Genomic DNA, 144,179 nt, shown 5'->3' with positions numbered 1-144,179 from the left:
TCCGACATGATGGTAGGAGGAAATAATAGAGGACCTTTGATAGTTGACATGGCTTATTTTTTTTTTTTTGCCTTGCTCTGTTGGACGAGAATGAGCCGCTATGTTTTTTTTTAGCATTTCATTCATTATAAGAGTTTTTTATAATTATAATGTATGTATATGTATATGTCGGAGAACAAGGGGGATGGCCGACATCAGAAGGTAGTAATTTCAATTACAATCATTTTAATACTCACTTATCACACGTGAAAACCACTAGCGTAACGTAACGTAGCTAAACCTAACCCTACCTAGCGACCGGCTCCACCATGTCCCCATACCGGCCCCAGACCAACCAGCTAACCTAGCACACCAGAATTAGTTCAATTAACATCAACTACAACGATCACGTTTGTCTAAAACAAATTGGAACGATACAAAAGGACTCACCCGATAAACAACCTGTCTAGATCGCCAAAACACACTCACAGCAACCTTTCACAACCTAGTAGTATAACCTCAAACAACTGAAACCACATTAGGTCACAACGACAATGATAATAATAAAACCTACAGTACGACACACATAGTATCCACTGAGAAGCGACTCTGGCCAAAGCCAAACGAATAATGTCTCGAGACACACTGCGCATCTCATTTTATAATCTCACAATGACGGTGGGGACGATGACGCGATGTTCAATGAGCAAAGTCTTTCCAATTAAATGGCGGCGAGCCTACACGGCCATTCTGACATGCGTACGTCCTCGTACGCCAAGTATTACAAAGTATGTGAGGACAAAACCATAACCACAAAATCATTTTACCGCTCGCCCATCCTGACTAACTACTAATCGTCATTGAACACTTTTCGCATAACTTTTTCTCATCAAAACAGCCACCTCGCCGTTTATCATCTAAATGACCACCTCGCCTTTTATCATCTAAATGGCCACCTCGCCTTTTATCATCTAAAATGGCCACCTCGCCTTTTATCATCTAAATGGCCACCTCGCCTTTTAGACAACCCCTTTTTTTTTTTAAATCGAAGCTAGTGTGTGAATAATTTTCAAAAATGTGGGCATAGATCGTGTATCCCACTTCTGATGTCGGAGAACAAGGGGGATGGCCGACATCAGAAGGTAGTAATTTCAATTACAATCATTTTAATACTCACTTATCACACGTGAAAACCACTAGCGTAACGTAACGTAGCTAAACCTAACCCTACCTAGCGACCGGCTCCACCATGTCCCCATACCGGCCCCAGACCAACCAGCTAACCTAGCACACCAGAATTAGTTCAATTAACATCAACTACAACGATCACGTTTGTCTAAAACAAATTGGAACGATACAAAAGGACTCACCCGATAAACAACCTGTCTAGATCGCCAAAACACACTCACAGCAACCTTTCACAACCTAGTAGTATAACCTCAAACAACTGAAACCACATTAGGTCACAACGACAATGATAATAATAAAACCTACAGTACGACACACATAGTATCCACTGAGAAGCGACTCTGGCCAAAGCCAAACGAATAATGTCTCGAGACACACTGCGCATCTCATTTTATAATCTCACAATGACGGTGGGGACGATGACGCGATGTTCAATGAGCAAAGTCTTTCCAATTAAATGGCGGCGAGCCTACATATATATTATCTAATATAATAATTAAACTTTTACACATATGTACTTTTGAATCGTCAAATGTATCTACCACTGGTTCGGAATGCCTTATTTACCGAGAAGAACCAGGAAGGAACTCAGCGGTTGCTCTTTTCAAAGTTTTATTTTAATATTTTTATGTCATAAAGTGCTGACAACAATATTTTACTATTATTACAATCTAGCACATGAGAGAGGCTTATAAGTAATATTATATTAACCTAAACTTATAAACTTATACTTATCGGTCCAACGACTTATCTTAGTTTATAGTTAAACTGTATTTATTCGAAGACACTTTATTCTTGTGTTCTTTAAACTGCACTAGCACTATGGTTTCACTTTGTTCTTGTGTTCTTTGAATTGCACTAGCACTACACATTCAAAGATTTGATATACAATATTATGCTACGTATAAAAGAAATTAAAGTCCCGCGCATTGCTGCAGCGAGCTGCAAGTCAAATCCACGCTGTTTTATCATTTACTAGCGACCCGCCCACCGCAATTTTAGTAAGGATCTCTAACTTTTTTAATAAAATATAGCCTATGTCACTCAGGAATAATATGGTGAAATAATTTTCAAAATCAATCCAGTAGTTCCAGAGATTACTCCCTACAAACAAACTTACAAACTTTACCTCTTTAAATAATATTAGTATAGATAAATATATAAAAGGAAAACGTGACTGACTGACTGATCTATCAACGCACAGCTCAAACTACTGGACGAATCGGGCTATAATTTGGGATTCAGATAGCTATTATCCGCTAAGGATTTTTGAAAATTCAACCCCTAAGGGGGTGAAAAAGGGGTTTGAAATTTGTTTAGTCCACGCGGACGAAGTCGCGAGTATTAGTATAGATTAGATAAGTACGTGTTAGAATAAACTAAGGACAGTTATTGGACTGTAAATTAGATTTAAAAATTAATCATAAGTAGAAGTTTAAGCTAGAATAATATTACTTATTAGCCCATAGGCTAGATGGTAGTAGTAATAAAGCTGCCATTTTATAATGGTGCTTTATGGTAGGAAAAAAAAATTCATCATCATCATCATCAACCAATAGACGTCCACTGCTGGACATAGGTCTCTTGTAGGGAAGTATAGATTTAGTCACATTAAACACGTGAGAGCACGTGTAGTAATAGTAGTACTAAATATTATGGCATCAGGGTCCGAGGAAACCCCAAAAACAGGTTATGAAAGGCCAGGTTGCCATATTTGTGAGCGGTTGTCGGCGGATTAATCGTAAATGGTCTAAACGGGCCTTCTGCTCGGCCGAGCGGACTCGCCACGTGGCTTTGTTTGCCGGTAGCTGCTATCTTTACGTCATATTATTCGGAAAGCAAGGATGCACCGTATTCGGTTAAAGGTCAGTGGGTTATGATATCGTCATCATATCATTTAACACATATTTAATGAATGAATGAATAAATATATAAATATACTGCTTTATTTATTTATATATTTGCTCCAGGGATGGGCGATAGAATTGCGACGCAGTGTTTCACTAATGCAGTTCTATCGATTGTGTTGTTTTTGTATACACATATTATTTTACTAATTATTAATTATTATAGTGGTTTTGTAAATTAATTGATTGTGTGTACCAAGTGATTAATAAACAAATTCTAAATTCTAAATTCTAAAATTCTAAATACTTTTACTAGCTGATGCCCGCGACTTAGTCCGCGTGGAATTAGGTTTTTAAAAATCCCGAGGGAATTCTTTGATTTTCCGGGATAAAAAGTAGCCTATATCACTCTCCAGGTCTTTTTCTATCACGTCAATCCGTTGTATCGTCGTTATCTGCATGCCAAAATTCAGCCTGATCCGTCCAGTAGTTTGAGTTGTGCGTCAGTCAGTCACCTTTTCCTTTTATATAATATGTATCTAGATAAGTAAGATACATTAAGAGACGTCATTAAAACAAAATGTAACTCTTGCAATAAATTCTTAACAACCTATTAGCTCTCTAAAGTCTAGACGCTAGTCGCTACTCAATTTACAAAGGTTCACAACTAATTTGTTACATCAACAAATTAGCACTCAATACTTGTTAAATATGAATGTCTTCATTGATCTGAAGCTTGCCGACAGCTAATACCTTTCATTCCATCGAACAATCTCTGAGGTATCCTCCAATAATTAAGTAAAGAATCTTGTAAGAGGTCGCCAATCCCTCGTTCTCGGTAAATCAATCGAGATACCCGTAATGATCAAAAAGTGAAAGCACTCGTCAGGCTTCATTATCTCTCACTAGCTGATGCCCGCGACTTCATCCGCGTGGAATAAGGTTTTTTAAAAATCCCATGGGAACACTTTAATTTCCGGGATAAAAACCGGCCAAGTGCGAGTCAGGCTCGCACACTGAGGGTTCCGTACTACAGTCGTATTTTTTAGACATTTTGCACGATAATTCAAAAACTATGATGCATAAAAATAAATAAAAATCTGTTTTAGAATGCACAGGTGCCCTTTCATATGATACCCCACTTGATATACTTATCTTACTTCGAATATTGAAAAAGACAGACAGACAACAAAGTGATCCTATAATATATAATATATAGGGTTCCGTTTTTCCTTTTGAGGTACGGAACCCTAAAAAGTAGCCTATGTCACTCTCCAGGTCTTTATCTATACCCATGCAAAAATCACGTCAATCCGTTGCACCGTTGCGACGTGATTGAAGGACAAACCAACAAACAAACACACTTTCGCATTTATACTGTACTGACTACAAGATCGGGAGCCACACGCTTGATCACGATTAAAACTACATGGACACACCGGACAGTTAACTGAAGCCAACTCCACCGACTTCTTAAGGTCCAAAATGTTCTTCGGAAGCGGCAGTGTTAAGATAGCCAGGACGAATTCAGCTTGTTTGTTTTGAGCACGTCAGACGCAGCCGAAAACTTGATTACCAAAAAAAACCGGCCAAGTGCGAGTCAGACGCGCGCACCGAGGGTTCTATGCTAAAGTTGTAATTTTTCGACATTATGCAATTATTAGAATGCACAGGTAAAGCCCTTTTATATGATACCCCACTTGGTATATTAATCTTACTTTGAAAGTTGAAATTACTAATTATTGTTCATGAACACATTTAAAAAATTTTTTTTTGCTGTAATCACAAATAGGCTACTTGACAATTTTTTTAAGTTGGTCTTAAATGGTTAATATTTGTCCTATTATATCAAAAAAATTAACACTATATTTTTTTGCGCCCTAAAAACCGTAAAACTTTAATTTAAAAAAATATTTTTCTTAGACAGGTGAAAACACTGTCGGCCATGTTTGGCCGATAGATTATCTGTGCTCTGACGTCATGCATTTGTAAACAACAGTATAACCCTGGTGTGTGGTGTGGAGTTTTACGGTTTTTAGGGCGCAAAAAAATATAGTGTTAAATTTTTTGATATAATAGGACAAATATTAACCATTTAAGACCAACTTAAAAAAATTGTCAAGTAGCCTATTCACGGTTTTCGGATTTCCCCTTACGTGTGCTATAAGGCCTACCTAGTACCTACCTGCCAAATTTCATGACTCTAGGGTCAACGGGAAGCACCCTGTAGGTTTTCTTGACAGATACGACAGACAGACAGACAGACAACAAAGTGATCCTATAAGGGTACATTTTTTCCTTTTGAGGTACGGGACCCTAAAAAGGTAATAATTCAGGACGAACCAGTCGACGGACCTTTCCTTGCATAGCGGTACAATATGTAAATTAAACGCAATGATATTCAACCGAATTCTGAGTGCCGACCCAACGAATGCGTTTGATACACAACATCACAACAACCATAATGATGCAGTGGGTGTCACAAGATTAATTTTAATATACGAGTCCATTCGAGACCATAACAAACGGTATAAAACTATCGTGCGACGTATAATTAAAGCTAATAAGATATTAGGCGACAAGGTAGCAGCGCGACTAAGCACTTAGAACGATTAATTTAACCGACACTTAAATAATAATTAGCGACCGCTGGAAACGGAGCATAATCGTAACTCGGTAGCGAGCGAATTGCGTCCAAGAATAACAACTTTAGTGTATTTTATATACAAAAGTGTTTTGTGAAAGGTATAAGATAAAACAGCGGGTTTGTGAAAGGCTGTGCAAAATATAATTAAAACGCACATACGATAACTTAATTACGTACATTATGTTTAAAAATATGTGGCCCAACACTGTTTTGGAGGTTTGCGAAAAAGTGACAATTATTACTATTTATTCCAATACAGCGGCATTAATACCTAATTAATAAAATACGAAAGAAAAGGAATTTAAAATTAAAATTCATAAAATGCATAAGAAATAACCAAGGTACAAGAAACTAACCTTGTTGCAATTAAGTATTACCGTCTCCACATTAATCTGACCAGACGTTGATTACAACAAGGTCAATGAAAACATAATAAAACTATTAGCTAAGGAGATGGAATTAGGACTGAAACTAATGATGACAATAAAAGCGATTAACAATGCCCTATCCATGGAACAATAGGCACTAAATGGATTCCATAAAGCGATACAGTGCGTGTACATTGAATGGTTATAAGACTTATAAGCTAAAAACTAGTGTCAAATGCAAATTTAATGTGATCGAATTGCTATCAATAGCAATGGTGGCGATAATTGCACGTTTAAGGCTAGTTACCGTTTCATTCATAAACAAGCGAGATTACTTTATGAATGGCCGTCCAGCTATGCCCTTAATTTATTGTGTCAGCCGAGCGACTTCCATAAGTTTCCTGTTCGCCCATTACCATTTATCGAACGTTGCCCATGCAGAGTGCAGACTATCATTTTGTAGGCGCTAACTTGACCTTGATTTATGAAGTTCATTGAGAAACATTACTGGGTGTTAAACTACGTCCAATTACCTAGGAACAAGCCTCAAGCCGAGATCAAAGTCATCGCCACGGGCGACGCGAGTGTAGGTAGCTGCGACGCAGAGATGGATTTATTAAATATATTTACATTCAATTCATTAATGGAACATGTAAAAAAGGACGAGCATAACTCACAGTTATTGCTTGAACTTGTGAACGTAAACCTGTCATCCGTTAATAATTCTTTTCTTAATGGTCTCTCATGGCTGAATAAATTTTAGTGCTAAATAAACAAGCTTTATCGGTGATCTCCACGAAGCAACGGGTTCGAGGGCAGCAGGAGCCGACTGAAGCGCCGCGGCCACGATACCATCACCCGATACGCATCAAGGAAGACCAGTTGTCAATACATTTCACCTGCAACTGCGCCAACTTGATGCCCTGTCGGTGACCAGAACGGGTTTCCATGAATTGTGTTGCTTCCACGACATTTTTATACTTCTGTCCAACAAGATGTACCAGTGCATGTTACGTACATGTTAATTTATCTCCTATCGAGCTCAGCTTTAAGTCAATGCTCCCTCTTCCATTGTTTAAAGTAATCGTATAGTCGTAGTTTCTGAAATACAACGCGTTTTGTTTTTAAAATGGATAGTTTATTTCATTAAGTTCTTCCCTCCACTTTGATCCTATGCAAATAGGATTATACAGTACCAAGGGACCAGCGGACAGATATTCCGCTAACCTTATTTACTGGACAATTCAGACGTCCATGCAAATAAACACAAGTGGTCCCAATAAAAGGTTCTGTTGAAACCAAGCGCCTCTAAGAGATGCCGCCCTCCCTAAAAGGATAATAATACGTCGTTTCCATGCTCCCGAGTCTCGACCCACGGCGGATCCTCAAGACTCCGGGAGAAATGTAAATTGTCCTGGCACCTGACAAATAGCTTAATTAACGCCTAACACGCGACACGGGAATTATTGAGATTATCCAAATGGTTCATTACTGAGCTTGCATTGCAGCGTATATTATGCACAATTACGACCCGTTTTATACTCGTTATAAGCGTCAGTAGGTCGCTCTAGATTTTTTGTCTCCGGACATTTAATGAACGTTTGATAACGAGCGATTTCTGGAAAGATTCCATTAGAGCGCCTTTTAATGGCTCGAGCTTGTCGTGTTTCGATACCGACACACGACAATTTCAAGACCGCAAATGCCATCGAATACAATGAACAAAAGAATCTGTAGGAAACCTCCCGGGTAGCCCACGTGTAGTTATTTAATAGAGGCATTAATTTTCAAGGTTAAAATAAGATTATGTAATCAGATTTGGTTTTTTTGCAACGAAATGCGTTGGTAGGCGTCACGTGGGCGCGCACGTGATGACTTTGTGACTTTGTTGGATAAAACTACACGACCGCTCGCGTGGGCGACCATCGCAACACTGACTCCGAGTCGTAACTCGTAACTCGTAATACAGCCTATAAAACAATCCGTCGATTTCGTCTATACCGATTCCACTTCAAAGGCGGCGAGGAGACATATTTTTTGGAAGTTTACACCGCTGTCAATCGTATAATTTGAGCAGAACATACAACTGTCAGCCTTGAATTATCGATCAAGGCTGTGAAAAAAACGGGAACGTTTGAAGGGGCTGCGGACTGAGCACGCGACGTCCGTGGCGGATTCCAGTTACACGTCGAATCGCAGCGCGTTCAAGGAAACAATGATGGTAAAAACGCATCGGTAGTTCAATTGCATAACGACGCCGCCGAAACGCGAGCTTTCCCACCGAAATCTGGATGTTTCGTGGATTTTTTAATTGACGAAAAAACTGCAGGGCTGCTCTGCTCGAACCGCAATCAAATAAAAACCTACTCGTTAATGTTTTATGTATGACATTCGCGAGGGACATACATTATGGATGGGGCCCCGCTGGCTACGTTCGGATATTTTGACGGAACGCCAGATATCGAGGGGCACTATGCGAGCGAAGCGCTCTGGTGTTTTTTCGTGACGTCTTCAACTGATAAGATCTGCTGCCGAATAACGACCGTGCTTTAGCAGTTTCCATGATTCCGATTTAAATACGCTTAAGTAATTTGCGTGAAAAACACGAATTAATTATCGCGAACATTTTAACTATGTTACATGGAACTTGAATTTGTAACTTTAAGAAATTTAAGAAATAACCGTTTTTCTCTCTTTCTTCTTTCTATAAATATATTAAGTTAAGTGGCTAATTCTGTTGCACACAGGTCTAACCTGCTTCATTCCTTTTGAGCGGAGCATTACGAAGGGGTGAATGACAGGTCTAATAGTATCTCATACAATTAGACCTGTCATTTTAATTTAAGAGATTCTGTACAACTGAACTAGGCACAATGTTGCAAGTCAATATTTTTCTACAAATATGAGAAGCAAAGGTGAAAAATATGAATTAATTATGGCAAAAATTAAAAACTATCTCATGTTACATTTTGAATTTGTAACTTCAAAGCGACAATATGGCTAATTCTGTCGTATGCAATCTCCAATTATTGACCTAAAACAGATCTAATCTACTGATATCCTTTAGGGGATAGCAATTTAGACCTGTCATTTTAGTTACAGAGATTGTGTAAAACAGAATTTGCCACAATGTTACAAATCGTCATTTTTCTACATGTTTTTCTACGAGAAGCGAGTTTGGTAAAAACGGTGAATTGTCAAAATTTTTTAGCTAAGTATCTCATTGAAACTTGAATTTGGAAATTGAAAGACGCAACGTTATATTCAGGGTTGGCATTGTTTTAAAACTCGTCTTTTGAAGTTATTTTTTACCAAAAAAAAACAATTTTAACATATTTAAACGAAAAATATTTTTTAAGAGTTTTTGTCCAACCCTGATTTCCACTCGGTATTTTTCTACAAATAGTTGTACGAAAAGCATAATATATTATTAATTAATATGTAAGTGGTTACTAATGCTCATGTTGTGTGTTGTCAGGTGATTATTTCAATGGCAGATTCTAAAGGACACGATATTAAGTATCCATTTTTAGGGTTCCGTGCTTCAAAAAGAAAAAAGGAATCTTTATAGGATCACCTCGTTGTCTATCTGTCTATTGTGTCTGTCAAGAAACCTATAGGGTACTTCCCGTTGACATAGAATCATGAAATTTGGCAGGCAGATAGGTCTTATAGCACAAATACCGAAAACCGTGAATTTGTGGTTATATCACAAAAAAATTAAAATGTGTTCATAAACAAATAATTAGTATTTTCAACTTTAACAGTAAGATAATATACAAAGTGCGGTACTAATACAATATGAAAGGGCTTTACCTATACATTCTAAAACTGATTTTTATGAATAATAGTTTGTTTGATCTATCGTGCAAATTTTCGAAAAAATACGACTGTAGTACGGAACCCTCGGAGCTCGAGTCTGACTCGCGCTTGACCGTTTTTTTTTTAAATTCAATTTGCAACATCAATGTCCCAGACGACATGTTTATGCCCGACCCTTGCAACCAATTTGATGCAACTGGTCCTCGCAGGTGCCCGTCTAGGACGCGCATAAAGCTTACGTGCTAAACGTAATTTATCTCACACATTAAGGGATTACAGTAATTATGTACTCTTTCGCAGTAACGCGAATAAATTTCTCGGTTGGACATAAAACATATGGTACGAAAGAATTATTACAAGCGCATAGCCCTTTCGCGTGCAGAAACGTTATCAAACCGCGTTGTTAATATCTATATGAAATAATTTAATGAAATTATCGCTTTATTTAAGGTTACACTTCTCAAGCGCTCCATACAAACGTATTACGCTAATTATTCTATCATGTGTTGTTCTAAATCTAAAACTAAGTCAGATATCTATTTATATCTCTATTATCTATGCTCTAAAACAATACAAATATGACAGTAATATCTTGAAAGTTGCTGCGTAAAATAAACCATGTAAGAAACTACAATATTGCAAAACTGACTTTAAGACAAACTTTACCTTAATCCATACTTATATTATAAATGCGAAAGTGTGTCTGTCTGTATGTCTGTCTGTCTGTTAGCTTTTCATGGTCCAACAGTTTAATCGATTTTGATGAAATTTTGTACGGAGTTAGCTAACATCCCGGGACACGGCACGGGAATCAGTTCGGGTCTCAGTCGGGTTGTCTGCTATTATTTATTGGGGCAGACATTGCAGAAATTCATCGGAGGCACAAATAGCCGTAAATTCAGTCCGCGGAATTGATCTCGTACCCGAGAACCGGTTTCTGCCACGTCACACTTACGCTTCGCTTGTGAACTTTCAAGTTTCAAACTAAAAGCTCAAGCGAATTCTTTTCGATCTATATCTAAAATCTACCCAATTTCACAGGAATTTCTTTACCATACTTAGAAGTAACTTTGAGTTATAGTTCTTGCATTTCACGAAGGCCACTGACTCATGCTTGTGTTTAAGTCGTATCGGTATACGTAAGGTACACTAAATGTGTGCGTTTGACAGCGCTTGCTTGCGACAGATTGGTCCGACATGCACGCATACTTACGCAATGACCATGTAAACAACGTTACCACAAATAAAGTTCACTAGCCTTCGTGAATTGCAGGAACTGTACCCATTCTATTAATGACTCCAGACCTAAGGCGCTTTTTTCTCTAGAACATCCTCCTAATCCATCTTAAATTGGATTGGAATAATAAACACAGTCGATATCTAATATTTTGCAATAGATTAATTAAAAACTTATATTCCTCAAACAATAACTTCTGAGGACTTTGCTATTTTTGGTGGAATTTACCGGTAATTTTACTTTAACCACCTGAATCCCTGATATTATGCAAGTGATCTTTAAGGCATTAGGCATTTGAAAAAACATTATTATTAATTGTCATAATCAGCGATGAATTAAAAAAGCTTTCTGTTGTCATCCCTGCTAACGGAATTAGCAAAATCTTAAATTTTTAGACACAGCCATTTGAGCTGAAACAGCTGAACGTCATTTCATTGTATAGATTTTTTGTTGCGTGATAGGCTTGCTTAAAAAAGCAATGACGAGTTCTAGGTTGGAGCGCGCTTCCTAGAAGATGCCTATTCACTCTTGCTTTTAAGGTATTTAGGTTATACGTGGCAGGAAACACGGACGCCGGAAGGGCATTCCACACCTTAGCGGTTGGTATCCGAAACTTCGAGCAAAAACATTTCATGCGAGTAGATTGGATGTCGACCATATAAGAATGTCAACGTTCACGGGTTCTCGCTGTTCTATGCTAGAATGGTGAAGAAGGATACCGGCATAGTTTTATGATCGGTGTAATTTTTCATAAGCGGAGCAAACTCGTCAACAAACTGCTGTATAGTGTGGCGAGATACAAATTGTATAAGCTTACAGTGCGACAAGGCTCTTTTGGTACTTGAATGACATTGACAGGGGTGGCGCTGTTGGAGAACAAAGGCTTAGAATATTCAAACACGAACAAAGGGGACACTTGACGTCCGATTTTCGCCACGCTCCAAGATAGCCTTGTCGCACTGTACAATTTGTATCTCGCGATTTTTGTTGTGCACAAAGTAAATAAATTTTAAAAAACCGCTCAATCTCTTACCTTGCGAACCGTAAACGTTGTTTGTCCATCAAGCTCATTACAAGCGATAATGACTGGATCTATCTGCAAGTGTAATACGACCGAGTTGCCACTCGGAAAAAGGATAAGCAATTTTTTATCTGTGCCCTTTATTAGCTGTCACACGCTGCCCATTCGAATTTCGAACGCGATTCGTTTTAAAATGGTCACGTCTAAAAAGTTTCTAATACATTTAATGAGGTTAGTCGAGTTTTAGCTTCGCAGGTGTATTTCAGCGAACCTTGTTACAAAATTGATTATGGTTGACATTCGCCAATTTATTTACTTGTTCATTTATTATTAATTTATTTATTTTACCCAATTTATTACTGGATCGTGTATTATATCAACCTTTACTCACTTTAAGTTACATGTAACTTTTTTTGGAAAGTGTTCTCTGACGTTAAAGTTAGGTTTTTTCGTACGCTAATAGGTACAAAATATAATTTTATGGAGTATATGAACTTATTACCCTTCCCTTAAACATTGTAATACTTGTCAGACATTATTTACCTATATTTTTTTTAATTGTGCGTACTTAAGATTTCATTTATTTTTATTTTATTTATTTCATATATAATATTTATTAGTATTTTTTATTTATTTAAATAAGCATCAGGATTTTTACCGTAAGGTGTTTGGCCGTGCCTATAAAGTTTAAACCTACTATGTAACCCAAAGCAATGAAATGATTTGATGGATTGATTGGCTGGTTTTTGTTTTAATACTTAAATTTTTTTAAACTTCAAAGACTTGGACTGGAAATCACATAATCTGATGGTATTGATTTATGGTGCCATTTGGTGGTCTAAAGAATTAAATATGATTTGATTTTTTTGCATAACTAAGGTATTTATCTGAAGTCTGAACGTAAAGGAATACTTTATGAGTAGATATACCTCAATATAACTAAGTAATCCTGAAGACATCAACGTAAGATTCCTTAAATAATTATATTAATAAACAAAAAGAAACAATTTACACGGTTTTCAGAATTATTTATGCTCTCATTTGGTAAATTATGGTCGGTTATAAAGGCGGTTCGCAGAGCTTTAGTATCAATATATATATATATATATATATATACTTGTACAGTGCTCCCAGCAAGAATATACAATACCTTATTGCACTAATAATAAGAACTATATTTGTTTAAATGTAATAATTATTTAGCTGCGTCGCCCACCGTAATGCCTTCGGGGTAATTAAACAGACAACGTCTTTAATTAAAATTTTCAGATACTTCGCGTTTAAACTTCAAAGATAATTTCTGTACTCGAATTACTTACTATAGCTACTTAGGTAGAGGGTTTATTATTTTTAAACAAAATTCTTTTTTGTCTCGAGTTCCGAGGGAGTCTCTTTTAAATTCCAAACCAACATTTAGAGTGCCAGTTTAAGCGATTATAAATTTTCTTAAAATCAAACGATTTTCTTGATAAAATTCGTCATCTAAAAATAATTTCACTATCTTGTAGTTATTTATTAAAAAACCAGCCAAGTACGAGTCAGGCTCGCGCAACGGGGGTCACAGAGTAGGACGAGGGTTCCGGGACTAAAGTCATATTTTTTCAACATTTTGCACGATAATTCAAAAACTATGATGCATAAAAATAAATCAAAATCTGTTTTAAAATGCACAGGTGAAGCCCTTTCACTTGATATAAGTACCTAGTTATCTTACTTCGAAAATTGAAAATACTAATTTTTTGTTCACGACCACAATTTTTTTTTTGTATGATGTTACAAATTCACGGTTTTCAGATTTTTCCCCGAATGTCTGATATATAAGACAGGTAGGTATCTGCCTTTCATGATTGTAGGTCAACGGGAAGTACCCGGTAGGTTTCTTGACAGACCGACAGACAGACAACAAAGTGATCCTATAAGGTTTCATTTTTAGGTACGGAACTCTAAAAATTGCGACACCCATACAAAAAGTTTCCGAAATACACAATTCAGTTGGCTTGTTACATAATGGCTACACACTTTCGGACAATGGTCCTTCATAATCGTGCACTCTTACGAGCTTACGAGCGATTTTCTCGAAAACCCGCTTCGTGAACATTTAGTCGTGATCCCCGAACCCTTTGATATCACCGACGACTAACGAACTAGTGTCTGACCGATAAGTTCGCTGATTAGTCGACAAACCGTCCATCCTCCACGCTAAAAAGCCAGCAGACTGTCACATGTCTGTGTAAACTTGCGCAAGATTGATGTTCGAATCGATTTTTAAATAAATTAAAATCGATTTTACAGCATTTGTTTGCACTATAGAGCTGTCTTTCACATCAATCAACTTTTTTTGCGTAACATTAACAAATAATCTAACTATTAATAAAATATTAACCGCGGGGATTACGTATCGTGTTTGTTTAGTAACTAAACAGTAGTTAGTTAGTTTGTTTGTTTGATTGTTTGTGGTTTATCGGAGTTGGCGACCCAGTTGGCTAAGTAAAGGCACGAGGTACTAGGCGCGCATAACAACGAGGCGTTCACGCGAGGTGTCGCTGGGAGGCGGACCGCCGCGCCAGACATTCCCTTCCCACCACGACCAATCAATCTAATCTCCCCTGCCGTCCGCACGCGCTCAAACTCGTACTACGCTCTACGAGGAAGAGAAAACGGTAGTCGGACCGGAGTTCTCCGGACAGTGGCGTAGTATTAGTTACCTCTTTGGAAGTCATGAACTCCTAGTAGCGGACTTGTTTAGGCGGTATCTCTTGGTGTTTGGTTAATCTTTTTTGCTAAAACCATTCGTTAATTTTAATTAGAAACCAAAGGGGTATGGGTTTAATAAAAACTGCCATACCCCTTCCAGGTTAGCCCGCTATCATCTTAGACTGCATCATCACTTACCACCAGGTGAGATTGTAGTCAAGGGCTAACTTGTATCTGAATAAAAAAAAAATAAAAAAAATAGAATAATTTAGAACTGTTTTGCAATATGTTTTGTACTATGAATAATAAATATGCATAGCCTCGATAGCTCAACGGTTATAGGAGCGGACTGAAAACCGAAAGGTCGCCGGTTCAAATCCCACCCGTTGCACTATTGTCGTACCTACTCCTAGCACAAGCTTTACGCTTAATTGGAGGGGAAAGGGTAATATTGACGGACAAAATGGATAGTCCTCTGATGGGGAAACTCGTGCAGAGGACTAAATCCCTTTTAGTTATTAAGTACTAACATAGTGATTAAGTATTTTGTTACTAACTCCTTAGTGTTTAAGTATTAACATAGTTATTAAGTATTTATTGTTACTAACACAAATAATGGATCAATTGTTGTCCGATTTAATAAATAAATTGAAATTTGAGTAGAATTCTTCAAAGAAAAAATCTCTGTTATTTTTATTAAAAACTCAGGGTAAAACCACTTTTAATGTACACGGCATGGAGCTTAGAGAGAAGGATTTGCCCATGATTTGCCGAAATTAAACAATTACCGTTGCGTAGTGTAATTGCGTGGCGACCGCGTCGGCGACCCATATCTCACGCCTGGCGTTTTGTAATGCTAATAGAGAGCTGTGTGGCTATTTTGCATTTTCGTACACTATTTTCTTAACGCAAATTCTACCTGGTAGAATTAGAAAAGTAGCAATTTGTTGCGCAATTCTGTCAACTCTTTTATGTACTCTAGAAATTCTTGGCTCAAGGGGTCTCCCCCTTTGTCTAACATCACTAACGAAAAAAAAATTTCTTCTTCTTCATTAATATCCCGAACATAAATAAGCTTTATTTCGAAGACTTTAATTAACACCAGTTTCTAAATTTTAAAAATAAAATAGGGGCGAGAGTGAGTCACTGTTGCCATTATCAAAATCTTTTTTTTTAAATCATGGCAATGTGAAGTTGTACGAAGCACATTTTCAATGTTTTCCCAATTATAGTTTAACGTCCATTTTGAACGACTTGCATAAAGCAGGAACTTCTCAATCAAATAATAGATATAATCGAAACAAAAGGGCAAGAAGTATCCTTACCTCAGTTGCTTTATGAAAAATCTCTTACAAAAAAAAACATTTTCACTTCAAGCTTATTTTAGAAGAAATGAATGAATAAGGTTCGCTGGTTCCCTGGGAACGGGGACGGGCGCTAATGTGGGACGCAACTTGCGTTGACACATTGGCCCCGTGTCATATCAGGAAGACAGCATCAAGACCGGGAGCCGCAGCAGAAACAGCTGAAAACGGCAAGCGGCGCAAGTATGCCTCTCTTATAGAGAGTTACATTTTTGTGCCGTTTGCCGTGGAGACCCTGGGGCCATGGAGTCTTAGTGCTAAAAATTTTTTACGAGACATTTCACCGCGATTAATAGCCTCAACTGGTGACAGAAGGGCTGGCTCATTTTTTGCGCAGCGGATCAGCCTAGCTGTCCAGCGCGGAAATGCAGCCAGTATTCTTGGCACCATTCCACGCGGTCATGATTTATATAGTAATTAGATAAGGCTAGCTTTAAGTTTTATTGTATTAAAAAAAAAAAAAAAAAAATAAGGTCATGTGGTTTAAATTTACTTGATTTATTTTCCACCGAATCTTTATTGTCCTGGCATTATGTCGCAACCATTATTTTTTTATTTAGTTCGTTTTTAGTTGCATAAATTATTATTTAAAAAGTGCAAAATGAGCGAGCGAAATTTTAATTAGCGAAACGCATGAACCATGGGTCGAATCAAAACGTGACGTCACGGTTTACGTTTTCGGATTTATTGGACACAAAGAAGTTTGTTTGTAGGAAGTAATCTCTGGAACTAATGAACCAATTTGGAAAATTCTTTCACCAGTAGAAAGCTACATTATTCCTGAGTAATATAGACTACATTTTATTTTCAAAAAATTGTAATAAGCTATCCGTGCGAAGCCGGGGCGGAGCGCTAGTCTATTTTAATTTTTAAACAGTAAATCAATAATTTAGTAGTAATCTCTAGTAATAATAATTGTTTAATCTCTTTGTAACTACCTACATCCGTATCTTTTATATTATTTCCAATTGATAAAAATCATGTCACAAAAATATAGCGAAAGTACCCCATTTCATTCTAAATTGGAGGAGTCGACGAGGTCGTCCATTTTGTGGCGTAACAATCGAAAGTGCCAAATATGGACCCAAAAGTACCAGGCTTCCAGAACAAGGGAAGAGGTTTCCCGAACGATCGACTGTTTCATCTTATACGAATATCACGTCGCAGCCACTTAGCGTAGCGTACGAGTAGAATTTTAATATCACTCACTCTACTATTAAAAAGTAACGTATTAAATTCTCTACAGCAATATTTTTTTAAACTTATAAGTTACAATGTCGACATAGTAAATTTTCCCTTTGACTTTGTAATTACCGCTTCGACATCTAAATTAATGTCTTTGAAACTACTTAAGTTCGAACTGGCTTTCAACAATATAAATTGTATTTGTATTAAGATATTCACATTGTCACATTGTCGATGGTCAAGATTTTTGTGATTAGTTTCGAGTTCAGTGCTTTCTGCGGTCAAAACTGACCATTTAAAGTCATGGTCTACCAAATTAGTCAAGTGTGGATTGAAAGACTTAAAACATCTTTAAGAACTCTCAGGCATGCATGTTTCCTCACGATGTTTTCCTTCACCGTTAAAGCAAGTGACATTTAAGTTATTGCTCAAAACACACATCATCATCATCATCATCATCATCATCAACCAATATACGTCCACTGCTGGACATAGGTCTCTTGTAGGGACTTCCACACGCCACGGTCTTGCGCCGCCTGAATCCAGCGGCTCCCTGCGACTCGTCCGTCCACCTAGTGGGGGGTCTTCCAACACTGCGTCTTCCGGTGCGAGGTCGCCATTCCAGCACCTTGAGACCCCAACGTCTATCGGTTCTACGAGTTATGTGCCCTGCCCATTGCCACTTCAGCTTTGCAACCCGTTGAGCTATGTCGGTTACTCTGGTTCTCCTACGGATCTCCTCATTTCTGATTTGATCACGTAGAGAAACTCCAAGCATAGCTCTCTCCATCGCCCGTTGAGTGACTCTGAGCTTTCTTCTTATTCTTCTTATAGTTAGCGACCATGTCTCGGATCCATATTATGTCATCACTGGCAACACGCACTGTTCGAAGACTTTGGTCTTCAAGCACTGAGGAATTTTGGACCGAAGTGTTAACCACTAGTGACCATTGGCCTGAGCCATTAGGTCATTGAGCCTCTATGAAATAAATTTTTGACTTGAAAGTCAGTCTGTCCCAGACTAGTGGGTAATAGAGACATCAATTTTCGCGAGTAACAAATAGTTGCGAAATCTAATGATCTAAAAGTCCCTCCAGCGTGTGGGAAAATAATCTAAGCCGCAATCTACATCGGGGCTAGTTCCTAATTAATTTAGTAATCGCTCGTGACGACTTATTCCGGCCCTAGACCGAACCACGAACCTAACGAAATCACGACTCTGCCACAACGATAATCGTTATTTTAAATTTATTAAAATGTCCTCCTTAAGGACTATATCGGAATATCGGGTCCCCTATATCGGACTGTATAATTTATTCTCCGAGCGGACAAAAGCTCTTTAAAATGAGACTTAAAATGTAAGACATCATGCTCTCATGAGGCTTGGGTTGTCTAAGACCAAGTGTCCACTGGCAAGTTTTCTTGCAGAAATCTCTATAATTATGATTTTTAGAAATGGCGGACATGCGTTGCCATCAGAAGTCAGGTCCAGGCACCAAATCTGTAGGTCGATTTCGTAAAACCTGCATCAATCATACAATCTCGATTGTTGTGATTGGCTGAATTTATGCATTCTTGTTGCAACAATGCATTGTAGCCAATAGTGAGTGAGCGTCAACCAATCCGAGTTGATTGCGATCGTGACATTGTAGCTGTCATTTTACAGCAATCGAGCAGCAGTAGGGCGATTGGCTAAAACCTGCATTAATCATTATTACAATCTCAATTGTTGTGATTGCCTGAATTTGTGCGATTCTTGTTGCCACAATGCCAATAGTGAGCGAGCGTCAACCAATCAGAGGTGATTGCGATCGTGACAGTGTAGCTGTCATTCTCCCGCAATCGCCCAGCTGGTATCAAAGCCATTTGACGTATACAGTACACATGTTTCAATGTGTCAAAATATAAGAACTCTTATTTCTAATATTTGGCGCCAAACGGTGGTGTAATATGGCGCCAAATATTAGAAACCCTCATATATCAATCGCGATTTTTGCAAGTCTCAAAAGTTGACTTACTGCGAATGTTCATACAGTGCAAAAAGCAGCTTCGGCAATAAATTATGGAAGTTACTCGCCATTGGGTCGTAGAAGTTGTAAGTAAATGATCGTGATCTCCACTTCGATGGTCAATAAAAATGAAGCAATGATTTTCGTTACGCGTTGCATATATCGAAGCCTTTAAATAAGATATATACCATAGCCCCATTTATGAGCCTAGGCTTACGGTATTTTTTAAGCTCAAGATTTTTTTTACAAGAGTCTACATTGCCGACTCATTTAGCACTCTTTATGACCGAATCCAAACGTGACGGTCAAAAAGTGAAGCAATGATTTTCGCAACGCGTTCTGTATATCCAAGGCTTTGAATAAGAGATATCATAGCCTCACAGGCTTAGGGTTTCATTTTAGTCTACATTGTTGACTCATTTAGCTCTCTGACCGGTTCCGATCGTGATCTAAGCCCTTTGACGTTCAATTAAAAATGAACTATGTATCTCAGCGAGTTGCCGATCGCAACGATGGCTTATAATGGGGCTGAATATCTAATACCTGTCCAGCGAGAATTGTATGAACGCATTCGATCATCAGATCGTCTAATCGTGGTAATTGAGACTTACGCTTTAGATTTAGAAAACTTCCGCAAGGAGGTTAACTCTCTTCTAATCAATACGAATTAACTTGCTCTAGCTTTACACGAATGACCAAGTCGTAAGAACGTAGTCTTTACAAACTGTACTAATTCAGAGCGCAATTTTAAAGTAGTCGCATCTTTTTCTTACCAATGTAATAAGAAAAGGACAGCCACACCTAATTTAATTTGAAACTGTCAAACCGCATGACTTTAGCTGCCAGTCGTGAGCCTATTGTTTAGTACAGTGCGCTAAAATTTAAGTCTTTGAATTTAAAATTCATTTTCCGTCTTTTTTAGCAATATTGAAAATGAAAAAGATACAGATATTTTAAATTTAGTTTAGAGAAAGACATCAGAATCGACACCTATGTTATATTATTATTAACTAGTGCACTACAAACTGCAAAGCGGTTTTGCTCGGTACAACTTACAATCAACCCATAAGGCGTCAAAGGTTTCAGCTCCAACGCTACTGACCAATATTCTCTGAGGATTATGACGTCAGCCCGTTGTACGGTTACGTCTCGGCTGTACCTAATCCCCCTCAAATGCCGCAAGACTATTTGCAGTAGCTTTGCACTATAGTCGACGCATTTTAAACTAAGTCGTCGAGTTATCTGTCTGTTTCGCTCGCACACACTCGCACAGGTCGTAGGTAAGGGCGAGCGAAACAGACAGATAACTCGACGACTCAGTCTAAAATGCGTCGACTACAGTCCCTCTTTGTATCAAAGAAAGTAATGGTGGTAAACAAAAAAGTAACAGGGACTGTAGTAATGAGCAGATTTAAAAAAAAACTGTTTTTGTAGAGAATGCGAATGTTTTCTAACGCATGAAATGTTCTAATTTTTTTGTATCGTTGGAGCACAATGTCGCATTCTTTGACTAGTGCACTACAAACTGCAAAGCGGTATTGATCGGTACAACTTGCAATCAACCCATAAGGCGTCAAAGGTTTCAGTTCCAATACCAATATTCTCTGAAGATTATGACGTCAGCAGTCAGCACGTTGTACGGTTACGTCTCGACTGTAATCCCTCTCAAATTCCGCAAGACTATTTGCAGTGGCTTTGCAAGAATCCCTCTTTGTATCAAAGAGAGATGTAAGATGAAAAATAAAATCACGAGAATCCAAAAGGAGTAGGTAATATTGACTTTTTACCCAACTGCGACAGTGCCCAAAAGAAGACTTATGTGTTTGACCTGTAAGTATATAATGTGTGTATTTATGTCCGTTCCTATGTCCACTCATAACTACTCAACGGCTCAACCGATTATGAAATACATCGAATTATACGTCGTACGTACTGCGTCCAATTTCCTTTAACGAATGTCGTAAATATAGCAATTTTTTTTATTAAAAAACGAATCTAAACAATTGAACGTAAAAATTACAGATCGAAAATATCATCTAAACCACCGCAACGACGCAGGGTGCCCAGAACGCTGGCAGCGTTACCTCGTTGAATGGCCAGACTAATATGCTGACCGAGGTAACTGCCAGCCCTCCGGTCCCCCGTGGATTCCGCGAAACGGGATGAAAGGTCCTTAAAAAAGGATCTAGCATCCTCGCCCCACGAACCCATGGTCTCCACCCCAAAGGGCACAAATATGAAACTATTTTCTATATTCTCATATTTGCGCCTCTTGGCCCTTTCTGCCTTAGTAGCCGCCGCTCCGGCCGCCACGGAGGTCGCCTGTACGTGTTTTTCTTTTTAATTTCAATACTGCAATCTCACCTGGTGGTAAGTGATGATGCAGTCTAAGTTGGAAGCGGGCTAACCTGGAAGAGGTATGACAGTTTTTATTAAACCCATGCGCCTTTGGTTTCTACACGGCAATGTACCGGAACGTTACATCGCTTGGCGGCACAGCTTTGTGGGGTGGTAGCTAGCCACGAGACCAGACCAGACATTTAGAAAATATAAAATTTCGAACCCTTGTCAGGAATCGGGCCCGGGACCTCCCACTAATAAGACCACGGCAATTATCATTGCTCCAGGGAGGTCGTCATTTTATGGATCATCCCTAAACCAATCTATGTCTGACTAGCGGTCGACAAAATTTTGAAACTGCCTAGTTATCTGTAGGGCGATTGTCTAAAACCTGCATCAATCATTATTACAATCTCAATTGTTCTGATTGGCAGAATTTGTGCCATTCTTGTTGCAACAATGCATTGTAGCCAATAGTGAGCGAGCATTAACCAATCAGAGATGATTGCGATCGTGACATTGTAGCTGTCAAACAACCGCGGTAGGGCCACTGATGTCGGCATGAGTCTAGCAATGTATTGTTCACGTGTTGTAAGGCTGACGAACATAGCTCTAGGCTAGACCTACATAATGTTTGCTGCAACTGGATGCCGGGACGTCGGCGTAGGGAACGTAATTTACACTGTCATGTTGCTTCTTACGTTGCGGTTGTTCGTTGGGTTGGAGGCAATGAATCGATCTTTTAGACTTTTTTGTTCCAAGTTCGCTTATGCTACTTGCTCGATAGGTATTAGTTACTTGTAGATTTTAGTCTTGACCATTGACTTGCAATCAACTAAACTTTGAAACTGCCTAGTTATACAATGTCGGCATGAAGTCAGGCGATGTATTGTTCACGTCTTGTAAGACCTGACGAACATAGCTCTAGGCTAGACCTACATTAATGTCTGCTGCAACTGGACGCCGGGACGTCGGCGTAGGGAACGTAATTTACACTGTCATGTTGTTTCTTACGTTGCGATTGTTCGTTGGGTTGGAGGCAATGAATCGATCTTTTAGACTTTTTTGTTCCAAGTTCGCTTATGCTACTTGTTCGATAGGTATTAGTTACTTGTAGATTTTAGTCTTGACCATTGACTTGCAATCAACTAAACTTTGAAACTGCCTAGTTATACATTGTGGCTAATTCTGTTGTACACAATCTCTAAACTAAACTAAAATGACACGTCTAAATCTATTGCTATCCCTTTCATAATGATGCTTACGGAAAAGGATAGCATACTATTTAGACCTGCAAATTTAGTTTAGTTTAGAAATTGTGCACAAGAGAATCGGCCCCAATGTCGGCATGAAGTCAGGCGATGTAAGACCTGACGAACATAGCTCTAGGCTAGACCTACATTAATGTCTGCTGCAACTGGACGCCGGGACGTCGTCGGCGTAGGGAACTGTTGTCATGTTGCTTACGTTGTTAGTTGGGTGCAATGAATGGATCGTTTCGGTTTGTTTTTCATTTGTTCCAAGTTTGCTCATGCTCCTTGATATTACTTGTAGATTTTAGTCTTATGTGAACATTATTGTTTCGATGTGTTGTCAAAATATCGAGAGGTGTTTACTATTTATCGATGATCTTATCGATATCTAAGAATCGAATAACAAGCAGATACCGACGCACTAACAAGTAACATTCGATGCCCGCTGCGAATCGCTTACCTTTCATAGAGCTTAAGAGAACTGTAAAAAATCTTTGGTTCAACGTTAGTTAATAATTAGGGATTAAACAATAAAATATCATTCACACATACCTATTATCTTCGTTATGTAAATATACCTAGTCTTGAAATCAGATCAGCAGAGATGACCTATGATTCCGCTAAATGGGTATACGTTCCCACACGATTCGGATCAATCGATGTTCTTATTGATATCTAAGAATCGAATAACAAGCGGATACCGACGCACTAACAAGTAACATTCGAAGCCCGCTGCGAATCGCTAGCAACTTTTAACGAAGCTTAGGAGAACTGTCAAAACTTCATGTTTCTTTGGTTTAACTATAATTAATCGTCGAAAAAACTAATTTACACACCACCTATATTCGTTAATGTAAATATACAAAATCAGTCTCAGACACATTCAAATCAGCAGAGATGACGCTATGATTCCGCTAAATGGGTATACGTTCCCACACGATTCGGATCAATCGATGTTCTTATCGATATCTAAGAATCGAATAACAAGCGGATACCGACGCACCGCTAACAAGTGACGTCCGATGCCCGCTGCGAATCGCGTGCAGCTTTCCATGCAGCAAAAAACAAACTAGCTAATGATCAGAAAATTAAATATTACTCAAATGATCCGTGACTAGGGGAAAAAAACTGTTCATTTGACTGTGATTTCGATATAACAGTTTATTTTCTTGATTTCTAGGGTTCCGTACCTGACAAGGAAAAAAGGAACCCTTCTAGGATCACTTTATCTGTCTGTCTGACAAGAAACTTGCAGGGTACTTCCCGTTGACCTAGAAACCTGAAATTTGGCAAGTAGATAGGTCTTATAGCACAAGTAAAGGATAAAACCGAAAACCGTGAATATGTGGTTACATCACAAAAAAAAAGTGTTCATGAACAAATAACTAGTATTTTCATTTTTCAAAGTAAGATCTATACTAAGTGGGGTATGCCATATAAAGGGACTTAAGAATATATGAAAGGGACTTATCCGTACAGTCTAAAACAGATTCTTATTTATTTTTATGAATAATAGTTTTTGATCGTGCAAAATGACGAAAAAATACGGCTATGTCAAAGTCAAAGTCAAATGATTTATTCAAAATAGGTAATAAATTACTCTTATTGATTGTCTGGTATAGTGTTAGATTTGTAAGATAATATAGTGGTGATAATTATAACGCAAACTTAAAACTAAAGCTACGAGGGTTCCAAACGCGCCCAGGTCTGAGAAGAGCCCACAACAAACTCAGCCGGGTATTCTTTTTTTTTTTTTTTTTTTTATTATCACCATATGCAGTATATCATCCGTATGCAGTACGGAACCCGCAGTGCGCATTTGGCCGATCTTTTTAATAAAAATTGCGAGCAAACGAGCATGCGGGTCACCTGATGTTAAGTGATTACCGCCGCCCATGAACATTTGCAGTACCATGCGTTGCCGGCCTTTCAGGAGTTTGTTGGTCCGCCCCTTGAATAACCCCGTATTGTAACACCTAATCACATAAATCTAGGAGGTTAACAATTGAAAAGTTTTCGACTACATTTATATATTAGGTAAATAGCATTATCGTGATGTACCATAAAGGATACAACGAATCAGACAAATCTAGAAGAGTTACGCAAAATTCTACAGGGATTATAGATCTGGGACGCAAGATCTCTTACGAAAAGTTCTATATCGGTGCATCAAAGGAGTTCGTTGCGCATTGGAAGTGACTTATACGATTTACTTCAACATATTTGCTATTGTTAGCAACTTCACATCCCGCGGAGACTTCCTGATCGTTTCTGATATCCTGGTACCTACTTTGGGTTTTCAATATTACTTAGGTAACAAGTACGCGGCAGAAAGTAATGTACATCTGCCTTTAGAATGACATTTCGGCTTTGTAGAGCGTCTCTGTGACTCATATCTATATGACGTTTTGTCGGTCTCAACGACAGAGACAATGCTCTACAAATCCACTATCTCCTTCTAAAGGTCGATGTACATTATTTTCTAACGCGTACTGTAATGCACATAGCTATTGTGACGTAGACACTGGACATCAAAAATTCAACCCCCTAAGGTGTAATAAGTATTTTTTTTACTTATCAGTTTATTTATGTAGATTGATTTAATTAGCTTTAAGGTTTCTTGTAGTGTAGTGATCAAATAAGACTTTTCCTTCCTTTATTTATTTATTTCTTGTAATATAGCGGTTGTTTGTGTAGTCCACTCGGACGAAGTCGCAGGCATAAGCTAGTATGACAATAAAACGCAAATCCTGAAGGCTTTGCAGATTGAGGGCACGAGATGTAGTAAGTCACAACCAGACATCAAAAGCGTCCGTGACTGCGTAGTGCGTGCTAGATTGGACCCAGGACCAACCTGACATGCAGATAAGCTCACAATCCACATACAGCCAAAGAGAATGCATAAATAAACTAAAGGCTCTAAATGGTCTAGATCCTAGAACCCGGAGCCGTAAAGAAAGTTACAAACAAATATATAACAATTTATGGAATTTATTTTTTGGTGTTCCGACTTCTGAACTACCTACTTATCATAATATCTAAGTTCTATTATGATAAGAGAAAACAGTATTTTTAATTCATAACCTTTCATCTCAACAAAAAGGATTTTACGATACCCTTTTTATCAAAACTTAGCCCTTTTGATAAGTAGGTAGATAGAAGTAGAGCTATCTTACCTACTTATCATAATAGAACTTAGATTATTATAAGTAGGTAGTTCAGAAGTCAGAACACAAAAAAATACAACACACCATAGTCTGATTTTTAATTCCGTGGAATTCTGACGTTTCTTAATGTTACCAGAGATAAAACAATTCCCACAAAGAAAACTTTTAATATTGGACATAGGTTTACCTATGTACAATGTTAAAAGTTTAAGCACATAAATGCCGCATGTATGTAAGATCATCACTTGAGAACAAATCAACCGATTTGGCCGATATTTTATTGTTTTCGTAAAGAACAAGGTTTTTGTGAAAGAATTTCTTAAAAAATCCTGAATCATAATCTAAGTGCGTACTTTTAGGCACATCAAGATGATTAAAATTAAAGGGAACTAAAAATAAACTTAGAAATGTTCAACATATAAGTCAAAATTACATCCTCAAATCAACCGATCCCATTGCTGCCAGTTTCCACTTTCCACTGTTAAAGATTGCACCCTATTTTAGTGCGAAGTTATGTCTTAGGGCTTTTTATATTGGTAGGGATTTAATGTAATTTGGGGTAAAATCGAACTTCAGGTGGCGGTCATACAAATAACTCCCCTGACGTAGTAGTACTTCCAAATTCTTTGCCCCTGATGTAAAACATGATGACAACGTCAGAATTCCATCGAATTAAAAATCAGAGTATGGGTACAGTGCGACAAGGCTCTCTTGGCACTTGAATGACATTATCATGGGGGTGCTGTTGGAGATCAAAGGCTTAGAATATCAATAGAATATTCAAACAAGAACAAAGAGGACACTTGACGGCAACGTTAGTTCCGAGTTTCACCACGCGCCAAGATAGCCTTGTCGCGTAGCCTACATCGACATTTACAATGAGATTTCGGCGTTGTAGAGCGTTTTCTCTGTCACTCAGACCTATGTGACGTTTTGTCGGTCTCAACGACAGAGACAATGCTCTACAAAACCCCTATCTCTTTCTAAAGGACGATTTAGGTACATTATTTTCTGCCGCATACTGTACATTCCTATGTGAAAAACATCAAAATCTGCCAATGAAACATACGTCCTACGATAATATACCTACATATAACTAATCACCTACTAGCAATAAAAAATATTTGAATAATAATGTAAGCCCACACCTGTAAATACCTGTGGACTAATATGAATAATAGGATACGTAAACCTCTTCCGCTCTACCAGCTACCCCTGTGTACCTACCTATCTAACTGTTTCATTGCATATTTAAATTATTTCGCATAAATAAAGAATAGTTCGTACAACCGATAGACGTTGGGGTCTCAAGGTGCTAGAATGGCGACCTCGCACCGGAAGACGCAGCGTTGGAAGACCCCCCACTAGGTGGACGGACGACATCAGACGAGTCGCACGGAGCCGCTGGAATCTGGATCCAGGCGGCGCAAGGCCGTGGCGTGTGTCCCTACAAGAGACCTATGTCCAGCAGAGGACGTCTATTGGTTGATGATGATGATGATGATGAAATAAAGAATAAATTCATAGACACGTCATAGTTTTTTTTTGTCTGCAAATAGGTGCAGCGGTGTTGCCAGTTTATTTTTGCGAAATATGTCAAGGAACAACGCAAGATTCTTTCGCTGGCATCGCGTTATTAAAATTCCTTTTTAGACTAGAAAAAAGCCTGTTTGTAACAGACACCTTCCTACGCGAATAAGATGTTTTGTTAATTAAAATTACTGGACGTGGACACGTAAGTTAATGATACGCTGATATAACGGAGGCTGAGTCTGTATTGTTTTTCAAAAGTCCAGACATAAAGTTTTTAACCTTTATTATTTCTTTAAGAATATTCAGAGTTCATGTAGGTACTTATATGAAAAAAAACAAAAAAGGTATGTAAAAAAATACCTATAAGGTAGGTAGGTACTCTTTTTAGTTCGTTTTTGCCAGGACAGTCAATATGTTTCACAGTAGAGGCGGGTAAGATTGGTATAATGGCAACCATTTGGCTGGCCTAAAATGTGAAATAAAATATAGTCCATACAAAATGACTTCTCACGCGACATTTTAACTCTATAGGTCAACTGTCATGTTTAAAATAAGGGGACGTTTGACATGAAATTTGACACAAAGTTAAAATTGCGCATGAAAAGTCATTTTTTACGCATTATATCTATGTTTTATGGACTTACCTATGTTTCTTTTATGAAAAGCACACATATTATTTGATGATTAATTTTCTACCCTTTTAATGCCATTATTTCACTGAAATAGACATAATATAAAAGTAATAAATGAGGTCAATACATTATATCTATTAAACCCCAAAAGTAAATTGTTGATTGGTCGATTGACCATGATGTAGGATGAGATACCCGCATCCACTGTAACTATAGTGGGCAATGGCATGACATAGGTTTTGTGGATGTAATATTTTTACAGTTAGTGATAACCTAACGGATTCAAAAGGGCTAGAACCCAGAGCCGTAAAAAAAAAAAATTATGACCTTTTTAATATGCTAGTTGGCTGTTGGAGGCTAGTTGCCAACTTCAATAATTTCAAGAAGTTTAACCCACGGATCCCAGAATAAGGACTGTAAAAGTAGCCCTATTGTGACACTTACTGTTAAAGCGAGATAGCTAAATGCATTTAAGCTCTTGTTAGACATATCTGTGCCGCGGATAAAAAAAAAAAATGTATCCTATTATAATAAATAAGTTATTTACTTTACCAAATATAAAAATAAGTAGAATTATTGTTATTATTGTAAAGTTTTCTGTAAAGAAAACGCCGCCGCGCGCCGTGGCGGCAAATGATAGTGTAGTGAAAATAATAACAATAGAACGCACTCTACTTATAACTCAACCAGCAATAAAAAAACTGCTTTGTGGATATGGTATTCACTGTTCAAAGTGTTTATTCGGTTAAATAGAAAACACAAAAAACTGGAATCTGCGTTAATTTTGATACAACTAGCGCCATCTGTGACGCCTTGACAAAAACATCAGATGACTCAAAAGTAAGATAATAACTTTTTTATTCAAATAACTAATGAAACATGCAAAACCTTGAGGCTGTTTAAATTATTTTATGTAATAAGAGTTAAATATTAAAAATGCTGTTATTTACTTACCGCCAAAGAAATGCTTACGGCAGTCTATCAGCTGACACCAGCTGTCAAAACTTTTGTCACAAATGCTCACAAAAACACGTAAAAAACGATCGGAAAACACATTTTCAACTTCCCCGGACTGCAAATATTCGCAATTAGTAGTAAAAATCATGCATTTCGAAGCACTTTTCGCAATATTCCATTTTGTAACCTCTCAGAACATAACCTCTAATGTCAATAACAAAACTTTATTTTTATTAATCAAAAGTTACAGAATCCTATTTCTGACATTATTATTTGTTATATTAAACTTGTATTTAAGTGATAAATTAATTAAACGTGTAAAAATTGATTTTTAATTCAAGTTTTTAAGTTGTATCTTTGACAGCTGATTGTAAACAATAGGCAGTTTTGATACAACATAACAATTTTAAATAATTTTTGTTTGTAGAGAGTACACTAGTTTTATATATTAGATTCATCCATTAAGTTGTTAATAAAAGCCAGTGTAATAATCAGTTGCTTTCGAAAATGAGATTACAAAATCAAGTTGTGCCGCATAACAATTGAAGTTGTATTCAAAATGTTTATAATGAAGTTATTTTAAACAACTTTTATATTTTTTGATTAATACAACAATCAAGTAAATAGAATTAGAACTGGGTGTTATAGAGTTTTAATTAAAATACCCTAATAATATCAAATATTAAGTTATAGATCAGTTTCTCAGGTTACCGCACTACATAATATTATAAACTATTTTTTTAAATAAATCAATCACAATTTTTAATATCTTCCACTGTCTGACAGAGAGGTAATAAAATGCACTTTCACACATGTGGCAATGGTCTGACAGGGACGTAATGGAATATTGCCAAGAGTGGTCTCCGCACCCACCTTCTTCATGATGCCGGTCTTCCGCTTGGAGAAGGTGGTGTACCGGCGCAGCTTGTTGTCGATGTACTCCATCTTGATCTTGACGCGGCCCTTGGTCTTCTTGCCGTTGCTGGGCGGGGACTTCTTGGGCTGGAGCGAGGCGTAGCCGTCGTCCGCCATATCTGGCATTGCACAGTGTTCCAGCCCCAGGCTGGGCGACGGCCGCTCATCGTAGCACTGCTCAGAGGGGCGCTTGACGCCGCGCGGCCCCGGACAGGCCTGCATACCGGGCCGCAGCCCTAGCGCGCTGGGCGGCCGGCCCGCTCCATACATATCCGGCACTTCTCCCAGCAGTCCCATCCCGTAAGGCGACCCGAAGCGGGGCTCCCGCGCTCCGCCGGGCGCGTCCATGATAACCTCGCAGTACGCCACAGTAACCGGTGCGCACATGCGCTATACACACCTCGCCGTTCGAACGCCGAACGGAGACTGACCGACAACGCGAAAGAACCGAGGGCGGGACTGGCGACTCGGCCGCTCGGACCGCGACTGACTTCGCGCGGTTGCGTCCCGCGCACCTCGACCTCTAGCCGTCTCTTTCGCGCACGAAACGTGCACTCGCCGCGAGATAGGGACAGAGATATCGAGTACCGCGTAACCCGACACATCCGTAGGAAATCGGGAACCTGCGAACGTTTCAGTGCCCGAAATCTGTTTTAAAATAGAGCTTTTATTTTGAGTTTATTTCGTAAATAGAAATAATAGAGTCGGAAGCTCGCGGCGCGAGCGCGGCGGAGGAGCGGTGGGCTGGCCCCGAGCCATATTTAGACGCGCGCCGTGCCAAATATGGCAATGGCGGTCAAATGGGGGCCACTGAAATCCCTCCTACTCGCAGCTGGCGATTTTCACGTCTAATAATTAAAAACTTTGTCACGTTCCTCATTGTGCATTACATACATATTATGCCTCTATACCTCTTTATATACCTACCAACATATAGGCATATAGGTAGAATATACTTAGTTGCTTCTTCGTCCACAAGACGAGGAATAAGCTGTTATTCACTTTATTATTTTCACTTTAGAGTTAGGTATACCGTATACCTAACTCTAAAGTGAAAATAATAAAGTGAAGTGAAGTAGGTATACCGTATACCTGCCATTAGTGATTAGCAGGAAAATCCAGTTCAGTAGCTTTTGCTGGCAGAAAAATTAGACACCTTACCGTAGAAAGGGCTAAAGCTAGACTCTACTTCGCCTTTATTTCTACTTTGCCCACTTTTAACGGTCGGTATTATGTCGAACGCAATAATAAGGGGGTAGCGGCTAAAGCTGCTGACATCCAGACTATAAGTTTTTTTTTAAATTATTTTGCAAAGAGAACCTTTCCATCAATATATGAACTCTGGTCCTTTGAGGAATTATTATAGTAGTAGACTATTTAATTTTATAAGTCCATGGGTAGGTAGTACCTTAGTACCTACATACCTACCTAATACTAATACTTAAATTAATGCTCTGATCACGCGAATCCCTTCGTGAAAAATTTAAAGAGCAAATTGGTTTTTCTCAGTTGATGCGCCGAACGCCTGCGACCCAAGGAACTCTACCAGAGTGAACTAGACTGAGGCAACGCTCGGTTTGATCCTGAATCGACGATATGTCAAATACTTATTAGGCTATGGTGACGTGGAATCAAAGAAAAATAAAGCTACATTAGGGGTTCCGCAATTTTTGATATGTGATATGTATTTAAAATTATTTAGAAATTACCTCAGGGGTAAGTACCTACCTAGTGTCAAATGTAGGTACTAACATTTTACGCCTGCCAGTGACGTCGAAGCCTAGACGTTTTGTAAGAAGTTCCCTTGTCGTGCGTTTAGGCTTTACAAAGAAACAAAACTTTTAAGGTAACTTAAGCTAACAGTAAATATGTTCCCCAGATGGCGTAGGAAGGGAATTAGGCTTATACCTAACAAAACAAATGGAAATTTATTCGCGTTTTTCGTTTTTAGGTGTTTTATGGTGTTGTTAGCGAAAATCTGTTCGTTAATACCTTTATTCGCTCGCCCACCAAGATAATCAATTTGCCATTTTCCATTTTAAGACTATTTTATTACAAGCCAAAGGTTTTTGACCTCATTTTCTAAAAGTATCTAAGGCCCAGTTGCACCACGTCACTTAATTTTTAGGGTCCCGTACCTCACAAGAAAAAACGGAACCATTATAGGATCACTTTGTTGTCTGTCAAGAAACCTACCTGAGGGTACTTCCCGTTGACTTAGAATCATGAAATTTGGCAGGTAGGTAGGTTTTATAGCGGACATTAGGGGAAAAATCTGAAAACCGTGAATTTGTAGTCACATCACACAGGAAAAATTAAATTATGGTCATGAATTAGTGTTTTCAATTTTCAAAGTAAGATAACTACTTATATCAAGTGGTGTATCATAATATGAAAAGGCTTCACTTGTGCGTTCTAAAACAGATTTATTTTTATTTTTATGCATCATAGTTTTTGATTTATCATACAAAATGTTGAAAAAATACGACTGTAGTACGGAACCCTCGTTGCGCGAGCCTGACTCGCACTTGGCTGCAGTGGCGGATTTGCAGTCTTGGCCGCCCTAGGCCCCAGGATTTCGTAAGTACCAGCCGCTCCTTTCTCAACACCCATTGTAGCCATGAGTTGATTGGGGAGGGGGAGGGGGGGGGGGGGGGGAGGGGATTAAAAATGTTTCTTTTGATTTGTCAGTAAAATACAATCCAATGATAAATAGGAGCGCGAGCGCAGCAGGTGCAATTTTTTTTGTTATTAAAAAAAAGTGATTTTTGTCATGATTGGCCGCCTCTAATATCTAGCCGCCCTAGGCCCGGGCCTACTGGGCCTTAGGGCAAATCCGCCACTGCTTGGCTGGTTTTCTTAATGCTGTCACTTTTTGGAGCTCAACAACAAGTGACAGCATTAGATATAGTAGATATTAGATACCTAGGTAAAAAATCAGTACCATCCACAGATAACGGAATCTCTAGTCCGTGGTACCATCTTATACCAAGATACAGTGGCGTGCAGGTCATAGAGGCATAAATGCACTGCTTACCCCAGTTATAAAGCTCAATGCATATATTTCATTATTACCAGCCAGTAAACAGGCTTCTTCTTAACTAGTGCCTACCCTGGCTTCAAACCCTGTGTACGCTACTGCCAAGATATACCTAACACTTTTACGTAGAACACTGCAAGTTAGTGACGGTCTCCACCATCCATATACCTATATGTGATTTAGTAAATTCTTTTTCAGGAACACATTTTTTTGTGATGTAACCACAAATTCACAGTTTTCGGATTTTGCCCTTTACTTGTGCTATAAGACCTACTTTCCAAATTTCATGATTCTGGTTCAACGGGAAGTACCCTATAGGTTTTCTTGAACTCGAGGAAACCTGCATGGTTTTCTCGCGATTTTTTCCTTCGCCAGTAGGTAAGCAAAAGAGCTCAAAACACATAACTTCGCGAAGGTGGAATAGCACGTTAGAGGTGTGTACCCGGTATCGAACCCCCGACCCTCCGAAGAGGACGACTGACGCTAACCACTAGGCTATCATCGCTCTCAGTGTCTCACAATTTCGCATTTACAATGGCCTAGCTAACCCGCGACTTCGTGCGCGTGGATTTAGATTTTTAAAAATCCCGGGAGAACTCTTTAATTTCCCGGGATAAAAGTAGTCTATGTCACTCTCCAGGTCTTTAACTATACCCATGCAAAAAATCACGTCGATCCGTTGCTCTGTTGCGACGTGTTTGAAGGACAAACCAACAAACCAATAAACCAACAAACAAACACACTTTCACATTTATAATATGTGTACTGATGTAGATAGATATATTATGGTATGTTATGGATTATTTTCACCAAGTAAGTACCTGCATACCTAGCTGATAGATAGGTACCTAACATAGTAAGTTAATAATCGTTTATTTCAGAATTTTCCCCATATTACATTACCATATTATTGTGTCAGTAATCAGTATCATGACTTATATATGAGGATGACCTTATTTAATTACAATTTGGAATCGCTAAACAAGAATTTCTACATGAGTCATTTATAGTTGATAAGAAAAGTCACGTAGGTCACCTCACCTATGTACCTATATGGTAAGTATGACATAGACACCTATGAACACTAAATATACTACCATCTTCATCACTTTTCAGTTTTCGAGGTAAGGAAACTCTATTACTACAGTGAAAACCTCTATTATTGAGAGTTGCAATGAGGTCCTTATTCATTAAATTACCTCTGTTAATGGGACATTTTGAACCTGGTTAAATGAGATTTGAATTCTAAGACTTAAATAAATAATAATAATAAATAAATTTTATTTCAGGCAATGAAAATACAACCCATAACAATATACACAGTATGAAGCGGATTAAATTAATATTAAAATTGAATAGAATAGAATATAAATGTAAAAAAAATGGAGCTAACAATTTAAAAAAGTAATCTAAGTAAAGGTGTTATCGCACCGATGCAGGTTGGACCAATGTTTTGTAAAAGGATTACTAAGATCCTCTACAACAGCACACAAGATAGCGTTTGTACTGTGTGTCAGTCTTTTCCAGAAGGATGCCGTCCTTGCTCGGAGTATGGCGAAGAAGTCAGGTTTTATAAGAGCTACCTACCTACCAAATTTCACGATTCTAGCTCAATGGGAAGTACCATATAGGTTTTCTTGACAGACACGACGGACGGACAGACAAACAGACAACGAAGTGATCCTATAAGAGTTCCTTTTTTCCTTTTGAGGTACAGAACCCGGAACAACAATTCTTTTTACAATACTCTGCCGCAAACCGAAAAACACACTGTGGGGCGCCAGACAACCTCCAACCCGCTGGACCGATGGCCTTAAGGCATAAGACCAAAGGTGGCGGCAATACATACAGGCTGATGGATAGATGGACGGATGGATTAATTTTAAACTGCATTTACCTGAAATGTACACAAATGTACAAAAGCTTAAATGGGAAAGGCCCTGACGTATTTCTCCTGCTTTAATTAAATTTTATTTCAATTATTATAATATCAGTAGGGTGATATTATCCATAATAACAAAATTAACTTATTATTCTAAGTATAACGAATAATTAATTAATACATTTTCCTTCCTTCCGCCTACTCTCCGTTGATTTGTCCATAGAAATTATTGCCAGATTTACTACCTTACTGTTTTTGTGGTTTATTTTTATACCTAAATATTTTTTTATATTTAGGTATAAAAACATACACGCCCGATCGGGCACGATCTCACTAGATGCAGGTTCGATTCCTGCCGGTCCGCTTTTTTTAATAGGTAGGTATGACGTATTTAAAATTACTTAGAAATTTCCTCTATGTGTAGGTAAAACACTATAAAAAAAAATGTTTTATACCTACTTAGATAGGTACTCAATATTTACCTACTCAATCATCGTCATCATTATCAACCGACTAGCTGATGCCCGCGACTTCGTACGCGCGGATTTAGGTTTTGAAAATCCCGTGGGAATTCTATGATCTTCCGGGATAAAAAGTAGCCTATGCTTATCTCGGAAAATCAATGAGTTCCCATGGGATTTAAAAAAAACTAATTCCTCTCTTTGACTCTTGTAGGAACTTCCCCACGTCACATCTTGCGCCACCTGAATCCAGCGCGTTCATGTGACTCGTTTGATGTCGTCTGTTCACCTTGTGGGAGGTCTTCCAACGCTGCGCTTTTCGGTGCGAGGTTGTCATTCTACTAACTCTGCCCAATATTCATACCTGTTCAAATATCGAAAACAAACTTCAATTAGGTTCAATATCTAAGATCAGTCCACAATCGAGACAAATAATATCGTTACGCCACGATCTATATTTCATTTGACGTGAAATGTGTTCGTAAAACCGATTTCCGTCAGTATTTAGACTTTCTAAACGCCGCGCCACAGCTGGACACATTCCTCGCCAAAAACGGCGTGTGCCAGAGATGGCTGTTGACGCAATGCATTCAGCGTGCCGCGGTGTAGGGCCCGCATCAAATCAATACAAGTCTCTCTTTCTTTACTGTGATTTTTGTTTCGTTCATTATCTTGAACTTATCATGGTGACAGTAATTTGCATCTTCTAGGTCTTTCTAATCGCCACGCCACAGTTGGACACATTCTTCGCCAAAAACGGCGTGTGCCAGAGATGGCTGTTGACGCAATGCATTCAGCGTGCCGCGGTGTAGGGCCCGCATCATTTCAATACAAGTTTCTCTTTCTATACTGTGATTTTTGTTTCGTTCATTATCTTGAACTTTTAATTGCGACAGTGAAGTAAGCATTAAGCCATTGTTATCTTTTCGGACTTTAAATATGAAACCGAATGTAGCAGAAATCACGCGACTCACATCTCAAAAAATTACACTCATCTGGCATCATGCTAAATTATGAATAACATTGAAATTCTAATTTATATTTAAAAGAACCAGTCAAGTGACGCGGACGTTAAAATTTCTCCTGTATAGAAAAGTTTATAAAATTTAAATTCCCCCAACGTTTTCCCACAACTCATGGTCACCACAAATCAATCTATTCGTCAGGCCGTGTCGATGAACCGGTGTTAGGTGGCTCGCGCTGAAAATGGCAGAACGTCGCATTATATTCAAAACACCGCGTCATCACATCGAGTAGCCATCTGCATTGTTCTCATCTTAACTGATTTGCGTGTTTATGAATATAAATTGATTGACTAAAGATTTAGTGTCATTTGATATCACACAAATCTTTTTCTTCCAAGTGTTTTGCTTCGTGTTTCACAATGTATGTTATACTGACTATTGTTACAATCATCGTCATCTCAAGACTCAACTCAACCCATCGCTAGCGCACTACTGAGTACAGGTCTCCTCTCAGAGGTCATAGTCCACCACGCTATTGCTACAGTAGGTTCCTACCCCGCAGTAGGTAAATACAGGGTGTAAGCAGAACGCTAGCAAAAACATAGACAGGTGATAATACTGATGATTACAGTACCTACTGATATGATACCACAAAAAAAACGCGAAAAAATATTTTTACAAAATCCTATATTTTGTAAAAGTTTAACGATACATTGCAAATAAAACGAGTGACGCTAGAGGTCGTTGACGTTGCATAAGTAGGCCATGCGTAAGTAGGCCCATTGACTCGAGCTTTGCACGCTATACATAGCGGGTTTGAAAAATACTAAATCACTAAAACTACAAAATGAGGCAATGTTGGTTGTTGGTATTGGATTGGGTTTAGGTAATATAACAATGACGCTAAGTTTCGCTACCGTTCTGGTTACACTCTGTATAACAATTAATTATCGTGCACAATTTGCTCGCACGGTCCGCCTTTTTTAGGTATGCAGATTTCCTCATGATGTTTTCCTTCACCGTTTTCTATAGCTGTGACATTTGGACAGACAGGCAACCAGACTGTTTGACTACGGAACCTGAAAAGACAGAGGTACATGCGTTTTTAGGGTTCCGTACCTCAAAAGGAAAAACGGAACCCTTATAGGATCACTTTGTTGTCTGTCTATCTGTCTGTCTGTCAATAAACTTAGAGGGTACTTCCCGTTGACCTAGAATCATAAAATTTGGCAGGTAGGTAGGTCTTATAGCACACTTAAGGGGAAAAATCTGAAAACCGTGAATTTGTGGTTACATCCTGAATAAAATATTTAAATATTTGTTCATAATATTAGTATTTTCAACTTTCAAAGTAAGATTAATATACCAAGTGAGGTATCATATAAAAGGGCTTTATCAGAACATTCTAAAACAGATTTTTATTTATTTTTATGCATAACAGTTTTTGATTTATCGTACAAACTACAAAATGTCGAATAAATACGTCTGTAGTACGGTGCGCGAGTCTGACTCGCACTTGGCCAGTTTTTTGAGAAACAAGCCTTGGTTCGCGTATCACTGTAATTGGTGACTAAGATGAGGGTATTCTAGCGATGTGAGCAGCCAAATACCTACCTAATATGAAGCTGAAAACAATAGCGCGATGCAGGAGTTAGTATCTCCAATTTACGCGCCGATGTAGCTACCTAATTGGTTACTAGATAAAGGTATTCTATGGACGCGATGCAGGATAGGTATTTATCCCGATAAAGATATGCAGAAGCTAAGATGAGCTAGCCTATCTAGGTATATATAATGAGAAGTTTTCTTCCATGAACGCAAAAGCGCCATTATTGTCACTGTATATTACTTATATAGAGAAAATTATATCCTTACTCTGTGACTTTGTAGGTAAAATTTGGTAGACTTTCTAGGTACAAACTACAATTGCGTAGACTCTGTAGGTACAATTTGGTAGAGTTTTCGGCATAGCCTAGTAGTTTAGGACTTCGGCTTCCTATTCGGAAGGTCCGGGATTCGATTACGGGCACCTTTAACATTTCAGAGTTATGTGTGTTCTAACTTCTAAGCAATTACATGTCACTATTGCTTAATTGTTGAAGGAAAATATTGTGTAGAAACCTTGCTGCCATGAGCAATGTTCTTACAAGCGTGTGAGATCTACAATCTACACTTGACCAGCGTGGTGCACTATGACCTAATTTTGTCTCAACCGGGAGAAGATCCAGTACTGTTTAGTGAGCCGGCGATTGGTCGAAATGAATGATGACCTACCTAAGAATTTGATAGCTCCTGTTAATTATTAGGTATGTACTTTCATTTAGTAGGTTTTTTACACATCAATTATTGTTTTTGACTTTATTAATTTTAATAATACACGAATCATTCCATGAACATCTTCGCCTAGTCACTACCAGCCGCAAGTCGGAGGAAAACTCGCGGAATCTCGTAACATGCTTTATGTCTTCATTCATTAAAAGGCCATTCTAATTAAAATTACTCTTGCCGTGTTACGCGCCAATAAATTGCGCGGGCGCATGTTCGAGTCACCGGTCTTAGTGGTCCCACTGCTGGTTAGCTTTTTACTTTTGTTTCTGCGTGCTACATATTTGCGGCAGACATTAACACCTACCGTGTTAGCGGCTACAATGCGCGTGTCGGCAGTCGGTGCCACAAAGGGGTGTGCGGCGAGCGATTTGCGGGCGACGGCAGAGCGACCGCGATATAAGGGCTCGCTACACTTTCCGATTCTGTCGGAGCTCACGCTGAGTGTGCGCTGAGTATAGCCTCTAGGTTATGTCGATCGATGATCAAATCAGAAATAAGGAGGTCCGTAAGAGAAACAGAGTAACCGACATAGCTCAACGGATTACGAAGCTGAAGTGGCAGTGAGCAGGGCACATAGTTCGTACAACCGATAGACATTGAGGTCTTAAAGTGCTAGAATAGCGACTTCGCACTGGAAAGAGCAGCGATGGACAGACGACATCAAACGAGTCGCAGGTTGCTGCTGGATTCAGGCGGGACAAGACCTTGGCATGTGGAAGTCTCTACAGGAGAACTATGTCCAACAGTTGACGTCTATCTGATAATCATGATTATAAATTCCCAAATCGAGTCTAATACCGGGATACAAGCCCAGGATCTCCCACTCACAAGTCCAAAGCACTCTCCACTGCCTCAACGAAGTCATGGTCTGCTGGGCGGCCTCTGCCGCTTCTAGTTACCTCCATACCTGCTGCTGCCTGTGCTGCCAAGCGATTTAGCGTTCCGGTACCGCGCTGCCGCTTAGAAATCGATAGAGGTGTATGGGGTAAATAAAAACTGCCATACCTTTCCAAGTCATCCATATACCATCTTAGACTGCATCATCACTTAACACCAAGTAAGATTGCAATCAATGGCTATCTTGTAATGGAATGAAAATAATCCGACCGTGTCGGAAGGTGTAAGGTGTGCTTTACCGCGACAATACGATAGTGGAGTCGTAACTCCCTAAATAACGAGCGATATATGGAGTATGGACGCGGGAGTGCTTTGTTTGGCCTCAGATTATGTCACTTAAAATTAAGTTGAAATTAGTTAACTACTTAACAACTTTGCGTGTAAAATAGGCTTTAGACTGCATCATCACTTAACACCAAGTAAAATTGCAAGAACGGACTATCTTGTAAATTGTAATGGAATAAAATAAATCCGACCGTGTCGGATGGTGTAAGGTCTGCTTTATCGCGACAATACGATAGTGGAGTCGTAACTCCGTAAGTAACGACCGATATATGGACGCGCGAGTGCTTTGTTTGGGCTCAGATTCCATCTTTTCCGGCTGTTGTCTGGATGCTGTGATTAATTTTTGGTTTATTTCTTCATGCTTTATGTGAACTGTTTGTAGAGTATTTAATACCAGACCTTACAAATAAGAGGCTGACGTCTTAACCACTGGGCTATCACGGCTTTTCTAATTTATTAACTTAAATTACTTTAATTTGAATTATTTGCTAAATAATTAAAAATATACTTAACTAGGGCTTGCAACTTAAAATGTCACTTGGTAATAAAAAAAACCGCTAGGCTATCACCGCTCTCACACATTCGCATTTATAATGGACTAGCTTACGCTCGCGACTTCGTTCGTGTGGGCTACACAAATTTCAACCCCCTATTTCACCCCTTAGGGGCTGAATTTTCAAAAATCTTTTCTTAGCGGATGCTTACGTCACATTAGCTGTCTGTATGCCAAATTTTAACCATCCGTCCAGTAGTTTGAGCTGTGCGTTGATAGATCAGTCAGTCAGTCACCTTTTCCTTATCCATACTAATATTATAAATGCGAAAGTGTGTCTGTCTGTCTGTCTGTCTGCTAGCTCTTCACGGCTTAACCGTTCAACCGATTTTGACGAAATTTGGTAGAGAGGTAGCTTGCAACCCGGGGAAGGACATAGGCTACTTTTTATCCTGGAAAATTTAAGAGTACCCACAGGATTTATAAAAACCTAAATCCACGCGTACGAAGTCGCGGGCATCAGCTAGTATACCTATATTTAGATTTTAGATTAGGTATTTTAATTTAAATTATTTATTTGCTGAATATTAATACATAATTCAAATACTTACCTACTTAATAAATTAAACATGAAGAACCTTTACCAGTGTGTGTGTATTTTTAAAATTTCATGTACTTACTTAAAGGCTCATAAAATTATTATCATATCGAGCGGAGAAACTGAATAATCGGAACATAAAATCGATTATTTACACTTCTCGATAGGCAGCGATTAGCCGCAGGGCCCCTTTGCTTTTAAATTGCCAAGTATTTTTAACTTTCTCAATTTCGAGACTTGCAGGTACTTAGTACTGTTATTTTAATTTGTAATATTTATAATTCGATCGCTAATTAATTTTAATTGGTGATGTAAATTAACGAACTTTATTTGGCATACCTACATTATAATAGTATGTTACCTGGAACGGCTGCTTTAAAATAGGTATAAGTCCCACAAATAGCTATATCGCTGGAACCATGTCTCATTAACATCGAAATGACGTCATTTTGACGTCAGCCGAAATAAAAATATACCATCAGCTCGAAACTTCAGTGTGCTGACGTCACTAAAATGGCGGCCATGCACATTAGCAATTTGCGGGACTAATAGATGAAGTCACAGTAACAGCCGTACTCAAAGTCGCTAATCGTTACTTAAGATTGAGTTAAAAAGAGACAGATTTATTTGAGAGATATACCTAGCTCTGTCTCGTTTTAACTAAACTTAAGTAACGATTAAGCGACTCTGAGTGCGGCTCTTAGTAGGTATGTTATGTTCTGATACTAGATGTAAAGTAATTGAACCTGACAATGTAATTTATGGTCGCACTTGATTGCTTGTCGCTATTTTTTTGCTCACATCTCTTATATGGTGTTTACGTCAGATTTAGAGAAACAGGAAGAACCGAGTTATATGTGCTCAGTTCTAACATCTGCTTACCTAGGTAATTCAATCCAACGACTTCCATGTATATCTACCTAATCCAGCGCAATGGCAATTTGCGGGTCTTTATACACAATGTTTTTTTATATATTTGACTAGCGAACCGCCCCGGCTTCGCATGGGTAGCTTGAGAGGAACTATTCCACTAAGTAGATATAGTGTGCGCGACAGGTTGAGATGGCAATCGGGGAGGGAACGTCCCACATACCCGCACAGCCCCCTCGTTGACAGTGACATTCTCATCTGTCAGAAAACGAACGAAAACTTCCTTTTGAAGTTGCCGTTTGAGTATTAATGACCAAAAAATCCTTATCTAATTTTTTTTTATGTAACCACAAATTAATTATTTTCGGATTTTTCCCTTTATTCGAGCTATAAGAACATATCTCCCCTGATTCTAGATCAACAGGATGGTATATTTTTACTTAAATATAGGTACGTCAAATTTCGATGTTAATGAGACATGGTTCCAGCGCAATAGCAATTTGCGGGACTTATACACTTCTACAGGAGGCAGGTTTAGATTTCCTTGACGGATCCAGCTTTACACACAACAGACAGAAAGAGAACGATGTGAGATGTCCTATAAGGGTCCCTTTTTCCTTTTGAGGTACGGAACCCTAAAAATCAAGAAGACATCTCGGAAATGCATTTCGAAACAAATTGCCGTTGTTTTCTTACAAATGAGATTTATAATAAGTATGTATCTGTACCTAATATCTCTGGATCTTTCGCGTAATGTAACATTTAAAGTTGATTTAATCGCGATATAGATAAAGCACTGGCGAAACAGTTTCCAACATTTCGCTTTATAGTTCACTGGCTCGCAATTATGTGTGGCGAACAATAAGTGAGTATCTACTTACTACCTACCACAGAATTCACGATAGGCCTAGAAGTTGTGAAAAAGCGAGAGATTTTCGTCGCACAGGTGCTTTGTGAAACATCAGTTCGGGTTATTGTAAAAACAGACTTTACAGTAATTTATTTACGCGTTGCTTAAGATCTTACCAGAAAAAGTTGGTTTTTACACTTTGGTCTTCGAATGCTAGAAACTCGAATGCTGAATTATTTCTGTACTAGATGATGGCCGCGTGGGTGTTTATTAGCTTTTGAAATCTCTGATTTTTCGTGACAAAAAACTACCTTTGTCCAACACCGGGAACGGGATGCTTCATGCTGCTTGCTTTATCTCTGTAGGTTTCGTCAACATCTGTTAAAGTGAAAATGTGGCAGACATACAGATATAATACCGCATTTATAAGTAGGGGGAGTCCGGGAGAGTTTAGCAGGTAGGAGACATTAGCCACTGCTCATAGAATCTTTGTGGAACTAGATATTGCGACTTTGCCACACTTCTTAGCCTCCATAGACGCCTCCCACCTCGCTCACGAGATACCGTTACGATCGGCAGTTTGGTTTAGTAGTGAGAAGTAACTAAAAAATTTCGTGCCGGTAAGTAAATTTTTTAAATTTTCGATATTTGATTTCTGTTTCTTACTGTGAATAGATTCCAGTATATCATTTATATACATCGTAACTGTAATTATCCTAGTAACATTTACGGCAGACAGCTTTTACTTAAGTGTCATAGTTTTTTATAAAAATGTAATAACTGACAGATTTGTGTGGGGTGGGAGACATTACCCTGGAGTCGGGAGGAGACTTTACCCCGGGTAAACTCGCCCGTTGTTTCTCCGGCAATAATATTTTTGTATTACCTCCAGATGTAACCACGATCGTCCTGCCTTCCTTCATTACCTTCATCATCTACTGTACAACGTCAGTCAGAGCCTTCAACATCAGCATTAGTATTCATGAATCTATCTGCGGTGGCTAGAGCCAATTCACCATCAATTTTGACTGAGGAAAAAATCTGAGCAACCAATTGCAATATTAAGACAATCAGAAGAGGTAGCTTCTACATCTCAAAATCTGGATGTGACAACGGTAGATTCTGATTTACGACATAGACCGAAAATAGTTGTACCACAAATGATTCGTTCAATTCCAAAGGCTGCTCCTTCGTCGTGGTAGACAGCCCAGAAAAACTAAATTTTTTTAAAAAAACGCCAGAAAAACTAGACCTAGATGATGATATAGATAATTATGCACCAAAAAATAAGAAAATTAAAATAACTTAAAAAACAAAAAGGTAAAGCGAAGAGAAAAAGACAGTAAAAAGACCATTGAAAAGACAAGTTTTACAGTCAAGTGACGGTTAGACAGACCCTGACGAAGAACCCAAGCATGATAATAGCTCTGATAGTCCATGGGATGAAGTAGGAGATGAAATTGATAATTGGTTTTGTTTCAGATGTGCAGAAGAGAAAGTTATGAACATGAGCCTTATGACCATGAAATCCGTTGGACTGTCCAAATATGATAAAGACATGATGAGGAGCAGTTTATTTGTATTAATTGCTCCAATCAAAAAAGGAATTCTCATTTACTACAAAATACTATGTGTCATATTTGTATGATTAATTTTTTTTATAGAATTATAATTTGTAATGATTATTTTGCTTATTTTTGTACCCGGATAAAGGCTCCCCACTTGGGGGGTCAAGTCTCCCACCCAGGTGGGAGATATTAGCCGAATGTCACTTTGGTAGAAATCGTTAATTACTCATAAACTATTACTTATGTATCAAACTTTATTTAGAGAAAATATAGCTAAATAGTGCAGCTTAAGATACAATTCATAGAAAATAGCGATTTTTAAGTATATAAAGATTTATGAGCATTTTAGTGGAAGGCGGGTATACTCTCCCGGACTCCCCCTACCTATTAGCATGGATATGGATGAGTTGCTAAAAATCAGTGACGGTGCAATGTACATTCATTACAGTAAAGTAGGCCTATTTCTGTTGTGATCGGAGGTCGGGGGTTCGATCCGGGGTACGCACCTCTAACTTTTCGGAGTTATGTGCGTTTTAATTAATAAAATATCACTTGTTTTATCGGTGAAGGAAAACATCGTGAGGACCTGCAATCTGCATGCCTGAGGGTTCTCCATAATATTCCCAAAGGTGTGTGAAGTCTACCAATCCGCACATGGTAGACTATGAAAAAACCCTTCTCACTCTGAGAGGAGACCAGTGCTCTGTAGTGAGCCGATGATGGGTTGATCATGATGATGAGGCCTATTTCTATTAATTTAATTAGAACTCTGTGTTACCTACACAGGTCGGTACTACAAAGGGGCTCCAGTTTGTCCCCATTTGCTCGATGGCGCGTGGGCGGCTGCCAAATGCATTGTCCCGTAAATAGTATTAAATTTGCTCATAAATTATATCAAGGCACAGTTGTATCTATCGTACACTAGAGAAAGGAAATTAAGTACTAAGTAGGTACAATTATTAATAACTAGCTGATGCCCGCGACTTCGTCCGCGTGGAATTAGGTTTTTAAAAATCCCATGGAAACTCTTTGATTTTCCGGGATAAAAAGTAGCCTATGTTACTCTCTAGGTCTTTATCCTATACCCATGCAAAAAAATACGTGAATCCGTTGCACCGTTGCGACGTGATTGAAGGACAAACCAACAAACCAACACACTTTCAAATTTATAATATGGGTACTGATAAGTAATAACGTATAGAATATAGATACCTATTATTTTTTCGATATCGATACAGATATTATCTTTTCGATATCGATATCGATACTTAGGAACCATGATTGACGATACCGGCGACCGGTCTGGAAATACGGTGCCGTATTGAACAGGCAAGAAACGCCTTTTCGAAGTTAAAAACTTTAAAAATAATTCTCTATGACCGTAATTTAAAAATATCTGTTCGGATGCGGTTGGCACGGTGCTGTTTTCCAAGTTTTATTGTATGGGGTCGAAGCAAGCGATAAGCAACAAGCTCGAAACGTTTAAGATCTGGGTGTACAGGCGAATCTTGCAAATCTCATGAAGAGATCGTGTATGGAATACCACCGTGATGCAGAGAATGGGAAGATCCACTAAGTTACTCAAACGTGTGCAAAGGAGAAAGCTCGAATATCTGAGCCATATAGCGCGCAACTCAAGTTCCACTTCAGCTTCATGAAATGACGACTCTTCTGCCATAGAAAGCAGGGTAAGATATTAGATAGGGTAGGACAAAACAAACTCAACATGAAAACTACACTTACAAATTGATATGTATCGTTTTATTCACAATATATATGTATATAATGTACTATTTACACGCTGTACATAATCGCAACAAATATTCCTCTCTATTAAGTACATACTTACTTCTATATATAAAACATTTATCTACACTTAAAAAAATTAGGAAATTAACTTTGACAAACATATTTGATTTAGGCCGTACCTGGACTGAGAGGCGATCCAAAACTTGTTTTTTAAAGAAATTAACTTATTTATTAATACAAACAATCCACGGAGAGAACTGACTCCCTCTGTTACGTACAGCACGCGGCAGAAAGTAATGTACATCGGCCATTAGAATGACATTTCGGCTTTGTAGAGCGTTGTCTCTGTCACTCATACCTATATGACGTTTGTCGGTCTCAACGACAGGGACAATGCTCTACAAATCTGCTATCTCCTTCTAAAGGTCGATGTACATTACTTTCTACCGCCGTAGGTACTGTGAACCCATACAAATGACAAAGACAAAAAACTCAGTGGATGTTAACCATTTTGAGTGACCAACCAATCACAAACGTCTCTACAAATACGTTTTCGAATTAAATTTCAAATGTTTTTTGAAAACATAGATTCTCTAGAGTAGTACGGAAAACAAAGCATCATTTGCGATTGGTTGGTCACTCAAAATGGTTAACACCCAATGACTTTTTGTCTTTGTCATTTGTATGGGATTACATAACAGAGAGAGCCCTATACTAACTTCTCTCCAGGTACATAACAGATTTTGACGATACAAAAGAACGATCTAATATTTAGATATTTCAGAAATAAAATATTGTCAATTTGAGTAAATTATATTACAGTTTGATTCATAAGGCCATTATCGACCAATACAAAGAGTGTTTAACAGACCAATCAGATTATTGATAGATGACGTAATGATTTTTTCACATCATCTATCAATACAATCTGACTGGCCTGTTGTATCCGCCCAACTTGGCTTTGGTGGATACCGGGACTAATTGTTGATTATGTCAAATTAAATACCTGTCAGTCCAGTTGAGAACTTATTTTTGATCATTTTCATATTTGAATTGTACAGAATTGAGAATTTTTAAAAAATACTTTCGGTAATCATCTATACCTACTAATAAATAAAATTGAATTGTATGTCTGTAATTTCGAAATAACTACCCCAAATTAAATAATAAATGGTTTTTTTTTAATCACACAATTTTAATTTTTTTGTCTGTCTGTTTGAATGGGCTAATCTTCGTAACGGCTGAACCTATTTTGACGGGACTTTCACAGGCAAGTAGAAGATTAATCAGGGAGTAACACAGGCTACTTTTTTAACCGACTTTCAAAAAAAAGGAGGAGTTGTGTTTTTCTACTTATATACACCAAAATCTCCGAGATTTCTGAACCAATTTGTATTATTTTTTTAATCAATAGAGAAATTTTGCGAGTGTCCCAAAAAAAATTTGAATTTAACTCCTGAATCCTGATGCTGTACGGGAACTGACCATAAAAATTGATTTCATAAAACTCTTCAACTCTGTACAAATAAACATTTTTCTCATACTTCTTCTTTTTATACTTACAAAGATTTTTCTAGACGCCACTACAATCAGGTATATATTTACACTAACTAATTTCATAAATTCAATTCTCTGAATTCCTTTCATTGTGTATTAATAAAAAAAAACCTTGTTTTCCTCATACATATTTTGATAGTTAAAATTATTTTATTGTGTACACAAATCAATAATTTTACTGTAGGTATGTAAAATTAATAAAAAATATTGTAAAATTATAGCAGAGGCAGCTGTGTATTACTTTTGCATTTTTTTTATTTGAAAGATTAAAACGCGCTTTGAATACAAAAAGATTTTAAAATATTAAAAAAAGTAAAAATACCAGGCAATAGGAAAATAAAAAATTAAATTAACTATAGAGGCGCGCACGCTCGAGCAATTTTTGTATCTGCAACAGTTTCATCTCCCATGCAACAGTTTCATCTCCCATGCAACAGTTTCATCTTTGAGCTACAGCTCGAGTCTTTGTGCATGAAAGCATACACTCACGTAGCGAAGCGACGTTTCGCGCTTTCGGGCAAAAGTGTCTCTGATGTCGGAAACTACTGTTGCGGAGACAAAAGTTGCTCGGGTGTAGGCATTCTAATCGTGACAAAAAAATAAAACTTAAAAATAACAATCAGTTTAAGAAATCGCACGTGTGGAAATCGGTATAAAATGCATTTTGAGAAAGGACTCGTCATATTTGCTCTATGTGTAAATTGTCATATCAAAAGTACGTTTTAGAACGGCAAAATGTACTTTTGACTTGACAATTGACAAATGAAGTAAATATGGCGAGTCCTTTTTAAAAATTTACGCACTATACGTAGACTATAGAGTTACTATTAAAACTGCCACTGGTATTGATATTCTTATATAATTTAAAGGACTATTAAAAGTAATTTAAAAATATTGATCGAATGGACTATTGGACTGTAAGATGTGTTCGATTACGAAACATGGTTATCTTTATTAGGTATTATTATGCATTTATAAAGGTTTTCAAAAATCTATTTTACCAGAAGCTCATTCTATTTTGAGTTCTATATTTTAGGCCGTGTTTACTTACTTTATTTTAGAACCAATTTAATAGGTTATGTTGCAAAAATGCGGAAGCTCTGTTGGTAAAATTAAATTTTAAAATATTTTATAAAAAGAGCTTTATTTTAAGATGTCAAATTATTAAAAAAAAAAGTCTTATTCCAATATTCCACTTCTGTAACCGCCATACATTTGTTCATGTTTGAAAAATATATCTAAATTAGATCGAAATTAATAGTAAATTAATTAATTTAAACACAAAACACCAAAATTATTTTTTGACTATTCGAAATTGAGACCAAGAAAATGAATATTTTTTAAACATAGTTTTGCTTGTACTTGCAAGAATTTTATAAAATCACGTGAAGTATTAATATATGTATAACAAAAAATAAGGGTAGAAACATAATTTTAAGCGATCATACTACAAACACCATACCTACACCACGACGGGTCGAGTGTTTTGACTATAAAAACCTACAATTTGATTGGACTCAACATACACACGCTACGCCAAGTATTATGAGTGTTTCCGCACTTTAATCTACAACATACAATGTACATACACATTTACTACCTAGTAATATATCTAATTTTAAAAGGAAATTATTCAGTCTGTCCTTTTTGATATAGCGATGGTAACCACTACTTTTCGATACAAAACACAATTAAAATTACATCAACTAAATGCGAAACTATAAATAAATCTTCCGAGACTAGTCGACAAGGTCTTTGGTTGCGATTTTTATATAAAAAAACATTTTTGCCTATTATTAACAGTCATAAACATAGAGACTTGTATAAATTATAATTTTTATTTAATTATACACTTTATTATGACTAAACTAAGAATTTTATTCAATTTCATACATCTCATTAACGAATGGCATCTTAATTTTTAAGCAACCATTCCTATTGTAGAAAACATAATTGGAAATAATACAATGTATATGAATTAGAACAAATTAATTGGAAAATAAAATGTATAACATCATACAGTTGATTCAGTTTATATAAGTCAAATATTTTACTATTTCAGAACATCAATTTAATTTTATTATCGTAATAAAATCACGTGCTCTATTCGTTACAAAATGGCGGTGATTATCTGCATCTAAACTGCAATACACATCCTCACGAGCAACTTTTGTCTCTGCAACAGTTTCGTCTCGCAGTTTACATAGTGTAGTTTTTTATGAAAGTGCGGAAATGTTTCAATGCGAATTTCATAGTCTTTTCTCGACTTTTATATTTGAGACAAAAACGTTGCAGCGACAAAAGTTGCTCGTACGAATGCAACTATAACATTATTATACCCTTAAAGTCAGATGCCCAGCTGCTGAAAAAAAGGCTCGGGCGATAAAATCCTATGGCTCAATCTAACGAAATAATCACCGCCGAGTTGCATATACCAAAAATATGTACCTAGACAATATATTTGACTCAAAAATTACGCGTTACCTACACATTCACAACAATATCGTGCCGATACAAATACTATATAATATAATTAGATATAATAATCGTATCTACATAATTAGGAATAATCCTTCACACAAGCACCGATATGTCGAGATGGACTAAAATTCTCCTAAATAACTAAGATTCCTAATATTTTTAGAATTTCATTTCATTACGCTCCTAAGAACAAAAGCATTATGTAAATCGCGTTTATACCACTTTTAAATATTGGACTGAGAATTAAAGAAATGCATTTTGATGCAATGATGCAATAGTCCGCTTGGATATTATTTTTATACTATTCGGACAATTATCTTTAATTTTAATTTATATCACACTAATATTTTTTTTAATACAATTAAGTGTATCATCAACTATCATCCCTCAATTATTTTTTTAAATAAAAACAAAAAATATATATATGTGTCAAACATTCAATTTAAGCTGCCCAAACTATATTAAAGTTTTTTATGAAATAATATTATTATGTAACTTATACTAAAGTCAATACTTTAGTATAAGTTACATAATAATATTATTTCAATTACTCAATACTGTACTGTATTAAAGATTTTGCTACATTTTTATCAGTTTCACTTTCTGTCAATAGTCCAAATGATAATGTGTAATAAATAATAAGAATTAAGATTATAATATAGCTGCCATCAAAATTCAAATAATTAAATGGTTAATTCCAATAGAAATATTTAAAAGTGGTGCAAATAACGATCACCTAATTAATTTTCTTTTCTAGTACAGCATTTAGTTATTCACCAATTCATTTTGGCAACTAGATATTGTAACAGTACAATATGAGATTTATCTTTTTATCAAGTGGTGTTTTAAAATTAATAATTTATAATTAAATTTATTGCCAAACAGGAAATAAAATCTTATCGCTTAATGTCCACACTCCACCGCATAGTCGTTTTCATTACAGTGCGACAAGGCTATCTTGGCGCGTGGCGGAAATCGGAACTAACGTTGCCGTCAAGTGTCCCCTTTGTTCCTCATTCCTCAGAACAAGGACTATTAGAAGTAGCCCTATTGAGACACTTACTGTTAGAGCGAGATAGCTAAATGCATTTAAGCTCTTGTTAGAACGTGATAAAATGATTATGTTTTGTCCTTATCACCGTGGCCACTTTTTTTTTGTTTGCTAAAATTAATTTGTACGTGAGTATTTGGCAAACAACGTGAAGTGAGGTTATGTTGACTCAAGTATTTTAAAGAAATAATTGATTTAAATAATAATAATAAATAAATAATAACATTACATAAGTAAGTACCTCTGCTTCGAGAGGGATTGAGGGGGCCACACTAGTTGCATATCTGGACATATTTGTGGATAAGCCTTTGTTCTCCAACAGCGCCCCCCCCCCCCCCCCCCCCCCCGTCAATGTCATTCATGTGCCAAGAGAGCCTTGTCGCACTGTATAACGATTTTGGTTATTACCTTTTTTACAGTTCTGCGTTCTAGCCCTTTTTATCCGTAATTTTTGTTATATGGCTTTTTTGACGACGAAATTGATACATACAATTTTAATGTATTTCCTTAAATACATGCCTAGTGTTTTAACATAACATATGTCCTAAGAATAATATAGTATTTAATATAGTTTTCCACTTGATATTTTAAAATTGACATAAAATTAATACGAGGGTATTAATTAAAGTTTATTGTCTTGAAATTATTACCTAACTGAATACTAAATAAAAAAAGGAATGGCAAGTTATAAGGTTGTTCAAAATAGGCGACTTTATAATATGAACACAAAAGTTTTTACTCTGTGGTTTTATACCATGTTTACTGTTATCTGCGAAAATAACAGACTAATGTTAAAACAGGTTAAAAAAATAGTACTTTTTAGCACAGTCAAGATTAAAAAGTTAAATCATGATATTTGATATAAATATCATTTGATTTTTTGGTTCAATTATTTCATCTCATTAATTAAAGGTACAATATTTGTAAAAAAAACATAGGTTCTGTTTATAGTTTGTTAATGATACGTAGAATAATTACGACGCCTAAATAAAATGTCAAAATATTTACATAAATATTCATCGAAATAAAAAAAATGAACTCAACATTCAAATAGAGTTACAACATATCTAAAAAAATAAGAAAATATAAAAATATTTTCGCCAACAAATTATGTGATTAATTAAATAGCCCAAATGATTTTTAATCTGTCTCGATAAATAAAAAATAAGACGGACAGTTTCTTAGTATCTTAGTAGGTATCCATGGCACAGAGTAAAAAATACGGTTAAGCGAGTTTCACTTTTTCAATCTTTTACTTTTAATGCAAAACGTGCTTGTTTATATAAGGTCATATAATGCATATATTTTGAGAACGTACTCGCCATATATATGCTCTACGTGTCAAATGTCATGTCAAAATTACGATTTACCATGGATTTACCCTTAGATTAAGAACTACAATCGTACTTTCAACATGACAGTTGACACATAGAGCAAATATGGCGAGTGTGTTTTCAAAGTGTGTTTTCACTATACAATGTATTTTGAAAGCGAAGACAAATTCACTTGTGTATCATAGACTACATAAAATCGACACTTTTTGACAGCTACGAGTCAAAAATTGGCGGCCCATATCATGGTTGGTTTCACGATAGAACGTTTTGCATTAAACGAAGCATATTTAATCGAATTAATAAAAGTAAATGAACAATGTTGCTAATCCGGTTGGACACAAATCTCCAAACTAAACTGACACGTTCAGAAAATAGTGTTATCGTTTCAATCAGGAATACTATGACGGAAAAAAGAAAAGAGTAAAGACTGTTGCGTGTGGAACAACCACTATGCGCTGTAAGAGATGACGATGTGTCCTTGGCTTTAAGAGACGTTCAAGCGGCTTGACGTCAAGCACGTAGATGTTTTGCTTGATCAAGCTGCTTGATGCGAGCTTGATGCGCCCGTCAAGTGGCTTGATCAAGCAAACGGCACTTTCCTCGTATCTCGAACGCTGTCCGAACGTCGCGTCAAGCAAAAATATAAAATCCCATCAATCACGCGTCAAGCACGTAAATGCTTGACTTAAGCATCAAGCAAACTTTGAATATGGTCCAAATGCTTGGCTCAAGCAAAAATCTACGTGCTTGTGTTGTAAAAGAAGGTTGGTTACAATTGACTGGTCAAATATAGAAGTATGTTTTGAATATGACAGAGTTGTCATGAACAATGAACACTTCATTGTTTTTTCTGTTTTCTTGATTGAATGAATCTCAATTTTCTATGTAATCTCTATATATAAAAATGAATCGCTGAATGTGTTGCTGATCGCAAATCTCGAGAACAGCTGAACCGATTTCGCTAATTCTTTTTTTATAATATTCCTTGAAGTACCTTGAGGATGGTTCTTACGGAGAGAAAAATTAAAAAAATTGCCTGAAAACAACACTTTTCTATATTCCCATACAAAAGATTCGTAATAATACTTAAAAGTCAATTTGAACTTTAATACCGTACCATAAAGTTTAAATGTTAGTGGAGGGGTTTCTAGCTGACCCAGTGTCCCGAATAGCAGAATAAGTACAAAAAAAATAGAAAATTAAAGAATCGACTGTTAGGCGGTACGAAATTCGCCGGGTCAGCTAGATAAATCTATTTTATATTCCAAATGTGTTTTGAGTTAAACTTACGCCACTACTCTGCAAACTCAAAACTCAAACTCAAATCATTTATTCAGAATTGGTAAAATTTTACGCTTCCTGATTGTCATAAATTTTTATTTGTAAGATGATATGATATAGTGGTGATTATTAATACGTACTTAAAACTAAACCTACGAGGGTTCCAAGCGCGCCCAGGTCTGAGACGAGCCCACAACAAACTCAGCTACACCAACAGCTTGACGTCAAACCGCTTGACCGTCTCGGAAGCTCTTTAGAGATTTGTATACAGCCGAATTAACACTAATAGTTGTTTTTGTGAAATTAACACTAATTAATTGGCAGTTATATCTACATACCTATACCATACCCTGGTTCTGGGGGACGATTCCCATTTACTTCGCGTACAGCCTTACGAATTTTTCTTGCGATTACTTATTTATTGTCCGAACTCCAAACTAAAATACATTTTAACGATATGCGTGGGCCCTCTTTATAATCGACATTTCCGAGAATATAAGAAATTAGGTAAATTGTTTTATTTTTGCAAAACTAAAACTAAAGTTACTTAAAATCATTTTTTTTTACCGAAACTATAGTTATGGAACTTCTAAATACTTCGTTCGGTTTTTTAAAATAAAAGCCGAATTAAGTTTTAAATAAAAACAGACAAATAGTACAGATCAGACAAATAATGGTTTAGATAGCACTATTTTTGGTAAGTACTTTTGTCTGAAATCTGGAATTCGCGTTGTCCAATCCAAAAGTTAATTCCAGATTTTAAGATTCGCGGATTTTCCGGAGCTCAAAAAATAAGTTAAATGCTCTACAAAAAAAATTTATGTTCCTCAAGAAAATGCTTAAAAACTCTGTCTACTGCGATAAATCTAAGCCAGAGGGCCCAAACCACGTTACCTTACAACGCGCCGATGTCGGGGTACCTGTGCGGAATTCCGGCCGTGGTTTCTCGGTACTGCAGCGGATCCGCGCGGAATTCCACGGACTTCAAGGCCATGTGTCCGTAGATCTTCGCGAACCGCTCTATGCACGCGGACCTTTGAGACATGTGACGCGCGTCTGCGGAGAGCATTTCTGTGTTCGTGCACTCCGGACATTTGAACTTTTTGCGAGGGGTCACCTGGAAAATTCAAAATGGTCTTTTTTATATTCAAAGTCAAAGTCAAAGTCAAATGATTTATTCAAAATAGGTAATAAATTACTCGTATTGATTGTCTGGTATGGTGTTAGATTTGTAAGATATAGTGGTGATAATTATTACGCAAACTTAAAACTAAAGCTACGAGGGTTCCAAACCATGGTGTCATTGCAATCTCACCTGGTGGTAAGTGATGATGCAGTCTAAGATGGAAGCGGGCTAACCTGGAAGGAGTATGGCAGTTTTTAATTAAACTTCAGCACTAAAGCGAGGTTTAGATTAGACTACCGCAAGCTATTTCTACCGTGTAAACAATCACGTCAAGCTCATTTCCGCAAGTTTTGTAACTTGCTGGACTTGCCGCAAGTCACAAATGTATGTACATTTACAATTTTGCTCGTAGTGTAAATAATTCTGCAAGTACTTGCCGAATAACTTGCAAGAAGTTCTTGCTAGCCTAAACCTCGCTTTACTGCCAAAATCGCCGAGTCCTGTTTGCTTTATTAAAACCACCAAAAAAAAGCGAAATGTAGATACTGAGTACATCTTTCATTAAAATTTAATTAAAAATCATGCAAAAACATGCTCGTATGTAGCTTGTAGTATTGGTCGCCTACGACGCGTCATTGACTCCGAGTGGCCTACTTACGTAACGTTCGTAGACCTCTAGGACAAAAAAACGCGAAAACATCTGACTGACGTGAGATGTTTTCGCGTTTTTTTGTGGTATCAGTACTACCTGTCTTCGTTTTTGCCAGCGTTCTCATGGTTACACCTGGTTTCTGGCAATGGAAATAAAAAGATACCTTGATAGGCGGTTTTCTAGTAACATTGGCGACGAGGAAGTTCATGGCGATGTCTTCACAGTTGAAGTTGTCGTCCACCCACGTGCGAATTTCCGCCGGCATTTTGTGCGTATAGTACCACGACCAGATCTTGTGGTGAAACGCTGCGCCTGTTAACACCTGGAAAGAATTAAAAAAAAAAAAGTTATTATAAGAAGGCTACGGTCTCTCAAAAAGAGCAGGCTCTATAATAAGGAATATGCGTGTGGTTTAAATTTACTCGATTTTTTTCCATCCCGAATAATTTTGAATTGCATAAATTATTAATTAAAAAGTGCAAAACAAGCGAGCGAAATTCACATTTGCGAAACGCAACGGAAAGTCGAAACGAAACGTGACGTCACGATTCACGTTTTCAAATTCTCCGTCGTAACCGTATCCTATAGTAATAATGACGTGACAGGTGACTGACGTGAATCGTGACGTCATTTAAAGCCCGCGTAAAATGGCGGATAAAACAGATCAAATTTTAGCAATGTTATAAATATTATTTATTTTTTAAAATTGAGAATTTCAAACAGTATTTATATTTTTACTATGTTATAACAAAAAAAGTGAATTAAAATTATAAAAAAATTACATGCATATTCCCTATTGCCAAGTGCAGATTGGCAGACTTCACACATCTTTGAGAGCTCCTAGACATGCAGGTTTGCTCACGATGTTTCCGTTCACCGCTAACGCATGTGATATTGTTAATTAATTGCATTAAACGTACATAACTCCAAAAATAATAAAGGTGAAAAATTATAATCTTTGTCGAATACGATGACTTTCGACTCAAACTTTATTTAATTGGATCGAATGTGAAATAAAGAACACGTCAGCCCCCCAATTGTGTAAGAATAACCATTTCATCGCTATCGCAATCGTCAAGAAATCTGCCCTTTGATTGGTTGTGAAAAAATGTAAACAGCGAATCAACCAATCAAAGGGCAGAATTTCTTGACGATTGCGATAGCGATGAAATGGTTATTCTTACACAATCGGGGGGCTGGTTGAGATGGCAATCGGGGTATGAGGCGGGGGGACGCCCCGCACACCCGTACGTTATTCGCGCTCGCCCGCACCGGGTTAGCGCGCGGGCTGTGCGGGTTTTCGGGACGTTTCCTCCCCGATTGTCATCTCGACCTGTCGCCTACCTGTGAAATCTATATATATAAAAGGGAAAGGTGACTGACTGACTGACTGACTGACTGACTGACTGACTGATCTATCAACGCACAGCTCAAACTACTGGACGGATCGGGCTGAAATTTGGCATGCAGATAGCTATTATGACGTAGGCATCCGCTAAGAAAGGATTTTTGAAAATTCAACTCCTAAGGGGGTGAAATAGGGTTTTGAAATTTTGTAGTCCACGCGGACGAAGTCGCGAGCATAAGCTAGTTGTGCAATAAGCACTGTAAGGGATAGCTCACCATAGATATCTGATTGGTCCACTCGCTGTGATACTTCCACGAGTGGGTGACGTTGTCCCACACGTGCAAGCGCGACGGGAACCCCACTATCCGGTCGGGGAACTCCCGCCATACGTCGAAACTGGAACCATACACAAGTACAGTTTTAACTTGAACAATTATATAGGATCCTCAAGAACTATAACATAACATATATCTTTATTTGCAAAAAAGGTTTGACACATAAGACTTTGACCACTGGCTCCCAAAGAAGTATAAACTGTGTCATGGGAGCCAGTGCCTTCCCTGTTACATAAGCTTTTTTTAATTTACAATACAATTATTGAGTATCTAACTATTACTTAATAATAAAATCTAAATTAAACAATAAAATAAGATAAATAAGTAAAATAAAATAGAATAAAATAAAAATTCACATGGCGTGTATGCATATGTGTGTGGGTGTATGATTTTGTGGGTGTGTGGGTGTGGGTGTGGGTGTGGGTGTGTGTGTGTGTGTGTGTGTGTGTGTGTGTGTGTGTGTGTGTGTGTGTGTGTGTGTGTGTGTGTGTGTGTGTGTAAGTAAGTGTGTATATTATTTTTACGTACTGTAAAAATAATATACACACTAACTGTTAAATGTTATAGTCCTAAGGTGCTGGAATAGCGATCTCGCAAAGGAAAGCTTTATCCGAATCGAACCCAACTCGGTTGGGCACCGTTCAGGAAGCTTCGAGATGTATTCCTGTTCAAAATTCCTCAGTGCTTGAAGACCAAAGTCTTCGAACAGTGCGTGTTGCCAGTGATGACATATGGATCCGACACATGGTCGCTAACTATGGGCCTCATAAGAAAGTTCAGAGTCACTCAGCGGGCGATGGAGAGAGCTATGCTTGGAGTTTCTCTAAGTGATCAAATCAGAAATGAGGAGATTCACACACCTTTGAGAACATTATGGAGAACTCTCAGGCATGCAGGTTTCCTCACAATGTGTTCCTTCACCGTTAAAGCAAGTGATATTTAATTACTTAAAACGCACATAACTTCAAAAAGTTAAAGGTGCGTGCCCGGGATCGAACCCCCGCCCTCCGATTAGAAGGCGGACGTCCTAACCACGGCTTTCAAGTTTTAATATAAAAAAATTCAAACTTCATAGTTTGAACAGGTAGGTAACATGATAAAAGCATATAATTTCTGTTAAGGCACGACATAATGAAACAATAGGACCACTTATTACATCTAGTTTGAAAACAACATCCATCAAGTTAACTAAATAACTGGTATAAAAGAAATTAGATCCAAAATGTCACGACACGTAAAGTGATAAAGAGTTGAGCAAAACTAACCCCAAAGCACTGCGTGTTAGAGGTGAATTTACATTATTTGTAATTGTAATCCCATTATGACATTGAGTCACAGATATGGACATAATAACAAGCACGCTAGATAAGGTGTGCCTGACAAAATGTCACAGTTATTTTTTTTGTCGATTCGAAGCGCCCCAACGAGCGTACCTCGGAATTAAAATTGACACTTAGTATCAAATGGTCTTCATGTTGACACTATGTTGACAAATGTCTTCATCACTATTTAGTTCCAAGTACGCTCACATGACGCTCATTGCTGCTATCAGTGCCAAAATGGCGATAATCAAGTAGCTTCCAAAACATGTTGGCAATAACAAGTCATAGTTGGAAGAACCGTTGAACGTTGGGGGTCCGAAGGTGCTACAAAATGGCGACCTCGGACCGGAAAGGGCGGCGTTGGAAGACCCCCACTAGAAGGACAGACGACTTTAAACGAGTCGCAGGGAGCCGCTGGATTCACGCAGCGCAAGACCGTGGAGTGTGGAAGTCCATACAAGATACCTATGTCCAGCAGTAGACGTCTATCGGTTGATAATGATGATGATGATGATGATGATGAATAGCAAGTCTAGCGTACTCGTATTGGTAGAGGTCAGTGCCTAGAGTAGTTGAGGTGACAAAGAAAACCCGGCACTATGGTGTCGTGACAGGCGATCATATTTTACTTGATGGCTTCTTTTTATTGAATTTTCTATTCATTTCGTTGTTTAAATTGCTTCTATTATTATAGTTAATCACCCTTCACGGTTTTTTTCGTCCTTTTTGTTAGGTTATTTTTACAATTTGAATTGAACAATTAAAAAGAAATCATTTAAAATTATTAATTTATTTATTGAAGGTAGTTGAATAAATTCGATATTTGACTCATTCGATGTCATGCTATCGTTGCAAGGAGGCAATCTTGATTGAATTTGTATAAACTACTAGCTGATGCCCGCGACTTCGTACGCGTGGATTTAGGTTTTTAAAAATCCTGTGGAAACTCTTTCATTTTCTAGGATCTAAAGTAGCATATGTCCTTCCCCGGGATGCAAGCTGTCTCTGCGCCATATTTAATCAAAATCGGTCAAACGGGTGAGCCGTGAAAAGCTAGCAGACAGACTGACAGACTTTCGCATTAATAATATTAGTATGGAAGTATGGATGATAGTATAGACCGAATAACACACATTGTACACCTTCATGGTCTTTCGCTGTGTCACAAAACAGCATTGTCGCATTCGTCATGCTAATAATAAAAATAAAATAGTTCTGGTATTCAGAAATACAACACCGATCCTACAATGTAACAAATTAATTGAACAAATCGTAATCAATGTATAAATGTACTGATTGCTAAATTGAAGCAAAATAGTGTGTGGCAATAATCAGACAAAATGGGCCGCCTCTTATCGCAGAGCGGGACGTGCTATGTACCGTGCAGAATTGGACCACTTGGAGTTGGTTTGTAATTTAAATTTACATTGGAAGTAGTACTCATAAAATTGATAAAAATATACATAAATGGAGAAATCACGGCGAGACTCGCCATGGCACCGAATTCAACAAAAAACAAACTCTATGGGCCAATCTCCACAATTTTGTCACACAGTGAAACTATCGCCGCGACTCTCTCGCCCGTGGAGACGGACCTCCCTGGCGCAGTGGTAAGCACTGTGGTCTTATTAGTGGGAGGTCCCGGGTTCGATTCCTGGCAGGTGTTTGGAATTTTATAAATTCTAAATTTCTGGTCTGGTCTGGTGGGTGGCTTAGGCCGTGGCTAGTTACAGTTCTTGCAATTCACGAAGGCGAGTGAACTTTACTTGTGGTTACGTCGTATACACGGACATTACGTGCGTGTGCGTGCATGTCGGACCAATCAGTCGCGAGCAAACGCTGGCAAACGCACACGTTTACTGTACCTTACGTAATACCGATAGGACTTAAACACAAGCATGAGTCACTCGCCTTTGTGAAATGCAAGAACCGTACCACTTTACCGGTAAAGCCGTGCCACCAAGCGATTTAGCGTTCCGGTACGATGCCGTGTAGAAACCAAAGGAGCATGAAAATGGCCCACCAGTTTGGCGAGATAGATATGTAGGAAACTCTGTAAAATTAATATGAATAAATAAAAAAATAAAAAAATGAGTATAAAAAACTGCCATACCCCTTCCAGGTCAGCCCGCTTCCATCTTAGACTGCATTAGATTTACCACCAAGATGAGATTGCAGACAAGGGCTAATGTTTGTCTAAATTTAAAAAAAAAATGATGGCCTAAATGGCAAATTATTGCGATTCGACTCAGGGCGCGCCTATAGTCGACGCATTTTAAACTGAGTCGTCGAGTTATCTGTCTGTTTCGCTCGCACTTTACCTACGACCTGTAAAATAAAACCTGTAAATTAAAATTCGTCGACTATAGTAAACGCCAGCCTTAGCAATCTTACCCGAATTCCAGCTCGTCAGGCGTCAGCATGACGATGTCGTCATCAATGGTCAGCTGGCACTCGGTCTCGATCTCGTCGTACGGAAAGAACCTGTTGGACAGTTTGTTCTGCTTGGTGCGGATCACTTTCAACGGCTTGTTCACCACCGGCCACTCCGACGCTGCAAGAGAAAGTGACAGATTAATTTATATGTATGTGATGTGTTGTGGTATGGACATATAACTACACGCTCGAAAAGGTATGCTATATAAAATAACATTTATTTTTTTGACACTTGACAGTGTCGAATGCTGTAGGTCAATTTACGTAAAGCTTGCATCAATCATTATTCCAATCTCAATTATTGTGATTGGGTGAATTTGTGCAATTCTTGATGCAACAATGCATTGCAGCCATAGTGAGCCAACGTCAACCAATCTGTAGGTCGATTTCGTAAAACCTGCATCAATCATTATTACAATCTCAATCGTGACATTGTAGCTGTCATTCTACCGCAATCGAGCATCAGAGGTGATTGCGATCGTGACATTGTAGCTGTCGTTTTACCTTAATCGAGCACATGTTCTTCGTGTTGATAGATGTCTTATCACTAACATTTACGCTCACATGACGGTATCTTGCTGTCAGCGCCACAATGGCGAAAATCTAGTTGCTTCAAAAACAGGTCGGCAATCGCAAGTCCAGCGCACTGATATTAGTAGAAATCAGTGTCTATGACAGATTCGCACTTGACTGAGATTAATGATCATTAGAAAATTACTATAAGTATAGAAAGTTAAATATAGCCCAGTATACTCGTTTATCGTGAGGAAATCTTATGCCTTAGAGTTTTCCATAATGTTCTCAAAGCATCTCGACCAGCATGGAGGACTATGGCGTAAACCTTTCTCATTCTAAGAGGAGACCCAGCCTTTAATTAAAGGTTCAATTCGTTACCTGAAGAGCGAATTTTAGATAAATAGCCGCATTTTTATACGGAAAAATTCTGTGTTTAAATATCAAAGAATTTTTCCATACAAAAATGCGAAGGTTTCGAAAGTCGTGGTACTATGAAAGTGGAAAACTGAAATACAGTTGTTGTTTTATGACGTAGATAGTATGAGGCATAGAATTAATTTTTCAAGTAAATCATTGAACATTAACTTAAAAACGTTTTTAAAAAATCAGCAATCAAAACGCAATACAGCATACCACAACTATCGTTCGTTGATTTGAAAAAAAGTTTTAACGTATAAATGTTAATGTAATAATTCGATTGACTCGATTACCCGCCTTGTGCCGACGGGTTAAAATCGATTTTAACTCGATTCAGCGCAATTTCACTCTCAGAACAATGGACATTAACAAGTTGCATGTATAATATCGTTTATGAGATTAATTGAGCGCTCATTGAAAACTGTTTTAGTGTTTCTCGACTGTTATTCAAGTTTGAGATCTGTTACTAGGGCTCGAAACTACCACAACCGAAGTAACCAAAAAAAGGCAGTTTCAGGGTGAAGTTGGGTGAATTTATCCGTCTGTCTGTTAGTCTGTCAGAGCCTCATCATAATCATGATGAACCCATCCGGCTCACTACAGAGCACGGGTCTCCCCTCAGAGTGAGAAGGGTTTCGGCCATAGTCTACCACGCTGGCCATGTGCGGATTCGGATTGGTAGACTTCACATACCTTTGAAAACATTATGGAGAACTCTCAGGCGTGCAGGGACGGTTTCCTCACGATGTTTTCCTTCACCGTTAAAGCAAATGATATTTAATTAATTAAAACGCACATAACTCCGAAACATTAGAGGTGCGTGCCTGGGATCGAACCCCCGACCTCCGATTAGAAAAATGTGTTCATGAACAAATAATAATTACAATTTCAACTTTCAAAGTAAGACTACTATACCAAGTGGGGTATATAGTATTTGGTAAAAATACGAATCGAATGAGTACGTATTTGTATGACGGCCACTTCGAAGAATCACGGATACGAACCGAATACGGATGAGTGCACAAAGGCCCTTTAGGGTGCATTATTAGGCGTCTTTGAGCGCAGTCCAGTCTATGAATACAACGGCTTGAGTTGAGGCGATGCCGATCCGAGTTGATATATGATACCTAGCTATGGAGCGAGCTATGTTGGGTATCACTTTCAGGGATAAAATCCGGAACGAGGAAATTCGCAGAAGAACAAAAGCGACCGACATAGCTCAAAGGATTAGCGGCCTGAAGTGGCAATGGGCAGGTCATGTCTGTCGAAGAACTGACGGCCAAAGGGACAGACGTGTTCTGCAGTGGAGACCGCGTACCGGTAAGCGCAGTGTGGGAAGCCGCTGGACCAATGACCTGAAGAAGGTGGTGGGGAGCGGATGGTTGAGGAAGGCGGAGGACCGTGTTTGGTGGCGCGCTCTTGGAAAGGCCTATATCCAGCAGTGGACGCAAACAGGGTGATGGATTGGATTGGAACCTAGCTATTAGACCAACGAGGCAGACTGAGCTACCGATAAAACTTGTTCGTAGGTAGGTATATTGGAGCGATCAATTCAAACCTCTTCAAGCGCGTTGATAGCCGTTCGTGACCATCAAACGTCGATAGAGGTATGAATTGATCGCGGTATGACCTGAATAAAAGGTTTTATTTTAAACTAGCTTCTGCTCGCGACTTCGTCCGCGTGGACTTCACAAATTTCAAACCCCTATTTCACCCCCTTAGGGGTTGAATTTTCAAAAGTCCTTTCTTAGCAGATGCCTATCCTATTCCGCATGCCAAATTTCAGCCCGATCCATCCAGTAGTTTGAGCTGTGCGTTGATAGATCAGTCAGTTAGTCAGTCACCTTTTCCTTTTATATATTTAGACTAGCTTATGCCCGCGACTTCGCGTGGACTACACAAATTACAAATCCCTATTTCACCCCCTTAGGGGTTGAATTTTCAAAAATCCTTTCTTAGCGGATGCCTACGTCATAATAGCTATCTGCATACCAAATTTCAGCCCGATCCGCCCAGTAGTTTCAGCTGTGCGTTGATAGATCAGTCAGTCAGTCAGTCAGTAAGTCTACCTTTTCCTTTTATATATTTAGATTGATTACTCGTTTGCCGTGATCTAACACTTGCTTTTAACGTATTTTGTTTTCTATACACCTATAACCCATCGAACTATAAAGTTTGTCTATGTAATATGGCCTAAGAGCCAGCGCGTGCCAGACCTTCCTAATTTTATAAAACTGAAAGTTTCTCTGCGTATTGTCCCCAACACTGGGAGGAACGTTTGTTTGGATCATGGTGTTTTTTGGAATAAAGGTGTAAAAAATCTTACTTACGTTAAAGTAGGTATAAAGTCTATTTTTTTTATATTTTCTTAAGAATAGTAAATCACGTCATGCATTGCCAGATACTTAGTGTTGTGGGAACCCCGCCAGACACCCTTGAACGTTAATAATTTATCAAACTTTAATTATTAATAATTAATTTGTTAAATTTATGCATACCCATTCAAAAAAATTACATCAATCCGTTGCTCTGTTGCGACGTGACTGATTGATGACAAATCAACAAACAGACACACTTTTGCATTTATAATAATATGGGTAGTGAGGAAAAAATCGGCCTATTTTCGCCAACCCTATATTTATTATTAAACGTTACACATATAGCAAGCTAAAATTACTCCAATGTATTGCGTTAGTTACAAAATAAACACAATTGTTTACGCTACGTCAACGCTGAAAACGCGTTCAAACTGAAAGCTTGCGAAATCCTGAGGCCAAATCTTGACGCTTCGACAAATCTCCCGCTCAAACTGACTTTACACTAAAGAGATTTATAGACTTATTTGCTATTCATAGATGGTTCTTACAAAGGGCCCAACTTTAAACACATATCCGCCTGTCTCCACTTTATTTAGACAGAAAAAATCAGCCTATTTTCGCCAACCCTATATTTATTATTAAAACGTTACACAAGCTAAAATTACTTTTAAGCATTGCGTTAGTTACAAAATAAACACAATTATTGTTTACAGTAAAGGCAACGCTGAAAACGGGTCGAAAGCGAAACTGGAAAGCATGCGAAATCCTGGGGCAAAATCTTGACGCTTCGACAAATCCCCCGCTCAAACTGACTTTACACTAAAAACTTGTTGTGTTATTCAGAGTTGCTTCCTACTAAAATACCTTATAAACTATTAGCTTATGCTCGCAACTTTATCCGCGTGGACTACACAAATTTCGAACCCCTATTTCACCCCCTAAGAGTTTGAATTTTTAAAAATCCTTTCTTAGCGGATGCCTACGTCGTAATAGCTATCTGCATGACAAATTTCATCCAGATACGTCCAGTAGTTTGAGTTGTGTGTTGATAGATCAGTCAGTCACCTTTCCCATTCATATATTGATGATTTGAGTCTTGTTTTTTTTGGTTCTTCTTCCACACGGCGAAGATTATTAAAAACATTTGGCACTAGCTACGTCCGCCTTGTAAAAAAGAAAAAAAGTTTACTTGGAAAAAACCTTTCGTAGCTCCTGAAAAAGAACTAAATACGAAGTAAAAAGGCCAACTTACATGGCGGCGGTTATTTCTTCTCGTTACTCCAGACAATGAAAACCATGAAGAACCTTGACCTTCTCGATGCAGACGATGAAAACCCTTGAAAAGATGGCGTACGAAGAATAAAGGTGAACTCACATGGCGGCGGCTGTTTCCTCTGGTTGTTCCACACGACGAGTATCTTGGCGAGGCTCGGCGTGCGCACCAGCTGCCTCACCAGCGTGAACAGGCTGTCCACGCGGTCATACGTCAGGATGACTGCCGTGAAGCCCGGCGCCTTGGCCGCCGTCACCGGCAGGAACAGCGGGTTCACTGGGCCGTACTGGACAGACAACAAGGGCGTACATAAAGTACTAGTTTATGCTCGCGACTTCGTCCGCGTGGGCTTCACAAATTTCAAACCCTTATTTCACCCCCTTAGGGGTTGAATTTTCAAAAATCCTTTGTTAGCGGATGCCTACGTTATAATAGTTATCTGCACGGCTTTTAGTAGCCCGATCCGTCTAGTAGTTTGAGCTATGCGTTGATAGATCAGTCAGTCAGTCAGTCACCTTTTCCTTTTATACTTATAATAACTAACTAATATTTAGATATAATTGATCTCGTCGTAAATGACGAGCCCAACGACTGCCATACAGGTCCCGGAATTTCTAGAACCATCTCGGGACGCTACCTCACCGCACGATTGCTCCAGCTCCTATAGGCTTCATCGAACCTCTGGTAGGTCATAACATACTATCCTTACTCTGTGACAATGGGTCTTATTAAACTCTGGGCGCGGTTATAACAAATGTTAAGCTCATTACAAACGCAATTGTCTAAGCTTAGTTGAAACCTTGTTTAAGTTTTTGTGGTGAGACTGTAAGGGTCTTATTGCAAAACCTTCAAGCACGATTTAAACGGCGGTTAACAGCACCACGCACGTTTTTAACGACAGTTTAAACTGCGGCTAAACTGTTTATGGTACATACTCTTAAGTTATGACCTCCTTCATGAATTCATGAGAAAATAGCCTGAAGAAAACCACCTAGCCGGAGAAGAACATCGTGGCTCAAGAATTTATGCCAAATGGTACGGGAAGAGTACCCGTATCTCTATTCCGCACACCAGCGTCCAATGTGCAATAGCCCTATTGGTTGCCAACCTCCGATAGGAGACGGGCACTATAAGAAGCATTTTAAAGTTGGATTTCTTAATGTAAGTCAAGATTTCAAATGTGTCAAAAGCAAGGATAGGAAGATAGTCTATTATAGAGTTCGATCTTCCTAGATCCACTAATTCCAACAAAGTTTGTAGCTGGCCAAAATTTAAAGAAATCTGATTCCTTGAAAATTTCTAAGTAAGCAAAACTCGTATTTTCCAAAGCGATTTAATCTTGCCTACTCAATTTTTCAAAGCGATCGGTCCCCATAATAAAATACAGAGATCCTCGAGAAAAAATATAGCCGATCGGATCAGAGGCCGACCTTATCCGTTATGCAATAGTTCAAGTGGTTTATTTAAACTTTAGCGCCGGCCGGAGAACATGGGCCTACCCGAGAGCATTGTTGAAACTTTAACAAGAAAACTTCATACAAATTATGGCTCAATTAAGAATGTTCCGAAGAAAGCGGTCGCTTATCATGATTAAACCCAATTTTCAACTAGGTACACCACCTTAGTTTTGCTCCCAAGAAACCAATGAAATTCAAAATATACTCGGGTTCTAATCTTGTAAAATTCAAAATTCAATTTATTTCATGAAGAACAAACATTATACCTAGTTCAGAGCCTTGCATGCAGGTAATTTTAGCGCGAAAACTGCTCACTTAAATTCGTGAAAAATGCCAATTTTATGCACGAAAAGTGGCAACCATTGGGAACATGACCACTAGATACAGTGTCTTCATAAAATGCACATTTCTAATATGAAATAGGGGGTGTTAACTCTTCGTAAAGAAATCGTTCTAATTTTTGTACTAAGTGGTCCGTGACATACGGACGGACGGACGATCACTCATACAGATAGACAGACAAACGGCAGAGTCAATAAGGCTCCGTATTACTCTCTGAATAAGGGGCCCTAAAAGGAACACGAATTATAGGTAATACCAGCTGATGCCTGTGACTTCGTCCGCGTGGATTTAGATTTTTGAACAATCCCGTGGGAACTCTGGTATTCCGGGATAAAAAGTAGCCTATGTCACTCTCCAGGTCTTTACCGATGTAAAAAATCAGGTCAATCAGTTGCTCCGTTGCGATGTGATTGAAGGACAAACCAACAAACCTATAAACCAACAAACAAACACACTTTCGCATTTATAATATGGGTACTCATTGTTTTGGTAAAACAAAATCAGTAACCCATCTAATTGCGCACTTGAGTTACCGCTGCTTAATCTATGCAAGTGACTGACACGTAAACAAGACTATATATGTCACACAATTTCTCTCTGCACATGTACATGCACATCTAACGATGTTTTCCTTGTCTACAGCGCACGCGATAAATTTTTAATGTTTCTCCTTACATAAGCGTTATAGTCAAAGAGTTGGTCTTTAAATTTCACTGAGCTTTAAGCCTCTTCACACGTGATTAAATATCACACAAATCTTCCTTTTTTTGTAATTTCACCATCTGTCCGTGCGTCTTCGACACAATATCAATTCAATAATAGGCTCGATATACGCGTTGCTAAAATCTTTTCGATGTACCGCACACATTATATGTATAATCTAATCTAAATAATATATGAAATGAAACGGTGACGGACTGATCTATCAACGCACAGCTCAAACTACTGGGCGAATCTGGCTGTAATTTGGCATGTAGATAGCTATTATGACGTAGACATCCGCTAAGAAAGGATTTTTGAAAGTTCAACCCCTAAGGGAGTAAAATAGGGGTTCGAAATTTGAGTAGTCCACGCGGACGATTTCACGGGCATAAGCTAGTCTATAATAATATTATAATGAGTGAGTGCGAATTTTGAGAGTTTATGTGCAGTTTGGACTGTGGAGGGAAAGAAAATGTGACTGACTGACTGATCCATATTACAGCTCAAACTACGGGATGGATCCGGCTGAAATTTGGCTATTATGACATAGACACCCCTAGGAAAGGATTTTTGAAAATGGGTTGAATGTTCTAACTAAGGGGGTAAAATAGGGATTAGAAATTTGTGTAGTCCACGCGGACGAAATCGTAGGCTTAGTGGGAAGCAATCAATAAAAAACTATGAGGTCCCATGGGACACCAGATAGAACCTAGTTTGACGTAAACCATAAACATCTTAACTTTATCTTTATTTTTTAGGGTTCCGTACCTCAAAAAGGAAAAACAAACAAACAAAGTTGTCTGTCTGTCTGTCGTTCTGTCAAGAAACCCACAGGGTACTTCCCGTTGACCTAAAATCATGAAATTTGGCAGGTAGGTTTTATAGCAGACATTCGGGGAAAAATCTGAATAAAGTGAATTTGTGGTTACTTAACACAAAAAAATTAAATTGTGGTCATGACTAATAATTATTATTTTCAAGTTTCGAAGTAAGATAACTATATCAAGTGGGGTATCATATCATATGGTCTTTACCTGTGCATTCTAAAACAGATTTTTATTTATTTTTATGCATCATAGTTATTGAATTATCGTGCAAAATGTCGAAAAAATACGACTGTAGTACGGAACCCTCGTTGTGCGAGCCTGACTCGCACTTGGCCAGTTTTTGGTATATATCACGCGTGTTACGGTATACGGATTATGATATTGCGTTTGAAGTACTAAACCAAATACTATTTTATGATTAATTAAAAGTGAACATTTTAATGATTGTGATCTGAAGAGAAAATGGCGTGGAGGAATGTTTTTATTCATGTCAAAATTATATTTTATTTTAATGCCTAACGAATGTGCTCGCGAAGCGTTCTACGATGTTATTAAAAAAGAAACTGGACTGAAATATATTTCTTTCTCTATGAAAAACTTGATTTAGTAAAGTCAATTTTATTTTTGCACCTTTATTCTAATAGAGAGGGGTAATAGTGGTTAAAACGTCGTCGGCCTCCTATTCGGGAAGTCGGGATTCGATCCAGGGCACGCACCTCTAACTTTTCAGAGATATGTGTGTTTTAACCAAGTAAATATCACTTGCTTTAACGGTAAAGGAACACTTTGCGAACACTTTCTAATAAAATCTCTTAGGCATATCAGCAGGATTATTCACTAACTCAGTAATCAATACTGAATGATAGCCATGACTCATTTGGCATTTATTTTTAATCCATCGAAGGTTTTGTACGAAAAAATATTTTGATATCATTCAGTGAAGCAGCAATGTAGAATGATCCAAAATTATTTTAATTATTATTTTGAGGCAGCAATGTCACAGTTCACAATATTATTATTTTGAAGCAGCCAGTTCAGTTAGGCTAACATGCGCACCACGAGAAAATTTTGTCTACACATTTACTCGTCTTATTTGTATGAAGAAACACGAGATAATGCGTAGACAAAATTTTCTCGCGGGGCGCATGTTAGGCCTGCAGGACAGTTAGGGAACTCCTAACAAAACGTCGAGGCGTCGACGTCACTGGCAGGCGTCAAATATTAGTAAATTTGATGCAGGTAGCCCTAAAGTAGCCCTATTTTTCCTTCATTTTATGTCACCATAGCCATACCATACCATACCATACCATGGCCAATACATATCTATTTGACATATCGTCGATTCAGAATCAAACAGAGAGACCCCTCACTCTAGTTCACTTTGGCAATGTAGAATCAACCAATCAGTACCCTTATTTATATTATAAATGCGACAGTTTGTTTGTTGGTTTGTCCTTCAATCACGTCGCAACGGAGCAACCGATTGACGTGATTTTTTGCATGGGTATAGTTTAAGACCGGGAGAGGGACATTTTTATCCCAGATTTTTTAAAAACCTAAATCCACGCGGACGAAGTTGCGGGCATCAGCTAGTGTCAAATAAGTTTGAATGGCTATCATTTAGTGTCGATCACTGAGATAGTGAAGCACCGCGCAGGACTTTTAACGGTCGTCTCCTGGTCTACAAGGGCTCGCAGGCCGTAGTGTCGTAGTGTTCAGATAGGCTAGTTATTTTTAGTGTTAGTCACAGAAGCAGCTCCGGCGCTGTTATCTGGGTACAATGCCTTCGCCTTATAATGGGCTTATCATCTTCGTCACTACGGATTCCGGCGTGCCGTCGGATTAACGGGTGACTTGAGACTTTTATAAGCCAGTAGGATTTTAGATATGAATACCAAATCTATCCCCACACACACTACTACAGCATTACGCTGAGGCAATTCCCTTTTTTGGGACAGCTATGCGCCACAGACACGCATTCGGGTTTATGTCAGACATTTATTTTATTTTATTTTAGATTAATTTTACTGTAATTCCATGCAATTCGGCTGGGAAACTCGCCGCCTCTATACACGTACAGTCGTACACTTTCTATAGGAGCTAAGTAAGTGCGGTGGTTTTCTCGGTTGAAATGCATGGAAAGCCGTACGTATTAGTTAAGTATTTGTGACCTTTTTGTCTTCATGCTTTGTTTTTTGTTGTTTTTTTTTTTTTTGTTTTGTTTATGTACGTTTGTCTGGTGTTGTTCTGTTTTGTACTGTGCGCTATGGTCCCAAATAAAAGGTTATTTATTTTATTTATTTATTTATCATTTTTCTATACAATTCTGGTCAATTAGGTCTGTTAGACTTCACTAAATAGTATAAAATATAGTCGCTTCCCGCTGTCTGTATGTATGTATGTATGAACGCGTAGATCTTTTAAACTACGCAACACCAGTAGATAGAATGATTCAAGAAAAAGATTTATAGGTATGGTTTAGTTCTCAAAAAATTAGAGATCTCTAGGGAAATTGAAATAATGTGAATTAGGTCGGAAAATATCGTCTCATGCACACACACGGGCTGGATAGTTATTATCGATAGTTGATACCAAAAGGGTATAAAGTCCAAAAATTATTGTCAATAGTTGTCACACCTATCAAAAGAAAACTAATTTTCATATCTATACATATCATATTTTTGTGTTGTTTCGGATTGACTATGCTGCGTAGGCCCTACTGGCCGCTACAGCGTCACCGGGGGGGCATATCATATCTTGATTTTTAGCTTATACGCACACATTAAATGCTGTTTAGTCGTGATGTTTCGCCCTACAGCGCCACCTATTGGTAGCTTTGTATATTAATTGACAACACATCATAGTACTATATGCCACATCCCAAAGTTTACAGTGACGGACATAAAATATGGCATTGATAAACTGAAGGTAAATTGCGCAACTGGACCAGATAACTTACCAGCTGATGTTTTGAAAATGTGTAGTAAATATCTTAGTCTCCCTCTTTGTCATGTACTTAATTTAATCTTAAAGACTGGACAATATCCTTCTCAATGGAAGCTGACCCGAGTTACACCAATACCTAAAAAAACCGGTACGACGTCCGTAGAGGAATTTCGGCCCATAGCTATTCTCTCAACGCCTGCCAAGGTATTTGAAAGAATTGTGCATAGAGAGATAAGCCGGCAAATCAGTAATTTACTATGTGACGAACAGCATGGATTTAGGATTAAGAAGTCTGTCAACTCCAACTTATTAACAGCTACTGAATACATATCGTCCTGCCTAGATAGAGGCCATCAAGCAGATGCACTTTATTTTGATTACCGCAAAGCTTTTGATAGAGTTAATAACGATATTCTTCTAAAAAAACTCAGTGCTATTGGTCTTTCTCCTCAGCTCCTACATGTATTATCAGACTACCTCCGTGACCGTCAGCAATTCGTTCGATATGGCATATATGAGTCTAAACCATATCATACGCGATCCGGTGTAAGCCAGGGCTCTATCTTAGGACCTCTATTCTTCCTAATCATGATAAACGATCTTCCAGAATCTATAAAATATGCAAAATGCTTGCTATATGCAGATGACCTAAAACTTATATTCGAAATTACTTCTATCGAAGATTGTCTCAAGTTGCAATGCGATCTTACAGCTGTATATCACTGGAGTAAAGCGAACAAAATGGAGTTCAATCGTGACAAATGTTCAGTTATGACCTTTGGTAAAGTTCGGTATCCTTTGATACATGAATATAAAATGGATGGAATCCCTATTCCCAGAGTACAGAACATGAAAGACCTAGGTGTAATTTTTGATAAAAAATTGACCTTCCATGACCATATTAACACCGTAGCAGCTGACTCATTTCGAAGATTAGGATTTGTACTACGCAACTCTCGGGAGTTCCATAGTCCTTTGGTAATACGATTACTATATTACGCCTTAGTCCGAAGCAAGCTCGAAACAAGCACCTGTGTCTGGCATCCGTACGAGGCAAAGTACGGGCTTATATTAGAAAAAGTACAAAAGGCCTTCCTAAGATACCTGTATAAACGTTGCTATGGATATTATCCTTTCCTATACCCAACCAAATTTCTGTTAGGTTGCTTAGGTTTCAACTCCCTGGAGGTCAGACGCATTTGCGACCAACTCAAAATTATGTGTCAAATTTTGCGAGGAGATGTTAATGCTCCAGAACTTCATAACCAACTGTGTCGCATACGTGTCCCTGAATCCAACAGTAATCTTCGTCCACGAAAAAATAAACTTTTCGTGGTCCCACATCATCGCACTATTGCTAGATCTATGTCACCTATACCCCGTTCATTAGCATCATTCAACGCGCTTTTGGACAATAATGCTCAATGGGACCCATTTAATGATGGGTCTATAATACTGGTTCGGGAGTTACTGAAGTACGCTGAGAGCATTGCATGAATATGTCATTCAATGTTCTCAGCGTACATATTCAAAATTCTTTGATCTTTTATCGTTTTGTATTTTATGTCTTTTTTCTTGTACCTTTATTTGTATTTAAATTTATTATTAATCATCTAGTTAGTGTAAGTGGCACTGCCGTTCTAATTAGATATAAAATAAATAAAATAAATAAATAAATCATTACCTACCCATGTTATCCCTACCTATATTATAAATGCGAAAGTGTGTTTGTTTGTTGGTTTATTGGATTGTTGGTTTGTTGGCTTGTCACGTCACAACGGTGAGACAGACGTGATTTTTTGCATGGGTATAGTTGATAGGCGGGCATCATCTAGTAAAATTATAAAGAAATTACCTATATCTAGTTGTTTTAATAATTATTATGTCTGCCTCTTCTTTACTTTTTCTGTCTGTATCTTAAGTCTGAGCAAAGTCAAAGTGCGCTCTATAGATCTCCACCTAATGGTACGATTACACCTAACGAGTACAGTGGCGAGTCAGTGTCCTCGGCCGAGTACTCGGTTTGTATAAACTCTTACGAGTGCTCGGTGCTTGTTCTTGAAAGATAATTTTCTGAATTTTCCCAGATTTGCACAAATATGAAGTAAATGAGTATTTTTGACCAAAGCTTTATAGAAAAACATGTAGATGCATAAATATAATGCGCGGAAAACTCATTACCATAAGCCTTCGATGTATGATTAGTCTACTATTTTCGAAAAACTAATCTCTATCAAATCCCCTTAAGAGTTAGTTTTACACGCTGGCCGCCCCGCAGGACGCACCCGCTCCCACCTGGGCCGCAGACTCAGTGCGGAGTAGATACCAAGAATGAAAAAACTGGCCAAGAGCGAGTCAGACTCGCGCACCGCGGGTTCCGTACTCAGGTATTTTTTCGACATTTTGCACGATAAATCAAAAACTATTATGCATCAAAATAAATAAAAATCTGCTTTAGAATATACAGATAAAGCCCTTTCATAATATAATACTCTACATAGTAGGTATAGTTATATTACTTCGAAAATTGAAAATACTAATTATTAGTTCATGACCACAATTTAATTTTTTTAGACCTGCCTTTTTACCTGCCAAATTTCATGATTCTAGGTCAACGGGAAGTGCCCTGTAGGTTTCTTGACCGACTGACAGACTGGCAGACAGACAACAAAGTGATCCTATAAGGGTTCCGTTTTCGTTTTGAGGTACGGAACCCTAAAAAACTAAGAACTTACCAAATGCTCAGGCATATTCCACTCCTCATACATCCTGGCGGCCAACGGAAACACCTTCTCGTTTATAATCTCCAGCGTCGTCATCGTGATCTTCTCGATGCTAGAGAAGTACCTCTCGTATACCCATCGCAACTGCCAGTACAGTTCGCCACGACGCTCCTTAAAAAAATCACTAAATATATAAAAGAAAAAGGTGACTGACTGACTGACTGTTCTATTGACGCACAGCTCAATGGATGGATCGGGCTGAAATTTGGCATGCAGATTGCTATTATGACGTAAGCATCCACTAAGAAAGGATTTTTGAAAAATCAACTCCTAAGGGGGTGAAATAGGGGTTCAAAATTTGTGTAGTCCACGCGAACAAAGTCGCGAGCATAAGCTAGTTAATTAAACAAGTTGTAATAAAAAATCCCAACTAAGTTGAACTAACTAAGAAAATAATGGTTTAGAATTCAGATGCAAAATCAGGACAATAAAGATTCGGTAGAAAAAATCAAGTAAAAACCACAAACCACCACTAGGTTTTACGTCTTACTATGTAATAGTTTTTGCATTAGATGGAAGCAGGCTAACGGAAGGGGTAGTTTTTATTAAACTTTGGTTTCGCTGAACGCTAAAATCACTTGGCGGCACGACTTTGCCGGTAGGTAGTTTATTAATGGACATCGTACAAACGTCTCCATCCTCAAAGAACTGACAATAAATCAATGACTTTCGTCACTAGTATAATTGCGAATCCTCAAGTTCTTTGGGCACATTACATCGAACACCTCGTGGTACAAGGTCGAGTGGAGGCCACACGTCCACGTGGCCGTTCCCCAACTAGGTGGATGGACTTAATCCGCTCTGCAACAAACACGCCTGTCTCCGTGTGTGCACATAATGCCACCAACAGAAGTCGTTGGAGGGAGATCGCACGAGCAGCAGTGAAGAATTCATAGCCACAACCACTCTGTCAAGAGTGAACGATTGAAAAGAGAAAAGAAGTTATTAATACTAGTTACTTACCTTACTAACTGAATGAACTATTTTCACCAAACTCTTAATATTCTCCTCAGGTACAAATAAAGCTATCTTATTCCAATCTACGTGCGAATTGAAAGGCATCACTATCGTATCCGCAATGATGATAGGTATACACTGCGATGCAATTATATCCATCAGTATACTCTGTGCCAATCTCGCACTACGGACTATTAGGCAAAACATGCCTTCTTTCAATACATCCGGATAACTAAATATCCTTCCCGTTGTATATTCACAACGTTGCTTATAATCTATTTCACTAGACATCTTACACCTATCGAGTAATAGCAAGTCGTTAGACGATGATGCCATACTCTGTAATTCAGCTAAGTAATCCTCGGGTATGTTTAATTGTGCGGATATAATCATATAGTTTTTCTGTTCCGGCTGTTTGTTGTCTATATTTTGTGCTAAGTGACTGTACAAAGGTAGGGATATGTCAAAGCCATATCTAAATGTCCATGTGTCGAAGCCAGCGCCTGCTATAATCGCTTTGCTGGTGTTGAGATCGACCACCGTGTTGTAGTTTGGTGCAACGCCTGCCACCATGTTGAAGATGAGGTGGTTTTCACCATTGTTCCAACTAAAAGAAAGATGTGATATTATTACTCGCACACACATGGAACAAATTGTCCAAGGATAATGTCAAGCTCAATTAATCAATTTAGACAATCACATACAACTCAAAGCACAAGTGATATTATAGTATAGGATCATCAGCAAAAGCTGCTTAGTATATCAATACCCTTATTATAAATGTGAAAGTGTGTTTGTTTGTTGGTTAGTCCTTCAATCACGTCGCAACGGTGCAACAGATTGACGTGATTTTTTGCATGGGTACCCATGCTTACACAATACACATACAATAAAGACCTGAAGAGTCACATAAGCTACTTTTAATCCTAGAAAATCAAAGAGTTCCCACAGGATTTTCAAAAAATCTAATTCCACGCGGACGAAGTCGCAGGCATCAGCTAGTTAGAAATATTTAAGTACTTACATACTTATAAAAAACCATGCAAAAAATCACGTTAATTCATTGCACTGTTGCGGCGTAATTGAAGGACAAACCAACAAACAAACACACTTTCGCATTTATAGTAAGGGTACTGATTTCCAGTACTATTTTTCCATTAAAGAATTTAAAAGTCCACACTATGAGGCATGCAGTATTTTAATTAGATTCAAAGCTCCTGTATACAAAACCAATTTGTATGCCAATGAATACAAATTGCCTATTGACATGCAAATAATGACTCCATATCACATTTTGTGAAACAGTATGTATGTTTAATGTTTATCTATAGATATTTATGGCATGTATAGATGTGTTTTTGTGTAGTGACGCGCGCTTTTTGCATGTTGAACGCGTTGCCACAGTGAAGTGAGTAAGGGAACTTTCGGTTTGATCCTGAATCAACGGTATGTCAAATATTAGACTATAGGTGAAGTAAAATCAAAGAAAACTTGACGTTGAAGCCTCAACATTAAGTTATAAATTTCAATGTTTTTGTTATTGGATTCTTCTAGACTTCACAAAAGCAACGCTTCCTCTTCGGAAGACGAACTATCGAGATTTACATGTTTCACATACAACTTTGGTAGCGAATATGGAATCCAAATTTGTTGACCTACAAGTCCTGTGTGCGTTAAGAACTCCTAGAAGTAGGTGATTATGATCGCCTTACCACAGCTGTCAAACTTTGGTGTTAAACCACTGGCTTAAATATAATATATAATTTACTAGACGATGTTTGTAACTTTGTCCATGTGAATTTGGGATTTAAAAAAAGTGAAAAGCTTTTGATGTTCCAGGATAAAAAATAGCTTATATACAAGTGCAGAATGCAAGCTTTCTCTGTATCAATCCTTGTCAAAATCAGTTAAATGGTCAAGCAGTGACAAGTCAACAAACTGACAGACAGAGATAGATAGATATATACATTTGCACACTTATAATATGAACTAAGTAGTACAGATAGTTTATCTGTAAACTAAATACTTACTGCTTAAGTGATTGGAGAGCTTGTGAAACATATTCACTGTTAAAATAGTTCTGATTCAAAGTGTCTATGCTCGGCACCAACAAGCATGCTTCGTCCGGACTAGAAGTATAATATTTACTACTCTTAATTGTTTGTAAAATTTCATAAAACTCCCTAGAAAACCTGGATATGCTTTCATCATCTTCTGTTCTATAATCCTTCAGAGGATAGATGTATATTGTTATCTTGTCGTGGCCGCCTCTCCCACATTTATATACGTTAAAACAGTTCCAATAAGTGCAGTTAGCAGCCCGAGGCACCGATGGAATGGGACTTCTTAGAAGAGAAACGATAGGTAATCTCACTGCATCCAAATTCACAGCTTCCTGGAAATCCACACGAGGCGCACTTCCCACGAATATATTACACACAACACTCAACACTAGAGACACCACAATAAACAGTAGCAGCCCCACAAAGAATCTATAATACAATATTTTCCTATACGATGTTACATACTTCGAATGCTTGCTCGTTTTTAACAGAGTCTCCGCAGCCATTTGTGATTTTCGATTATATTAACATTCTTAATTTACATATGGCACCCATTATTAGGTACTTCGATTATTAATTTCTCATTCAAAACTTCATAAATTTGTAAAACACTACAAAAACTGAAGCTTCACAATAAATTTTGAGAACTGTTGACCTGTCGAGTGTCGTCGACTGTCGCGAAGTCTGACGGTCATTTGACAGTTCAGTTACGGGTTGTCAAGTTAACTCAGCTGAAATTCCCCAAAAATAATTGCCTCCAAAATGCTTTAAGCCCGTGATGTACACACATGTCAGTGAATGGTATGCTAGGTGCTGGTAAGCTGGCACGCCAGGTACTAGCAGAATGTTAGCGCTTGATACACATGCATAATATATCTGGTATGCCAGTTTCTAGAAAGGCTGCGTACCGTGCCAGTGACGTGTGGGTTGAAGATCACAAAATGAATATTAAATATAATGAAATTAATAGTGTTACAACACAACTCGCGCTTATAATATTACTGAAGATATTTTTATTGCAAGGAATAGACACAGAAGACGCCAAAAATACAAAACAAAAACATGCACAAAAATTCAAAAGATTTTGGCAGAGGTGGAGAGTGCGATTTTATACTAGTAAAATGATATTTTAATCTTTGAAGTTTGTGTGAAGCAACGTTTTCCCTTGTTTTATCAGCTATTCTCAAAATTAGGGAATAGTTTTACTGCTGGTAACTCCTTTTCATGACAGATCTTTTTATAGATAATGACATTTACAGATAATAAAATATTTAAAGAAACATTCAAAAGTATGAATGTGCGAATTGTTATTAATATATATATTTTGATTAATTAATTTTCTAATCTACTTTTATTTTCAGTATGTATTTCATTTAATTACATTTGAACATAAATGAGCGTGTTATATCATATAAATATTCAAAAATAAATTCAATAATTGTATTTTAACCAAACAGGCAAACGTGAACGCACCGATACATCCGTGACGACATTTGTAAACTTTCTTGTTTTCATGTCAGTTTTGTGTTGTGCGTAGTTGTGGTTCAGTTTCTGATGGCTTGATTAATTTGATTACCATTTTATTTTTCTATTCCAATCACATATTTTGGTTCGAGCTTGACTAGAAATGGCTTTGCTACCACCTGACCCGGTTTACACCATTCGCAACGTCGACAATTCGCCTGTGTACTCGTTGGCGTTTAGCTTTCTTCCCGGCGGTCTCGAGAGGCTACTAGCCGGGTCGAAAAATGGATATGTTTATGCATACAACCTTCAGGTGAGATCAGATATTCTGTGTATAATAACTTGGATTTCACAGCTATTGCGTCGCAGTTTCTGTTCGATGATATACGGTTTCAGTGAGCACAAGTCTCTTTGTTTACTACCAGCATTTAGTGACCTAGAAAACAGCCTTTAAAATGTACTAGTGCGCAAACAAACGTTTTTGTTGAACGTGCACCTGTCCAAAACGTCTGTTCTTACTTTAATCGCATGTTTACTTTGTAATATGAACAGTCTCTCAAAACAAGTTAAATTCTTACATCAGTACCTACCAGCCATGTCTATTTTTGTGTAAAACTTGTAGCTTTATCTACATTAGAAGACTATAATAGGTTAATATAATTATATATTAGAAGTCTTTAGTAGGTACAGTGTATAATTAAGAGATCCTGAAATAACTACTGTTAACATTAAAATTACTGTAAAAAAATATGTATAATATATCTATGCGTCTAAATAATATATAATGAAAGAAAACCCAGCCTAAACGCTTGCACTTAAAAAGCTGAAATTTTGCACAGAGGTTTCCTTTATAATGTAGATGAGGAATAAGGTCAGAAATTCCCATCGGATAGAGGATGAAAAGGATTAATATTTCTGCAGAGTGAAGCTACTGCTGGTTGTTAGTATTATTATGAAAAGCTAATCTGACTGATATATCAACATAGAGCTTAAACCTGGGACTAAAATTATGAGACTGCAAGTAAATTTTCTACTTTGTATATAAATTTTCTTTGTAATGTAGAATATCAGTGAGAAGGAAGATTCAGGAATTCCAGGAGCAAAAGTCGCCTGTGATGTTATTATTATTATTTTACATTTTCAGACTAACCGGGTCCAGCAAAAAATCAAGGTCGGTCAAGCTCCCATCCTCCATCTCATTCACACAGACAGCCAAATGATAACCCAAGAAAAGGGTGGCATTTATAAAATATTCAACCTCACCAACGCAGGCTATAAAGAAGGGCACACCATCAACACAGATTATCCAGGATTCTGCCGCTTTGACGCCAACACAAAACTCGAAGCACTCTACGCACCTGACAGGGAATCCAAAATACACATTTACAACTTCAACGGTGAAAAGATCGGGTCTCTGAAACCAGACAACGACTTACCCAAACTCGGTGATCCGATGTGTTTGAAGTATATTGAATTTCCGAATGACAGACCCTGCTTGTTGGTGGGTTACGAAGCAGGGTGGCTCATACTGTGGGATCTCATCACTAGTCAATACATAAGCAAGCTACATACAAAGGAATGTCCGATGTCAGTGGACTTTCATCTCGAACAACAGAGGGGCATTATCGGTAATGTCTCTGACGTGATACAGATATTTAATATAGGGAAAAAGGATTTGTCGTTGACCCATAAACTGGATATAAACATCAAGAATCCTGGCATAAATAAAGTTAATACTAGAAACGATGGACGAGTATTTGCATCCGCTGGTTGGGACGGGCATATCCGTATCTTCTCTTGGTTTTCGTTGCGGCCTTTGGTAGTCTTAACTGAACATAGACAGGCTGTACAAGAAGTGGTCTATTCTACGCAGAAAGTCTCATATTGGAATGCTAATATCTTGGCAGCTGGAGGCCTAGATGGTGCGATTACTCTCTGGGATTTGTATAACAACAAGAAGTAATTTTTGTTCTTTTCCAGCTAGGCCATGGCATTGTTGCTACTTATTAAAACAATTTAAAAAAACGAAAATATTGTAGAAAACTAAAATATAACATGGTCTAAACCTAAACATCACATACGATCTCTATATTCTGTCAAACACTAAAGTTTGGTATTGCAGCAGCTAAAAAGTAAAAACCATTCCAGCAAGATGGAAATTCTAAGCCAAAATGCAATTTTTCTTTGAAGTCGAAGCATTTGAAGTCTGATGAATGTAATTTTTATCAGTTTGTATTATTTTGGCAATAAGCGTGAATGTTACTAGGTAATATGAAGGATTTCATACACAATTCTTTTTAATCCTGTTGATAATATTAATAATTTGGAGCCTTTTTTTATTTTACAAACTGCCTTTTAAATAAAAGACCTGCATATCTTATATTTTTATAATTTTGTGTCAATTTTGATCATGATAATTTCATTATTGGACTTTGTGTTTTCCAATATTCCATAGTCAAGCTAAGAAGGTTTTTCTTAGGCTGATTAAAGTTTACTGAGGTACAATTCTTTTGCAAACCTAGGGTTAAATCTCATTAGGACAGTGCAACACATAATATTTTTCAAAGTAAACTAATTCCCAATTTTAGTTAATTGGTCAATTAGTTATTGTTAATTTTATAAAACTGTCAGTTTTTATCAAGTAGTTTCCTCACTGTCATTTGGGCAAAACTTTTTGGCTTTGGGCAAATTTTCTTAGCTTGACATGGAATTAAATAATATTATTATTTAATATTGTTGTAATGCCAATATTGCCTTTAATTGAAAAATGCTTTAATTATTTGTGGTTATATGTATGGCGAGTTCACACTGTCAATATGTATTGCGATTTGCAGTATTCATAGGTATTTCCTTATTCTTGGTTTGATTGAAATATATTTTCGCGATATTAAAGTAACTACCACACAATATCCATCTTTAGAATGCGAGCTATCTCTGTCTTACATCAACGTGTTTACATTAATTTAATCGTAACAGATAGACATACTTTCGCATTTATAATACCAGCCTTTAATCGCGACTTTATCCATGAAATAGAACAACTGTATCACAATTGTATATATTGCAATATTTATTGACAGTCTGTTCTTGCCAACGGTGCCGGAATGCCGATTGGATCTCATATTATGTACAAAATAGGTAAAAAACAGAATAGAACCACATATCCACAGTTGTGGCCAAGCTTTTAGAAGCTAAGAGTAAAAAATTGTTGAACGATACAGCGACGACTATAATTACGTAAAAATGATTTATATAGCAATGTTTTTGAAGACAATTAAAAGCCTATGAACTATGTTTTTGTGTTTGAAATACTTGTTTAAAACTGATTATGTAAATCCTTTACAAAAGGCAATGTGGACGGTTATCGCGCATTAAGGCGCATATCGTCAAGATTCCATAGCGTTTGCGCATTTGAGAAACTTCCGTCATCATAAATGATTCATGAACAGTCCAGGGCTGTTAGACTAACGGAAAATCGGAATAAAATATGTTCGCTTTGTACTCAAAGCGATTCGAGGATCTACCTTATAAACTTAGTATATAGGTATAAATATACGTGTGTCGTGTGACCGTTTAACCCGATTTAAAACCGCATCCAAACTGCAAAATAGTCCAAATGTAGTCTGTACTATGTATCAGACAGTTACTGATGGCCTGTAGAGACCCTATATTTATAGACCTCTACAGAATAACACGTACAAGAAGTACAGTAGTGCACTATAGGAACACCTATAGTGCAGTTTGACTTCGCTCAGACTTTACATAGAGTTAATGAGACAGCTATGTTGGAGATAACTCTATAGAAGCTCTTTAGTCTTAGCCAGAAAATCCGTCGCTACGGCTAGGTATGTCATCTATATAAATAGGTAATAGGCGATTTTGATAGACATGAAGAACTGTTATATACATAGATATTCTACGAGTATATGTATAGCTCGATAGACCGAATATTATCAGTTATCATCACTAAATAACAACTGATAAGACTCAAAACACGGTGAAGAATTATTTTTATCTTTAAGATGCTAGGGGATTATCAGCTTGCGGTCATTGACTTGCCATTATGTAGACTAGTAAACAAAAGATTATTTTTTATTTGATTAAGTAATAAAGCCAGCTAGATGGAAGCTGGCTAAATTTGAAGGGGTGTGGGTGGGAACCCTTACTCCTAGTCGGTCTCTTCGCGGCTTTGTGATGCATCTATTTTTTTCTGCTATTGAAATGTTTTTCTATTAATTTTATTTGATTAGCCCTTGACTGGACCTCATGACTCATCTGTTGGTAAGTGTCACCCTTCCAATAATATTATATGCGTTCCAATAAGACGCCGCATACAAACCGACAAGAATGCTAGGTGTACCTAATTAAAATACCGTATTCCTTGAGAGTTGCCTGCTTCCATCTTGGACTGTAGCGTCACACTACCATCAGGTGAGATCGCAGGACCGCAGTCAAGGGCTACCTTTCATCGAAAAAGAGACTAAAGACAATAAAACTAGAGAAATTTACTTTAAAATTTATTATTTCGACATTGAATATAATAATATTGTTACTAATATCACATTTACAGCGTTTTCCCTAATAAGTTACTGACACATTATTAGAAAGAAGTCGTAATATCTTACATCTAGGACTAGCAATTTGAAAGAATAGTTATTTATTTAATGAACTCTGTTCGAATAATTATCATGCTATGTGATATGTATGGATAAATATTATACATTATTATAGTGACTTAAGTATCTAGTCTAGTAGATATTGCATGGCGTGAGTTAGCGCCCGAGCGTCGGGTTTAAGTCACGCTCACGAGCAAGTCAAATCTATTAATGCACAGCACATGGTTACACGTTACGCTCCACCATGCATATAAACTACCTATTTAAGTCACAGTATTGTAATTTACTATTTCAACCATTTGCTGGTAAAGGGGTTTTTAATTCACCGCTGTCAAAACTGTAAAGTACTGCCAAACAGCTTTTTGGAGGCCGTTATTATCTTGTGGTAAGGTATATTTATAATAGAGGTTAAAACCTTAATTGAACTTTGCCACGGTTTTGTAATTTTACTCCATATTTCTTTTAAACCTGTACAATCTTCCTTGTTTTAGACATGAGCGGGTCATCGTCAGTCGACACCTCGACGAGTCTTCGTCGTTTCCTCAAAGGTCTCGACGACTCCGCAGGTTCCCGGGATTTTGCTACGATTTTGGCCATTTTATTTCCTAGCCTTGTTATTTTGAATTTAGGTAAAGTCTGTTCTGGGTTGCCCACTTCAGGTGTTGCTTCACTAGGCGATTTATCGGCTTCTATTCTTTCATTAACATTATTTTGATCATAATTATTACTTTTATCAGGTGCTTCAGTATCATTTGGTACTATAATGTCATTTGATTCGTTCGCTTGCTCACTTTTTCTTTTATCGCCATTCATAGTAAAGTCAAGTGGTCCTTCTGTATCGTCATTATTGACTTCTGTTTTCACTTTATTAGCACAATGCGCTTGTAAGAATGAAGTTAATGGTATCGGGATGGGTATGGGCAGAGGTATTGGTAAAATTACTGGGTAAGGAACAAGGACTGTGACGGGTGGAGGTTGGCCTATTGCGCTTATTTGGGGAGGGAAGTTTATAGGGGGAAACATTCTTGGCCTTTCTTGGTGCATCATACCAGGAGGTGGAGGCATGAAACCAAGTCTTGGTGCAAACATTGGATGCCTGTGCTCATTTATATGGCCATTGGGGTTGTCCATAAAATTTGGGGGCGGCATTCCGAACATTGGATTTGGAAATGGAGGTATATGATTTATAGGGTTTGAGTGAGGTGGAGAATGTATAGCACTGTTCCCTACAGTAACTGTTGAAGCTGGGGAGGATCCATCGATAGACGGACTGCACATTCTCATATCCTGTGCCTTTGGAGTCGAATTCTGCCTTAAACTCTGAGATGTGACTGTAGCTGAACATTTGGACGTTCTACGTTTTCGTAAATTCATTTTAGTGTTCCTAGAGTCCTTTTTTGCTTCAGGGGATTTTTGTACCGGTCTCTCGTCTAATGGTTTTGGGTTCATTAGTTTGGCTGGTGGTGCTATTGTTATTAAGGGTAATGGCGATTTTCTTTGGTTAGGCGGTGGGTCTGATTTTTCTGGATTTTGGGTTTTTTCGGGGTTCGGCGATCCGGAGCGTTCGGATTTCGGTGATGATGATCTGCTCTTGCAGTTTTTGAGCCAGAGGTCTGGGGTGATGAGGCTGGAGGAGGATGAGGCGTTCACCAGGTGAGGGTTGAGGTCGAGATGCGCCTGTGTCTCGCGACAGAAGATGTGCATCTTGTACTGGTTGAGGCATTTGTCTGAGCAGAACTGTAGTTGGGTGGCTCCGTCCTGGAATCAAAATAAATTTATTAGAATTTGTAATAATGGTTAGGCCGTTTTTAATAAAGCTACCTGGCTAGGATATTAGGTTCTCCTATTAGTAAAGAGCGTTATTGATTTATCATTTAAGTGTCTAAATACCGAAATCTTCCTCCAAATTATGTAACTAGGTAAAATCTTTTCATTTCTCAACCGCTGTTACGGTCTTGGCGAGGCACAGAAATATTTTGCAGACAGGTTTAAAATAATTAGGAAGATACTTTTATCCCGGGAAATCCGAGTTCCTAACTTCTTCTTTTTCCAACGCAAGTTTCCAAAATCATTTTGTTAGAAGGTACAGCTTCGATAGGTACAACCTTAGGAGGGCTTGTAAGATATGTTCGATCCTTACCTGGAAATCCACATAGGCGACGGTATGCCGCACGTGCCTGCACCAGTCGCAGGTCTTGGCGCGCTTGAAGTTCGCGCGCCGTGATTGGCTGAAGCAGAGCTCTGAGCAGAACACCGCGCCCGCCTGCTGCAGCGCCCCACTCTCGCTGCCCACACTCTTGTTGCACCACGAACATTCTTCTGGAAAAAGCAAAAAAAAAACACGTTAGACTTCGCCTGCTTTTCGGTCTTTTATCGGATATATTTTGGAGAGTGTGCTCTTCACCATTCTACCACAAAACTCGACAACCAATCTACTCACACGAAACATTTTTGCTTAATACGAACCGCTAAGTCGTGGAAGTCGCTTCCGGCATCCGTGTTTTCTACCACGTTTATCCTAAACCTAAATCCCTTTATTATATTATTTATTGTTTTAGCATGATTGTCGTCAAGCGCAAGCTTATCTCACAATAAAAAAAAGATTCCTCACGCTACCCCTCATTTGCGAACCCAGAGTTACGCGTTTGTTTAGAACCCGTCCAGCTAAAGCATCTTAGATTTTTTTTTAACGCTAAGACAACTCCATCATCCTGGAACAGGACACCATTAGTTCCACATGCCTGGACTACATTGACTTGACTACATTGCCAGCGACGAAGCTCTGCAGGAACCGTCTGGAGATGATCTGGAGGAGCACCTCCCCCAACCTCCCTATCAGCCCCTATCACAGCGTGTCTTGCGTGTCGCAGCTCGCGCGGCTCGTTTCCAGCGTATATTCAATGTACTCTGTGGTCTCCAGTACGCGCGCCGCATCGTGAGGATAAATAAGCACCCCGGACGGATTTGAAACTAGTCGGGCATACTCCGACAAACACGTAGATAAGTCAAGCCGATATCTACACTAATATTATAAAGAGGAAAACTTTGTTTGTTTGTTTGTTTGTTTGTTTGTTTGTACTGAATAGGCTCAAAAACTACTGGACCGATTTTAAAAATTCTTTCACCATTCGAAAGCTACATTATCCACGAGTAACATAGGCTATATTTTATTTTGGAAAAAAATAGGGTTCCGTAAGATATTTGGGTTTTTCGGACACAAGGTGTAAAAAATCAACCAGAAAAGTTACTTATTTTGCGTACGCTGCCTAAACTATAAAAGATAGAACCATAAAATGTTCTAATTAATTGTAGATCTTATAAATAACTACAAAAAAGTCCGCGACACACTATACCCATCTATGTCGAGTGAGGCACAGCAACCATTTTTTTATTTAAAAATCTTGAATTTTTTTTGGACTACATTTAAACGCGTTTATTTTACTCATGCTATTAATCCTTATCAAAATAAATGATTTCATCACTAAGAACAGTTTATGGAGATAATAATATTTGGTCTTTGAATGATTAAAATTGGACGTTTGGTTTTGAAGTTATGGCGAAATTAAAATATTACGATTTCTGCTGCACGGCCGGTTGTCTACACTAATATTATAAAGAGGAAAACTTTGTTTGTTTGTTTGTTTGTTTGTTTGTACTGAATAGGCTCAAAAACTACTGGACCGATTTTAAAAATTCTTTCACCATTCGAAAGCTACATTATCCACGAGTAACATAGGCTATATTTTATTTTGGAAAAAAATAGGGTTCCGTTAGATATTTGGGTTTTTCGGACACAAGGTGTAAAAAATCAACCAGAAAAGTTACTTATTTTGCGTACGCTGCCTAAACTATAAAAGATAGAACCATAAAATGTTCTAATTAATTGTAGATCTTATAAATATCTACAAAAAAGTCCGCGACACACTATACCCATCTATGTCGAGTGAGGCACAGCAACCATTTTTTTATTTAAAAATCTTGAATTTTTTTTGGACTACATTTAAACGCGTTTATTTTACTCATGCTATTAATCCTTATCAAAATAAATGATTTCATCACTAAGAACAGTTTATGGAGATAATATTCGGTCTTTGAATGATTAAAATTGGACGTTTGGTTTTGAAGTTATGGCGAAATTAAAATATTACGATTTCTGCTGCACGGCCCGTTGTATTATATAAAGAGGTAATGTCGTTAAGTTTGTTTGTAGGGGGTAATCTTTAGAACTACTGAACCGATTTTAAAAATTCTTTCACCAGTAGAAAGCTACATTATTCCTGAGTGACATAGGCTATACGGGATCTTTAAAAACCTAAATCTACGCGGGCGAAGCCGCGGGGATCAGCTATATTATATAAAGAGGTAATGTCGTTAAGTTTGTTTGTAGGGGGTAATCTTTAGAACTACTGAACCGATTTTAAAAATTCTTTCACCAGTAGAAAGCTACATTATTCCTGAGTGACATAGGCTATACGGGATCTTTAAAAACCTAAATCTACGCGGGCGAAGCCGCGGGGATCAGCTATATTATATAAAGAGGTAATGTCGTTAAGTTTGTTTGTAGGGGGTAATCTTTAGAACTACTGAACCGATTTTAAAAATTCTTTCACCAGTAGAAAGCTACATTATTCCTGAGTGACATAGGCTATACGGGATCTTTAAAAACCTAAATCTACGCGGGCGAAGCCGCGGGGATCAGCTATATTATATAAAGAGGTAATGTCGTTAAGTTTGTTTGTAGGGGGTAATCTTTAGAACTACTGAACCGATTTTAAAAATTCTTTCACCAGTAGAAAGCTACATTATTCCTGAGTGACATAGGCTATACGGGATCTTTAAAAACCTAAATCTACGCGGGCGAAGCCGCGGGGATCAGCTATATTATATAAAGAGGTAATGTCGTTAAGTTTGTTTGTAGGGGGTAATCTTTAGAACTACTGAACCGATTTTAAAAATTCTTTCACCAGTAGAAAGCTACATTATTCCTGAGTGACATAGGCTATACGGGATCTTTAAAAACCTAAATCTACGCGGGCGAAGCCGCGGGGATCAGCTATATTATATAAAGAGGTAATGTCGTTAAGTTTGTTTGTAGGGGGTAATCTTTAGAACTACTGAACCGATTTTAAAAATTCTTTCACCAGTAGAAAGCTACATTATTCCTGAGTGACATAGGCTATACGGGATCTTTAAAAACCTAAATCTACGCGGGCGAAGCCGCGGGGATCAGCTATATTATATAAAGAGGTAATGTCGTTAAGTTTGTTTGTAGGGGGTAATCTTTAGAACTACTGAACCGATTTTAAAAATTCTTTCACCAGTAGAAAGCTACATTATTCCTGAGTGACATAGGCTATACGGGATCTTTAAAAACCTAAATCTACGCGGGCGAAGCCGCGGGGATCAGCTATATTATATAAAGAGGTAATGTCGTTAAGTTTGTTTGTAGGGGGTAATCTTTAGAACTACTGAACCGATTTTAAAAATTCTTTCACCAGTAGAAAGCTACATTATTCCTGAGTGACATAGGCTATACGGGATCTTTAAAAACCTAAATCTACGCGGGCGAAGCCGCGGGGATCAGCTAGTACATTATATCGTGAGTGATAATAAATAGGTAGGTATATCGCTCACGATAGTTTAAACGCTAAAATATTTAAATATTCTTCCAAACTTTATATAATATGCCCAATATAGATAGTATAGTGCGACAACGCTATCTTGGCGCGTGGCGAAAATCGGAACTAACGTTGCCGTCAAGTGTCCCCTTTGCTCTTGTTTGAATATTCTAAGCCTATGTTCTCTAACATCGCCCCCCTGTCAATATCATTTAAGTGCCAAGAGAGCCTTGTCGCACTGTAGAGGTAAAGTTACCTACTGATGCCATTGCCCTTATTAAGATGGTCCTGCCGGTTCTACAACTCAAGATAAAAATAATTGATACGAAACAAGATAATCAGATAAAAATCGTCATTAAATTAGTATATTAGAAATGAAATAACGACTCGCCCAGTATCGAATGTCCATCGAATTTGATCCGCGATCGTTACTCGCTCGTTATAACAGTTCGCGAGACATTAATAAGTGGATAACGAGATATCATTGTTTTATTTGAGCTAAACGAGCCCTAGTATCTAATGAATGGACGCCTACAGCCTATCCTATTACAGAATAGAATAGAACATTATTTTTATTCAAGTAAACTTTTACAAGTGCTATTATGCTTAAGATACACTAAGATACGGCTTAAAATCAATATGTATAGTACGCGACAGAGGTCGAGATAGCAATCGGAGCGCCTAAAATTTAATAAGCACTTCTCTTTCTACCGCGTAAACTCTCGTATCTCTGTCTCTCATAGATAAAGTGCCGTCGAAGGACTCGAAGGGACGCGCCGCCCGGCAAGTGAGTCCGGACTCACTCCGCTCTACACTCGGGGCTACCAAACTGTTAACTGTGCTACTACTGTCTACTATGCAGGAGGTACCTACTACATTTTATTTATTTTTATTTATTTTATTTATTTTTATTTAGACAAAACGAAAAGTGAACAATTTACACCACACTTTTAGACCAAAGCACTAGATAAAAAGCCGAGACTGGTGTTGGCAGTTTGCAGCCCAAATAGACCGTAGTCTGTGCTAGGGCTGACAAAGTTCATCGACCTCATTCATACTACATTATACATTATATTATATTTATACTATACTATATATATTCATACATTACTAAAACTATATTATATTTGGTGCAACTGTTAATGCATACGGAGATATATAATTTAAATAGATAGGATAAATTTATGCTATGAATTTCTATGTTTTTTTTAATGTGTCATCTAAGAATCGGGCTGGCCACGGCCGACTATTTTGTCAATCAGCTGTGTTAGCTACTTAGGTAGGTACCTACTTCTGATAGATCTCGATCGATTATTTTGAGTTTTGCCCTTTACCTATATTCCCAAATAAGATACAAATAAGATAACAATACATCTATGGTACCAACGCCTTCGCATTTCGAATTTCAAAAACACTCTTGTAACTTTATATGCTATCTGTGCTCCATGTAACTTTATAAAGGTAACCCTACACTCTGTTAATCATCGCGTTTTAACCGCAAGGCTCCACATTTATTCGTACGAAATACCTTATATAATGTGGTATTTGGTACACGATACGCAAACAATTTCGCGAGCGTTCATTAGGAATAGTAAACCCGCTTTGAGGTATCAAATTCGTAAATAACGTTCGTATATTAACATCAATACGGTTCGGAACTCCAGTCTCCACATAAATGAGTGTTTTATTGTGAATTTTACGCTTCATTTTACAGTTTGTAATATTATTCGACTTCGTATTACTTTTGATTATTTTAAATTTAGAATAGAATATGGATAAAAATAATAACTGATTTCATTAATTTATTTAATATTCTAAACGCAATAAGTATTTAATAGGTACGTATTTCCTTACTTTGCTTAAAAGATAAACAAATCGCAAAAATCTTTTCGCTAAACGGGTAAGCGACTCTGAACCCTGAAATTTCATTTTTAACTCATATCATGGTTTACTTTCATTTTCCAAAGTCGCATGGGTCGCGTAGAGTGCATCTCCGCATTCAGCGAGAAGCTACTCACGTACTAGTTTACCTTTTAAGTTTTAGTATAAACTAAGGAAAACTAGAGAATACCTACTCACATTTTGCAAGTTAAGTATATTTAACGAATCCGTGTTAACTTAAAGCTATAATAATAATATTATCACACTTACTTATTATCTCCCCATTTCTAACGAAACGTTTTCATTAACGCAATGTGTACAAAAGGTACCTACTTCTGGGTAAAATCTAAAAGCCCGCGGTATTCTCAGAACAAATTCATTAGTTTACAATAAAATGTACCCAGTAGATTCTTATCTGTGGTTCCCTGTTTCCAATTTGGCGCCTTTTCCTAGAAGAGTTTAGGGGTGTGGTTGGTGGAACTTCGAACGGTAGATGGTCGTTGGTTGTCGTATAAAAAAAATCGAATTTTTATGATATATAGGCCCCGCAAATTGCTATTGCGATGGAACCATGTCTTATTAACATCAAAATGACGACATTTTGACGTCAACCGAAATAAAAATATACCATCAGCTCGAAACTTCAGTGTAGTGCTGACGTCACTAAAATGGCGGCGCACGCATTAGCAATTTGCGGGACTTATAGCTATCTATTATATATCTATGACTTTTATGGTACCAAACCGCACAGAGTTGTGCATTTTCTGAAAATTCAGGGCGCATATTTTTTATCCCAAAATATTTTTTTTTACTGATAGGTACCTAACAAAAATACCTAGCTATGTGTAGGTATTTTATGTTAGCTAAGTACCTACTAACAGTACTATTATAACATTATTATTCATTGCTACTACTAGTGAACGGAAATACCTAGGTAAAAAAATTCAAACAATTGAAAAAATAACGTAGGTACCTACCTATACTTGCTAAGTACGTATGTGATATCGTTAGTTCTATATTCTGTGGTGATGTACCTACCTACTTCGTTACGAATAGAGTAAGCTTTTACAAAGCCTATTTGAACGATCAAATGAAATTACCGATGGTTTGAGATGCTAATATTACCGAAAATATCCAATAAGGAGCCCAATTCTCTATTACAGAAAATTCAAGGTATCGTATCGAAGTCGTATTATCTATGAAATCGTGAAGTGTAAAAAAGATTCTATATTTGGAACCGTAGATAGAATAATAGGTAGATGTAAGTACTGAGTAGTAAAGATGGGCGTTATTGGCTATTTACGGCAACGGTTAATCAACAGTTACTTAGTTTCAATACCGATATTGTTAACCGTTGCCGAATATCGGTATCAGAGTTGTGTTTCAACTAATTTAATATGCGCAACGCGCAGCGGTTTCCGTAGTAGTAACTAAGCTAGCTGCCGTATCAATACCGTCTGTATAGCTAGCGCGCGCATATTCACTAAAATAAAACCAATTTTACTTTCATGAATATCGTGAAGTAATCACAACCTTAAGTTCATAGCAGTAAAGTTTAATTTGATCATTGACATAGGTCAAACTATAGTGGACGCCTGGACGAATAGTTTGCCACAATCCAGTTAACCAAAAACATTTCATGAAGATTGATAAACCAAAGAGGACCTTATCTCTATTACTCTAAGGCTAACTGTATTTAGAATGATAGATCAAAGTGTAATGGACAAGTACTTGTACAGTTAAGCCTTAGCGTAATAGAGATAAGGTCGGCTTTGGTTTACCAAGTTCTTAGTTACTAAGCCGGTAGCCAATAACCGCTCCTTCTCAGCTTTCAGTGAAAGAAAGAAAGAGAAGGCATAATTATTGCGTTTCTAGTTACCAAAAAACCAAACAATGCATTGTCAGTTGCCAGTTGGCAGTGTTGCGTTGTCAGGTGGTTCGTCATAGATGATAACTGAAAACCGTTGCTAGCTACGACAATAACGCTACCGTACGCTATAGGCACGGCAGCGGTTTTCAGTTAAGTTAAGCTATAGCGGACACATGTCTACTGAGTAGCCGCGATATATAGCACGACGTAACGATGAATAACACGACAATTATTACCATTGTTTAGTAGTCAATATTTGTATTAACCGATCAACCGATTTTTTATGTGAAAACAATTAAATAACTCATGAGAAATACAATTACGCCACGAATTCTCAAAGTTTGTTTTGCAACTTCCTGTATGTATTCTTGAAAAAAACCAGTTACACGATAAAGGACAAAAAATAGGTTAGCTGCGTCTCTGTTTATCACATTAGTAACTTTATCTGTGCTCTCTTTTTAGTGCGAATGAGAAAGCAAACGTTCCTGCATCTACCTTTATTACTCTATCTACGTTTGGAACAAAGCTTCCCGGAACCAAAGCTGCAAGAAGGGGACTATAGGTACTTACCTACTATTATTGCTAGTATTTGTACATTGATGATAGTTATATTATCATTACTGGGCTTGGACGATCTAGTAATGGTTAGGTATGTTATATAAAAAGCCCCTCCCAGCAACGTAAGTTTGGCTATACGCGTGAATCTCAGAAACTATTGTAGGAATTAGAGCCTCAATAGCTCAACCGGTAAAGGAGTGGACTGAAAACCGAAACGTCGACGGTTCAAACCCCGCCCGTTGCACTATTGTCGTACCTACTCCTAGCACAAGCTTCACGTTTATTTGAGAGGAAAGGGGAATATTAGTCATTTAACATGGCTAATATTCTTTAAAAAAAATAAAAATTGGTTTTCAGTTTTCCCCAATTATAGATAAGCTGATAATACTGTGAGAAACGTTTATGGACTTACTTTTCCTGTAAAGTTTACGTACCTAAACCTCTATCAAGTCTAATTAAGTCGCACGTAGGTATAAAATACATATTTCAGATTTTTCGGATTTAAGTTTTAAGACATTTCGATTTCTATTAAAATTGAAAAGTACCTACCTAATATTTTTGGAATTTGCAGCATTATTTAAAACTACCTGTTCAAATCAATAGTATAAGTAATAACTTATACCTAGGTACTGTACTTACCTTCTGAAATAAGCAAGTGTGCCGTGTGGCAGGAGCAACTTCGGACTAATTTTGCAGTTCACAATCTTCTAAACTTTTACAGGTTGCTATCCTTTTCTGTAGGGAGCATTATGAAAGGGATAGAATACCTTCGACTCTTTCGAACTCTTTTTTAGGGTTCCGTACCTCAAAAGGAAAAACGGAACCCTTTTAGAATCACTTTATTGTCTGTCTGTCGGTCGGTCTGTCAAGAAACCTACAGGGCACTTCCCGTTGACCTAGAATCATGAAATTTGGCAGGCAGGTAGGTCTTATAGCTGCCATTCGAGGAAAAATCTGAAAACCGTGAATTTGTGGTTACATCACTTGTGGTCATGAACTAATAGTTAGTATTTTCAATTTTCGGAGTAAGATAACTATATTAAGTGGGGTATCATATGAAAGGTCTTCACCTGTACATTCTAAAACCGATTTTTATTTATTTTTATGCATCATAGTTTTTGAATTATCATGCAAAATGTCGAAAAAGTACGACTGTATTACGGAACAATCGTTGCGCGAGCCTGACTCGCACTTGGCCGGTTTTTTTTCTTTTTTTATAGACTAATACTTGGCTGCAATCAGACCTGCTGGCAAGTGCTGATGCAGTCTAAGATGGAGCGTGCTTGCCTAGAAGATGCCTATAGAACTCCTGAAGACAAACCCACCTTTGCCCTTCTGCTCCGCTCGCTCCGGACTGCCGTCCCGTGCCCGGGACGCCGCCCAGCGCCGCAGCTCCAGCCTCTCGTACCCGTACCAGCCCAGCAGCTCGTTCATCGCTGTTTCTGCAAACTCCTGAAACCAATAAATTATTTCCGTTACTATCCATCACTTTTGTAAAAAAATGCATAAACTACGAAAGGTTAGGCATGCCCAGAATCATCAATCAAACAAGAATACTAAGTAACTAATTTACTTTTTACTCTTATTTGTAATTAGCATAAACTTAGCTAAGTACCTAATTAGAGTTTATCTACATAATAATATTATAAAACTAAAACTAAAACCTTAAAAAATATATAATATTATAATTAAAATATGTTATTAAAAGGAGTCCCTTTAGGCAAGGTTCCGAAGATACTGGCAGCGTTCCCCCTTTGAATTGCTAGGCTAATTCTTTGTCCGAGGTAGCTGCCAGCTCTTCGGTCTCAGGTGATGTCGACTAACCTTGTTGCTATTTCCTTAAAAAGGCTTATAGCGCTAGGACCCCACGGACCAAGGGTCTCGACACCGAATGGGACAAAATCATATTCGGAGCCTAGATCCCTGTATTTGCATGTTTTGGCTTTTTCAGCCGCTTCACAATTCAGATGCTGCACCAGCTCTGTTGTTGGTTCCATGTAGATAAGAAGGGGCCAGGCCCGGCCCAACTTCCATGGAATCAAACTCATACCGTCCGGTCTCTTGCCATCGTCTCTTGCAATACCAGTCGGCTCAAGTAGACTTGGCACGTTGACGGTGGCAAGGGACCGGCGTATGATATGTCTTGAGAAGCGGCCTGCACTTTTATTATAGTACCTAATTATATTAAGTAAGTAACATTCCAATAACATATTTTTATCATTTTCTCGTGTCTTGCGGCTCTTGCCAGCCCGATGTCATGTAAGAATTTTCTTTATTGTATTTTGAATGGCTGTCGGATTTAACCCTAAACAGTCATGCAACGTATACGGTAACGCCGAAAATAATATCGTTATTTTTTTATTTATAAGTAAAGCGTAATAATATAAAACAACAAGATTTGTGCAGAATGAATGGTCGCCGACGACCTCTTTAGCTCTTTTATTTTATTGCAAATGATCGCGACAATAAATTCGCCAGAATAATATATAAATGTCCGAAAAACAACGGGACGTAATTCAAGAAATATCTGTGCCACTATAAAAAGATTATGCTTTCAACGGTAGGTACTTACAAACGAGAATAAAATATTGATACAAAACAACAGATTACCAACGCTAATAATACTAATTCGCTTGATACTCAATCTCTAAACTAAATCGAAAGAATAGTGTTACGGCGGTTACGCACTCATCCGATCCATGTCCGTGAAAATACGTTCCTTTTTGGTTTGTATGGGAGCTATGACATGACATATTAAATGTCGTAAGTAGATAATTCTCTTGGATGCGTAATCGCCGTTATAGTTACCTACTTATTATATTTATCCATTTCATAATTTTTCCTGCGGAAAAAAGGATAGCATGACTTTTATTTAATCCTGTCAAGTGGCAGCCAATCGAAAGCTGTCAAGATCTCGGCGTACCTGCGGACATCTTAGCCACGAGGCTATCACGGCCTCTTTCCGATTACTATTACGTTAGAAATTAGAATCTCTCTTGGACGACGCAAAGGTTATAGTCAGTATGTTAAAGGTTTATGTTACAAAGTGTATCGCACGTCAAATGACGGGTCGTCTAAAGACGCTCCGTCCTTTGACACGGGAGCGCGTAATTAATAAAGGCGCCTGTGACGCAGGGTTAGCTTTCACACGGTGACCAGTCGCTAATTGGGCTCCCGTTGCCGACACTTTTGAAGGGACTCGACGGAATATACACTATTTTACTTACTAGAATATAATAAAGTCAAAGTCAAAGTCAAATGATTTATTCAAAATAGGTGTACGGGAGCGGTGTGCAGGCTCGACCGTACCAAAGGGGAGATCTCCCACCGAGCGGTTGGTTGTGCTCGGTAGCGCCAGCTGGGCCGACGGTTATGTCTTGAAACTTCTATATATAGTCCAGATTGCAGAAAACTCCGTTAGTGCGATTACCATCGGCGGTATATTTGTTCGGGACTACGTCATCGATTGAACAGCGCCATCTAGTTTTCTATTGTGGTAACCGCCACATCACTCCCCTCCGAGACGAACGCGTAGTGTGAAGCAGTGAAGAGAGGTGGCGTTGTAGCGTGAAGGCGTGTGAAGGAAGGGCAATGGCTGCTAACCATCCAGAGAAGCGGTGGACCAGGACGCTTGTAGCTGGTGATGGAGTGCAGAGCCATTGTGCCCCGAAGCTGTGCTACATCCGTCTTACAGGCCTCGATGTGCTTGCTGTTGCTGCTTGTAGACTTGGAGTTGGAGGAGACGTCGGCTTGCGGTGTGTGATCCAAAGGTGTTGCGGTGTATGCGATCACCCTTGATCACGTTGAGTGCGTAGTGCGGAGTGCGGCGGTGTGCGGTTGATCTTCGATGACGTCGGCTGTTGTAGTGTGCGACCATTCTTGATTTCGTCGGTTGTTGAGGTGTGCGACCGTTCTTGATCACGTCGGGGTCACCAATGTACGGGAGCGGTGTGCAGGCTCGACCGTACCAAAGGGGAGATCTCCCACCGAGCGGTTGGTTGTGCTCGGTAGCGCCAGCTGGGCCGACGGTTGTATCTTGAAACTTCTATATATAGTCCAGATTGCAGAAAACTCTGTTATTGCGAGTACTGTCGGCGGTACATTTGTTCGGGACTACGTCATCGATTGAACAGCGCCATCTAGTTTTCTATTGTGGTAACCGCCACATAGGTAATTAATAACTCTACTATACTAGGTACTATATAGTAGCTGATAGAGTCTGTGTAACGAAAGCTGAGAAATGGCTGAAAGTGTTTTTTTACCCGACTGCGGCGAAGCCAAAGGAGGGTTATATGTTTGACCCGTATGCATGTATTTAATGTTTTTAGAAACGTAACAAAACTACGGAAACTTTTATTTTATATTTCGTATTTTATGTTTTTCGAGGGAGGGGAGGGACCCTATTACATAGGTACTAAGTCTCTGCTGTCCGTCCTTCCTTCCGTCTGTCTGTCGGTAGGCTGTATCTCATGAACCGTAATAAGTAGCACAGCGCTGGGGCTGTGCGGGGCGTTCCCTCCGCGATTGCCATCTCGACCTGTCGCGTGGAGAGTTGAAATTTTCACAGAATTTGAATTCATAATTACCGCTATAACAACAAAAATAATAAGATTTCAAAATGGACGCCATGAAAATTAAAATATGGAATCTATAAAAACTAAGTGGAAATTCAATGATATTGTACCTAGTAAAAGTCTGTATGCCCACCCCTAATCTAATAAATCAATGCTCAATGATTCCAGCGCGTATATTTTGAATCTGTTGGATGCGTTGTTATTATTTTCGGAATATCAGATATCAGTTTCAAAATTCAATTTCGAACTTCCCGGTTGTGCTTTTAGTTAGGCCCGTGCAAATGGGATATTAGAATAGAAACGGATTTAATTATTCCGTATTATATAATAGAGAATGAAGGATTATTTTATTATCATTATATATTACTATTACACTACGGTATATTAATAATGGCGTCGATTCTTTTGGCGTTTCGCTAAATTAAAAATTCGCTTATATTATACATAGGTACTCAGAGAGATGTGCTATCCTAAAAACTTAAAATTAAATTTGACAACACTAAACTATTCAATCTTAGTATATATAGTAACTATTCTATCTTAGTTCTAGTTCTACTAAAGAATATTGATAAGTATCTAATACTTACCAGTATTCTTTAGTAGAACTAGAACTAAGATAGAAAGAGAGGCGTAATTAAAATTTTAGGCACTTTATTGCGTCGTATCAAAACGTTTATTCAAATATCTCTGCGGAGTGATCCTTCTATCCTGGAAGTTACTTAATATTAAGTATTCTGTGTCTGTGTTGTAGTTATCTAGTGTTCGGCCCCTATTCAAATTACCACCAGACAAAAACTAAAATTACCACTAACAAACTTTCCGTTTGCCGTGGAGACCCTGGGGCCATGGAGATAGTGCTAAAAAAACCGGCCAAGTGCGAGTCAGGCTCGCGCAATGAGGGTTCCGTACTACAGTCGTATTTTTTCGACATTCAAAAACTATGATGCATAAAAATAAATAAAAATCTGTTTTAGAATGTACAGGTAAAGACCTTTCATATGATACCCCACTTGATATAGTCACTCACTTCGAAAGTTGAAAATACTAATTATTAGTTCATGACCACAATTTGATTTTTTTTTGTGTGATCTAACCCTAAATTCACGGTTTTCCACGCGGGCATGATTTGTATAGTAATTAGATAAGGCTAACTTTAAGCTTTATTTTAATAGGAATATTCATTTTAAAAAACTCAGAAATTTTACTTATGTGATAAACTACAAGTTTCCTCAAACGTACACAGTTATCGCGTTTATAATTTGCAGTGTAAACTACGCTAGGTCGAGTATCGGGTTGCTCCGCTCCTAAATTTACCTTCGCTACCGACGACGCGCCATGTTAAAAGCATTTTGTGTTGCACTAGCTTTTGCTTGTGGCTTCCTTTATTCTTTACTAGATGATGCCTTCGCGAATCGCGACTTCGTCCGCGTGAATTTAAGTTTTTTTAAATCTCTTTAATTATCCGGGGTAAAAAGTAGCCTATGTCCTTCCCTGGGATGTAAGCTAACTCTGTACCAAATTTCATCGAAATCGGTTAAATTATTGGGCCGTGAAAAGATAGCAGACAGAGAGATAGACAACACACTTTCGCATTTATAATATTAGTATGGATTATGTATCTAAATGGTAATCGATGAGGCCATCATCTAGTAATACTAGGTGATGCTCGCGACTTCGTACGCGTGTATTCAGGTTTTTAAAAATCGCGATGGGAACTCTCTGATTTTCCGGGATGAAAAGTAGCCTATGTCCCTCTCCGGGTCTTAAATTTTCCCAATCACGTCGATCCGTTGCTCCGTTGCGAAGGATTGAATTTGAAGGACAAAAATGATTGAAGGACAAATCAACAAACAAACACACTTTCACATTTATAATAGGGGTAGTAATTGTGCCAATACATTCTACTGTTTTGTACCTTCACCTATATCGGTAGAGCTAGAGTAGTTATAGGTTTTAACAATGTAGATTGTAGACTGCACGGCTAATGTTACAGGCGGCTATGAAATTCTATACTTTACGAGGTAGGTTCTTAAACAGTCACGTATTTAGGTCATTTGTCAATGTACCCTTTTACCCAGTTTCGCACCTTTAGAATTCTAAGACCTGTCAATGTACCCTTTTACCCAATTTCGCACCTTTAGAATTCTAAGACCTATTTTGAAATACTGAATACGATTTCAATTTTAAGCATTTCTGGATCATAAAACGACCTTACATGAGTTGCGGCGGTCTCCATAAAGTGGGTTCCCAACAAGTCACACTCAATCGTGTCACAGTGTGACTCATTGGGAACTTATCGATTTTTTAGGGTTCCGTACCTCAAAAGGAAAAACGGAACCCTTATAGGATCACTTTGTTGTCTGTCTGTCTGTCTGTCAAGAAACCTACAGGGTACCTACTTCCCGTTGACCTAGAATCATGAAATTTGGCAAGTAGGTAGAACTTATAGCTGAAATTTGGGGAAAAATCTGAAAACCGTGACTTTAGGGTTAGATCACACAAAAAAAATTAAATTGTGGTCATGAACTAATAATTAGTAATTTCAACTTTCGAAGTGAGTGACTATATCAAGTGGGGTATCATATGAAAGGTCTTCACATGTACATTCTAAAACAGATTTTTATTTATTTTTATGCATCATAGTTTTTGAATTATCGTGCAAAATGTCTAAAAAATACGACTGTAGTACGGAACCCTCATTGCGCGAGTCTGACTCACACTTGGCCGGTTTTTTTATTCCATCGAGTCAAACTATTCACTTCATACAGACACTAGATGACGCTACTTGTACTCATACGACAGCTGCTACAATGCGACAAGCGCGACAAGGCTCTCTTGGCACTTCAATTGACAGGGGAGGGCTGTTGGAGAACAAAGGCACAACAAACAAAGTTGGAGAAAATATTCAAACAAGAACAAAGGGGACACTTGACGGCAACGTTAGTTCCGATTTTCGCCACGCGCCAAAATAGCCTTGTCGCACTGTACATATGTGGGGTGTTAGAGCATACTGAAGCGAGAATAGCAAACATATCACGTGTCGCAAGCAGTCGGGCTGATAATTTGCCTAATGCTGTGTAACGCGATCGCGCGCTAATATCATTACAAGATCTACTTATTAGTTATTGTAGAGCATGGGCAAAGGCTATTGCAAAACTCTTTGTAATCTACAAATTACTACTGATCTGATAACGTTAGAATTCAATGTTTTAAGTATGAAAGGTAATTTTTATGATGAAATAAATAAGTTAACTTTTAAGTTGCATTGTTTTTGTGTCCGACATAATTCTTAAAAACAAAAAATATTGACTTTCACTAATGCTATTTGTATAATAAAACGCGATTCTAATGAAAAATTTTTAAGTCACCGGTCACCATTAGGTCTTCATATGATGGTATAATTTACGCAATTCGAATTCGGTTTTACCATTTATGACCAATGGCTTAGATTAGCCATGATGGTTAAAACTTAAGCAATCGCACTTCTGGTTAAGTACATGGTACCTATCATACCTACCATTGAAGGTTATTTGAAAAGAGCAAAAAGTTTCTTACTAGTTGTTTTCGGTAGGCATTCCTATTTCCGAACCAGTTCAAGTGGTAGATTCACTTGACGCTTTAAAAGCAATTGTTAAAGTTTAATTTCATTTCATTTCATTTGTACCAAAAACATTTACAATAAAGAGAAAAAGAGATAAAAAGTGGACAGGGAAGCACTTATCTCTATGAGAGATCTCTAATTTTACTTGAATATTCAAGCTTTCTTCTTCGATCTTCGACAATAGTAGCTCATTCGCTTTAAATCTAGAATTCATGGGTCATCTTCTTCTTCTTCTAAATATATAAAAGGATTGACTGACTGACCGATCTATCAACGCACAGCTTAAACTAGTGGACGGATCGGGCTGTTTGGCATGCAGATAGCTATTATGAAGTAGGCATCCGCTAAGAAAGGATTTTTGAAAATTCAACCCCTAAGAGGGTGAAATAGGGATTTGAAATTTGTGTAGTCCACGCAGACGAAGTCGCAAGCATAAGCTAGTAATTCGTAAATTACTTGGAAGCACCAGTTACAGTAGGTTGCATTACCCTGAGAATTATGATGTTAGCAACCTTTGTTTTCAAATCCCAAAACCAGTCAAACTATAATCTTAGCAATATTTGCGACAATTTATATATCCGGAGATTTGTAGGTACTACTCCACTGTGGATAATTTATTGTAAGTAGGCACAAGGGAGGTGGTCGTGGTGGTCGACAATTAGTGGTGATCGGTGGGAAAGCGAGACGGCAAACAGATCGCGTGTCGCGAGCAATCGAGCTGATAATTTACCCAATGTAGTAACGCGACCCGCGCTAATGTGAACACTAAGTAATACCTAATACTGCCAGGTCTGCAATTTGCGAGTAGGAAATTCGCATTCTATTTCCCTATTTGTACAATAAAACTAAATATATAAAAGGAAAGGTAACTGACTGACTGATCTATCAGCGCACAGCTCAAACTACTGGACGGATCGGACTGAAATTTGGCATGCAGATAGTTATTGACGTAGGCATCCGCTAAGAAATGATTTTTGAAACCTCAAACCCTAAGAGGGTGAAATAGGGATTTGAAATTTGTGTAGTCCACGCAGACGAAGTCGCGAGCATAAGCTAGTATGAGTATATATTTAAACGATATCGATGTCTCGAATCTCGATGCCCCTATGTAATTGCAGGATATAGAAATGGATAGTGGAAAGAAAGCAAGAAGTTTTTAAAATTACTTTCGAACAAAAATTGACGCGTAGGTACCTACATTATTATGATCAAAAGAAAATTTAAAGAATTGAAAGATTTAATTAACTGTCAATGGTCATCACTGATTTTGAAAATATATTAGGTACTTATAAATGTTTTAAAATAAGTATCAATAATGAAAAAATCGATTGAGGTTAATCACAAAATCTGAAATGAAAAAACTTAAAGTAGGCATTCACACTAGGGTAGGGACTGGGGATTCTTAAGCGCGGCTACTTTGTAAATAAATACTGAATGAACATTAAGTAATTTTTTTTTTTTTAAAGAATATTAGCCATGTTAAATGACTAATATTCCCTTTTCCTCTCCAACTAAGCGTCAGGCTTGTGCTAGGTGTAGGTACGACAATAGTGCAACGGGCGGGGTTTGGGCGGGGGTCGACCTTTCGACAGAAATTGTACAAATAATACCTACAATACAATTTATCTGCTTAGTAAGAGAAAAAAAAATTCGTTACGCCAAATAAAACACGTCATCAAATTACGTTATTTTCAAAAGTACAACCCTTGAATAGTGCTGCGAATACAACAAAAAAACCACCATCTCCCATTACAGCTCCGATATCCATCAATCGATTCACAGAGTCTCACAACGTCTGGCGCGAAACAAAATTACTCCCAAATAGTTATAATCGCCTTCAAAAAATTAAGAAGAATCTCATTCCAGTGCAAAATTTAAGTAGGTTTTTTTAACTAGGTAAGTACTAAGTGGGCATGAGCTTGACTGCCATCACACCAAAGTAGGTGGAGCACGCTTACGTAGAGGTGCCTATTCATTCTTCTTAAATAGTAAAATAGGTGCGTAAATGTAAAAATTCGATACACAGAAATCCTGAAATCAAACACATCATCGTCGAATTGCATGCGTGCAAAATTTAAAAGCACAACCCTCGAATAGTTCTGTAAATGCAACAAAAAACCGCCATCTCTCGTTACAGCTCCGTTATCCATCAATCGATTCACAGAGTCTCATTAAAACGTCTGGCGCCAAACAAAATTACTCCCAAATAGTTATAAATTATAATCGACTTCAAATACTTAGGGAGAATCTCAGCAGTGCAAAATTTGTATGTACTAAGTATAGGCATGAGCTAGACTACTATCACACCAAAATAAATAGGTGCTTAAATGTAACAATTCAATACACAGAAGTCCTGAAATCAAACACATCATCCTCGAATTGCATGAGTGCAAAATTTAAAAGCACAACCCTTGAATAGTGCTGTAAATGCAACAAAAAACCGTCATCTCCCGTTACAGCTCCGATATCCGTCAATCGATTCACATGCCTCTCATTATAACGTCTGGTGCGAAACAAAGCTCGGCTCTTGTTACTGCACTCTTCACCCGAGCAGTGTTTTGGTCATGCGAGATGGCAACACTTGGGGAGGACTTGTTTTAGCTGGCAACACTACTTTCAACCGTGTGAGAGCGTACGTCCTTTGTAAATGTAAACTGAAATTGTATAGTCTACCTCTGGTGATATTGTAAGTTTATTTCTTGCTACATTTTGCCCTCGGTTTCGTTGGCTCGAATTTTAGGTCAAGCTGTATCTGGGGTTCTATTATAACAGATTTTAATCAAAGTTGGAACAGCTTGATTGTTCTACACAGCATGGAAAGATGGTCTTCTAATCGCCCATCTATCAAACAGAACCACCAGTTTCAAAAAACCTGTGATTCTTGTTACTTATGCTTTCGAATTCTAAATTATTTGCGTAATACGCACACCAAAAATAGATAGGTACAACTTATACTACAGATAATCCATTAGAGTGCCTGTCCACAGAAGGAAAGCTGAACGGAAATGTGTTCAAGAGACTGTTTCGCTTCAAGTTCGCTTCATTTGACAGTGGTTAACAGGCACCCTAAGAGACTGTTACGGCGATTACGCACTGCACTTCCGTCATCCGAGTTCTATCCACCATCCGTGAGAATACCAGCGATTATATACGACATTATGTCATAAGCTACCATACAAAACAAAAAGACTCGGATCGGATGAGTGCGTAACCGCCGGTTACGGACGATAAGGGAACGCTTTTATTTTAGTATGATCAATGCTGAATTGAGACAAAAGTCTGGCAACGTATTTATTGCCTGAGGCGGCGTCCTAATTGGGAGCGATCGTACGATGGCGCGATGCGTTTTTCATCTCACGATCAAAGTGGTCGTGCGATGACCTAACAGGTGTCCTAATAGATCGCGCGATGTCCATCGTGTGATGCCGTCGTTCGATGGCTGGCGCTCGCGCTACTTTAACGATGGCTCTTTACAGAGATGCACAGTTTTTGCTGTAGGGCAATATTGCTTTAAAAATTGCAAATGACATTCAAAAAAAGGAAACGTAGACAACATAAAATACTTTATAGATCCAGGAATCTGCGCGGTGAATTTTTCAACCTTTATTTTGATGTACGAAATAACGAAGAAGACTTTTACGATTATTTGTCCATGTCAAAAGAAACATTTGACTACATCTGCAATGGAATACGTAGCGATTGTAATCATAGAGTGACCAACTTCCCGCGCCCCTCGCGCGTCGACGCATCGCGTAGTAACCGATTAGGACACACACACAAAAGAGATCTGTTGCTTTGATTACATGATCGCACGATCAAACGCATCGTACGATCGTTATTAAAGCATTCATGTGCTCGCACGATTACTTGCGAGGTTCAAATAGGACACTCTGATGAAATCTGTATGTTTGAACTCATCGCACGACGAGACCGCATCGTGTCATCGTGCGATCTTCGCCAATTAGGACAACGCCTATTACCTACTTATCCATTTTTGAAGACCATACTTAGTATGTAATCTGTGCAATATTGTGCTGTGTGTGGTGAATTACTAATATGAGCGGAATGTAATGAGCAAACATAATTATATAGAAGAAAATAAATGAGCACATGATATTCGAGTTTCGCACGGGTATCGGAGTGCTACGTGCAAATAGTTTGTTTTCGCGTTACTGGTTAGGTTACATAATCCGGCGCACTGGGTACGGTTAATATTGTTAGGTATATGCCTCGCCTCGCTACGATACCTTTGATGGTCGATTTTGGCGTGGGTTTTTGTATTTTAAAATCTAGATTATGTTTTTGAATTCTATATCTAGGCTAGGTACCTACCTATAGAATCTGTAAACCTACCCATCTATCGCTACACATGTCATACCACCTACCAGCTACCACCCATGCTACCTATATAGTTTCTGCTATAAACATTGAACTATTATGTAGGTAGGTACCTACTATAAATGCAAAAGTGTGTTTATTTGTTGGTTTGTTGGCTTATCCTTCAATCATGCCACAAATAACGGGACAACGGATCGACGGGATTTTTCGCATGTGTAAAAGCGACCTGAAGAATGACACAGGCTCCGCTTATTTGAAGGTAAAAACTGGCAGGAACTTTATGAAATTTTTTTGTGCTGCGTGGTCATAAAGTTGAAGAACTATGCCTATATACCTAGGTACCTACTTCATGGGATATTGGCATTTCGCTGTTACTTTTTATCCCGGAAAATCAAAGGGTTCCCAGAGGGTTTTCATAAACCTAAATTCAGGCGGATGAAACCACGAGCATCTTGTAGGTAGTTAGGTACCTACCTACCTAGTAATATACCTATTTTAATCCTAAAGTCGGTAGGTAAAACGCAAATGTAGAGCCCACAGAGCCGGTGTCTAGTTACATTTAAAGAAGTAGTCATGAATTCGTCATCGAGTGTCGTATTTCAACTCACTTACATGTTACAACGTGGAGGGTTATAAACTTTTTATAAAGTTACAATATGAACAGCATGGGATCAAAACTCAGAACTGAAGTGCCTACATTAAGTATAAACTAGGTACGAATACGAATAGGGTTGATTGCTATAATATCAAAAAGTTTTAGTGAAAAACAGAAACTGTTTTATGAAAAGCCCATCTAATGTTAACGCTATTGGTTAATGCTAGTTCTTTTTATTTGTCAAGATAATTTGCAAATGCTGTGTACACATTTTACAGATACATTTATCAGCCTGTGTTTGTATATAAGTGTCGTAGTATATGTAAAATTTATGTATCGTATGTGTTCGAAATAAAATAAATAAAGAAATAAAATAAACGCTAGTGCAGTAGGTAGTGACCGAATTTGGAGGTCCGAACTTGGTTACTCTTAGAGCAATCACGCACTCATCCGATCCGAATCCGTGAAAATACGGATATAAAAAATATTGATAAAACAATCCTCTATGGATTGGAAACAAAAATTTGAATTAAATTCAAATTTTTGGCGCCGAGACAAAAACGTAAAAAACTATTGGGAAAAGAAAAAGAAAACTTCGTGTTAAGTATAAGAAAACTATTGTGAAGAGAGAAGAACGCCGACCGACGCCATTACAGTTCACTTGCATATATTTTTATGAAAAATGGAGCTTTTAAAGCCGCCTCCAATAATAATAGCGGCCGCGGGCATAATATATGACATGGCAATAATATCATATGACATGGCAATATATGACACGTCATAATCATAAGCTACCACACAAAAAAAATATGACAATATGACTCCGATCGAATGAGTGCATAAACGCCGTTAGTAGACCTTAGAATAACAAACATTAATTCAATGTTCGTAGACGGCTCTCTCTGTTACGTAATCCGGTACAAATGACAAAGCCAAAAAACTCAGTGGGCGTTAATCATTTTGAATGACCAACCAATCACAAACGCATCTAATTATGTTTTCATTGAATTTCGAATGTCTTTTGAAAGATTAATAGAGTAGTAGGAAGTAGTTAGGTACTCTAAGCGACATTGAATTTGGAGTAGGTTAAGTATTAATTTAAATGTTTTTTTTAATAATGAATAGTTATGTACTAGCGAAACCAATTTTTTTTATATAGAGATAGCGAGCAAACGAGCAGGCGGGTCACCTGATGTTAAGTGATTACCGCCGACCATGAACATTTGCACTTTGCAGTACCAGAGGAACCGCCGATGTGTTGCCGGGCCTTTTAGGAATTTGTTGGTCCGCCCCTTGAATAACCCCATGTTATAATCTAGTGGGAACACCGCCGATTAATCTATGGTATGTATTTCAATAAGTTAGTATACCTAGTAACTTATTGAAATGTTCTTATTTTTATTTTATTTTATTGGGTAGTCATCGTGTTTGAACTTTTCAAGTTACCTCAAAGGCTTAGCCAAAACAATACGAAACACGATATTTATCAAAAGGTGTTGCATGTTGCATATAATTTTCCACATTCTATAATGGACGCCAGGACGCCCGATGCGATGACGCAAGCAGTTTCCGATTGCACACCAGAATTAGACGTTACTTTCATAATAACTTGTTATTATGTGCGAAAATTATTGTAAATGAATCGAGGAAGATCTTATAGACAGTTATTATTATTATAATAATCGTCGCCATCGTCGTTTCAGATTGCTAGGTTTTCCTCGTGCCTTAGTCGATACGATATCAAAATAATATGATATCCCACTTGGTATAGTAATCTTACTTTGAAAATTGAAAATACTATTATAGTGAACTACATAATATGCACAAAACCCGCTATTCTTCATACATTCGATTATCTGGATTTTTGATTATCCGAATCCCTAACGACAACAATTAGTCCGGTTAATCGAGTTTCCACTGTATATTAAAATAGCTGATCCCCGCGGCTTCGCCCGCGTAGATTTAGGTTTTTAAAGATCCCGTATAGCCTATGTCACTCAGGAATAATGTAGCTTTCTACTGGTGAAAGAATTTTTAAAATCGGTTCAGTAGTTCTAAAGATTACCCCCTACAAACAAACTTAACGACATTACCTTTTTATATAATATGATCCCCGCGGCTTCGCCCGCGTAGATTTAGGTTTTTAAAGATCCCGTATAGCCTATGTCACTCAGGAATAATGTAGCTTTCTACTGGTGAAAGAATTTTTAAAATCGGTTCAGTAGTTCTAAAGATTACCCCCTACAAACAAACTTAACGACATTACCTCTTTATATAATACTAGCTGATCCCCGCGGCTTCGCCCGCGTAGATTTAGGTTTTTAAAGATCCCGTATAGCCTATGTCACTCAGGAATAATGTAGCTTTCTACTGGTGAAAGAATTTTTAAAATCGGTTCAGTAGTTCTAAAGATTACCCCCTACAAACAAACTTAACGACATTACCTCTTTATATAATACAACGGGCCGTGCAGCAGAAATCGTAATATTTTAATTTCGCCATAACTTCAAAACCAAACGTCCAATTTTAATCATTCAAAGACCAAATATTATCTCCATAAACTGTTCTTAGTGATGAAATCATTTATTTTGATAAGGATTAATAGCATGAGTAAAATAAACGCGTTTAAATGTAGTCCAAAAAAAATTCAAGATTTTTAAATAAAAAAATGGTTGCTGTGCCTCACTCGACATAGATGGGTATAGTGTGTCACGGACTTTTTTGTAGATATTTATAAGATCTACAATTAATTAGAACATTTTATGGTTCTATCTTTTATAGTTTAGGCAGCGTACGCAAAATAAGTAACTTTTCTGGTTGATTTTTTACACCTTGTGTCCGAAAAACCCAAATATCTTACGGAACCCTATTTTTTTCCAAAATAAAATATAGCCTATGTTACTCGTGGATAATGTAGCTTTCGAATGGTGAAAGAATTTTAAAATCGGTCCAGTAGTTTTTGAGCCTATTCAGTACAAACAAACAAACAAACAAACAAACAAACAAACAAACAAACAAACAAACAAACAAAGTTTTCCTCTTTATAATATTAGTGTAGATGAATCGCTAAATGTGTTACTGATCGTAAATCTAGAGAACAGCTGAACTGATTTCGCTAATTCTTTTTTCAGAATATTCCTTGAAGTACGGGGATGGTTCTTACGGAGAGATAAAATTTAAAAAATTTAAAAAAATTCCTGAAAAAGAATCGACTGTTATGCAGTACGATTTTCGCCGGGGCATTTAGTATAGTAGGTAATAGATTTAAAACAAATCGTCCACAAAGTATAGAAGCAACCCGAGCCTGGCATAATGAATGCTCAACTAGCCGACACTGCCGACACCCGACACCGCTTGCGTCACTCCGCTGCCGAGACTAGACACTCTGTACCGAAAATATTACTTCCATCGGTGCCAGGTTTTAATTACTATGTCTCCATATTGTATACTGTAATGTTTTCCTTGCATACATACCTATTAATATAAATATTAGATCTACAGACGTGAAAATTAAAGAGAGTTACAGCCTAGAGAGGGTACAGTGTGCACCAGCGTTGCCAGACGTCCCGATTTTTCAAGTCAAAATCAAATGTCCCGCGCGGGACAGGCTCACCCGCTTTTCGGGGATAACTCGACCGTGCGTGCAGCGTGCCGAGGAAACGTGAGCGGGTGGCACAGACAAGCCCGACAAGAAAAAAATCTGTAAGATGTCTTATTGTCTTTAAGATATCTGTAGGAGTACTATACATAATATATTCTTGTTGGGAAGTGTGGAGCGTACCTAATGAAGATAAGCGCGCGATTTTTGCTTTCAAATAAAAAGATAAATATTTAAACATTTCTGATTATATGCGTTTTTTTAACATGTCCCGCTTTCGACGAAAGAATCCCGCTTTTTTCACTCAAAAAGTTCCAAAATCCCGACTTGGCAATTAAAAAAACTGGCAACGCTGGTGTGCACATTGACTTGACGCTTCATACCACGGAACAGAAAGAACAGTTTTCTGTTCCGTGCTTCATACCGTTTCGACCATATTATGTCTTAATCTCGACACATTCACATTGTTTCGATTTTGCGGCAATGTGCGTCTAATGGGCTCCCGAGACTGTCAAGCAAAGGTCTGTCTGGTGTATGGTGATAGGCTTCGGCCGTGGCTACTTACCACCTTACCGGCAAAGCCGTTCCGCCAAGCGATCTGCCGTTCCGGTACGATGCCGTGTAGAAACCAAAGGGGTATAATAAAAACTGCTATACACCTTCCAGTTAGCACGCATCCATCTTAGATTGCAACATCAGTTACTTACCACCAGGTGAGATTGCAGTCAAGGGCTAACTTGTATCTGAATAAATAACCTATAGAGAATCTCCGTGCATAGCTCTTTTCTTCGCCAGCTGACTGCCTTAGAGCTTTCTTTAGAAAAAGCACCAAAGTTTCAAAACTAATATTATACTTACTATAATAATAAATAATAAATATCGTTTATTGTTTCGTTATTGCTAGTAGTAACTATGTACAATGTTATATTATATATTCTATATTCCTAATATTCCTCGTTTTACCCGTGGTTTAGTTTTACATAGAGCGCTTGCGGCGCGCTTTCTCATCTTTCACTAAAACGAGCAGCGCGCGTCCGCCGGTGTCGACTGTCTGCGCTGTGATCATTAAACCCAGGCTCAGATTATTGTAATTAAAAATTCTCTCCGTTACATCTCCGATATAAAAACAGCTGGGGAGATTGTAGTCTAATTTTATATCCATTAACAAAAAATCTAATCACTAATGCTCTTTGATAAAATATTTGCGAAATATTCGGCTAACTTTAATGCCGAATAATCGAACGTTTAATTACTTACTTAATTTTATAGCTAATGCACAAAATTGAATGTTTTTATGGAGCTCGAAAAGTATCGACTTATAAGTAATTTGGGAACATAAAATTATTTATTATTCTTAGTTAGTATTATCCGTGGCAATTATGTATACTGAGTCCGTGGTTAGTTATATTCTACGTTGGCGTCGTCATTATTATACTTACTCTCAAATAAAAAAATCAAAAAAAATCTCGTCTTTTGACAAAACGGGTGGCGCTAATGCTCCTAAAATCTTTGCGAAATAAAATGCTGCTAAAATGCCGAATAGTCGAACTTTTAGCTAATTTTATAGCTGTCGAATCCTCCATAGTTTAGCACTACGTCGCGTCTAAAGATCTGTACGCACCTGAGCTGCGCGTCGCTTCAGTCCGACTGCAGAAAGCGTCACTTCAGGCCGCTCACGGTACCTACCGCACTACAACTGTGTCCGTGAACTTAGCAGAGCATGTGCTAGCAGATCAAAAATAAAAAGGAGTTCTATTCGCATGCAGAAGAGTTCTAGAGTTCCTGATACTTTTTAAAGATAGTTCTGGCGTTTTAACCAAAAAAATCGCAGTTAAAATAATGCTCTGCTAACTTCCGGTAGCAGATCATTTTCGAGCAAAGCAAAAAAAAAAGACAGTTCTGTACGCATGCAGGTCAGTTCTATAGTTCCTCATACTTAATAATAATAGTTCTGGCCATTTAAGCTTAAAAAAAATCGATTGAAAAAATGAAAAAAATTTCAAACTTTCTAATCACAAGTCATTAAAAAAATTCCAGCAGCTAGAACTCTGATCTGAGAGGCGAGAACTCTTCGATTTATTCTAGCTTATTAAACAAGCTATCGAATAAACCTACAAACTAAACCAGAACTCTCATAAAAATGCCAGCAGAGCATACAAGAAGAGTCAACTACTTTAAATTTTCGAACTTAATATCAAAAGTTATTTAAAAGAATCCAGCAGCTAGAACTCTGATCTGAGAGGCGGGAACTCCTCGATTTATTCTAGCTTATTAAACAAGCTATCGAAAAAACCTATAATCTAGCCTAGAACTCTCAAAAAGATGCCAGCAGAGCATACAAGAAGAGTCAACTACTTTAAATTTTCGAACTTAGTATCAAAAGTTATTTAAAATACTCCAGCAGCTAGAACTCTGATCTGAGAGGCGGGAACTCCTCGATTTATTCTAGCTTATTAAACAAGCTATCGAATAAACCTACAAACTGAACCAGAACTCTCATAAAAATGCCAGCAGAGCATACAAGAAGAGTCAACTACTTTAAATTTTCGAACTTAATATCAAAAGTTATTTAAAAGAATCCAGCAGCTAGAACTCTGATCTGAGAGGCGGGAACTCCTCGATTTATTCTAGCTTATTAAACAAGCTATCGAATAAACCTACAAACTAAACCAGAACTCTCATAAAAATGCCAGCAGAGCATACCAGAAGAGTCAATTACTTTAAATTTTCGAAATTAATATCAAAAGTTATTTAAAAGAATCCAGCAGCTAGAACTCTGATCTGAGAGGCGGGAACTCCTCGATTTATTCTAGCTTATTAAACAAGCTATCGAATAAACCTACAAACTAAACGAGAACTCTCATAAAAATGCCAGCAGAGCATACCAGAAGACTCAGTTACTTTAAATTTTCGAACTTAGTATCAAAAGTTATTAAAAAAACTCCAGTAGCTAGAACTCTGATCTGAGAGGCGGGAACTCCTCAATTTATTCTAGCTTATTAAACAAGCTATCGAATAAACTTACAAACTAAACCAGAACTCTCATAAAAATGCCAGCAGAGCATACCAGAAGAGTCAATTACTTTAAATTTTCGAACTTAGTATCAAAAATTATTAAAAAAACTCCAGCAGCTAGAACTCTGATCTGAGAGGCGGGAACTCCTCGATTTATTCTAGCTTATTAAACAAGCTATCGAATAAACCTACAAACTGAACCAGAACTCTCATAAAAATGCCAGCAGAGCATACAAGAAGAGTCGACTACTTTAAATTTTCGAACTTAATATCAAAAGTTATTAAAAGAACTCCAGTAGCTAGAACTCTGATCTGAGAGGCGGGAACTCCTCGATTTATCCTAGCTTATTAAACAAGCTATTAAATAAACCTGCAAACAGGTCCAGAACTTTCATAAAAATGCCAGCAGAGCATACCAGAAGAGTCAATTACTTTAAATTTTCGAACTTAATATCAAAAGTTATTAAAAAACTCCAGCAGCTAGAACTCTGATCTGAGAGGCGGGAACTCCTCGATTTATTCTAGCTTATTAAACAAGCTATCGAAAAAACCTACAATCTAGCCTGGAACTCTCAAAAAGATGCCAGCAGAGCATACAAGAAGAGTCAACTACTTTAAATTTTAAAACTTAATATCAAAAGTTATTTAAAAGAATCCAGTAGCTAGAACTCTGATCTGAGAGGCGGGAACTCCTCGATTTATTCTAGCTTATTAAAGAAGCTATCGAATAAACCTACAAACTAAACCAGAACTCTCATAAAAATGCCAGCAGAGCATACCAGAAGAGTCAATGACTTTAAATTTTCGAACTTAGTATCAAAAATTATTAAAAAAACTCCAGCAGCTAGAACTCTGATCTGAGAGGCGGGAACTCCTCGATTTATTCTAGCTTATTAAACAAGCTATCGAATAAACCTACAAACTGAACCAGAACTCTCATAAAAATGCCAGCAGAGCATACAAGAAGAGTCGACTACTTTAAATTTTCGAACTTAATATCAAAAGTTATTAAAAGAACTCCAGTAGCTAGAACTCTGATCTGAGAGGCGGGAACTCCTCGATTTATCCTAGCTTATTAAACAAGCTATTAAATAAACCTGCAAACAGGTCCAGAACTTTCATAAAAATGCCAGCAGAGCATACCAGAAGAGTCAATTACTTTAAATTTTCGAACTTAATATATAAAGTTATTAAAAAACTCCAGCAGCTAGAACTCTGATGTGAGAGGCGGGAACTCCTCGATTTATTCTAGCTTATTAAACAAGCTATCGAATAAACCTACAAACTAAACCGGAACTCTCATAAAAATGCCAGCAGAGCATACCAGAAGAGTCAATTACTTTAAATTTTCGAACTTAATATATATATTTTTTTAAAAACATCCAGTAGCTAGAACTCTGATCTGAGAGGCGGGAACTCCTCGATTTATTATAGCTTATTAAACAAGCTACCCAATAAACCTACAAACTAAACCAGAACTCTCATAAAAATGCCAGCAGAGCATACCAGAAGAGTCAATTACTTTAAATTTTCGAACTTAATTTTTTTTTTTTTAAAAACATCCAGTAGCTAGAACTCTCATCTGAGAGGCGGCAACTCCTCGATTTATTATAGTTTATTAAACAAGCTATCGAATAAGCCTACAAACTAAAACAGAACTCTCATAAAAATGCCAGCAGAGCATACAAGAAGAGTCAATTACTTTAAATTTTCGAACTAAGTATCAAAAGTTATTAAAAAACATCCAGTAGCTAGAACTCTGATCTGAGAGGCGGGAACTCCTCGATTTATTATAGCTTATTAAACAAGCTATCCAATAAACCTACAAACTAAACCAGAACTCTCATAAAAATGCCAGCAGAGCATACCAGAAGAGTCAATTACTTTAAATTTCGAACTTAATTTTCGAACTTAATTTTTTTTTTTTAAAAACATCCAGTAGCTAGAACTCTCATCTGAGAGGCGGCAACTCCTCGATTTATTATAGTTTATTAAACAAGCTATCGAATAAGCCTACAAACTAAAACAGAACTCTCATAAAAATGCCAGCAGAGCATACAAGAAGAGTCAATTACTTTAAATTTTCGAACTAAGTATCAAAAGTTATTAAAAAACATCCAGTAGCTAGAACTCTGATCTGAGAGGCGGGAACTCCTCGATTTATTCTAGCTTATTAAACAAGCTATCGAATAAACCTACAAACTAAACCAGAACTCTCATAAAAATGTCAGCAGAGCATACAAGAAGAAACAATTACTTTAAATTTTCGAACTTTATATCAAAAGTTATTAAAAAACTTCCAGCAGGCGGGAACTCCTCAATTTATCGTAGCTTATTAAACAAGCTATTAAAAAATCCTACAAACTAGTCCAGAACTCTCAGAAACGTGCCATTAGGGCATATCTTCTATGCCCTAATGTTCCTAAGTCAATTACAATAAATTTTCAAATTTAAAAATTAATATAACTTACAAAAAACTGGCCAAGTGCGAGTCAGGCTCGCGTAACGAGGGTCCGTACTGCAGTCGTATTTTTTCGACATTTGGCACGATAATTCATAAACTATGATGTGTTAAAAAAAATCTGTTTTAGAATGCACAAGTGAAGACCTTTCATATGATACGCTACTTGATATAGTTATTTTATTTTGAAAATTGAAAATCCTAATTATTAGTTCTTGACCACAATTTTTTTTTGTGTGATGTAACCACAAAGTCACGGTTTTCTGATTTTTTCCTGAATGTCTGCTATAAGACCTACCTACGTGCCAAATTTCATGATTCTAGGTCAACGGGAAGTACACTATGGGTTTCTTGACAGACCGACGGACAGACAGACGGACAACAAAGTGATCCTATAAGGGTTCCGTTTTTCCTTTTGAGGTCATCATCATCATGATCAACCCATCACCGGCTCACTACAGAGCACAGGTCTCCTCTCAGAGTGAGAAGGGTTTTGGCCATAGTCGGATTGGCAGACTTCACACACCTTTGAGAACATTATGGAGAACTCTTAGGCATGCAGGTTTCCTCGAGATGTTTTCCTTCACCGTTAAAGCAAGTGATATTTTAATTACTTAAAAACGCACATAACTCCGAAAAGTTAAAGGTGCGTGCCGGGGATCGAACCTCCGATTGGAAGGCGGACGTCCTAACCACTAGGCTACCACAGCTTCCCTTTGAGGTACGGAACCCTAAATAGTACCGACAGATATACCGATATGATTTATTGCATAGATGCCATAGTTATAGACCTTCAAGTTACATGGTAACTTTTGCTCCCGGAAAATTTATGGTTCCTGTTCGATGGCATACTATTTTTCACATACAAGAAGTTGACGTGATTATCTGCATTATACTTATTTAGTTAAAAGATAGTATTTATATTTTTTCAGGTTAAAAAGTTGCCCATGTGAGGCTACTTTTTATCTCGAAAAATATAAAAATCCTGTGGGATATCGAGAAAAAATAAACGCCATAACTTAGACAACCATATCGGTTTTTATTTAAATTTTAACGCTACTAAACTAAACCCCAAATTGTATTATTGTAATTCTCTAACATAATTCTAGATGGCGCTGCTCGTTATTTTTACACGGTAGCAGTTAGATTTCCTGAGGAGTGATAAGAACTATTGAAAAGATAAGCGATTGCTGTTACTGCATATTATGTTCTCTCTCGGTTGAATTTCAATATATTCATCTACGTTGTTGACTTTCTGCTTTCGTTATTGGTTTAAGTTTCGTCTGATTTTCATTGTTATTTGGCTTTGATGATTCAATATTTTTTAAGATTAATTTAGTTACTAGATTTAATATAATTTTATGTAGTTTGTTTAAACATTTTAAACTTTTTACTCAACCTATTTGGTTTTTCTTTATTTGTCACTTCCTGTTAATATATAATTATAAGCAATTTAGAAAATAAGAAGTATATAGGTAAGTTGTGAATTGGCTTTGATGATTCAATAGTTTTTAAGATTAATTTAGTTAGGTACTAAATTAGATTTAATATAATTTTATGTAGTTTGTTTAAGCATTTTAAACTTTTTATTCAGCCTATTTGGTTTTTCTTTATTTCTCACTTCGTGTAAATATATAATTATAAGCAATTTAAAAAATAAGAAGTATATAGCTAAGTTGTGAATTGGCTTTGATGATTCAATAGTTTTTAAGTTTAATTACGTTATTTGACTACATTTAATATAGTTTATTTAAACTTTTTACTTAGCCTATTAATTGTTTTTCTTGATTTTTCACTTCCTGTAAATATATAATAGCAAAATAAATAAATAAGCAATTTAGTAAGTAAGAAGCGTATCTAAAATGACCAAGCCGAAGAAAAGTTATGATAAAATTGCATTGCGGCAAATTTTATCTGATCGAAATTATCGTACCATTGATGAGAACGGGCGTCCGTTTGCACCTTCTCATGAGGTATATAATACCATTTCAGAGTTGATGGCCAATAAAGGGTCACCCATTACGCCCAAACACATCCATACCATCATCAATAATAATCGTGGTGGGTTTAAAGACTTGATTCTAGAAATTTTTGATATTCGACCGCCGACTGAATTGAGTATCTCGGGACACGACGATAAATGTTATATTTTTGAAAGATGTTCCGACCAAACCACTGATCAGAGTATTGGTACCAGTTTAACGTCGATTAAGGTCAACTTGATCATTTCGCAAGAAAAATGGGAAACAATTAAACCACGTGAAAAAATATATGGGCAGCGCATATATTTTAAATTGCGACAAGGATGGGCAGATGTGGTAGCTGAAGCACTGTGGGTGCAGCACCATATTGATTGTGTGTTTGTCTTCAAAAACCATAATATTTATACAAGTGCAATCGCCAAATTTTTTTTAACAATAGAAGGATTCTGCCGGGAATGCAATGCCAAGATTTTTTGCACATTAATGAAAGAGCCGACGAAAGGTGTTGATGTCGTTCTGCAGTGCAAAGTGAATGGCATAAAAGCAAATTCTCATACTAAAAGAAGGCAGCTGAGAGGTGCTCGTCGCCTCGAAGTGGCAAATAATCTTATTGACGGCCGTATTGATGCAGTAACATGGCGACGTAGAGAAGCTGGGCGGATTAAGAAATTTGGAGATAAGAATCCACCCATTCTACCATCGAATGAAGTAGTCAGAAAAGCAAAAGAACAGCGACTTTTAAGTAAATATGGGTTAGAGTTTGGTAACCCATCCTTAAATTTACTTAAAAGCGCTGAGCACGGGAAGTTACTTGGTTCTGTACAATCCATTGGATTGTATAAATTTAACTGTATTTATTGGCTACCTGAACAACTCCAAATATACATTTCCCGTTGTCAAAAAGATCCTAATGCAATTTTAACAATTGATGCTACAGGTGGTATTGCAAAGCGCGATAAGTCACAGATGTCGCACATTTTTTTATATCAGTGTGTGCTTGTGACGGCAGAAGGTAGCGTGCCAACGTTTCAGATGGTTTCAGCTGATCAACGGTCTATCATTGTCGCTAGTTTCTTAAGCCACATCCTAGCCGCAAACGCTCCTATTCCACCGATCGTAGTAACCGATTTTGGGTGGTCATTGTTGATAGCGGTAGCGCAAATATTTGGACAATGCTCAAGTTTTAATGATTATTTGCAAAAGTGTTACGACGCTATTGTAAATGGATCGACGTCATTGCCATCTACATTCATGCGATTAGACGTATGCCATTTAGCATCAATGATTACTCGATGGCCCAGTTTGAGAGGAAAGGATAAGTCTTTGGTACGGCGATTTTATAAACGGTGTATAGGAAAAGCTTGCCAAATCTCGAATCTAGAAGACTTGTCGTACTTCATAGAGTCTGTTCTCGTTGTTGCTCTCAGTAAATGTATTGGATCTGGAGCAGATGACAAACTTTTGCCCTCGACCGATCGACTACATTATTTGAATGAAAAAATCAAAGGAGTACAGTTAAAAAATGATGACCATGGCGATGACTATGATGAAGCTGCGGACAAAAGTGATGAAGAAGCTGGAAATAAAAGCGACGAGGAATATACACTCGATGTGGAAGAGAGTGTGGGTAAATCAGTCAAACCAGGCTGGAAATCATGGCGTGACGGATTGTATGATGCGGCAGTTAAAATCGCTGATCAGTCGTCGAAAGGTGATACAATCAACGCATGCTACAACACTGATTTTGCCAAAAAGTTAAAAAGATACCTCCTTCCATACTCACCTCTATGGACAGCGATCATGGTACCTGTTTTTGGAAGAGGCTCAGTGACCGCCACCTCCGCTGCAGTTGAGTCAGAATTTTCGGATTTAAAAAATCGTGAATTTAGAGGCGAAATTCCGATGCGCATAGATAGATTTGTCATGCAACATCTTGAGCGAATCGAAAACAAAATAAAGGAGCGTAGTAGGGCATCGGACTTTAAACTACAGAATACATCTCTTGAACCTGGCGAACTCTCGTTTGACGTAACTGCAAATAATATATGCAGCACTCCAAACGAGAGCGTGGAAAACACCCAATCCAGTCTCGTGGCAAAAGTAGCTTTACCACAGCAATCTCCAGGGACAATAACGAAAAATACGCGATGTGAAACAGCACAGTTTTCCAGGGACGAAAACATTCCAGCTAATAACGATTGGAATGTTCAAGAGGAATGGGGAGGAATCAATAAAAACTTGAAACTAAAAGATGAAAAAGATGGAGCACCAGTAAAAAAACGGGCAAAGCCAACATGTTTGGATGATTGTCCCGAGTGGGATTTTATAAAAAACTCCAAAACTGCTCATGCACCGGTTCTTTTAAATGGAAACATAGCAGGATCTGTTCGTTTGCATGGGCAGTATTTAAACGTAACTTCAACATGTGCTTTTGATGCAATTTTTCAGGCAATCCTTGGTGGGCTGTTGGCAAATGAAGCCTACTTCGAAAGTTTGAATGCCTCTGATTGCCCTATAATTAATCTAGCACAGAGTATAAGTAATAAGAAAAAAATATTGCGAGAACATTATATTCGACGAGCAAAAATATTAACAGAAATTTCCATTTTCCAAAATTCATTTACGACTTATACGAAGAAAATCCAGCGATTAGATGTGGAGTGTAACGCTGCTCATTTAGCACAGTTTTTGTTAGAAAAGGAACCTAGTTATGCATGCTACATTGATTGTAACTGTGGGTACAAGAACCGGAGAGAATACCCATTTATTTTTGTCAATATAGACGTCATACTCTGCCGCGGTCTGCATTTCATACAGGAAGCAATTGATGACTGCATATCAGGGGAAAGGTCATGCTTCAACTGCAAAAAAATAACAAAATGCCTTAATGAGTATGGGCCTCACGTAATTATTGATACCTCAGCGTATAGCGATCCTGGGTATTCCAATAAAGAAAACGTCATTACTGCCAGGTTAAACTCCTTGAAAAAAACTATTGAAATGGGAGAAAAAACATATATGGCCACCGCTGTCATAGACTTTAACCGAGAGATCAACCACTATGCCACGTACGCCATATCAGGTCAGTTTTGGTACAAGTACGATGGTCTGTTAAAGAAGCGGACAACAGCGACATCAAGAACGGTGATTACTCCACATTTACTAGTATACACCGTATGCAGTAAACTTCAGCAATAGGCTCTTTCACTATAATAAATCGATTTAGCTATAATAAATCGAGGAGTTCCCGTCTCTCAGATCAGAGTTCTAGCTGCTGAATGTTTTGTAATAATTTTTTATATTAGCTTATTCCCGCGACTTCGTCCGCGTGGACTACAAAAATTTCAAACCCCTATTTTACCCCATTAGGGGTTGAATTTTCAAATAAATAAATAAATAAAAATCTTTATTATTCCAATAAACTTTTACAAGTACTTACGAATAGTCAGATGCATCTACCACTGGTTCGGAATGCTTTTCCTACCGAGAAGAACCAGCAAGAAACTCGGCGGTTGCTCTTTTCAAATGCGGATTTAGCGGATGCCTAAGTCATAATAGCTATCTGCATGCCAAATTTCAGCAGGATCGGTCCAGTACTTTGAGCTGTGTGTTCAGTCAGTCAGTCACCTTTTCCTTTTTATATATTGAGATTAAGTTCGAAAGTAGTTGACTCTTCTTGTATGCTCTGCTGGCATTTTTATGAGAGTTCTGGACTAGTTTGCAGGTTTATTCAATAGCTTGCTTAATAAGCTACGATAAATTGAGGAGTTCCCGCCTGCTGGAAGTTTTTTAATAACTTTTGATATAAAGTCCGAAAATTTAAAGTAATTGACTCTTCTTGTATGCTCTGCTGGCATTTTTATGAAAGTTCTGGACCTGTTTGCAGGTTTATTCAATAGCTTGCTTAATAAGCTACGATAAATTGAGGAGTTCCCGCCTGCTGGAAGTTTTTTAATAACTTTTGATATAAAGTCCGAAAATTTAAAGTAATTGACTCTTCTTGTATGCTCTGCTGGCATTTTTATGAAAGTTCTGGACCTGTTTGCAGGTTTATTTAATAGCTTGTTTAATAAGCTAGAATAAATCGAGGAGTTCCCGCCTCTCAGATCAGACTTCTAGCTACTGGATTCTTTTAAATAACTTTTGATATTAATTTCGAAAATTTAAAGTAATTGACTCTTCTGGTATGCTCTGCTGGCATCTTTTTGAGAGTTCCAGGCTAGATTATAGGTTTTTTTCGATAGCTTGTTTAATAAGCTAGAATAAATCGAGGAGTTCCCGCCTCTCAGATCAGAGTTCTAGCTGCTGGAGTTTTTTTAATAACTTTTGATATTAAGTATGAAAATTTAAAGTAGTTGACTCTTCTTGTATGCTTTGCTGGAATCTTTTTGAGAGTTCCAGGCTAGATTTTAGATTTTTTCGATTACTTTTTTAATAAGCTAGAATAAATTGAGGAGTTCCCGCCTCTCAGATCAGAGTTCTAGCTGCTGGATTCTTTTAAATAACTTTTGATATTAAGTTGAAAATTTAAAGTAATTGACTCTTCTGGTATGCTCTGCTGGCATCTTTTTGAGAGTTCTAGGCTATATTTTAGATTTATTCGATAGCTTGTTTAATAAGCTATAATAAATCGAGGAGTTCTCGCCTCTCAGATCAGAGTTCTAGCTGCAGGAGTTTTTTAAATAACTTTTGATACTAAGTTCGAAAATTTAAAGTAGTTGACTCTTCTTGTATGCTCTGCTGGCATTTTTATGAGAGTTCTTGTTTAGTTTGTAGGTTTATTCGATAGCTTGTTTAATAAGCTAGAATAAATCGAGGAGTTCCCGCCTCTCAGATCAGAGTTCTAGCTGCTGGATTCTTTTAAATAACTTTTGATATTAAGTTCGAAAATTTAAAGAAGTTGACTTTTCTTGTATGCTCTGCTGGCATTTTTATGAGAGTTCTTGTTTAGTTTGTAGGTTTATTCGATAGCTTGTTTAATAAGCTAGAATAAATCGAGGAGTTCCCGCCTCTCAGATCAGAGTTCTAGCTGCTGGAGTTTTTTTAATAATTTTTGATACTAAGTTCGAAAATTTAAAGTAATTGACTCTTCTGGTATGCTCTGCTGGCATTTTTATGAGAGTTCCGGTTTAGTTTGTAGGTTTATTCGATAGCTTGTTTAATAAGCTAGAATAAATCGAGGAGTTCCCGCCTCTCACATCAGAGTTCTAGCTACTGGATTCTTTTAAATAACTTTTGATATTAATTTCGAAAATTTAAAGTAATTGACTCTTCTGGTATGCTCTGCTGGCATTTTTATGAGAGTTCTTGTTTAGTTTGTAGGTTTATTCGATAGCTTGTTTAATAAGCTAGAATAAATCGAGGAGTTCCCGCCTCTCAGATCAGAGTTCTAGCTGCTGGATTCTTTTAAATAACTTTTGATATTAAGTTCGAAAATTTAAAGAAGTTGACTTTTCTTGTATGCTCTGCTGGCATTTTTATGAGAGTTCTTGTTTAGTTTGTAGGTTTATTCGATAGCTTGTTTAATAAGCTAGAATAAATCGAGGAGTTCCCGCCTCTCAGATCAGAGTTCTAGCTGCTGGAGTTTTTTAAATAACTTTTGATACTAAGTTCGAAAATTTAAAGTAGTTGACTCTTCTTGTATGCTCTGCTGGCATCTTTTTGAGAGTTCCAGGCTAGATTATAGGTTTTTTCGATAGCTTGTTTAATAAGCTAGAATAAATCGAGGAGTTCACGCCTCTCAGATCAGAGTTCTAGCTGCTGGATTCTTTTAAATAACTTTTGATATTAAGTTCGAAAATTTAAAGTAGTTGACTCTTCTTGTATGCTCTGCTGGCATTTTTATGAGAGTTCTTGTTTAGTTTGTAGGTTTATTCGATAGCTTGTTTAATAAGCTAGAATAAATCGAGGAGTTCCCGCCTCTCAGATCAGAGTTCTAGCTGCTGGAGTTTTTTTAATAATTTTTGATACTAAGTTCGAAAATTTAAAGTAATTGACACTTCTGGTATGCTCTGCTGGCATTTTTATGAGAGTTCTGGTTTAGTTTGTAGGTTTATTCGATAGCTTGTTTAATAAGCTAGAATAAATCGAGGAGTTCCCGCCTCTCAGATCAGACTTCTAGCTACTGGATTCTTTTAAATAACTTTTGATATTAATTTCGAAAATTTAAAGTAATTGACTCTTCTGGTATGCTCTGCTGGCATTTTTATGAGAGTTCTTGTTTAGTTTGTAGGTTTATTCGATAGCTTGTTTAATAAGCTAGAATAAATCGAGGAGTTCCCGCCTCTCAGATCAGAGTTCTAGCTGCTGGAGTTTTTTAAATAACTTTTGATACTAAGTTTGAAAATTTAAAGTAGTTGACTCTTCTTGTATGCTCTGCTGGCATCTTTTTGAGAGTTCCAGGCTAGATTATAGGTTTTTTCGATAGCTTGTTTAATAAGCTAGAATAAATCGAGGAGTTCCCGCCTCTCAGATCAGAGTTCTAGCTGCTGGATTCTTTTAAATAACTTTTGATATTAAGTTCGAAAATTTAAAGTAGTTGACTCTTCTTGTATGCTCTGCTGGCATTTTTATGAGAGTTCTTGTTTAGTTTGTAGGTTTATTCGATAGCTTGTTTAATAAGCTAGAATAAATCGAGGAGTTCCCGCCTCTCAGATCAGAGTTCTAGCTGCTGGAGTTTTTTTAATAATTTTTGATACTAAGTTCGAAAATTTAAAGTAATTGACTCTTCTGGTATGCTCTGCTGGCATTTTTATGAGAGTTCTGGTTTAGTTTGTAGGTTTATTCGATAGCTTGTTTAATAAGCTAGAATAAATCGAGGAGTTCCCGCCTCTCAGATCAGACTTCTAGCTACTGGATTCTTTTAAATAACTTTTGATATTAATTTCGAAAATTTAAAGTAATTGACTCTTCTGGTATGCTCTGCTGGCATTTTTATGAGAGTTCTTGTTTAGTTTGTAGGTTTATTCGATAGCTTGTTTAATAAGCTAGAATAAATCGAGGAGTTCCCGCCTCTCAGATCAGAGTTCTAGCTGCTGGAGTTTTTTAAATAACTTTTGATACTAAGTTCGAAAATTTAAAGTAGTTGACTCTTCTTGTATGCTCTGCTGGCATCTTTTTGAGATTTCTAGGCTAGATTATAGGTTTATTTGATAGCTTGTTTAATAAGCTAGAATAAATCGAGGAGTTCCCGCCTCTCAGATCAGAGTTCTAGCTGCTGGATTCTTTTAAATAACTTTTGATATTAAGTTCGAAAATTTAAAGTAATTGACTCTTCTGGTATGCTCTGCTGGCATTTTTATGAGAGTTCTGGTTTAGTTTGTAGGTTTATTCGATAGCTTGTTTAATAAGCTAGAATAAATCGAGGAGTTCCCGCCTCTCAGATCAGACTTCTAGCTACTGGATTCTTTTAAATAACTTTTGATATTAATTTCGAAAATTTAAAGTAATTGACTCTTCTGGTATGCTCTGCTGGCATTTTTATGAGAGTTCTTGTTTAGTTTGTAGGTTTATTCGATAGCTTGTTTAATAAGCTAGAATAAATCGAGGAGTTCCCGCCTCTCAGATCAGAGTTCTAGCTGCTGGAGTTTTTTTAATAATTTTTGATACTAAGTTCGAAAATTTAAAGTAATTGACTCTTCTGGTATGCTCTGCTGGCATTTTTATGAGAGTTCCGGTTTAGTTTGTAGGTTTATTCGATAGCTTGTTTAATAAGCTAGAATAAATCGAGGAGTTCCCGCCTCTCACATCAGAGTTCTAGCTACTGGATTCTTTTAAATAACTTTTGATATTAATTTCGAAAATTTAAAGTAATTGACTCTTCTGGTATGCTCTGCTGGCATTTTTATGAGAGTTCTTGTTAAGTTTGTAGGTTTATTCGATAGCTTGTTTAATAAGCTAGAATAAATCGAGGAGTTCCCGCCTCTCAGATCAGAGTTCTAGCTGCTGGATTCTTTTAAATAACTTTTGATATTAAGTTCGAAAATTTAAAGAAGTTGACTTTTCTTGTATGCTCTGCTGGCATTTTTATGAGAGTTCTTGTTTAGTTTGTAGGTTTATTCGATAGCTTGTTTAATAAGCTAGAATAAATCGAGGAGTTCCCGCCTCTCAGATCAGAGTTCTAGCTGCTGGAGTTTTTTAAATAACTTTTGATACTAAGTTCGAAAATTTAAAGTAGTTGACTCTTCTTGTATGCTCTGCTGGCATCTTTTTGAGAGTTCCAGACTAGATTATAGGTTTTTTCGATAGCTTGTTTAATAAGCTAGAATAAATCGAGGAGTTCCCGCCTCTCAGATCAGAAATCTAGCTACTGGATTCTTTTAAATAACTTTTGATATTAAGTTCGAAAATTTAAAGTAATTGACTCTTCTGGTATGCTCTGCTGGCATTTTTATGAAAGTTCTGGACCTGTTTGCAGGTTTATTTAATAGCTTGTTTAATAAGCTAGGATAAATCGAGGAGTTCCCGCCTCTCAGATCAGAGTTCTAGCTACTGGAGTTCTTTTAATAACTTTTGATATTAAGTTCGAAAATTTAAAGTAATTGACTCTTCTGGTATGCTCTGCTGGCATTTTTATGAGAGTTCTGGTTCAGTTTGTAGGTTTATTCGATAGCTTGTTTAATAAGCTAGAATAAATCGAGGAGTTCCCGCCTCTCAGATCAGAGTTCTAGCTGCTGGAGTTTTTTTAATAATTTTTGATACTAAGTTCGAAAATTTAAAGTAATTGACTCTTCTGGTATGCTCTGCTGGCATTTTTATGAGAGTTCTGGTTTAGTTTGTAGGTTTATTCGATAGCTTGTTTAATAAGCTAGAATAAATTGAGGAGTTCCCGCCTCTCAGATCAGAGTTCTAGCTACTGGAGTTTTTTTAATAACTTTTGATACTAAGTTCGAAAATTTAAAGTAACTGAGTCTTCTGGTATGCTCTGCTGGCATTTTTATGAGAGTTCTCGTTTAGTTTGTAGGTTTATTCGATAGCTTGTTTAATAAGCTAGAATAAATCGAGGAGTTCCCGCCTCTCAGGTCAGAGTTCTAGCTGCTGGATTCTTTTAAATAACTTTTGATATTAATTTCGAAAATTTAAAGTAATTGACTCTTCTGGTATGCTCTGCTGGCATTTTTATGAGAGTTCTGGTTTAGTTTGTAAGTTTTTTCGATAGCTTGTTTAATAAGCTAGAATAAATCGAGGAGTTCCCGTCTCTCAGATCAGAGTTCTAGCTACTGGATTCTTTTAAATAACTTTTGATATTAAGTTTTAAAATTTAAAGTAGTTGACTCTTCTTGTATGCTCTGCTGGCATCTTTTTGAGAGTTCCAGGCTAGATTATAGGTTTTTTCGATAGCTTGTTTAATAAGCTAGAATAAATCGAGGAGTTCCCGCCTCTCAGATCAGAGTTCTAGCTGCTGGAGTTTTTTAAATAACTTTTGATACTAAGTTCGAAAATTTAAAGTAGTTGACTCTTCTTGTATGCTCTGCTGGCATCTTTTTAAGAGTTCCAGACTAGATTATAGGTTTTTTCGATAGCTTGTTTAATAAGCTAGAATAAATCGAGGAGTTCCCGCCTCTCAGATCAGAGTTCTAGCTGCTGGATTCTTTTAAATAACTTTTGATATTAAGTTCGAAAATTTAAAGTAGTTGACTCTTCTTGTATGCTCTGCTGGCATTTTTATGAGAGTTCTGGTTCAGTTTGTAGGTTTATTCGATAGCTTGTTTAATAAGCTAGAATAAATCGAGGAGTTCCCGCCTCTCAGATCAGAGTTCTAGCTGCTGGAGTTTTTTTAATAATTTTTGATACTAAGTTCGAAAATTTAAAGTAATTGACTCTTCTGGTATGCTCTGCTGGCATTTTTATGAGAGTTCTGGTTTAGTTTGTAGGTTTATTCGATAGCTTGTTTAATAAGCTAGAATAAATCGAGGAGTTCCCGCCTCTCAGATCAGACTTCTAGCTACTGGATTCTTTTAAATAACTTTTGATATTAATTTCGAAAATTTAAAGTAGTTGACTCTTCTTGTATGCTCTGCTGGCATCTTTTTGAGAGTTCTAGGCTAGATTATAGGTTTTTTCGATAGCTTGTTTAATAAGCTAGAATAAATCGAGGAGTTCCCGCCTCTCAGATCAGAGTTCTAGCTGCTGGATTTTTTAAAATAACTTTTGATATTAAGTTCGAAAATTTAAAGTAGTTGACTCTTCTGGTATGCTCTGCTGGCATTTTTATGAGAGTTCTGGTTTAGTTTGTAGGTTTATTCGATAGCTTGTTTAATAAGCTAGAATAAATCGAGGAGTTCCCGCCTCTCAGATCAGAGTTCTAGCTGCTGGATTCTTTTAAATAACTTTTGATATTAAGTTCGAAAATTTAAAGTAGTTGACTCTTCTTGTATGCTCTGCTGGCATTTTTATGAGAGTTCTGGTTCAGTTTGTAGGTTTATTCGATAGCTTGTTTAATAAGCTAGAATAAATCGAGGAGTTCCCGCCTCTCAGATCAGAGTTCTAGCTGCTGGAGTTTTTTTAATAATTTTTGATACTAAGTTCGAAAATTTAAAGTAATTGACTCTTCTGGTATGCTCTGCTGGCATTTTTATGAGAGTTCTTGTTTAGTTTGTAGGTTTATTCGATAGCTTGTTTAATAAGCTAGAATAAATCGAGGAGTTCCCGCCTCTCAGATCAGAGTTCTAGCTGCTGGATTCTTTTAAATAACTTTTGATATTAAGTTCGAAAATTTAAAGTAATTGACTCTTCTGGTATGCTCTGCTGGCATTTTTATGAGAGTTCTGGTTTAGTTTGTAGGTTTATTCGATAGCTTGTTTAATAAGCTAGAATAAATCGAGGAGTTCTCGCCTCTCAGATCAGAGTTCTAGCTGCTGGAATTTTTTTAATGACTTGTGATTATAAAGTTTGAAATTTTTTTCATTTTTTCAATCGATTTTTTTTAAGCTTAAATGGCCAGAACTATCATTATTAAGTATGAGGAACTATAGAACTGACCTGCATGCGTACAGAACTGTCTTTTTTTTTTGCTTTGCTCGAAAATGATCTGCTACCGGAAGTTAGCAGAGCATTATTTTAACTGCGATTTTTTTGGTTAAAACGCCAGAACTATCTTTAAAAAGTATCAGGAACTCTAGAACTCTTCTGCATGCGAATAGAACTCCTTTTTATTTTTGATCTGCTAGCACATGCTCTGCTAAGTTCACGGACATACTACAACTGCAGTACGCGGCAGCTCGCGTCACTTGCGCGTCACTTCTATGCCCGATCGCGTACGAACAACAACGTCGCAAGATGAGCGACATTGAAGAGGGAAAGGGAGGGAAGCCGACATCCTAGGGGTTGGGAATTTTGAGGATATACTTTTAAGAGCCCGTCATGTGCCAAAAATTAAAACTACGTTATTTATTTTGAGGTCTATCACGCCTATACATTAAATACTTAACTCGATGCGCGTGTATCTTATCCGAGCACCGTACGCATTCTGAAGCGACGCGACACGCCGCTGGGTATGACGCACTAGCGTCGCTGCACCGCGCGTCGCTTCGCTGCGCTTCACAATATTCTCCCAGCCGCGACGCGCGGCAACGCGCGGTGAAGCGCTGTGCAGCGCCGCTCTAGTGCGATATGCGCCAAACAAAATGATAGAAATAATATTTTGACGCTCTGTGCCGCGACGTACAGTGACGCGCTGCGCAGCTTAGGTGCGTACAGACCTTTATAGTCATTCTTCCGTCTTAGATACGTTACCCCGTTGTGATGTTTTTTTTTAATTTATAGACTAGCGCTTGGCTGCAATCAGACCTGATGCCCCTGGTGGCATGTGATGATGCCTCCTAAGATGGAGCGCGCTTGCCCTAGCTAGAAGATGTCTATGTGAATAGGCATCTTCTTGACTTGAAGTACCCATATAATTGGAGGAGAAAACTGATGACGTGATTGAAGACAAACCAACAAACAGACACTTTCGCATTTATAATATGGGTAGTGATTAGTTTTCAACGCGTCGGCGTGGAGTTTTCTCGTCTTACACTAAAATGAGCAATGCCCGCCTGGTGTCGGCTCTCCCCGCTACTGAGATAATTAAAACGCGATCGAAACCCACGGCTCGGATTATTATAATTAAAAATCTTCTCCATTACATGACGAGTATAAAAACAGCGTGTAAGATAAAACTGCTTTCTTATCTCTAAAATCTGAGCATCAGGGGGCGCTAGTTCAGCGGTCAAGGGGCGAGGACCAACATTCGGAATTTCGACGGTTCTAACCGGTGTTGCAGCGGATGCCAAAATTTTGACTTCCGCAGATGCGGATGCGGATTATTAGAAGTCCACAACTGCGGATGCGGACGCGAATACCCGCGAAGTTAACACTGTAACAAGTTTCATCAAAATCTGTTGAACTGTTGGACCGTGAAAAGCTAGCAGACAGACTTTCGCATTTATAATACTAGTATGGACTACTTGAACAAACAGAAAAACATGTCGTTTATAAAAATACCAAATTCAATACACTGAACTGTGCTACCGGTCCTGACAAATGACCAAGTCATGATGATATCGGAGAGCTTGCAACTTGATACCCCGATATCCATACAAAATGTCATCGCCCGGTACAAGTATACCTACTGTATAATATCTACATTGTAGGTATAGATTAGTATTTCGTATGGCTCTTTTATAGCTGTGATAGCCTAGTGGTTAGGACGTCTGCATTCTAATCGAAGGTCGGGGGTTCGATCCCGGGTACGCACCTCTAACTTTCGGAGTTATGTGCGTTTTAAGTAATTAAATATCACATGCTTTAGCGGTGAAGGAAAACATCGTGAGGAAACCTGCATGCCTGAGAGTTCTCCATAATGTTCTCAAAGGTGTGTGAAAGTCTACCAATCCGCACATGGCCAGCGTGGTAGACTATGGCCAAAAGCCTTCTCACTCTGAGAGGAGACCCGTGCTCTGTAGTGAGCCGGTGATGAGTTGATCATGATGATGATGATGACGGCTCTTTTATTTTTCACTGACAGTCACACTAATAATACCTACCTACTCTTTCAGGCAAAAACTACTGGACGGATTCAGTTGTGGATTGGAGATAGAGCGTATTCCACGACAAACCTATATCCACGCGAACGAAGTCCTGAGTATCATCGACACAAATAAAAATATCTAATAACGAGAAACGACTAGACTCACGTGATTAGCCGGAGTATGCCCGACTAGGTTAGAACTCATCCGAGATCCCTGCGATGATTGCAAGTACGAAAATTCGCTTTTCGTGAATCGGAAACGATTGTTTCCTACGTTAACTAAACTACAGTGCGCGGTAAACAATAATGTACTTACATCACCTTTAGAGGGAGCTAGCAGATTTGTAGAGCAACGTCATATAAGTATGAGTGACAGAGACTACGCTCTACAAAGCCGAAATGTCATTCGAAAGGCCGGTACATTACTTTCTGCCTCGTACTGTATGTAGATGTTTTCCCTTTCTCTCAGCCATGCGAGTGTTGCCGCTCGCGCGCTCTTTAGCTCGTGTCGATGACTGCGCGTGCGAAAATGAAAGAACAAAGCGGGAAAGTTTGTGAGTTTTTGCTTTTTGAAATCAAGAAGCAAAAACTCACAAACTTTAAGCAAGTACTCGTATAGTACGAAAAGGCTTTTACTTAACTGACTTAAAAGCCGTTTCGTACTATAACTACATTTGCTATTTTGCTACTTTTAGCGTGATTTTTCACATGCTACCTATGAAATGGTCCATCTCTAATACCAATAATACCCAAAAAGCAGGTCATGTAACGCGAGTCGCCGTCATATGACACCGCGCTAAAAGCAGACCGAATGTCATCGTACGCGGTGTCGGCTGACGGAGGAAGGGTTGCTTTGTTTGCGACCAGCTCCTTTAAGACATTTGAAACTTCTAACTGGAAATACAATGAAGTTTAACAATTATTTAGGTTCCCCACGTTGGCAGTGAAGCTGTGATAGCTTAGTGGTTAGGACGTCCGCCTTCTAATCGGAGGTCGGGGGTTCGATCCCGGGCACGCACCTCTAACATTTCGGAGTTATGTGCGTTTTAAGTAATTAAATATCACTTGCTAACGGTAAAGGAAAACATCGTGAGGAAACCTGCATTGAGAGATCTCTATAATGTTCTCAAGGGGGTGTGCAGTCTACCAATCCGCACAATTGTGGCCAGCATGGTATAGGTACTATGACCACAAACCCTTCCGACTCTGAGAGGAGACCCGTGTTCTGCAGTGAGCCGGCGATGGGTTGATCATGATGATACCTATAACTAATATCGTAGCTGGAAGCCCTAACTAATTTTGCACTAATTTGACCGAAAAGTAGTATCTTCGTATTCTTGAAATAACGTATCTAATCGTACTACTGACACAATAGGGTTGGTTGTTTTGTTTATTGTTAGGTGATTGTTTTTTTTATTATTATTTATTGATCACGTAAATTTCAATATACATTTAAAATACACAGTTCGCCATCCTCTAGAAACTGTTGAAGTTTATGTGAGGATGGCGAGTTCGCGTTATACTTTAATAAAATAAAGGTAAAAAACTGTTATATAAATAAAAGCTGTTAATGCATATTTGTATATATAAATATCGTGGCATGAAACACTTCCAAGACCTAGACTAGGCATCCAAAGAGGCACCTAGATCCAGGAAAATGAAAAATGTATATTACCTACGTGAATATTTAAAATAAAAGTTCAAAGTTTTAGTTTGCTCCAATCGAACCGGTATCCGTCGTTGATTTGATATGCAAAAAGACCTACTGGATTGGCTGTCAAAAAATACGCGAATATTTGTTGCGTAGGATTTATGCATAATGTTCTCGCACAATGTATGAAAACACAATAGGGTAACCATGATACATTTTGATAGACAAGGACTTTTAGGAGAATTTAACATAATTAATTTGCGGCATTGCCGATATTAAGTGCCGCATCCCTTTATTTGTAAGAAATTCTAGGGAGAGATAAAAGTCACTATATCCTCCCATTTTCTTCACTCACAAAATGTAATAATTTTCGTTTCGTGTTTGTAACATAACAAAGTTGTAACTGTGAAGTAAACAGGAGGCGCAAAATAATGCGAAAGTGTATTTGTTTGTGGGTTTATCGGTATTGTATTTATTAATTAATCAAAATTTTTCTTTCTAAATCTTTTATAAATAATTTGCGGAGAGGGAAGGGGTTAGGCCTCCTGTCGCTACAGCCATGGTTGCGTGACTTGTGATCCCTACCACCTATAGGTACCATATTATTTCATTTGGATCTATCCACGGCATTTTGGAGAACAACGGAGAGAACAAGTGACTGCACTTGGCAGATTTGTTAAAGGTACCTGAACTGATCAGACCAACGCATAAGGCTACATCGTCTCGTCAACCTTGCCTGTGACCAACAGTTTTTCTAGGTTTCCAGGGCAGGCAATGTGTCCGAAATAGTCCAAGGCAAGTCCAAGGTACGCCGCTAAACGATAATAATCTGAATATTATAGCTCATAATCATAAACTTAAAATATTTTATAACTTTTGTTTCGATCATTCGTTTAAATACGGCAGTAACAGTAAAATAAAACTCCGTTTGGTATGCTCGCGACCAGGCGGTGTCAAGTTTCAGTAACAATATCCTAAATTTTTTCCACGAAACACGATATTCGGTAAATATAATAACAGAACAATTTACAACCTATGTTTATTTTATGTTAGGTGATTTATTAACGTTGAAAGGTGATATCAGATATTATGTACTATGTATTTAAATTGAGAAGACCATCAACAATGTATGTATTTGTTACTGTTATACCTATCTCATTTGTATCACCAGCAATAAATAGTACATTATGATACATGTGTCTGTGATAAATAATGCATTACTGCACGGTGTGCATTAATAGTCTTGGCTCAAATCATGAGTGTGCCATATTATTTTATAGCTCGTGCAACCCAAACAAACGGGCGTAGCGTTTCCGTGACTTAATTTATACATTTTTACACAAAAAATGTACATCTTAACGTCACACAGAGCTAGAAAATATATTTTTCGTAATGTTACTCTTTCTCATTTCAAAAAAAACGAACAGTATTATTTTGTTAAAATGACGCGTGAGGAGTTTTACGCGTTTATACATCTTATTTACTCGTTCTCTTTACTCGTTCGAATCGTGGTATAAAAACCCATGAACAGGCGTGAACATTATGGAATGTGGATGAGTGTTTCGTGCGTTTCACTGATGGTTCACACCGTTCACAACTTTACAGGTTTTCACACCGCCATCCACGCATGATTGAAGAGTGGGCTTCAAGTATTACGATGCTCTTCTTAGGTGAAACGCATAATACCTAGTTAGGTATTTTTACTAGCGCGAGTCCAATAACAATGCCGTTAATTATTGCATGGCTAATCAAGTACCTACACCATACTGAGTATAACTGTAAGCGATCCTCGGACTAACGTTCTGAAATCTAAAACTGTGCTAGATTTATCTAGCTCATCCCTCCCACCAGTCGGTTCAACTTTGAGTCTTATTAATACGGAGTTAAGTCACAAAGCAGTAAAAACAGCTGGTCATGGGATACATGATACGCTCACGCACGCCTCCTGTGCCTGCGAGGTGGTGTTTATTCACCCCCTAGACAAAGAACATGCACATAACAGATGGGTATAAAACAAACCTGTGTCTATATCGTTGCTGCTAGATGGGACTTGGAAGCAGGCATCTAAGTATTACCTACTTTGCAGAAAATGCATTCAAAAATATTTATCAACAAAATAGATTTTCTATGAAAAATCTATTTTGTTAAGTTAGTAAGTAAGTTTTGCTAAGTAGGTAAGTTGGTAACAGTTTCCAGTGACTCTACCACTGAAAATTCCAAAAATACCCCAAAGAAGTTAATTTAAATAATTACAGTGTGATAATCGCAATTCATAATCACCCATAGATGTATGATGAATCAATCATCTCTGATTAGCTGACACTTTTCACTATTGGCTAAAATTCATCGACGCAACAAGAATACCATAAATGCAGCCAATCACAAAAATTGCGATTTTAGAAATGTGATAAACACAATTTTCATACCGTAAGTAGGCACAAAATAGTTATAAAGTGCCGTATCTATTTGAACCATACAACTTTCGTAATAAAGAATTTAGCTGCCATTTTGTGGTGCTATCTACAGCTTTCCTAAGAAACCCTGGCTTTGGTTAGGTACTTAGCATTAGGAACAAATATAGTGTCATATCTGTTTTCCAGGCCACTCTTTGGCACAATGATGTACAATGCATCGCATAAGCGGTGTCTGTTACAACTAGCTATCGGGTGTCACACCCATCACACCCGCGCAACTTTTCATGTTTGAACGTGTTAGCTTGTAGTTTTAATTAACATTTCGACCTTTCGAAGGATTGTCAGATATACATATCACAAATAAACCTCAATGTATTGCAAATAGCTGGCACCAATAGTGTCATTAGATTTTTGTGCAAAATCTATTAGAATAAATAAGTAGGTACCTCAATAATGACAGAGAATTGCTTTATATTCATGAACATAAGTCATAATGGAGACTTGTTTAAAATTAAATTCTTAAATATTAGCTACACAAGTACTCACCTTGTTACTATTTTGATTTTGTTACTTTTTTCATGTCTCTTCCTTTTGTATGGCTCGACTAAATAATAAATATCATGCACCTATGTAGCTAATAGCTATTATCGTTTTCTTAGGTCAATAAAAAGACTAGCTATATACTCACAAAATAGAGCAATTTTTACCATAGAAGTGCCATAAAATGTATGAACTTACCTACATGACCATTGATTATTAGGCATTATGTTTTTCAACCCTATTCAAGTTTATTCGAAAACTTCATCAGTTTTGCAATACTTAATACGACTTTTGTGATTCATATATTTTATCAAACATTGTTAACGTTGTGTCAAATCTTTCAGCCACACATAAAACATTTCACACAATGCATTTTTCAAGAGTAAAAATCCCCTACATCAAATATTGTGCGACCATCCAACGACCTTGGCCCAATAATGCGCCCGCGCATCAGATGCAATGTCGCTGACGTTCGCATGCGGAAAACATTCTATTTAGATCCAATGTTGCAACGCAATCTGATAATTTAATCTGCTTATTAGCTTAACGTTTATGACTGGCTTGCCCTTTATGCGATGACAGCGTATAATAATCTCCACACACCACGCATTATTTCACAGCGATTCACTATTTCCAATGTTTCTGTCTGGTAAGTTACAAATTATTCCATAATACGAGCTCAAAATTTCTCCCCAATTTCAATAATTCCATCCGCGGCAACTGCAACACTTCCTTCTCTTTCTTTACTCTAAGAAATAAAGAAACTAAGAAATTCTTCCCTTATGTTAGAAATTATTCCATAACACGAGTAAGATTGTCTAATTTTTCTCCAATTTAATCAATTCTTCGGGCATGTGATTGCGAGAGTGACCATCTTCTATTGTATTGTTAGAGCTCGTACAGCAAGCATCCTTTTGGAAAAGACTTCGGAGCTCTAACTCTAACATTACAATACTCAAGGTCGTTTGTGAAGGGATGTCCAGCCCTATTTTTAATTATTGGCTGTCTGTTCACCAGGAAAAGAACAGAAAATAATACCTACCTGACTAATAATAATAATATGACCTGTGACATCTGAAATAAGTTTTTTAACCATTTCAATTAGTCTTAAATTAATGTTCTGTTTTGGATACTTCCACGTCAAGAAATCCAATAAACCCAAATTCTTCATTGCAAATTTGGGTGAACAATGCAGATGTAAGGTGTAACAATAAAAATATATCCAAAGTACATAAGATATGGTGTCACCTTATTTGGAAAAAATTAAAGAATAGTCGTAATGATCTGAGATTCTCAATTTCAAAGAAGTAATCGATCTCCAACTACACCCAAACAAGATCATGATCTTCTCGCCACGTCTTCTCGATAATGTGTCGAACACGAACCACCTTTACACCAACCACTCATTAGTAGGGACTGGCAGGTGTTATCGTGTCCAAAATAGGTGTAATTTACAATGTCGTGTCAACGCTCATCATATCGTTTGCATGTTCTTGCCAAAATCTAAAATGCCACGCCATATAGCCGACAATAAGAAATAGAGCATTGCATATCGATGAATTTGCATATAAATCGAAAAGTTCGTATTTCCAGCTAGGTTAATCTTACATTATTTCACCAATAATAGCGTTTAGCAATTGGCATATCAAAATTTTGAGAAGCGTCATTTGTGACACTGCAAAATTATATTTACGAGTGTGTTGTTTAGGTTTGTGCAAAAAAGAGTATTCTAGATTGAATTTGTTCAAAATTCAAATGAGACAATCTTTAAATTTTAACCAATTTCGATATTAATTATTTTAACACGAATTCAAATCTTTTCTATGAAATCCTACTAATATTATACATTTGTTTGTTGATTTGTTCTTTACGGCTCAATGAAGCAACCAATCGACGTAATTTATTTGCATGGAAATTTTGATGGATTTTTAAAAACCTTATAATATAAAAGCATATTTTTGATTTGAAGGAATAGAGATAATATTACTTGTTATATAGGTATTATCTCTGGAAGGGATTATCAGTATTATAGGAATAATGTATACCTCGTAGGCATACCTTGTAGGTAAATTGATGACGATTAGGGACGATGGGGTTCACTTTTCCAGTCTTGAGCATCAAATTTGGAATGTTTTGGCTCAAGGCTGAGATCTATAGAGCGCACCTACTTTGATTGAGCGTTCAGACTTTACTTAGACATGTCTCTCACATAAGTCCGTTTCGTTTTAACACGGTCATAAATCTGAACAAAGTCAAAGTAGGTACGCTTTATAGATCTCAGGCCGAATCTAAATTAAGTAAGATACTTAGGTATCTACTTTCTAAAGTAACGTTCAAGATAAATGCTGTTTTATTCCATTAAACTTGTTAACTACAAGCTACGGGTGGGTTATTTGATACGACAAAGAAAATGCGTCATACGAGTAGCTTGTTTGCCCTTTCGGTTTATGTATAATTAATTAGACACTAGCGATATTGGATTTCATTTTAGCTTTTACACAAAATATAATGATAATATATTCGACGTTATAACTATGAGGTGATTTAATAAACACACATACTTAATTTATATTACAATGCATGAAATCTACCTATCAGTAAGCAGGATTTTTTTAATATAGGTAATATCTTTAGAAAGAGGTAGCGGTTTTGTAGAGCATTGTCTCTGTGGTAGAGACCGACAAAACGTCACACAGGTATGAGTGACAGAGACAACGCTCTACAAAACCGAAACGTCATTCTAAAGGCCGATGTACATTACTTTCATGCTAATATAATTTAAATATAGGTACAAAAAAAGGAGCGGTCATAAAAATGTAGGTAGTTCAAATAAAATAGCTAAGCTCGTGTAGAATTAGCCCTCCACCCAGCTAAAACCACGAAAATAAAAACCCATTACATCAACAATTTGGGGCGCTAGACGTGTAAATATATACCTACCTACTTATAAATTAAATCGACCTCAAACTTTCTAAATTGCGTTGTCCTGTGACGTCACTATCGCGTGGACACTGCAAATGAGGTTATTGACATGTCAAACTATTTCCGTTGTGCCAAAATAAAAGCGCGTTTCGGTGGGGGCGGCTTATGTCGCTTAGTAGGCAATAGAATTCGCAACTTTATTACGCGATATTACCATACGAGTAGAATGCGATAATCAGATGAAAACAATAAATTGTAGCGTCGGCTTGCGGCCTGGGACGGTCTCGGATTACGTTTTGAGCAAAGGAACGTCTAAAATTACCCCGGACGCACACATGCAGCGCACCACCAGTCCGTACATACGCACACAGAGCCGCCGCCTATATCTATTATCAAAACATCCACCGACTCTGGTTACAGCGATCCGAGCGCGCTTCAGATATCGCGTTACACACTTTAATGGCTGGAAAAGGCCTCGAAAACGTGATATTACACGCATTTTATTGTGTATCGCAAAACGTAATTAAAGTTGTAATCTTATACCGCATAATTTATTCGGCGTAACCCCGCGAGTTGGGACTTTGAAGCTTTTGAAGGGACCCACGGATCGGCTGCGAGCGTATCGAATTTATAAATACGACACCCCGTCTCCTGTTACGAGTTACAGTCTACGAGAGATGAAACAGGCCGCTTGCCAAACGACGCTGAAACACGATGATTTTCATACGGAAATTCACGTCAATGTCATGAAAAGTACCAATGAATGTTACTCTAAAGTCTAAACTTAGCTCTAAGCTTACCTTGATTTCTTCTTCACTCTCCTTTTTCACTTTGGTTTTCGGTGGAGACGAAGGGTTCGTATTATTTATAGTATTTTTGTCCATTTTGTTATTATTAATATTCAATATTCATTCACTATTTACACAGAATATGGCCATTTAACTGTAGGCCAGTGCTTAAATTTTTTATATTTTTAAGGTAAACTTTCAACTTTACGTTCACGTAAACATTCGTGTCAAAAATAAATCGAATTCTATTACATGCACCTCGCGCGGCGTCCGCTGCGCGACTGTTCGTATTTCGTAATTCGTAGTCGTGTAACGTATTGTACGTCTCTACTTTTTTGATGTCGTCGTATTTTCGACGTAGTTCACGTAGATAAAAGCTCTTTTCCCGCGCTCACGTCCCCTCGTTGAAAGTTTAAACGTATGGGCGGAGCTTTTCGTAGAGTTTTGGGCGGGTGATATGTCGTTAGATTTTATCAGCTTTTTCTTTTTAGATTAACTTTTTAACCGACTTCAAAAAAAGGAGGAGGTTCTCAATTCGTCGGAATCTTTTTTTTTTTTTTTTTTTTTTTTTTTTTTAATGTATGTTCCCCGATTACTCGAAGACGCCTGGACCGATTTTGAAAATTCTTTTTTTGTTTGAAAGGGTATACTTCAAAGTTGGTCCCATTTAAATTTGGTGAAGATCTGATGAACATCTTCGAAGATAGATACTGGAACTCCTCAACGGATAAGAGTGAATTGCTCGCGATCAGTGTAATAGCTTAGTAAACAGTAGATTTTTAAACAGTCATAGCATAATTCCATGGGACCACTAAAAATTGTGAAATAAAAAATTTTTACAAAAAAAATAAAAACCGACTTCGATACACAAACACTAAAAATTGAAAAATAATTTAATTTATTACCGAATATATTATGTATACAAGAGTTAATATAGATCCATAATAATATTTTTTGGGGTCGGTGCCAATGAGGTGCCATTGTGGAGTCTCATAAAAATATGAAGTCTAGACGTTTCGCGCAGCTAAAGCTAATTGGCACCGGCACCAAAAAGTATTATTATGGAACTATATTAACTCTTGTATACATAATATATTCGGTAATAAATTAAATTATTTTTCAATTTTTAGTGTTTGTGTATCGAAGTCGGTTTTTATTTTTGACTTTTGATTAGCTTTTATAGTAGGTACCTACTGTATGGTTAGCAAAAATAGATTAATTTATTGTCATTATTAAAGTAGTTAGGTATTTATAGGATGATTGTAGACTCCCTATTACTAAGCCTTCGCTGCCTGTCCGTCCATCTGTCAGCGAGCTGTATCTCGTGAACCATAAATCATAATAAGTAGGTAGGTACTAGGTAGGTACCTTTAGAGAGTTGGACTTTTCACAGAATATAGGTATGTAGGTATGTATTTCTATTGCCACTATAATATCAACAATAATTAGGTAATAAATTATTATAATAAGTAATAAGTAGCAAAATTTTCAAAATGGCCACTGTGAAAATTAAATGGAACCCTTCGTGTGCGAGTCTGAGATTGAGTTGAGATTGTAATAACTAATAATGATTGATGCAAGTTTTAGACAATCGCCCTACAGCTCGGAACTTCAGTCTAGTGCTGACGTCACTAAAATGGCGGTCAAGCGCATTAGCAATTTGCAGGACTTATACGGAACGGAACACACAACTTCTGTTTCAAAATCTCCCGCCAAATGCTCTAAACTGCTAGGAGCTAGGAGCCAGAGCGAGGAAGACTATTTAAAAAATTTACAAAACAACAGCTGATTGTCAAGTCAAATGTCAAATTAATTTGTGGATGGTGGAAAGCAGTGGAAAGCTTAGTTTTTGTTGGATTTGTTTTTGTGGGTTTTTAAATTTTCGGTCTTCAACTAAAAAAAACAAGTGTTTCATTAATATAGAAATGTTACGATATTTTGAGGATTAGGTTATAATGTAGGTACTGTATACTTCCATAATATATTAAGATCATAGATCAAGATAGTGATTTTATTATTTCTATTTTCTTTCAATAAATTATATCCTCAAAACGATGGCATCAAAATTACCTAAGCAAACGCTTAATTTAAAACAGGTACGTAACTACGTAGTCTATGTTAATCCATCTAGAGATAAGTATGCTATAATTATTTTGTAGTTTAATATATTTTGGAACTGTTGAGCATAATCCTACCTACCTTATAGTGATCAGAATCAGATCACCATTACCCAGACTTCTTAGAAGTCATTGCCTCTCTTTTCAGCCTTCCTCATTAAACCACTCCCCGTCACCCTCTTTAAATCATCAGTTTATTGTGTCATTAATATAGAATAAATATTCTTTGTTTTCAGTTCCTTTTACGGCAAGAAGTCCTAAAGCTATATAGAGAGGTTTTCAGAACAATAAAGAAGGTACCCGATGAAAGTACTCGCTTGGAGTTGAAAGAATGGGCCAGAACAGATTTTAGGAACAACAAGCACCACAGTGATGAAGCTGCAATCAAATCTATGTTACACTATGGAAGGAAATCATTAGAGGATTTGAAGAAATCACTTGCACTCAGTGATAGCTAGTATAGTACCTACTATTGATTGTTATTGTTAGAATAATTTATTACATTATGAATTAGTTTATGAAAACAAAGTAGTCATTATGGTTAATGATCTCTGTTGTTAGATGCATATAGCATTCTTTTATAATATTACATGAAAATTAAAAATTATTACCAAAGTACATATTATAATTATTTATTAAATACCTATTTTGTTCTACTTCTTATCAACTATTTCATGAAATATTTACAAAATGCAATTAAAAAGTTTAAAACAACCATCAATAACAATGTGGCTAATTCCGTTGTACACAATCTCTAAACTAAACTAAAATGGCACGTCTAAATATATTGCTATCCCTTTCATAATGTTGCTTGCGGAAAAGGATAGCACTAGATTTAGACCTGTTAATTTAGTTTAGTTTAGAGATTGTGTACAAGAGAATCGGCCCCAATATCATATTAAATAAAAACATCAATATGGTCACTATGACATTTAAATGCAGTTTCTATTATACAGCCAATATTACTTTCTATTCTACTTATCTATGAAGTACACAATAAAAATTCATTTTGTTCTAATAGCTATCTACAAATATTGTTTTATAAAATAAATACAATAATATTGGTACAGTTATCCCCGTCCCTACAACCACAGTAAACACAGTGAAGAATGTTATAAAGTCCCCATTCTTATTCAAATATAATGCTAGCCACTGAATCATATTTCTAGCTATATGATGCCCATCAGTACCATAACAGGGCAGTACATTCAAAAATCCTATACCTAAAGAAAATATAAAAATATAGCGGAAAAGCTTTTCAAACTGCATTGGTGAAAAGAATGAAATTATGGCACTTCTTGGGAAGTACTGATCGACAAAAACTGTTTTGTGCAAATCATATGGCAGTCCTAAATATAAAACTGCATTATTGTCTTCCCTTTCAATGATCAGAAGATATGTCTGGTTGTTTAATGATGGTTTTAAGCAGTGCATGTTTCGTGGACAAGTATGCCCGTTTGCTTCAGTGCATTTGATTAGCTTACTTTTGACCATATCTCTGGGTTTTAAGCAAGAATATTGGCCTGCTAACACTGTATCCACAACTGACTTAGGTTCCATGTATTCAAAACAAAAACTGAATAAGTCATCTTTTCTACAGCATTCCACTACATCATTTTCTTTGATTGTTTCCATCATTATTTCGTCATTTTGTGCAATATATTCTGCACTTGTGCATATACCATACCGATCATGAGCAACATGTAGACAATATGACCAGTCCTTGGCATTCTTTATTGGACAATCATTAATAGATAATATGACATCACCGTTTTCAAGTCCTCTAGCATTTTTTAATGGAGAATCATGAGTGAACCCTGTTATTCTAACTCCTATATCAGTTTTGTACGCTATGCTAAATAGGATTGGTGCTGAGAAAAACAGCAGCATAGCTAAAAATGCAAGTGCAACATTATGCCACACTCCAGCACAGTATATTTTTAGTCTCTTCGTTATGCTGAGACTGTTTAAATGTTCAGTATTAAGCTCCACAAATGCTATTGGTATTATAGCGAAGACGTAAACACCAACTGCAAGGAGTTGTACGTCTTCTTGTGCAGCGGCTGCAGCATGACCGAGCTCATGAAAAATAGAGCTGAAAGCGATCGCCATGAAGTAAACCCAGAAATCTGAAGCGGGTATGTTGACACCAGGTAACATCGCCTTCACTTCAGGCACACTGTTTATCTGTATGGACTCATGAAAGTGCTCAAAAATAAAATTTAACAAAGTCCAAATAGCAAATGGTAAAAACAGTGTGATGGCAAATACAAAACCGAAGCTGAACCATTTTCGCAAAACGCGAGTTAAGTTTTTACTCCATCTGTATATAAATCTATTGAATGCAGTCGTTTTCCATGTGAAATTAAAAACTCCGACTTTTAATCCCGTTCCTTCCAAAAAGGCGTAATACGGGTAGTGCATACAACTCTGTAAAGTAAAATAAACATTTATGAAATCACAAAAAATTATGAAAACAAACATCAATCTGTAAAGCGAATCCCACCTTGAAAAATGAGTCAAAAAACCAGAGTACAACGTAAAATGCTAAGACAAATGAGCACAGAACTGTAAACGACATTTTTTCAATGTTTAGAATCCTTAGATTTTATTACATTTCATTAAAACTGAGAAAAATCTAAAGTAAAACCAAACCGGCGGCGTTCGGCAAAAATCGATTCATATTTCATTACAAAAAATTTAATGATGTACCTATTACGTGCCAATTTAGTATTTATTAGCTCTGTGATAAAGTCGATTTTATTTTGAACTTAAATAAGTACAAACTACAATATATGTAGTTGTCTGTGGTCTGGCGTCAATGATATCTGTCATTTGGTGGTCATTTGTCAAAAATGTGCATGGGCTACAATGAGTAAACAATAGGTACTAGGTCATT

General features: G+C 37.5%; 6 protein-coding genes across 10 annotated transcripts in view; 2 read left to right on the top strand and 4 right to left on the bottom strand.

The window, feature by feature from the left end:
- bs (serum response factor blistered) overlaps positions 1 to 30,633 on the bottom strand; it is a 320,790-nt gene extending 290,157 nt beyond the window's left edge. For all 3 annotated transcript variants that reach the window (XM_069501767.1, XM_069501768.1, XM_069501769.1), the window contains exon 1: positions 30,117 to 30,633. In XM_069501767.1, coding sequence (XP_069357868.1) covers positions 30,117 to 30,545 — 429 coding nt within the window. In that variant the 5' untranslated portion in view covers positions 30,546 to 30,633. The remainder of the gene's footprint in view (positions 1 to 30,116) is intronic.
- A 20,103-nt stretch (positions 30,634 to 50,736) lies between these two features.
- sotv (exostosin glycosyltransferase sotv) lies at positions 50,737 to 78,345 on the bottom strand. Its single transcript, XM_034973054.2, has 8 exons — positions 77,636 to 78,345; positions 75,612 to 76,212; positions 74,601 to 74,759; positions 65,694 to 65,877; positions 61,026 to 61,185; positions 57,250 to 57,370; positions 55,790 to 55,948; positions 50,737 to 54,965 (listed from the first exon to the last, which is right to left on the bottom strand). The coding sequence occupies exons 1-8, from the start codon at positions 78,172 to 78,174 to the stop codon at positions 54,744 to 54,746; spliced, it is 2,145 nt and encodes a 714-aa protein (XP_034828945.1). The 5' UTR covers positions 78,175 to 78,345; the 3' UTR covers positions 50,737 to 54,743.
- Positions 78,346 to 79,167: 822 nt separating this feature from the next.
- LOC117986220 (guanine nucleotide-binding protein subunit beta-like protein 1) lies at positions 79,168 to 82,426 on the top strand. The gene is made up of 2 exons (XM_034973056.2): positions 79,168 to 79,445; positions 80,277 to 82,426. The coding sequence occupies exons 1-2, from the start codon at positions 79,296 to 79,298 to the stop codon at positions 81,093 to 81,095; spliced, it is 969 nt and encodes a 322-aa protein (XP_034828947.1). The 5' UTR covers positions 79,168 to 79,295; the 3' UTR covers positions 81,096 to 82,426.
- A 1,210-nt stretch (positions 82,427 to 83,636) lies between these two features.
- On the bottom strand, positions 83,637 to 139,463 carry Sobp (Sine oculis-binding protein). Its single transcript, XM_034973055.2, has 4 exons — positions 139,176 to 139,463; positions 95,001 to 95,127; positions 85,889 to 86,067; positions 83,637 to 85,506 (listed from the first exon to the last, which is right to left on the bottom strand). The coding sequence occupies exons 1-4, from the start codon at positions 139,257 to 139,259 to the stop codon at positions 84,211 to 84,213; spliced, it is 1,686 nt and encodes a 561-aa protein (XP_034828946.1). The 5' UTR covers positions 139,260 to 139,463; the 3' UTR covers positions 83,637 to 84,210.
- A 1,473-nt stretch (positions 139,464 to 140,936) lies between these two features.
- LOC117986282 (LYR motif-containing protein 2) lies at positions 140,937 to 141,898 on the top strand. 2 transcript variants are annotated; one of them, XM_069501668.1, is made up of 3 exons: positions 140,937 to 141,120; positions 141,198 to 141,259; positions 141,517 to 141,898. In XM_069501668.1, the coding sequence occupies exons 2-3, from the start codon at positions 141,218 to 141,220 to the stop codon at positions 141,736 to 141,738; spliced, it is 264 nt and encodes an 87-aa protein (XP_069357769.1). In that variant the 5' UTR covers positions 140,937 to 141,120; positions 141,198 to 141,217; the 3' UTR covers positions 141,739 to 141,898. The 2 variants fall into 2 exon arrangements, with proteins under 2 accessions (XP_069357769.1, XP_034829003.1); XM_034973112.2 differs by having other exon boundaries at positions 140,938 to 141,124.
- On the bottom strand, positions 141,897 to 143,958 carry S2P (membrane-bound transcription factor site-2 protease). 2 transcript variants are annotated; one of them, XR_011237269.1, is made up of 3 exons: positions 143,787 to 143,958; positions 142,173 to 143,710; positions 141,897 to 142,008 (listed from the first exon to the last, which is right to left on the bottom strand). XR_011237269.1 is itself a non-coding variant. In XM_034973261.2 (2 exons), exons 1-2 carry the CDS (start codon positions 143,859 to 143,861, stop codon positions 142,295 to 142,297), a joined length of 1,491 nt encoding a protein of 496 aa, XP_034829152.1. In that variant the 5' UTR covers positions 143,862 to 143,958; the 3' UTR covers positions 141,897 to 142,294. The 2 variants fall into 2 exon arrangements, 1 of the variants encoding a protein (XP_034829152.1); XM_034973261.2 differs by having other exon boundaries at positions 141,897 to 143,710.
- Between the last annotated feature and the right edge of the window lie 221 nt (positions 143,959 to 144,179).

This window comes from Maniola hyperantus, chromosome 11, assembly GCF_902806685.2.
Source record: "Maniola hyperantus chromosome 11, iAphHyp1.2, whole genome shotgun sequence".
NCBI classification, from domain to species: domain Eukaryota; kingdom Metazoa; phylum Arthropoda; class Insecta; order Lepidoptera; family Nymphalidae; genus Maniola; species Maniola hyperantus.
This window is presented reverse-complemented; position numbering and strand designations above follow the sequence as displayed.

Bases quoted from the DNA above. Each gene is read 5' to 3' on its own strand.
- sotv (XM_034973054.2), bottom strand. From the start codon at position 78,174: ATGGCTGCGGAGACTCTGTTAAAAACGAGCAAGCATTCGAAGTATGTA. The intron at 65,878-74,600 runs GTAAGTTCTTAG...TTGTCTGTCCAG, and splicing joins GGAATATGCCTGAGCATTTG to TACGGCCCAGTGAACCCGCT. The intron at 54,966-55,789 runs GTATCTTTTTAT...TGAATTTTCCAG, and splicing joins CTAGAAAACCGCCTATCAAG to GTGACCCCTCGCAAAAAGTT.
- LOC117986220 (XM_034973056.2), top strand. From the start codon at position 79,296: ATGGCTTTGCTACCACCTGACCCGGTTTACACCATTCGCAACGTCGAC. The intron at 79,446-80,276 runs GTGAGATCAGAT...TTACATTTTCAG, and splicing joins TTTATGCATACAACCTTCAG to ACTAACCGGGTCCAGCAAAA.
- S2P (XM_034973261.2), bottom strand. From the start codon at position 143,861: ATGTCGTTTACAGTTCTGTGCTCATTTGTCTTAGCATTTTACGTTGTA. The intron at 143,711-143,786 runs GTGGGATTCGCT...TTTACTTTACAG, and splicing joins TTTTTGACTCATTTTTCAAG to AGTTGTATGCACTACCCGTA.
- LOC117986282 (XM_069501668.1), top strand. From the start codon at position 141,218: ATGGCATCAAAATTACCTAAGCAAACGCTTAATTTAAAACAG. The intron at 141,260-141,516 runs GTACGTAACTAC...CTTTGTTTTCAG, and splicing joins AAACGCTTAATTTAAAACAG to TTCCTTTTACGGCAAGAAGT.
- Sobp (XM_034973055.2), bottom strand. From the start codon at position 139,259: ATGGACAAAAATACTATAAATAATACGAACCCTTCGTCTCCACCGAAA. The intron at 86,068-95,000 runs GTGGGTTTGTCT...TGCTTTTTCCAG, and splicing joins AGCGGAGCAGAAGGGCAAAG to AAGAATGTTCGTGGTGCAAC. The intron at 85,507-85,888 runs GTAAGGATCGAA...TTTTGATTCCAG, and splicing joins TCGCCTATGTGGATTTCCAG to GACGGAGCCACCCAACTACA.